The sequence below is a fragment of the Emydura macquarii genome, unplaced genomic scaffold (assembly GCF_026122565.2).
Source record: "Emydura macquarii macquarii isolate MOO-44397 ecotype Brisbane River unplaced genomic scaffold, CSIRO-AGI_Emac_v2 contig_1263, whole genome shotgun sequence".
NCBI lineage: Eukaryota > Metazoa > Chordata > Testudines > Chelidae > Emydura > Emydura macquarii.
In genome coordinates, this window is record NW_027131400.1 from 603,206 (window position 1) to 747,384 (window position 144,179).

Here is a 144,179-nt window from a genome sequence, read left to right on the forward strand (position 1 = left end):
TAGAAAGCCAATTGTGGTCTGTGGAGGGAAGGGGGTTTTACCACCCATACTTTTGAGACCAGTTTTTCAAAGGCATTTAGGTACCCAATGGGATTTTCAAGAACATCCAGGTTCCTAGCATCCATTCAAATCAATAGGTTTTAGGCACCTTGATGATCTTAAAAAAAATCATTGAGGTGCCTAAATACCTTTAAAAATTTGGCCCTTTGTTATATAAGGCTTGGTTTGTAAAAGACGGATTCTACATGCAATTTTGCACAACACACATGCATATATACTTATTAAAAATGATCAGCTTTGAGCACAAGTGATAGGGTTATTATATTCCATGCTTCTCCTGCAACAGAATTTGCCATGGAGTCCATTCCTTGCAAGCTATACTTTAAGTATATCTAAATTTCATCTGGAATAAACCCCCCACAAAACAACTGTTTCTAGCCTTCATTGTTATGTAGATAACCTTAAAATATGAATTTAGTGTAAACCGATAGTGTTTTCATCCTGAATCCTCAGAGAGCCTAAACAATTGTGTCCAGAAGTGTGAACATTCATCCCATTGAGTTGATGCTGAAATGTAGTCATAACAATTTAAATGTCACCACTGTTAACTATTTCACTGCTGATCATTTTAGCAGAATCGGATAATGAGATTCTACCAGAATCTTAAACTACTTTCCACACCCTCCAAAGTTCTGAGAGGCTCAGCTGTTCCCTACGCTCCAGTTTCCCACCAAAACATCTCCTACAATGCAGTAATGTGTTGTCAATACAATAATCTGGAACATACTGAAAACAAAGTGTTGAGACAGCATAAAATATACTGAATTTAATATAAAAACAGCCAACCTTTAGAACACTGTAGTGATTGTACCACTCACTTTTATGTTTGAGTCAATAAATCTTTCTTTTTAATCTAAATGAAACCGCCATACCACAGTCCCAGGGATCGTATCACAGAATTACCGTCCAGTTTGCTGCAGAGTAAAAGGGCCCTTTGTAATAGATTTCTATTTCTTGTATGTACAGAGGGCAGAGTTTGCATGGGGCACAATTAATTTAGACAAAGAAGTTAGAAATACAGGAATCAGCATACCCATGCAGAGCTTTTCCACCTCCTCTTTACTGAGCACCTCACTTCTGTAGAAGGGCCATGCCTAGGTTCATCTTTTAAAGCTGAATTAGAATCTCTTTTGGACTAATGGGGCCATTAATTCCCTGTACTCTCCAGGAGGTGAGTTTAAATAAGTTAGCCATCATGATGTTCCACTCATTAAATGCATTATAATTGGCCTCCCTATCTGGGATATTTCTGGATTTGCTCAAGATTAAACTACCCTTTTAGGATTATATCAGGGAAGACAAGTTTACCAACTGTAAAATACTGGTGTCATTAGGGAGGCACAAAGCAGTATGATATCTTGCATATACATTCAATTCTGCCTATTTAAGTTTTTAGCAGATTCCCATAACCACAGAATCTGCACTGTACTTAGCCACCTTATGTTGAGTTGTGCACACACTAAAATACCCCATGGGTTGTGGTGCAGGTTTTTCTCCCCAAAGAGGGGGCAGAGAATATGGAGACTCCAAGAAGGCATGAAGGCACTGATCCATCATGGAAGAGAACATGAGAAAAATGACAAGCAGCAGGCTCTATCTCTGAGTCAAGAGCCCTCTTACTCCCCCACCTCTCTTTGTAGATACTTGAAGAGGCGGACAGATTAATTAAAAAATGAACCAAAGAGGGACTGCTGTTTCTCCAGTTTGTTAATAGGGGACTAGATGGGCATCTGAACTACCACAAAGTTATGGCTCAACTCCTTAGCAAAAGCTCCAAAATGAAAGAATAGGTCATTCATTCAGTTAAATATTGTAAAACCAGAGGTGGCCGGACAGAAATATAAATGGTGGGACTGCAGGCTGCACCTTGCCTTCTGTTTTACCCCCACCTGTGTGTTTACAAATGTACACATCTCCTACTCTTCCCTACAGACTCATCATATTTACAAAATATGAAAATAGGGTACTGAAGGGGTGGAAAGTCACAGGGAAGCATTTTGATGAAGTACAAGGGAGGTTGGTAGGTAAGTGGGAAGAAATAGGGGCATGTTCTCCTTCTCCCACCCTGACTCCCTTTGAGAATGAACATTTCGAGCAGTTTACAGTAACAGGCAGGGTGGGAGAAAATGTTATTTATCCTTCTGTGGCCCTTTTAGCATTCCCACCAATTCCAACTTCTCTCCCATGAATCCATCTTGGACCCTCTCATCTCCCTGTCTTTCCCCTCATTTCTGCCCATGTAGCCTTTACCACTCTGGCCTCTGCACTCAGATCTGCCAACCCTTCCCATCCCTCTCCTGGCTCAGAGCCTCCTCAAGATTCACCAGCTGCCTCCAACCTAATCGCCACCACTCCCCTACCTACACCCACACACATCCATGCAGGCCGAGAACCTCCCCTCTACGCACCTGATTTCTCCACTGTTGAGAAGCATCTCTCCTCCCTCCCTCATCTGACATATACAAAACCCTCTCCCTCAGAACCTTTCCCCCTCCTACCAGATTCCCAGCATCAATAGCGCCCTCCTTCCCCAGCTCAGAGACACCTCTTTCTTGTTGCTTTACCTGGAAAATGAGGAAAAAAGGTAAGAGGGAACCCCACAGAAGCTTCCCTCTGAATAAACCCCACAGAAGCCTGCATTTTTTGCTCTGTGCACTGCCTGCAGGGCTAGATACTTGTAAGGATTCCTGTCTTCTGCTTTTGTGGGGCAATTCTGGACTATAATCCCTCTGAAGCCTTCATTCATTTTGTAATAATGTGGATACAAAGAGATTAACTGAGTCACTCAGAGTATTATGGGCTGGAGCCTTGCTTCACTCTTTGCCCTTTACTCCCTGTTTGTTGGTGGAGGTTGTACCAGCTTTTTGAGTACACAGTTCCAACAATAAAGCAGCATATTGTTTAGACTGCACTAACTGTAAGTAGATGGTGTGTTATTGTACCCCCTGGTGGTGGTGGGGGGGGGGGGGGCCCTGTACAAAACTCTTCATTGTGCCTCCCTCCCTCTGCTGCCTGTAGTATAGGCGCTGCAGGACCAGGAATCTCCAGTGGCAGCCAGGTGCACACTACGTGGTGTCTGGCAGGCAGATGTGGTATAACTGGGGTGGTTTAGCCCATGTAGTCTCTAGTGACCCGCTACCTCTATGGACGATGATGAAAAAGGATGAAGACATGACAGAGGCTGAGATGCTGCTGTTTCCAAGTGGGGCCACTAGTTGGCACTGTGCCTTGGGAGTGACTGGAAAAGGAACAATTCAGCAGCTGAGCTGTCTGAAGTGCTGCTAAATCAAACTTATTTAGTGACTTGAGGAAGGAAGGCTCCCTCAATTAGAAACATGGCCCAATTTTGAGCTGTCGGGATTAAGATTGACCAGCTGAGTATGGGGGCCCCACAAAAAGGGCTGACACACCCTGACTGGGATTCATTAGCTACTAAGTGATGCACTGAAGAAAAGGGTGGCCCATATAGTTTACATGATCAAACGCTACAGGGTTCTTGGTTGCAGTTATATAGTTAACATTTCCAGTTTGGAGTCCAAAGTACAGGAGTTACATAGAACAGCACTGGGTGTGGGAGTGGCTGAGCTTGTGACCAACTGGTATCACAAAGTGACAGCAAAATAATTCCAATAAGAGGAAGAGAATTTTCTTTTTCCAGAGTCCCAGGACTGTTAATCTAGGCATCCTCACAAATAGTAGTTTACTGGGATGCAGCATTGTCCAGTCGATACCATAGTGCACTAAAAATCAGGAAACCTGAGTTTTATTTCCAGCTCTGCGACTGACCTGTTGGGAGACTTTGAATCTCTTAGCGTCTCAGTTTCCCCATCTATAAAATAGGATTAATATTGACCTTTATTTGTAAGGCACCTTGAGATTTTTCGATGAAAAGTTTTGAATAAGTGGCAAGTATAATTATTACTGAAGTCTTTATAGAAACTGTTACTGCAGCCACTAGAGTTAGTGGATACCCCTGCCATATGGAAGGGGTACTGACATTTGTCAGCATGTGACTGGGAATCAGAAATGTAGTTTAGCCACTTATCAGCATGCCCATGTGTCACATCCTTATTACAGAAGCCTGCTCGCTGCCAGAATTATACTTCAGCAACTCCACAACTCACAGACCACCACTTTCAGGGGAAACCATGCCACCATAGCACTACACGACACTCCAAACATCAATTTATCATCAAGACTACCCCTAATCGGAGCTGAATTATATGTACACGCGAAGGGACTGAACTTCTGTTCCACCACAGTATCTGATACCATACTAACATGTGGAGAATTAGAAAACTACTTTCACCAACTCTGCCTCAAAGAATTCTTTCACAATGACACCACCACCCACAATTACCAAGTCCCCATCAACAGTCATAAGAAAAAAGAATCATCTGACTGGGCACGCCGCTGTTGACAAAAATCACACACTGATTACATTGATTGCTTCAGGAAAAAACCTGACTGAAATCCTTAAACATCACATCCACCACAATTGCTCCACTGCTGAGAGGATAGCTGTACAGTACCTGAAATTCAACCAGCAAATAGCAGACAAAGTTAGTGCCATCATAGTTCTCAATTACATCAACAAGGGCAATGAGAATTCTGACACCACCTCCTCTAAAGAACTCAAAGACCACTCCACCCTACAATTCACTGAGGAATTTAAGGATATTGTCATATTCTTCCCCAAACAGCTCCAAGAGAAACTCTGCAACCTTATCCCCCAAGAACCCACCCAAGGGACCATCTACATGCTTCCCAAGATACACAAACAAGGGAACCCAGGCAGACCCATCGTATCTGGCAATGACACTATTTCTGAAGGAATGTCAGGGTCTATAGAGACCATCCTCAAACCACTCATCACACAAAGGAAAAGCTTCCTTCAGGAAGCAACTGACTTCCTCCCGAAACTCAAACATTTACTGCCTCCCTCAGAACACCATGCTTGACACTATGGATGTCACCTCCCTATATACCAACCTCCTTCACAACGGCCTTGCTGTCTGCCTCAAATAATCACAAGACAATGGATAACAGTTAGCTATCCATTCCAAACACATTGCTAAACTCATCTGTTTCAACCTCACCCATAACAATTTTACATTCAAACACACACTTTGTTCAAACCATGGGAACAGCCATAGTTACTAGAATGACTCCCCAGTATGGCAACCTCTTCATGGGTCACCTTGAGGAGGAATTTCTGGACAAATGCACCACAAAACCAAAGATATATCTGCATTGATAATTTTCATCCTCTGGATAGATGACCAAAATACGCTCATAGATTTCAACCATAGCCTCAACAACTACCACCCATCCATCAAATACTCTCTGGAACCTCACGCACCAGCATCAACTTCTTGGACACCATGATCAGCTTCAGCAATGGAACCCTACAAACAACTATATACAACTATATAGCTGAATAGCCACACACCTGCCTTCAGTAACCACCCGAAAAATACTAAGAAATCTCATCCATAGCCAGGCACACAGATACCACAGAATATGTTCCAAAGAGAAAGTCCGGGATACACCTTAAACACACTCAGAACTGTCTTCACTAAACAAGGACACTCCAGAGAAGTAGATCACATAATTGAATGAGTCATTCAAATACCCCAAGAGAACCTGCTTCAATATAGGCCACCATCCCCTGACAGCATGCCCCTACTTGTCACCTACATTAACCACAATTCAAGCACTGGATGTTTTCTGAGCTCTCATAGCGAATGGCTCTAAAATTCACCTTTGTTATCACACCAGCTTTTTTTATTTTATATAGATAGATGTGCTGGTACAAAGGTAAGAAGGGCACTGGTTAGTTATTTTCTTTTGCCTTTTTTGGAATGCCAGCCACACTAGTTGGAGATAAGGCACTTTTTAAAAAAATTAGTTCTCCCATGAGATTGGAAAATGATGGGTATGTTTCTGAAGACAAAATGAAACTGATGACCAGAATCAGTAGTTCTGACAGACATAACAAATGTGAACTGCCCTAGAAGTGAAAAGATGATAGAGTGAGTGGGCAAGCAATTATCTGATTTGATACATTGAAGTCTGAAACCTTGGGAGCCCCAGGTTGTCCTACACTTTCAAAATTCACTTGGACATATCACTCAGAAACTACATCAAAATACTGATTTCAGAAAATGTGAGGCACCCAAACAACATTTAATTAAAAACATTTAACAACATGCAATATGCAAAAAACAAAAACCCCTAAAACCAAAACAAAAAGAAAAAACCAACATCAACAAAAACCAAAACACACAACCCTGTACAACTTGAATTATTCAACTTATGGGCATTGAAATTGTAAAAATATCAGCTTCTTTAATCAAACATATTATATATATATATGATAGGTCAAAACATTTTCAGAACATTATTTTAAAACTGACAATTCTGCATGATAGTTAAAATCATATTGGCAACTCTTTCTAAACGTGAATGTTAACTTTTTTATTTAAAACATGAGCTTCAAGATTGACAGGACTGAACACACTAGATAGAAGAGTTAGTTAACATTTTATAATGGTTCACACATTCTAAAAGAAGAACATATACCTTCTAAAACTAAACAGAAACTGCAGGTATTTTAAGAAAACATTGTGTAATACATTATGGGGAATTTTGTGCTTGGGGAAAGTGCCACTATTTGATTCCATTATCAGACTAGACCCTACAAGGGCCTGCATCATCAGCACACCATTGCTCATACCAATAGTAGGGAGGACAAAAAAGCCTGAGGTGCTTAACTGACCTCCTTGGGAACTAAATATGAAGTAATAATGTTTAACAGTCTGGAGGAAAAGGTTTATTCAAACTACATGAACAAGCAGATACAGCAACCTTTTAGCTTACTTCAGAACTCTGTTTAAGAACAATTCCCAGCACTTTATTGCATGGAAACAGACTCAATCAGGGAAGCTCAACTCAAACTTGATTCAGTTAATATCCCAGGTAACCTATACTGTTGGGGTTCTTAAGGAACCCAGGTGGAGTTTAAGGTTATCATCTGTGTGTGAGGGTGGTCATAGTACTTTCCTTTGAGTAAGGACACCAGAATTTGGCCCTCTGAGAATAGAACTCCACCACAAAATGCCATTTTTAACCTTAAAATCTCCTTCTTGCTTCAAACTAGTGTTCAATTCACAGCATAGCACTGCAAAGAGACTAAACTTTGTATAGCTTAGAGAATCATTCAGGTTTATATAGGTAGACTGTGACTTGGTCAGTTTCCCATTAGAACTGATGTAGAGAGGCTGTTTGCTCCCTGTAAAATGTGAAGAGCTACTGTAACATGCAAGCTTTTCATGCAGTAAGCGTATAACAGTTAAGATGTATTTAAAGAGAAATCTCATTTGAAATCTAATAGTTTTACACTGAGTGACAAACAAGGAAGAAAAGTGCCTATTTTATTTTAACAGCAGTGTAATAAAAAAGTAGGAATTGACATACTGGAGCAGACCCATATTCCACCTATTCCAGTGCCAGATGCTTCAGAAGAAGGCATAGGTCACCTCACATCATGCAGAGGTGGGGTAATGCACCCCCCGCACATTAGGCTTCATCAACATTATACAAGTCTAGTTTAAGCCTTGAAGCAACCATGGACAAGCAGCTATAAACCACCAGAGACATTTCCCATTCTTCCTATCATGGATCACATTCCTTCCTTTAACAGAGGAAACAAAAGAGTGTCCATTTTTACCACAGGAAAATGCATTGTTTTGCCTACATTAAAAATATTCTTCCAGTCATTATGTTGAGCTCTGGCATCTCCATGCTTTGGAGTAGGGACTTAATATTTGGTGGTGGGTTTTCACTCTGGTATCAGGGGTGTGCCTTTTGCTTTCTGTGGAAAAATACTCAAATTTGGCCTAATATTAAGCCTTTGGAAATTTTCAGTTCACACATGCCAAGAGATATTAGATGGAAATGTTAACAAAAACAATATACCTCCTGTAGGTGGACATTTTTTTCTCAAAACAATCACTCTAGATCTGATCTTAGTTCTCATTCTTAAAGGAAATCTGCATAACACCTTCAAAAGACATGCCTGGAGCTTAAATTCATAACCTTGCTGACCACTAAAAATCATAGACGGAGTAGATACACTGGATTTATGGCTTATTACTGTTGATACTGGATGCTTAATGATTACTGTGAATACTAGTGAGACACAATACACCCAATTTGCAAATTAATAAGGTTTAATGTGCAAGGATTTTTATAGATATACTAGTTGAATATAAAGCCTAAAATTAACTATAATATATTAAACTTACTAAGCCTGGAGAGCTAAGTAGTCACTCAGAAGGCTGTATACAGGAACGGCTTTTTTCAGGGGCCCCGCCAGGGAGTCAGTGGCCTCTAGTCTGACCAGCAGCACCTTCTGTGGAATTAGGTATTGATGGAGCGCCCCCCTTTGTTTAAGTAGTGACTCTTTATACTTTTTTAAAACAGCTTTTACCTAATTACCTTTTTTATTTATTATATGCGCTCATTATTTACATTGGGTTTTTACCCTACATTTTATTTTTACCATGATCATTGGGGTCATTAAAACAACATTTGGTGATAGGAGGGGCAGTGTAAAAATATACCCCTTTGGAAATAAAAAAAGTGTACCCCAGATGTTCAAGGATAACTTGTTGTTCCCATCACCATTATCTTCGTGCAGCTGCAAGCATACATTTTGTGTATTTAGTCTTGTTGTATGCTGTGGTATGCAGAAACTGAGACATCTGCAAGGTTACTTAGTAGTCCTATTTATTTCTGCCAACCCGGAAGATGTCATGCTACAGAAGTCAGAATAGCCAAGTAAGGAACTGAAGCTATTCTAGGCCTGTAGAACAGTGGTGAGACAACTCAAATTGCACTGGGCCTCCAACAATTACAACAAATTATAACCCACTACCACCACCCACAACAAGCTGCCTTTTTATTTTCTTCCCCTCCCTTCCTTTTCCCCCTATGATTGGAGGGGTGGTAACAGGCCACTTCACCTGCTTTAATAGGCCTTTGAAATATGCATTAACTACTTATGCTAAGCAATCTGTTCCACCTGTTGTTTAGCTGAGACACTGAGTACGTTACCCGGATCTTAGCTCTGCGTAAGTTTCTCTCTCATATCAACAGAAGTTAGTCCAGTAAAAGATATTACCTCACCCCCCCTTCTCTCTCTAAGATGTGTTAGAGTTTGTCAGCTAAATTCTTCAAAAGAGTCTGTCTGGACTGGGTTGCAGAGGCTAAGCAAGACTTTCCCTGCAATTGTTTCTCCATGATTACTGTTCTTGGATGGGCTCCATCTATCAAATACTGGGAAGAGTATCTTTGGACATCACCTGGCTAACTTGATAAGGAAAGCTTTAAACCAAGTTCTATAGGTGGTGACAAAAATTCAGCTAATGCACATGTAGGCTCAAGTAACAAAGACAAGGGGAAGGGGCTAATTTCTAGAGAAGGGTCTAGAAATCACAACTGCATTAAAAAGACAAAAAAGAAAAGCACCAGGGCAGTCTGCAAAATAATCTTTGGTGCTTGTTTATGAATGCAAGGAATATGGGGAACAAGGAGAATGAACTGGAAGTCATAGCATATGAAGAAAATTATGACAATTGACATCACAGAAACTTGGTGAGACAACTCCCATGATTGAATTACCAGTATTGAGATACATAGCTTGTTCTGAAAGAATGGCTATGGAACAAAGGAGGAGGGTATTGTGCTGTACGTCAAGAATAAATACACTTGTTCTGAAGTCCAGAAATGAGTGACAGACCTACTGAAGATGAAGATAACAAGGGAAAAGAACAATGTTTTGTAGCAATGTTATGGTGAACATCTAATATAGATTACCAAATCAGGAAGAGGAAGTCGATGAGTCATTCTACAAGGTAACAAGATTAGCTAAAACACAAGAGAGCTAGTATTAATGGGGGATTTTAACTTCCCTGATATCTGTTGGAAGACTATTGCAGCAAACACCGTATGTTCTGCAAATTCCTAGCGTGTGTAGGGGACAGCTTTCTGATGCAGAAAGTTGAGGAAACAACTAGGTGGTCATCCATTTTGGATCCATTTTGACCAACAGGGATGAATTAGTTGTGAACATAAAGGTGGTCGAAAACATGGGAGGAAGTGATCATGATCTGATAGAATTCAAGATCCTATGGAATGGAGGACATGAAAACAGCAAAACAAGTACACTGCACTTTAGAAAGGCAGATTTCAACTGACTCAGAGAAATAGTAGGCAAGGTCCCATGGAAAGACCAATTAGGAAGAAAAGGAGTCGAAGGGGGCTGGCAGTTCCTAAAAGATGTAATACTAGAGGCTCAACATCAAACTATTCTGATGCAAAGGAAAGATTAGAATAGCCTCAGCAGGCCAATGTGGCTGCACAAGGAGCTTTTTAGCTACTTAAAAACCAAAAGGGATACATACAGGAAATTGAAGGAGGGGCATGTCACCAAAGGAGTATATATGGGAATAGCGTGAGCATTTAGGGACAAAAATCAGGAAAGCCAAGGAAAAGAATGAGTTACAGTTGTCAAGAAATGTTAGCGACAACAAGAAGTGCTCTTCAAATATGTCAACAACAACAAAAAAAGATCAAGGAGAGTGTGAGTCCGCTGCTCAACGGAGAAGGTGAGCTGGTAACACAAGACAATAGGAAGGCAGAGCTCTCAATGCCTACTTTGCATCAGTCTTATCACAAAAAACAACATGTGTCTGGACAATTAGCGAAGTTACCATAGACAATAAAGGGGAAGGGATGCAGATTGGGGTAAGTAAAGAACATATCAAAGATCTTCTGACCAATTTGAATGAATTCAAATCAGTGGATGGGAAGGGGGGAGAAGAAATGCTATTTCACCCAAGAATACTGAAGGAATTAGCTGAAGAAATCTCCGAGCCATTGGCAATAATATTTACAAACTTGTGGATGACAGGAGAGGTCCTGGAAGACTGGAGAAGGGCTAATGCAGTGCCCATCTTTAAAAAGTGAGAAAAAGGAGGAGCTGGGGAACTCTAGACTAGTCAACCTGACTTCAATACCTGGGAAGCTACTAGAGCAATGTATAGAACATTCAATTTGTGAATATCTGTAGGATGGAGAGGTAATCACTAGCAGCCAGCATGGATTTACCAAGCACATATCATACCAAACCAGCTTGATTTCCTTCTTTGACAAGGTAACTGATTTGGTGGATAGGGGAATGCAATGGACATAATATACATCAGTATATTCTTCAGTATACTTCAGTATACAGTATACTTCAATAAGGCTTTTGATACAGTCCCACATGATGTTCTGATAAATACACTTAGAAATGCAGGCTTAACAGAATTATCATTAAATGGATACCTTATTGGTTAAACAATCGCAAACAAAGAGTAACCATTAATGGACTGATGTTGGATTGGAGGGAGGTCTCACGTGGGGTTCCACAGGGATCTGTTCTGGGTCTGGTGTTGTTTAACATTTTTATTAATAACCTGGATGTAAATATAGAAGTTTTCAGCTGACACAAAGCTGGGGAGGAGGGGTTGCCAATACTGTGGAGAATGGAGCTAAAATTAGAGGGATCTTGATAAATTGGAGAACTGAGCTATAGACAAGAGAAAGAAATTCAACAAAGACAAATGTAAGGTGCTACACTTAGGGAAGACAAAGCAAATACACAAATACAGAATGGGGAAAAGAATGGCTTCGCAGCAACACTGCTCAGGATCTGGGAGTTGTGGTGGATCACAACCTCAACATGAGTCAGCAATGCAATGCTGTAGCAAAAAAGCAAATGCAATGTTAGGTTGCATTAACAGAGGCATAGAGCAGTACTATCCCATGACTTGCATGCTATTTGGTGCTGGTTAGGCCTTAGCTAGAGTACTGTGTCCAATTTTTTGGTTACCAATGTATAGAAAGGATGTAAAGAAACTGGAAAGGATCCAGAGGTGAGCAACAAAGATGATCAAAAGGATGGAATGCAAGCCATATGAACAAAGTCTGAAGGAACTGGTGGTTCGTTTGGAAAAGAGGAGATTAAGGCGGAGACATGATAGTGGTCTTCAAATACTTAAAAGGCTGCCATAAAAAAGATGGAGGAAAGTTGCTCTCTCTTGCCACAGAGGAAAGGATAAGAAGCAATGGGTTCAAACTACAGCATAGCAGATTTGGATTAAATCTGAGGAAAAACTTCCTAACTTTAAGAGCCATAGGACAATAGAACAGACTGCCTCAGGAGGTGGTGGAAGCTTCTTCACTGGAGGTTTTCAAAAGTAGGTTGAATGGCCATTTGTCTTGGATGGTTTAGACACAACTACTCCTACATCTTGGCAGGGAGTTAGACTAGATGACCCTTGTGGGCCCCCCCAAACCTATGATTCTAACTGTGATGCTGAGCACAGGAACTGAAAGCACGGATACTATCTCTTCCCATGTTTTCAATCCTCCCCATTCTGGGCCAAAGCAGCATGGATGAAGAAGCCGCCCAACTCTAATGCAGGTAAGGGTCTGGGTAGGGCAGGCTGGGAAAGGAGCCTGAAAGTGCAAGCCTTTGTGCACATGGGGTGTGTATCAGGGACACCAATAGGATGAGGAGACCAGGTGGAGATGGGAACTGGAGAGGGCAGAGAAAGACTGAGATCACATGAGATGCCCAGGGATGGGGGTGGTGGTTGTGGTAAAAACTGGGACTACAATTAAAGACTGTATCATAATGCACACAGACAAGGCACAGAAAACCTTAATTATGTCATTTTCTAATTTTGAGTGCTTGATTTTGCAACTTTAATATTAATTTATAGTAGTTTGTGTGCAGTCTAGGATATTCTAGATGCCATCCTAGCATCACTGCATGTAATTGAAATTCTACTTTAGCTTCAGAGATAGAGGATAAAAAAAGAGCAGAAAATTCTGGATTTCATGTCTGCTGATAACTGAACTCCTGTGCAGCCATGGAATCGTTGCAACTCCTAGGATTGCCCACAGTAGCAGGAAGCATGTGTGTATAAAAGTGAGTCAATTTAAAAACATGTGCCCCATTTTTAAATATAGAAATTGTATCTATTTGGTCGAGTTTTGCAGCTGGGATTCTGACTTCTGTTCAACACTAGCACAATATTGCTGTCACATGGTGCATCTCTCACATCACTGTCTACCAGATAAGACACAAGAATAGGTTCAAGGTATTTTTCTGAAATGTGACAGCTCTTCAAGATCTTGTTTCTTTATGACAGTATTTCAGTGGGTCACTCGGTTATGTGCACTGCAGAACGAGGCAACTCTGTCAAAGTATACACAGTACCATGCATCTGCTCTGAAAGCTTTTTTTTTTTTTTTTTTTAAATACATTTTATGGATTTTTTTTTTGGTGGCTTCTGCTTGAAATGTTTTGCATAAATGGAGATGCAGATACAAACATGCTCTGACCTCAGCAACTGTACATACCAGATTGGATAAACAAGCTTGCTGCTGTTCTTTGCTCTCTGCTTTCTCACATGCTCTTAACTTCAGAAAATAAACTTTCGCAGTACACTGTATGAAATGTTGAGAAAAATATTTTATTAATTTAAAATCAAAGTATGGTTTAGAAGAGTATATATTATAAAGATTAATAGTTATATTTATCCTTTTGTGGTTCTTATTTTAAAAGGAAGCTTATCATTAAGTATAATCTTTATACAAGTAAGGACACTGTACTAGTGGGTCCAGTCTACATTTGTTTGCTTTGTCACAGTTCAAGGTAACTGTACCTGTATTCTTCCTCTGTGGTCCATATTAAAACAATAGAATAGCTTACATGCATTATCAAAGCTTTTCAGAGGTTACCTATCAATCTTATATGGTCCTGGTAGGCCAAAATCCTTCCAACCCTTCTGAAGGAAGACTGGGTCCCCTCTTAGACAGAAGATACTGTCCATTTGCTGGATCAGAAAGAAGCCCAGAATCAGTATAAACTTAGGTTTTTTATCCAGAAGTCCCTTCTTCATCTGTTGATCCCTAGAGAATCCAGTTTGAACCAGTATATGCAAGCCTCTCCAGGTGGTAGTAGCTCCCTGAATGTGTTACAACCTGAGTGAATTTGCCTAACCGCCCCCGCACTGTTCTTAGTTCCTGGAGGGGTATGGTCCCCATCCCTTGCCATGGAATTATATACAATCCCTAGTCCACAATGATACATGAACTTAATACAGTAAGATCTTCCAAAGATATGGCAATTGTTCCGATTATAGGTACACTGTAGGGCCATATGCTAAAGGCTTCCACTTAAACCACCATTATACAAAAGGTCTCTGCAGATTTTAAGCCACCCTATTTTATAAAATATGTCTTCCACATCAACATTATCTCTTGCCAACCACAGTTTAAAAACTGAATGGAATCCAATTCTGAATCCAGAATTCTACCAGGAGCCCATAGGACAACTTAGTCTTACTTGGCACCTATAGAAATCTCAATATTTTTGTTCATCTGGACATATCAAAAGTGCTTTACAAAGAAATGTATAAGGATTATTAACCTCCATTTACAAATGGGGACATGGAACAAAGAAATGATACGATCAGGTAACACATCAAGTCAGGACTGCCTCCAGAATCTGTAGTGTTGGTACAATAACCATGGAAACGGTATCCCAAACCTTGAAGGAAAGTGTAGTAGGAACTCCAAATATTAAAGACTCATGGGCTTAGACACTCAGGTTTACTGAAGAATGACAACTGCAGGCCTGAGTCAGAGATAAGTCTAGTAAATTTAATGATGTTCCTGGTCTTTCCCCAAGACTCAATTTCTAGATAGGTCAAAAGTAAAGCACAACTGAAGGCAATACTTGTAGGGTGGCTCTGGATTTTACTTCCTAACATAATTTTGTCATTACACTTTACAGAAACTACTGGATCTCAGCACACTAATCGTCAATGACACCCTCATTACCCCATTGGCTGGGAATAATCCCACTTCCATCAGTTCACCAGTACTACAAAAAGATAATCAGTGCCAATGCCCGACACAAGAACCAAAACAGAGCCCAAGATCACTTTCCTGTTGAAGCAGCTCAGAGGTACTAATATTAAAAGGTTTCTTCTTATTCCTGCTAGATACTTCAAACACATCTAAATTACTACATCAACCAACCCTTGAGAAATCATCCTGCACGTCATTAGCTAGAAATTATCCCATGAAGATTTCTGTCCTGAATCTGCATAACTATAAACTGAAAATTTGCTTTCCAAAAATATTTTGCAATTTCTCTTTAAAAAAGTTGTTATGGTGAACAGTCTTGTTGGTAAACACATTTGCAGGAACATCTATGGGAAGTGAACACCAAATAGGGGGTGTGGTTAGAATACATTTCAAGTCAAATTTCTTTTAGAATTCTATTGAACATTTATGGAGAACAGCTTGCAGTGTTCACCCAGATTTGGCAGTACAGCAAGCACATCTTCTCCTCTTATCTCTCCCATGATGAAGAATTTTGTGGGCAACGTTTTTGGATGTTGAATGAGCTCAACTAGAAAACACACACACACACACACACACACACACACACACACACACAGAAGTGATATTGCTCAGATCTGCTCCTCTACATGCTTTTGTTAAATTAATAGAAAACTAAAACAAACATCCTTCGCTCTTTGTGAATTCTTGTTATATGCAGCTTGGCCTCCATGGAGGAGGTAGGCCCTGCCAGCTCTGAAGTAACCATTCCAGCTATCAAGCACAAAAAGGCGATATTGGCACAGGTAGAGCTCATTATGGCAGTGTTGGCACAGAGAGAGCTTTTAACCACCAATGGAAGAGAGAGAGAATATTTTGTCAAATAACATTGAGAGAGTACACGGGACATTCAGGATCAGTTGACAAATTGCATACCTTGTTATTCTGGGACAGAAACAGGTTTATCTTTCCAAACAGATTCACAGATAGAATTAAAATGTGGTTAGGAAACGCTTAGAATTGTCTTGAAGTCTGTGTTCACTTTCTTATTGTTATTTTAAAATGGTTAACTTTCCTTTTTTTCTTAATCAGATCCTAGGCATTTTCCTTGATCCATGCAGCAGAAGGAAGTAAAACAAGCTTAATAATAAACTTTCATTCTTAAATATGTAATTTGTATTCTTACCCTTTAACCTCATCTAAAAAGTTGACAGCAGCTGCACAGGCAAAGGTTCTGCTATTCAAGCTCCTGATGAAATTATTGTAGTTCCTCAAGGGACCAGCATACATAAGCCAGTTCCTGTTCTAACAAGGCAAAAACCTAAATTTATTCTGACTGCCCCTTTCCACATTTTAGTCACTCAGTGAGGGGCAGCAATGATGTATGGGACCTAAACTGCTCTCAAATCAGTACCTGGTGTTTTTTTTGGCCTGATAATGGAAATCCATTACATTGAAATAAAAAAATTCAGCACTAGGACAGCTTGTTCTTGTTGTAATTTGCTTGTTGCAATCTTGGTCCTTCCTTTGAGAGTGGCAGGAAAGTGATTTTTAAGAATAGACAGCAGGAGCATGCTACATAGCAAAGGAAAAGGCTTTGAATTTGCAAAGTGGAGAAGTACTATGATTGCATCAGCTCCATTGAGAGGTTGGATGCAGAGTGGAAATGAGCTAGTCTGATGTGGAATCAGTCAGTGACAGATTGCCAGATTCAAGAAGTAAAGAATACCCATGAGATTTGTTCCCTTATCTGAAATACTCAGACCTCATTCCTTTTGCACGTGACCCCAGGCACCATGCATGGTACAACAGCACCATTACAAATAACATCGTGTCTTGACAGATCTGAAAATGTACAGGAAATGTCTCAGGATAGAGATGGTTAATGCTTTACAAAAGGTCCAAATCCTCCCCAACTCTCCTTTCCCCCCCAACAAATCCAGCTTAGAACTCTTTTCTAACAGGAGGTGGTACTGGACACAAGTATTGCTGGAAATGAACACACAGAAAAGTGGTGCTCCTTATTTTACTAAATGGCTATAGTTGAAGAAATTTTGATGACGTTAAGTGACATACTGGAGCAAATTGTTTCTGATATTGAAGAAGTTATTATATACAAAAACTCTTATTTTCTAAGTTAATTCCTAGAGTTTAGAAGGTGAGCCATCTAGCAACTATTAGTTTTCTATATCAAGGTCACACCTTATTCTTGCTCCCTGCTGTCCCTGAGTGGTAGGATTTTATCTTGTACTGGCACTAAGTCTGACATGCTCTTTAAGAACAGGAGAAGAGAGGATAGACCTTCCATCAAACTTCTAGCAAACTACTAGCCACCAAATAGGAACTCAACTTTTTCCTTTGTTCCATCTGCCACCCAGGGCTGCCCAGCCAGTTCCCCTGCCAAACCACTAGCTATGGAGGTCCTACCATTGGCTATATTCACCACTGACCATCAAGGCACCTAGCAGCTTCCCAGTGAACTGCCCCACTGCAGTAGTCCTGTCTCCACTGGGAGTGTCACCAGCTACCTAAAGGCCTAGTAATAAACCCTCTGCACCATTGGTTAACAAGGTGCCCAATGGGAGCTCTGAAATATCGCCACTAACAGTTGTGCCAATACCCACAATAAGCTTCTGCCATAGATCACCAAGAGGCCTCCAGCACCTAGAATCACTAAGGATATGTCTACACTACACTGGCAGCTGAGCTCTGTAGGACCTGGGCATATGGACTCCGTTTCCAAGCCCATCTTGAGTGTTCACACTGCATTGTAAACCTGGGTTTACAATTGCAGGAGCTTGGTCTCACAGCCAACCTAATGCATCCATATTGCACTATGCACACCTGTATTCACACTGCAGAAATGACAGGGCTTGGATCAGAGTCTCAGTGGGACTCTTGCTTCGACCCGCCCCTCCAAACAGGGTCCTAGGACTGGGTGGTGAATGCTTACTGACCCAAGTCAGATTGATTTGTGTGTGGACAAGAGGAGTAGACTCAAGGTGAAACCTGAGTGAGAGCCCAGACTTAGTGTGCAGTGCAGGCATATCCTAAGGGGCCTATCAGTGACTTGATCAAACTACTCACTACCAAGGGACCCACCATCAAATTAGCACCACTGTTTTCATGCTTACTCCTCATCCTCACTGAAGTTAAGACTGGTTCCACTGCTGTTTAAGGATACATTTTTTGTTTTCTTTTAACCAGAGATCTTAAATAAATACAGATAGACATCAGCAAAAAATCAAATTTTCAGTCACCACTTCTTTTGCAAGCTCCATTTTGCATGTGCAAAAAATCAATGTGCTCCTAATTTTGCAGGCATAGCCAGATACAAACAAAATGTCAGTAAGACAAAATCAGAGGCCAGTTAGATGCATTTAAATGTCATATATATTGCCAGTCACCTTGTCTGGGTAGACAGCAGTGGCACTCACTGGTTTAAGTTGCTATTCTCAAGGTGCTGTTCCCACTTTCACTACACAGCTGAGGCCTGCTTGCAAGATTAATCAAGCATAACATCAAAAAGAAAAGGGGGATCAATTCATCCAAAATGGCAAAGGTCAATCACTGATGTAGAAACGGAGAAGGATCAGGGGTGAAATCTTTGGCCCCATTGAAGTCAACAGCAAAACTTCCATAGACTTCAATGGATCAAGGATTTCACTGCGGGAATGTATTTTCTCACAGCGTTGAGCAGAATAAGTTTGCTCAAGGCATCAGAACAGAACTCCTAAAACACCGCAACACACCAGCTGTAATTTCTGGAATGGCAAACTGCACACCCAAGTTTTCACATAGATTAAAACATATTATAGGAGCAAATTGTTGTTCTTTATAAGGGTGGAACTGTACGGCCATTCGCTTTAACTGGAACTGAACACAAATAACAGAAGATAATTTCTTTTTTATTGTCAGATACAGCAAGCAGGAAGTGACTCTGATGACACTATAAAAGAAAATGCATGAACAGCTGCAAACTGGCCCTTTACATTATAAAGAGTTTAACAGTCTGCCCACAAATACTGAATAATTTTCACCTTTCAAAATATGGATAAATCTCTCATTAATGTAGAGTGACAGCCCCATTATGTAAGCACTCATGGTGTAATTGTACAGTTACAAAGATCCTAGCATTTAAATCTCATATTATTGAAATGGAACATGCATGAAGGAGGGATCCCAACAATTACAGATTCTTTTGTAACACATACATCTCATACACAAGACAGACAGGCTCAGAGCAAGGCTTACAGTTTCATATTCTATAGTGGGTATCATGATGTATTTTACATTTGTTGCATATAAAATGTTTTATGTCAAAGATACTAATTAGGGTATAAGCAAGTAATTATGATTTTTAAAAAATTTATTTTCCTAGAGAAAGGAACCTGTACTACTTCCACAAAACTCTTGCATTTCCAGGGACAAGACTCAGATCAGTACATCGATAAAAGAGAAAATCTGAGAGGAGATTGCATGGACCAACAGGCTGGGGGCACAAACTCTCTTTAGTGGGAGAGATCAGAAAGAACTTTGCCCGTAACTATTTCCTGTCTGCAATCTTTATGTAGGGTCTCCATAAAACAAGATTATCACAAAACAGTGATTATAAACTAAAGTGAAAATGAAGATTTAAGCAGGAAAAGTGACTCAGCATCTCAGCAGGACCAAGAAAATAATTCAAGATAACTGTTGTGGCAGAAAGGAGAAAATGACCCTCTCTGTGCAGTCTTGGGAAAGTGACTGACAAGCAACAAAGATTAGAAGAGGAGTGTGAATGGCAGGAATCCAGGGGAACATGGAGACAGATTCAGTGGAACAGGTCTAAAAGCTAGGAGGCAGCTTACAAATGGGATGCACAGACAGCTAGGAAGCCTGGCATGGTGATAGAGGGATTGAGACGATCAAGAATATCCCCTTTACAAAGTTGTGAGCATCAAGTTTTTCATCCACCACAATGGCTCTCCAACTTCCTCAAACCCAATAAATCCATTTTTCATTTTTCTCAAGCGACTCTGAAATAGGTGGGGACAGCTCAACCTTGATTGATATTGTTCTTAGTATTGCTTTGTTGAAATGAATAGAAAGAGAAAAAGTTTCATCTGAGTCTAGCTTGTTCTTTTGCAGCACATCATTTGTAGTCACCAGAGCCTGGTCACCTCAATAACATCCAGCTCAGACGACTGAGCCAAAGAGAAGGGAAACTATCAAGTGTAAAATCTATTTATAATCAGTTGGATTAACATCACTCTGAAAACATGTTATGGCTATAGTGGGGGTACGAAACCCACTGAAGTTATTTTTATTACACAAATGTTGAACTTTTAGAGGGGCAATTTTGTTAAGTGTTAACATATTTTAAATCACTCTGTGGCTGCAGCATTCAGAACTAGAAATTGCAAGTATTCTTTTTTGGTAAATCAGTTTATTTTTCATTGATTTTGTAATGATACCTACTTTGGATAATGCCCGTCTCCATAAGGAATATTTTTGGGAAGAGCACACAGAACAGATAGTGCAGCATTCAAACCTCGGGGGGGGGGGGGGGGGGGGAAGAAATCCATGTCATAGCACTCTAGTTTTCAAATGTATAAGGCCCAAAAAGACTAAAAAAGAATCTTAAATAATAAAAAGGAAGGAAAATTAAAATCCTGTATCAGGGATTAGAATAAACTATGTGGTTGGTCAGGCCATGAATTAGTGACAGATTATAAACTGACAGATGAGCCTGATACTGCAAATCCTTAATCACTGGGCTGTGGGCCAGGCATGTAGGGGACATAGTGTATGCAAAGAGGTTCTCCATTACTCTTCCTTGTGTCAGATGTAAGGAACACCACACGCTACCCTCCCTGTGCCTCAAGGGATGTAAGCCACTCCAATGATGTTTATAGCCTGATATCCCCCCACCTCCTTCAAACATAGAAAACAGGCCAAGCTCCACCTGTTCACATATCAGTCTGAATATTTGCAAGTTGCATAAGTTGTAATTAAAGATTTTGCATTATGCTGTGAGGGAGATTAATGCATCATGTGTAAGGATTTTCTCTTATGAATTTTTCTTACAGTGGCTTAGTCAATTGCAGTTGTAAGAATTTGTTCATCTCTGTAGGACTTTTTAATTCTGGATGAAATAGCCACCAAAAGGCAGCTTTCACTGTGTAGCATTGCACCTAGGAGAAGCTTCAACCAGAATTCCCTTAACAGTGGGTAAAAAGGTGAACAAGCATAAACAGCTAGATAAAGGGTATGTCTTCTCTGCCAGCAACTGGATCTGAGCTCCTGTGTTAGCTTAGCTAAGGTATGAGCAGCCACATTGCAAAGCCATACTCAAGTTACTGTGTCTTCACTAGTGCTGTGCTTACCTGTGTGTGTCGCTATGACTTTTGGGGTCATACTCCATGCCTCTTTGTGCTGCTCTGTGATTATTTCCCACTGAATTAGAGAATATTTGTCTGTCCTTCTGGGTACATGGAGGAACTGTGGAAAGGCTTTGGAGGACTATTGGCAGTCAAGTGGTTTAGCCTTCACCCTTACTGCAAACGGTTACCAGCTCAAGTGTTGGAGGCAGGAATAATTGAGGCCAGGTCTTCATCCTCTCTAGGATATCATTCTGGAAGTTTTAAAAACAAAGTAAAGCATATAGAACAAACAGGTGATGCAAAGAACAGAGGTCTTGGAAGAAATTATTTTCTGCTTGAGAAAACAGAAGATTTAGAAAAAGCTAGAGGAAGATCAAGCACTGGATCTGTTGCAATGCAAAGTGGGAAAAATACAATTTATTTTTTATTAAGGCCTCAATTATTCCTGCCTTTTTTACCTCTCAGCTTGGACTACAGCAATGGGATATACCTGTGCACAAAACCTTTAGCACTTGGGAAACTAACTAATATAAAACACTGTAGCACATCTCAGCAACACAGTCTACCATGAGCACATCAAACCTGTCCCTCCACTCTACATTGGCTTCCCATAGAATTCTGAATCAAGTTCAAGGTCTCTGGCCTTATCTTCAAAGTGCTCTGTGACCTGGACCCAGGACACCTAAAAGACTGTCTAAAGCTCTGGGACAAAGACTGTGGTCAACAACTTTGCTCCTTTGGCACAATGGAACTCTCAACAATTAGAATAAAGCTCATTTGTGTGGAAGACAGAACCCTCGCCAGGTGTGGACTGAGACTGGAATGAACTCCCCCAGGAACAGAGTTTCACAGTTCAGGGTAACTGCATCTGTATTTCCCCACAGTGGTCCAGCAAGGGCACCAACCCCCAGGCTTCCAGATCTGACCGGGGTATTTCCAGGCTGCACAGTTCCCTTCCTTCACAGTGTTATTCCCAACATAGACAAGTTTCCCAGGGACACCTGCTGGCTTTTTCTTCAGTGACTGTTAACAGGTGTCATTGCTACAGTTATAAGGTACCACACAGTACTTCCTATGCAAGCCTACTTTATTCTTAAGATAAGCACTACAGAGAAAACATTAAAAACAATAAAAAGCCTACACGCATACCAATAAGCTTACTAGACACTACCTTAACATGCGTTCTGGCAGGAGTGGTCCTTCAACCTCCACACTCAAATGGATTAACTGTGGTTACAAGTTCTTTATAGCTTCAGTTCAGAACTAGCAATTAGTTTGACAAGGCTTCAGAAGACCCAGTCCTTCCAACCTTCCCAATGGATAAGGGCTCTTCATGGAGCAGAGATGGAGTCCATTTGCTGGAATGTGAAGGTGACCATGAGCCAGTTTAAAATCAGGTATTTATCCAAAAACCCTTTCTGTGTCAGTTGGTCACTGGAGATTCCAAGTATATGTGGACCTCACCAGCGTGTGGATTCAAAGGAGAAACTACGCTAGCTTCTCCCTCCCTACTGGAGAAGTTACATGAAATGCCACACCACCCCATACACAATTGCATTTTTAATACAATGTGCCCGAAAGGTAATTCAATAAAGTTTATATTAATTCAATACTGTTCAGGATATCGTCAGTCTGTCACACTAAGGATCATCACAAACACATAGCAACAGGTATTATTTATTTAATAAAGAAATCCTACCAACAAGACACTCCATTGCACACACTTCTCCTTCTGGGGAGAGGATGAAAGAACAACCTACATGTGACAGGTCTGTAGCCATATTGTTTAATGAACTGTCCATAGACGTTCAGACACTACTGCAACAAATGTGATGTAAAACCTATATAGAAGAGAATCAATACTATAGAGCTTTAGATCCTCAGTCTCAGACAGGATTTTCTGTTTTTGACTCAGTTTATCTTAATTTCTTTCAAGGAAACAAACAGTTCAGGCCTCCTCATCCAAAGTGAGAGACAGAGAAGCAACTACACTGGAAACTGAAGACTGAGTTCCTGTCGTTAAGTGCCTCCTTGAAATTCCTGATAGGAAAAAAAATCCCTTGAAAGACACTGAGAAAGTCTCCTTTTCCTAGACAAATAGAAACAGTTTTTCAAATCTGCTGCTAACCATAATATCTCCTAAAGGGTTTGGAAGTGATGAGAGGCTAAAGCTGAAATAGTGTGTCCACTCCTTACATATATCCAGTGTGAGATTTCATTTGTAGATATGTAATTTTTATTTTCGATGCTGTTAACACCCGGCTGCAGACCAGTAGCAGTTCAGGAGCAGTGTTGCCAGTCTGCCCTTGACTGAAATACAGTTAGTGCCCTGAAGAGACCAGCTCACATAATTATGTCTTGTTCAGACAACTTCAGCAAAACGCTGGGCAGAGTGATGGGTGCTCGGATTCATTCTGACTTTCCCTTGTCATATTTTAATCACTTAACTTACATCTCTCTTTGTTACTCAAGTGGTCTCTGGAAAAATTAAGTCTTCAAAGAGTACACACAGAGGAGAAGGATGTCCTTTAGTTTACAATGTGGCTGTAATGAAACTGAAATGAATCCTGATAAATAAAATCATTAAAATCATTCCCTGCTGCACTTACATTTAATATCATAAGGGATATTCTTTGAGGAACACAATTTATGAAGAACAAACTAGTGGTGTTTTAAGGAACAAGCAGCATTGGTGCTAGTGGAAGGCTTGTCACTGGCAGCAGATGGAGAAGGAGTAGGCCCATTATCCATGGCCTGTCTTTGATTACACCTCTTCCATGTTTCTGAGTAGTTGGGTCAATGACAAATATAATAGATTAGGAAGGCAGGTACTGGTATAAATTCTGATCTTGCAGTTTAAAATGAGAGAAGGGTGTAGATTGGGTTAGCTTCCGCACAAGGCTCCAATAGTCACATGAGAAGAAAAATCCCCCAGTGTTAAGTAGCGATTGTTAGGCAGGATGAAATCTCAGCACAATATATTCCTAGAGGAATTTTTGGATGAAAGAGGCACTATTTTGCATAATTTGGACATTCTGGTGCTGAAAAGTCAGGTTTTGTAATATTTCATAGAGAGTATTTCTATCTGCCTTGATATTATTTAGATCTAATCATGCTAATTTCTTTGAACAAACAGAAAAAGACAGGCTTAGGTCAGAGGTAGTTTTGTTCTTTTGCAGTTGAGTGGAGGCCGAACGGTAAAATGACAACAGCTATGGGGGTGCTTCTAAACAGGAGAAGAGCTATTCTGGGAAGTCAGAACATAAATGTTATTGATCCCAAAGTTCCTCTAACGTGTCAGTGTTAAAAGCACAGAACAGGGAACCACATCTGAAATATAATTTATATCTTATCTTTTCCCAGCAGATGCCTCTCCAACCTCCAGAATTTTAATACCTCCAGCCCCCTTTACAAGACATTATGTAAGCATTCTACTATGCGAACAATAACCAAGTAATCTCCGGTTCCTCTAGGAGAAGAAACCCCCCTGGGATCCTTAAGGACAAGTGTAAATGCCAATCATTTAAGCAACTGACAGGCAATGAGGGCAAGTTGTGTTACATCCTGCAAGCTAGTAGCCCACAAGCTGGGTGCAATAGGAGAGGATTTAGAGACTTTATACCTGCAGGCTGCCCAGAAAGTTTCTGTGGGTATTATGCTCTTAATTGCAGTACCTTCAGGAGTTTGTAGGCAGAGAACCCAGTAAAAGGACTACCCACATCCAAGGATCCTCCTGCCAGAGAGGGGCATGAGGAAGTCATGGGTCACCTGGGGTTATGCATATAATAAAATATACTGAGTATCCCCGATCCCCTTCCTGAAGCAACAAACACTGAACTCACCAGAGACTCATTTGCACAGCAATAGCAATTAGACCAATATAAAAACCTTGCTAAATTGCAGAAATCTGATTTCCTTGCTTTCCCCACAAACCACACAGCATACTAATAGTTCATTTTGACAGTTCACAGCAGATTCTCACTGTTTGTGAAATCAAAGATTTCTCTCTCTAGACATGGCCTTTCCCAAGCTTTGTAATTTAAACTTTCCACCAGATCTTTTATTACATACACTTGGGAAGAAGTAACCTCCCCTTGTGGGGTAACAGAGTGCAAACAAACAATGGGCAATAGACTTGACTTGAGGCTGCCGGACTGAGCCCTGATTCAGCACTCCCTCCACTCCAGGATTTTTGCACCACTTTTTCCAGTAGTCAGTAGGGGAAACCAGGTTCACCTCTCCTAAGATGGCCAATTTTGGTTGGAGGTATTCCTGGAGATTTCAACACATGACAATTTTTAATTAAAGATTATTCTTTAATTCCTGGAGACTTCGGGACAATCTAAGGGTTCGCAACCCTACTCTTTCCTTTAGGTTGCAGTCCAGGGACCCTCTAGAAAGCTGTTATGGTCCATTAACTCAGACCTCCTTTCTGCCTCCCTGGGCCTCTTCCTACCTTGGCCTGTCCACAAGACTTTCCCACAAGCTCTTCCAGGGCTCACTGCATACCTGTATGTCATGGGGTCCACTCACTGCTTGGGATACCTCCTCCTGACCACTCTGGGGATTAGCTCCTTTCAGGTGCTGTGCCCTCCTCTGGTGGTCCACCCATCTCTTCTCTCACCTTGACGCCCCTTTGCCTCTAAGAACTGCAGCTTCCTCTTTGTGACTTGACCCTCTGGACAGATCACTATGGTCCTTCCCTTCCAGGATATCAAAGTCTTTGGCGGCAAACTGTTGCAGGCAGTCCACTCTCCACTGCCCGGTCTGTGCCACTTCCCTAGTGGCTGGTAGGGGAACCGGGGCCTGCCCTCTACTCTGAGTTCCAGGTCAGGGGCCCGGTCTTCAACAACCAAGGTCTGCACTATCCCATGCCTTGCTGCCTTTCTTACCTCTCTGCCTCTCTCCCCCTCTGAGTTTTATAGCCCAAACTCCCTCCTCCCAAGGAGTAATTGCAGACTACTTCCCCACAGCACCCGGTTCTCAGCTTCTGGGCTTTATACAGGCATCACCTTTCTGTCCAGTTAAGCCTCCTCTAATTAATCCCTGCTCCCTGGCTCCTCCTTCAGGTGCAGTTTGGGCAGTTAATTGGCCCATCTAGCCTCCTTAACTACTTCAGGCCTTGTGTGGGGTGGACATCACATCGTGTTCCTCTCAGGCTGCACCTATTCCTCACGGGTTCCCCTCTGGAGTTCTCTGACAAATTTCAAATCAGAAGTACAAACCAAACCCCATTTCCACCTTTCTTAGGCTTGAACTTGAATTCTTCAAAAGTCTTCCCAACGCTGTGCTCCTCAGATTAACACCAGCACCCCCAGACTGCCTTCTTGCAGTCTTGCCCCTATATTGTAACCCTCCTGTGGCTTTACCCAATTCTCCTGACTTCTATAAGACCATTGCAGAAAGGAGGAACTTCTAACCTGCTGGGTCGCTCTCTAACTGGACTTTCTCTTTTAAGGAAAACTGACTCCTTTCCAGGTGGGCCTGCTAATTGACTTACTTAATACTGTTGGAGACCCAGTACAATTTGAGTTGCTTGACCACTGTCCTACAGGCCTAGCATAGCTTCAGTTGCTTGCTTGGCTATTTTGACCCCGGTAGCATGACATCTTCCAATTGGCAGAGACTGAATAAACTTAGAGATGTCTCAGTTTCTGCACACCATGGCACAAAATAAGACAAAATACAGATACTGTATGCTTGCAGCTGCACACAGATAACAGTGATGGGAACAAGTTATCCTTGAACATCTGGGGTGCACTATTTTATTGCCAAGGGGCATATTTTTATTCCGCCCCTCCTATCACCAGATGTTGTTTTGACAACACCAATTATTATGGTGAGAATGGAATCTAGTTAAGGGTGGAAACCCAATGTAGGTAATTAGCATATATGATAATGAAAGATAATTAGGTTAAGATTGTTTATGGAAGGGTATAAGTAATCATCATTTAGACAAAGAAGGGCACTCCATCAACACCTGACTCTGCAGGAGGTGCTGCCGGTTGGACCAGAGGATCCACTGACCCCCTGGCAGCCGTTCCTGTATACAGCCTTCTGAGTGACTGCTTAGCTCTCCAGGCTTAGTGAGTATGATATATTGTAGTTAATTTTAGGCTTTGCATCTAACTAGTATATTTATAGAAAACCTTGCACATTAAACCTTATTGATCTGTAAATCGGGCATACCATGTCTCACTGGTATCTACACTGATCACAAAGTGTCCAGAATCAACAAATACCCCTCCGGGGGTAAGCAGGTGTATTAATTAAGCTTTCAGGGACCTCTTAACTGTCTCACTACCAGAGTGGGGTTTACACTCCCATATATAAAAAAATTGCATATTTCACACATGACCATGCAAACCAATGTGGGAAAGAAATTACAAAGTGAGAGTTACAGTACAATGTGTGTATACATACATCTGGTGGGCAAGAATGAGAGCAGAAAACATTTAAATAAAAATATCTGTTGATCTTGTACATAATAAAGTAAAAACTATATTTACCTTGCTGTCTTGATATTATTCAGGAATTATCCCAGTGACGTTACAAAAAGGGAGCCAGAACAAACAGTCAAAAGATTTTTTGGGCCTTAGTGATTTCTATCTGTAAACTTTACCATAAAAAGTGTTTCCCAGATACTTTATATCTACACAATCATATCTGGGTCTCTTCTTTTTTCTGATAATCAGCTAAAGAGCATCGTGGTGCAATCAGATGAGTGATAAGGCCAATCAGTTCTTTAATGTGAAAGCCTTTTGTGGGAAGGCCACAAGTACTAATAAAAGTTAGTGGAGCAGTATAAATTCAGTAATACAAACCAAAAAGCCCATGAACACTGAATAAGCAATCAGAATTTACCTACTTTTGGACATTCTTACCAGATATCAAAGAAAGTATCTTCTTCCTGAATATAAGAATTACTTTGGAAATACTCCAGGGGGTAGCCGTGTTAGTCTGTATACAGCAAAAACAAAAACTTCAAAAACAGACTTCAAAGAGAAACTGCTGAGTTAGAAATTATCTGCAAACTTGACATTCAAACTGGGTTTAAACAGAGATTTGGAATGGCTCTCTCATTACAAGAAGTAAGTTGCTCTGATCACCCATTCTCACCTCCTACTCAATGGTTGTCAAATGGTTAGGCCTCAAGTACCCAGCTTTCATCCACCTACCGCATTGTTGTCTATGCCTTTAGATATGTATATGTTGCCTACCATATATATGTTGCCTGTATTTGCTATATTATTTCTACCAACTGCATCTGAGGCAGTGGGGTGCAACCCACAAAAGCTTATGCCTACTGAAATTAAATTTGTTAGTCTTTAAAGTGCTACAGAACTCTCGTTGATTTTGGAAATATGTTTATTAAGATAGGCGGTTCAGTGGTGGTTCTTTTTTATGGCAATGCATATAAGGAGCTAAAGCTCTCCATATGGGTCAGAACAAGAGTTAGTTCTGCACCTTCCCCACCAAAGAGAAATAATTTTATATCCCACTTGAGGACTGTAAACCTTTTTTTTTTTTTTTTTTTAGGTCTTGAGAAAAAGCTGGATTTTAATCTGTCAATTATCGATCCCAAGAGGCCATTACATCTAATTTAATCTCTTAGATTAACATAAATCCAATTTTTATCTCCTTTTACATGCTTAAATAGGTGTTTTGAAAAACTGTCATTTGTAATTAAAGATAAATCCTTCAGAGCTGTGTGAATAAGTAATATTTTGGTTTCTTGGCCAAACCAAACCACCAAAAAGAATTTGTTTTGGGTTGAAAAGTTTTGTTCAACCCAAACCAAAATATTTTACTGTGAATTTGTAACCTTTTTAAAAATAAAATTAAGATTAAATTCAAAATGATAAATCATTCTGAGTAAAAAAAAAAACTAAACATTTGGTTTAAAAAATATCTGGGGGGAAAAAAAAAAAAAATCAAGATATTGCTATTTTTCTTGACAAAAAGAATTTGGTGATTTCAATGTGAATTTGCAAAATGTTTTGGTCAGCCTAACTGCAATTTCTGGCAAAAAAAATTATCTGAAAAATTTTGTCTAGCTCTAACTCTCTGCACAAGCAACTAGTATTGGAGCTAAGAATTCTAGTATTGCTAGTAGAAATGATTGATGTAAGATACCGAGACAAAAACATTAGCCTGCAAAAAACCCAGCATATCTGTCTAAATTTTGAATATTAACGTTTGATATAACTGCCTGGATTGAGAAATTAATAATCAGAAGTTTCACTCAGTTTAATAAAAATCACCAGAAACACCACATTGTGGTTGGTGTAAAGAAGCTCACTCTACAATATGGTAACGCTGTGTTGAATAGAGAGATCTGATATGACTGTATAATATTTTTCTGAACTAAAGCTCACTGTTGTGATGATTACCATTTTATCTCTGATATTTATATGGCAAAGGATTTGTAAACCTGTTAACTTCCTAAATAAATAGATTTTTACAAAAGAAGTGGTTGAATTTTTTGTGGTGATAAGTGATCCTAATGTTTTTGATACATTTATTCAAATGATTAATTTTTATCTCTATTCAACCAGCTCTACAGATGGTCAAATTTTCTATCAATAATATATGATGGAGAAAATGTCTCTCTTATGACGGGAAAAAATTACCATCCAAAATATATTTGCTAATATATTTTGTCATGATTCAACTACCTCTAAACACCAGCATTAGCGTAGACCAGCTACTGAAGAATAAATGGTGGCATATACTTGAAGAGGGCTGATATTCCATCCATGAAAGGACAGTGGTGACACTTGCACTCTAGCTAATGTAATGTACTGAATTGAACTTAACGGAAGTCCACCCCTTGTTCCCATCATGCCAATGAAAACTATTATAGGTCAATGCTGAATCACAGACCTTAGAAAAATAGAACCACAACTTGTCTCTTGTCATATTTGACCTTCAGGATTCCAACCTATATTAGCTTGAGTGTCTTTGCACTATCTGTCATCTTGACCTTAAGTCACAACCTTTACAACAGGAACCACATTTGTATTTGGAGGAGTGTAATTTGAAAGCACACTGAATATTGCGATACACTTAAAATGATGTTCTGTATGTCAAGAGAGTGTGAAAAGTGGTTTTGAGAGGTCAATAAATACTAAAAATGGGGAGAAATTAATGGTATACTTTATACATGTGAGAATTTGGGTCAGTGAATGATGTTTAAATGGGGGTCTCCAGAACACTTACCTTAATTCTGGGTAGGACCATACAGTACCCATGAATCCAGTATATTTGTCTTTGACAGGAATTTGACAGGAATTTAACTGGGGTTTACAACTTTCATAATCCATTCCTCCAGTTGACAATATCACAGTCACATAGTAGTCTAAATGAACTGGTTAGGTTATTAGAATACGTCTCATGTAAATAGTTGGGCAGTGTTTGAGGGTATTGACCTGATTTTATAAGAATGTATGATTACTTCACTAATATTACACTTCTTTCAGCTAATCAGTATCTGAGAATCATAAACTATTCCAGCCAGGTTGAACATACTGATAGAAGAAAATCCCTTTTCATTTTCCTTCCTTATTACTTTACACTTCTATAATAAGGACTCAAAGATTTTAATAACCAATAAGGAATTAAGTCTCACAAGATGATTGTGAAGTAGATATTACTACCTCCATTTTACAGATGGGGAAAATAGAAGCACAGAGAGGTTTACCCAATCTTGACCACTTCACACAGAAGATAGTGGAAGAGCTAGAAGGAATACTACTACATTGCACATACGTGGTACCCCCATCCGGTGGTCTCAAAGCTGTTTACAAAGGTGTGTAAGCATTAACTAACTTTACTGATGGGGAAACTGAAGCACAGATAGGTTACATGACAGCAAGTCTGACTTCCAGACATCTGCTTTAGCTATTAGGAATGCTACACCAATTGTCTTTTTCTTTTCCCCTTTTTCATGTTGTTACTTTTATTATAATAAATGAATTACTATACTAGATTGAATATTTGTTTAATATAAAGAAACTTCCTTTATAGATGTGTATGGTTGTGTTCAATTTAAACATATATATTTCAAATTCAACGTCAGAAAACAGACATTTTGCATTTTGGTTCCAGGGCATGGCAAAGGAACCACATGCTAGAGTCTGAAGTCTTCTATTCATCCACAGAGTGGGGAAAGAATTGACAGAAACTAAAATGCCTCCTCTACGGAGGTGGCCTCCTTAGATCATTCAGTCCTTCGCCACCCTACTGTGGCTACCAACAAGAGTCTACATAAGTAACACTTATAATCAGGGCTGGCCAGGAAACAATTGCAGCTCTGCAAAATATTTTGAGGTGTTGAAAAGGTTTTTGTTTCACATTGGGATGAAAAGCCACCACCTCAAAAAAAAATTTAACTGAATTGAAATTTCACAATATTTCATTTCAGAAACACCAAAATGGTCCCATGTTTACAACATGAAATGTGCTTCTAGGAAGCCTGAGAGCCCCAGCTCTTTGGCAATCTGCCTGGCAAGCTACCAAAGAGCTCCTGCTTTCAGGACTTCCAGACTCGTAGCTCCTCACCAGCCTATCTGCTAGGCAGATAAGGATCCAGGAGTCTGGAAGCCACAAGAGCACATGTCCTCCAGAACATTTTGATTTAGACAAATTGGAATTTTCTAATATAAAAAATGTTCTGTTGGAAAATTTCTGACCAGCTCGACTCATGCTTATTTTGTGATTGGAAACTGGGCTAAGATCAACTACTTATTTCACATAGGCTTACTGAATAACTGTCATATGGGAACACTTTACAGTCACTACTGATTAGGTGTAATTTAAGCTGGTGTCCTTGATGTGAAAAGTTCCAATCTATAGTCCATTACCCATTCCCTCTGCTAGCAGGAAACTAGAGCAGAATGATGGTTTTGTTGTTCAAGCACAGGACTTCACTTTAAGGGATGTGGGTTCTGCTCCTGACCTTGCAACAAAATTCTGGTATGACCAGGGACAGCTCACTTAACATATCTGTGCTTCATTTTAAAAATGGTAACTATAATAATTCTAGATCTCCCACTCAGGGCCAACCTTAGGGGAAATGGTGCCCTGAGCAAACTTTCTTTGGCACCCTTTAAGTACAGCTCCCTGAGCAGTGGGTGACCGCTCTGCAGGCAGAGCAGCAACAGGAGGAGCTGCGGCGGTGCTGCAGGTGTCATGCTGCCAGGAGGGTGGAGAGGGGACACATGAGAGTGGTTGGTTCTTGCCCCGCAGCACCTTTTATTTCCTCCTCCTCCGCCTCCTTGGTAGGCATGGCCGATCTGCAGCCTCCTGACCATGATCGCCATGCTGTGGGTGGTCAACCCCAGCATCCACCTGTAAGGTTGGCCCTGCTTCCACTACTAAATTCAACAATGTTTGAAAAGGACCTTGATATTCATAGATTGAAGGTGTTCTAGAAACATATTGCTCATTCTTCTTGGTCATTGTGTAGGTCTGTGTCAGATACTGTATTTTCAGATAAAAATATTTTTATTTGCTGGCATTTTGTGTGTCACATTTTGGTCATTTTAAATAGATGGAAAAGCTGAATTCTTAGAAAATTAATTCTTCTCTATCTCTATTTGTTGTTTAGGCTTAAAAATTATTATCTTGAGGTTATTTCTCTGACTAGTTATTCTTTTGGTGACTTGAACCTCAGATTGCTATTTGACTTAAAAATGTAAAAAGTAAGGTCTGTTTCTACTAGTTAAGCTTTGGTGCTACTTTTACTATACTGACAAGAACTGGTTAACAGTGAGGGTTACCATCCTGCCTGACTGTGGAGATTCTTTTTCATCCAAAAGTAAGGAATATATAAAATATATACTTTGACTTTTTAGCTTAAAGTAGCTTTTATAGTTAGCTAAAATTATCCTCTTCAGATGAGATCGGGCAAGTGTATCAATTTCTCACTATGTGAATTGCTCCATAAGCATTGATTTTTCCTTAACAAAACCCTAGCTGTCATCAGATTAGGTATAAACCAGAAGAGATATGCAATTCTTGGTAAGCCATCTATAATGCAGAAGGAGCTACTTTTCCACATTAAACCCAACCAATCAAGATTTTTTTTATATAAGCTACCTATTCTCATACTATTAAGCTTTTCTCTCACTTCTGTAGGCATATATGCAAAGTGCACAAGATGTGATCTGTGAAAAACTGCAATGATAATGATGCCAAAAAATATAAGATACTAAAAGACGCATGTGATGTTATAATTTCCCTCAATTCCAAGAGTACAGGGCAGTGCTGCTGTGCATTTGCTGCTCTCTGGGTTTGCACACTACCTACCACCCCACACTGGAGCCCATAGGGGTATCATTAAACAATTACAGTCCATACTCAATCACGACCACATCCTGAAAAATCTTTCCTGTACCCTCTTTTTTGGCCTTCAAACAACCCTCTAACCTCGCCAAACCCATCATCAGAAGAAAGCTCCCCACAGACAAGGGCTCATCAACCCCAAGCAGCACCAGATGCAAACATATCTCCACTGCTGCAATGATCGATACCCCCCCAATAAACCTTTCAAGATCCATAGGTCATATACATGCTTATCACAAGATGAGATATACCTCATCCAGTGCACTAAATGCCCTACTAACAACTGTGTGGGTGAATCAAGACTCTCACTACATTCTCGAATGAACTCACACAGAAAAATGATAAAAAGACAAAAACACCCTGTCACCTGTGGGCGACACTTTTCACAAAATGATCACTATATCTGACCTCTCAATCCCTGTCCTCAAAGGAAACCTTCACAACACCTTTAAAAATGAGTTTGGGATCTTAAATTCATAACTTTGCCAATCATGGTCTTAATAAAGACACTGGATTTATGGCTTATTATTACACTAATCTGTAACTCATTAACCCCCTTTTTTGTCCTATATCTGCAGAGGACTTAATGGGTACTTCACTTTATGTAATCCCTTACATTATGTATTAACTACATATGCTAAATAATTTGTTCCACCTTGTATTTAGCTGTGACACTATGAGTATGATTACATTGTGGTAAAATACTTGCAGCACTGAGTCCCAGAGCTTGGGTCAGCTGACTCGAGCTCCTGGAAAATAAAATTGCAGTGTAGACATTTGGGGTTGGCCTGGAGACCAGGTTCTGAGACCCGTCCCAATTTTACAGCCCCATAGCCCAAGTCCCATGAGCCTGAGTCATGTGTCGTGGGCATGCTGAGGGTCTTTTATTGCATACTCTGAGTACTTTTCCCAGACCTGAAGAAGAGCTCTATGTAGCTCGAGAGCTTGTCTCTTTCATCAACAGAAGTTGGTCCAATAAAAGATATGTCCTCACCCACCTTGTCTTTTTAATATCCTGGGACCAACACAGTTACAACAACACTACATACAAAATGGCCAAAAGCAGGAATATTCAGTGATTTTCAGGGGGAAATACGACTACAGCAGAAGAGGCATGGGGAGAGAAGGAATGAGGGCCAAAATCAAACAGCATCGTCCAGCATTATATTGTAATGAGTCAGGCATAGCAAAATACAGTCTGACGCATACTATCTGCCCTCTGCGACCACTTTCATAACTCCTTGCATCCCCTTGTTAAACTGCACAGTGCTGTGCACCAGCTTCATGTGTCCCATATTGACTGTGCATAGCACCATGTGCATTTCTTTCTTTGGTGTCCTCACAAAATTATACAGTTTATATCTTATTCTGCTCCTCTCCTCTTACTGCCCTGTGATTGCCCATAGTGAATACACTCTTCTAATGCAATGCTTTTGACAGCACGTGAGCAGATGAAGCACAGCAGCAGGATGGATTGCCAACACTACAAATTTTGCCAGGGCCAGTTCTCCAAACAAGCCAATGTCTAGGGGATGCTAGGCAACCGGCTGCCAGAGGGCTGCTAGTGCATTGCAAGGAATGAATTTTAGTATTATTGAATTATAGAATTTGAGTTTTATTTAAGTAGGAATATCCTAATCCAGGGCCTCAAAAGGTCTAGCTAAACATCCAGAAGCTTAAATGCTTATCCCACATTAGAGTCCCCAGGATTTTCCATCCCCATGAACCTTCACAACAGGTTCTCTTTTGGTGGTTGATGTCATTTTTTATATTTATTTTTTTTTTGAGATAGGGGAAGGCCCCTCAAAAGCATCTTGCTCAGGCATCTCACAAAGAGGATGGCAGACCTGTTCCCTCTTCTCCTCTCAGACTCAATGTCTTCTACTCTGTCCAAGAAATGCTCTCTTGGTTTGTCTCTTATTTCCCCCAATCACGGGAGAAACATGGAGTGTCTTCTACTAGGAGCTGGGGGCACATTTTCGCTCCTCTCCTCAATTTCTCCAGCCACTGAAATCCACTCACTCCCTCTTTCCTATGTCCTCACGTCCACCTATGAATGGCATTTCTGTGGATGTGCTCTCCCATGCGTGAGAGCCATTGTCACTTTGGCAGCAGCTCCAATTTTCGCCCCCTTCCTCTGTTTCTCTTTAAGTACCTCCCCTCCCACAATTTGGCTTCCTTCTTACAGCCTTTCCAAATTGAGCTCCCTTTCTGTGACCTCAGTTTTCTCCTCTTCCAACCTCTCCCCCCATCACTCCTTTTTTACTGCAGCATTGGAGAGGCCGATGTGCTCATGGTGCTGGCTGAGGAGGGGAAAAAGATGGATGATTTGTGCTCCTGACACCCACTGCACCTTCAGACATGTGGCCTGGAGCAGAGCACTCCTTTTTTAACTCCCTGCCTCAGCCGTTTGTGTTGGTGTTGGAAGCCAGACTGCTGCTTGCCCCCATCTAGTGACAGGAACACATCTTCATGGTTAACTTGAAAAAACCACCAAAACAAAAGTGCTTAGTCAGCAGCTCTGGGTGCTGACTAGGACACAGTTTGTCTACACTGCAGCTGCGAGTGTGCCTCCCAGCCCAGGTAGAAAGACCCACGTTAGATTTGCTTGAGCTAGCACACTAAAAATAGCAGTGTGGACATTACGGCACAGGCAAGGAGGCAGCACGGGCTAGCCACTTGAGTACCAATCCGACCAACCCTGGATCCATTCTCAGGTAGCTAGCTCATGCCACAACATCCATGCTGCTATTCTTGGTGGTATTTGAGTGCAACTAGCATTTGTCTACCCAGGCTAGGCGGCCTGCTCCCAGCTGCAGTGTAGACATACCTTCAGAGACCTGGGTCTGGCTTTAAAACCTGGGACTGTCCTAACCAAACCAAAACAGCTGGTTTCTGCTGTGGTTTTCACCAATTTGACACCATTTGGGGAGGTGTGTGTGTGTGTGGGGAAGGCTCCATATATTGGTTGCCAATTTAGTATCAATCTGCATGGGACTTGAGGAAGGAGCACAGGTTGCAGGTGGGAAGTGTTTGTAATGTCATGTGCACACAGACTGACTTACTGGGGCATCCTCCACATTACTATCCTAGTTCAATATCTAGCATTTATTTATTTTGCACCCTTTTTTGCACTACTAGGGTGGATGGGGGATCTTGGTACATCTAGTATTCTGCATTCACAGAATGGAGTTACTATATTAGTGTGCTGCTTTTTCTCCACTGTAGTTGAGAAATTACTGTTGCTTAAGTGTTTCCATGGTAACTTCTTGTTGTTGAACTGATTAGAACTTTTGAGGTTGACATTTTTCAGGCTTTGTTTTATATATGAAAAATTTGAGCAGAAAAACAGCTATTCCTTTTTTGAGTGAAGGGATGTGGAAAATATAAACTTTTCCCATTAAATAAAAAATAAAATAAATGTGGCCCATGTTTGTATGGCTCCAGAACAGTAGGTGTTAACCTTTTTTTTTGATCTAACAGTTTTCCATCAGAAAATGCTGTTTAGTCAAAATCAAAATGTTTCATGAAAATGTGTTGATTTAGGTGATTAAAAAAATCAGAATGCACTATTTCATTCTGATTTTTTTCATCTTGACTTTTGTAATATTATTATATATAATATTACAATTTTTTACATTGAGTGTTTTGTTTCAATAAAGTCATTTTGATGTTTACAAATACCTAAATATATTGGTATTTCCATTTTGTGAAATATTTCAAGATTTTGACTTTTTTGTCTTCATTTAGGACAAGTTTTGAAATGTCAGAATTTTGTGCCAGACAGAAATTCCATTTTCCAATTTGCTGTTTCTAAAGAAAAAAGACTGGTCACAGTAAACTGGAATTCAATGCAGAAATAAGTCTCATTAAGCCTAAGAATCTTTGTTTACCTCAGTTACTTTTATTTGAGGTTCAGCTGAGCTGTTTAAGGTCCCTTTTGCACATGTGCAGATCACTTTGTCATATTTTAGCTCTTAAAATAATTTTTTGCATAATCTTTTAGCACATACAAATGTATTACAACAAGGTAAATATGTACCTAACATTATAAAATATGTATGTTATTTCATATTTGAGAAATAGTATGGAATCATGTGATTAAAAACTATCATAATACATATACACGAGGCAAAGTTAAGGTTAAGCAGGCAACCTTAACTTTGGCATTTCCTTACTTTTAAGTACTTAACTGTATACGCTTACTGTTCTCTTAACAGTTTTTTTTACCATGATCTTGTATCTTCAGTGAAGACAAGTTGAGACATATAGGCATTTGACGAATATGGAATTCGAAGAAGAATGTAAACAATGAGTGACTTAAATTTGAGTTTTAAATCAAGACCATTTTTAATATCCAGTGTTGTTAATAGGTATAATATACTCTGATACATCATCTGGGATTTATCTGCACTCATTGACATTGGAAGGTGCACTTATTAGTTGCTAATAATGTTTATGTTTTGCCTTTGGTCACTGAAAATGGAATAAAAGGCTTTAAATATATGAAAGTTATTATTTTAAAGCATCTCACATCACTGGCCAATGTGGTGTTCATTTCCTCGGAAATTCTTTGGCAGCAACTTTCAGCAGAGTAGTAAGAATTCTTGTATCACTGCAATTACTGTTTAAATAATAACATTTTACAGAGACTGTCAAATTAAAGTCTTTAATTAAAGCTAATTTCTTAATGACACTAACACCACTTTAGATTAAAACAAGTAATTTTGAGAAAACTAGTTTATTTTTCTCTATTTATAAAGGGTTGGGGTTTTTTTTTGTTTTTGTTTTTTGTTTTTTTTAAGTTTTAGCATCTCTCATTTGGCTAGAAAATAGAGAAGTCAGTTAAGCCATTTAACTAATTTCTAAGCCAGTTGTACTTTCCAGTTCTTTTAAATTAGCACAATGCTGCAATTTGGATTGCAAACACTGCAATCCAGTGTTTAGATTCAAATAAGTTTTTTTTTTTTTTTAATACATGGAAATATTTCACTTAGCATTAGGTTATATGAAATTCTATTCACCTCTCTCAAATTTACATTTTAGTCCTAAACTATGTCTTAAAAAACCCCAAACAAACAAAAAAAACAAAAACAAAACCCCACAACCCAGGCTCTAAACTATGTAGCATTTGAGCATTTACATAAGTACCGGAGAGGACATATTTCCCTGCTCTAATAATTCTTTCCTGATTTTATATATATTATTTTTTTCATAAGCTTAATGATTTGAAGGAGGATGTATTGGCAGTTGAAATTTTCACCAGACATTTAGAAGCTACAATCTAGCGTTACAATTCCTCCTGTCCAACCTATTATATAAGTCTTTTTGTTTATCCATTAAAAATTTAAAAAAAATTAATGTGAGGAATATCCCTACCCTCACCAGAAAAAAATCTAATCTCTTTTATTACAAGCTATAAGAGCTTTACTGAGAATCCAAAGCTTCTTTGATAGTGTCAGATCAAAGTCTTTTCATCTCATGTATAGCAATATTAAAGACATTTTTATGAGACTTTGAGCTCTCCACCAGGCTTTATTCCTGCCTCTAAAAGTCACACAGTGGCCTTTGACTATGTTTACATTTCTCCTGTTCTACTCCAACTCTTCCCCTTCTTTGTAAGCAAAGGAGTGGTCTAACATGTAATGTAAGCTGAAAGGTCATAAGTTGACTGAGTCGCAAAATACAGCATCATTGAGTCAGTCAGTTTTTTCCTGAACAAATGAGGGGTGTGAAAGAGAGAGAGACAGAAAAGGGGGAAAAAAACAACTTCCTTGTTGCACACATTCTTCTTGACAGAAAGTTGTTAAACAGAAACATTCTTACACATGGGTGCTGTGTCCACTTAGTATTCTGATTTACAGAGTCATAAATGCATGTGATACAGTCACTCTTCAGCCCCTAGGTATAGGATTGTTCTCTTCTTTCCAGAAACCATAAATGAAAAACAAAAATCACACTTGTTTATGTGCAAGTGGAGGGGGAAATACTGGAGTATAATAGCCTTTATAATAAAAATTCTTCCTTCAGGCTACAGACAGAAGATTCTATTTGTCATAGGATTTTCTTCAGGGGACTGTATCTCTTGGGGGACAAAAAATGTAGTTCTCTTTTGAGTTCTTTTTCTTCTTAGAAACTGTGCATGTGCATACACAATGGGCAGAGCTCATTTTGCAATTCCCAACACTGGGAATTTTAAACTCCCAATACTGTGAAGGACTGAATCAGTTGAGGTTGCTCAGTAACCTGCAGGGTTAGATCCTCAGAAAGGAGCCATCAGTTTTATTGGCAATGTGATGAGGCCAAAATTTGCAAAATGCAGTACCTGGTTTAGACACCTAATCCTCTGTGTAGGCACCTATGTAAATATCCTGATTTTCAGAAGTGCTGAACAGCTGCAGTTCCCACTAAAAGTTAGTAGAATTGGAGAACAATCTGTGCCCCTAGTGAAGAGGAATCCTCAGCTGGTATATTACTGGCATACTCGCCTACGTTCCCCCACCTCAAGAGTAGTGAGAGCCATTCTGGAATGGGCTGGATGCATGTCAGAAATGGAAGAGAGCAGGCCCATAGTGGAATGTGCGCCAATAATCCTGACTGGCAGAGAGGCCTCTGACAGAGCTGTACTCATGTGATAGAGGGCAGAACTGGAACAATAACTTACTTCTTGAAAAGTTTTTGTTTTGCTTTTAATAGCAGTTGGGAAAATCTACTTTCAGAAGTTGCTATTAAGCCATCTCCCTATTTGCCTGCATGGTTTTGACTCCAGATACAGCGTAATTAGCCCTCTGGTACAGGCAGACAGAGTACTCAGTAATGACTTTAAAGTCTTGTAGCTCAAGACTACAGTGGACACATAGGGCCAAATTGACTTTTGGCCCTATTGAGCACAATTCACTTCCTGAAGCTGTGTTCACTTATTCTTGTCACAGATTCCACTTCAGCCTGTGTGCATACACTCTGAGAATGAATTAACTAGTTTTTTAAGGCATGTCTACATTGCAATTAAAAACCCATGGCTGCCCTGTGTTAGCTGACTCGGGTTAAAGGCTGGTTAATTGCAAAGCAGACATTTGGGCTCGGGCTGGAGCCCAAACTCTGAGATCTTCCCCCTTCATGGGGTCCTGGAGCCCAAACATCTACACTGCAATTCAACAGTCCCTTAGCCTTAGCCCTGGGAGCACCAGTCAGCTGACATGGGCCAACTGTGGGTTTTTAACTCCAGTGTAGACACACCCATAGTTATTGGGAAAAAAACAAAAGTACTACAGAAAACACCTAACATTAACTTCTGCCATTGCGGTGTTTTATATAGTCTATGGTTCAAAGCCTGATCCTATTAAAATGAATGGCAAAACTTCCACTGACATAACAGAAGGTCAAATCCACCTCCCATTAAACTACTCTCCATGTTAAAAAGGCAAGACATGCTGGAAGCAAGGTGTCCTTTGCCTTGTTTCAGTTTAGGTTCTCCCCCTGCCTGCTCTCTGACTCGTGCGCACTCTATCAAACACCAGTTTCAAGTCATGAAACCTCTCTTGCTTAAAAAAAAGAAAATGAATTATTTTAAAGAAATGTTTATTTTAGCAGAGCTCATGCATAACCTCTTTTAAAGTACACAGTGCCTGAAGATGTTGGCATGATAAGATACTTTCTTACATGAGACTGACTTATTTATTGTGAATAACTTCAGGGCTACTCAGACCTTTCTTAATTGTTGTCCACTAGTTTTTGTAGTTGATGCATGTTTAAAGGGTACCTATCTTTCCATTCCCTCCCCTCCATGACTGTATATATTGTAGTTAGGAGACGAAACAATACCTGACAAGATACAGGGCTGGTTCCTCCAACCTTTCTATATAATTCTGGGCCATGTACTTCCCTCACTCTATATTTGGAACTCTCACAGATGTCATTTTGATATGTGTTTATTTTATCTCTCTGCTATAATAGAAATTAATAATATTATGGACCAAGAAACCCTATGATTTATCAAGGAAATGGATAGAAAGGAAAGAGCTGAGAGAGGTGAGTGAGGCAATTCTCTCTGTAGGCATAATAGAGACCACAGACTCCATAGTTGAGCTGGGCAAATCAGACAAGGCCAGTGAACAGACTTCCACGAGTGCTGATGAGACACCCCCTCTGCAACTGGACCCAGAGAGGCTAACATGCTTCTCTAATTTCTGTGTGGAGCAAAGCAATGACAAGACCTTGAGCTGGGCCTTTGAACAAGTAGCAGTGATAGACGACGAGGAAGCTGATCCCTTGAAGTATGGTAGTACTCTCATTTTGCTCTCAAGATGGACTTATATTGCATAGACCAAGACAGCAGATGCAGAAGATACAAATGCAATTACTAGTGAACCGGTTATATCGTCATGAGCTCCTATATCTGGCACATGCTATCCCACATGCTGGACATCTTGGGAAGGATAAGACACAATCTAGAATCCTGGCCTGATACTTTGGGACAAGAGTCATCAAATAAGAGAATTTCTGTGCATCATACCTTGGCTGCCAAATAGTAACCACCTACAGTCTCAAGGGCTCCACTAGTATGCCTTCCATTGGTAGAGACCCCCTTTGAACTAATTGGAGTTGACTTTATGGGCCCTCTAAAGAAGAGCACCTCCAGACACCAGCATATACTTGTAATCATAGACTATGCCATCCTCCACCTGTAAGCCATTAAACTCCAGTCCATGAATGACAAGACTATCACTAATGAGCTGATGAAAGTCTTTGCATGGTAAGGATTCCCAAGAAGATCCTGCTAGACCAGGGGAGAATTTCACATCTCACCTGATGAGAGAGATGTCTGTGGGCTACTGAAAAACAAAGTGCTGTACACATCCATGTACCAGGCAGACAGATGGCTTAGTCAAAAGATTATCCAGATGCTAAAAAGAATGCTCATGAAATTTAGCACCCAGAAAACTTGACCTGGGACCAACTACTCCTAGCTTGCTCTTTGCCATTAAGGAAGTATCACAAGCCTCAAAAGGATTCTCTTCATTTAAATTATTATACAGGTGCCAGACGAGAGGCGTACTAGACCTGATATGGGAGACAGGGGAAAGCCATGCTACATGAGCAAAAAGCTCTGTACAATATGTCTTAAAGTTATGTGGAAGACTTGCTGCTGTGGGTGCCTATGCTTGAAAATAATCTAAAAGAACTGTAGGAATGATGACAGCAACTTTATAATAAAGGAACACAGCCATGCACCTTCCAGCTGGACAACAGAGTTCTGCTGCTGTTTCCAAGCTCAGAATCAAAGCTGATAGCCATGTGGCAAGGACCTTATCAGCTGGTCAAGAGGGAGGGAAATGTGAACTATTTAATCAGCCAGCCAGGAAAAAAAAAAAAGGACCACCAAATCTTCCACATAAATTTGCTGAAGTCATGACAAATAGGCCTTTCCTGCCTTTCCATGCTGCACACTGAGGAACCAACATTAGGCCCACAAACCAACGACTGCCTGAAAAAAGAGCTTGGTGCCCCTTGGAGAGGACTTAAACCTGGAGCAAAAGGAGCAGGCACTCCAATTGGCGGACACATTTACAAAGGTATTCTCAGCCTACCCTGTGAAGATATCCATTGCACATTAATACTGAGCTCAGTAGAGTAATACTGAAAGGGCTGTGACCAATCCCCAACAAATAGAGAAGAGCTATTGAGCGCAAGGCCATATCAGAATCAGAAATAACAGAAGAATCCCAAAGTGACTGGAAGAGTCCAATTATGCTGGCCCAAAGCTGGACAGCTCACTGCGTTTCTGTATAGACTTCAGAAAAGTCAATGCAGCTTCAAAATTTGATGCCTACCCAAGCTGTGAGTGGAGGAACCCTTAGAGAAGTTGGGAGAAGTCCAGTACCTCATAACTCTGGATGGGATGAAGAGATACTGGCAGATCCCGTTTAACACCTGACTCAGGAAAAGATGGCTTTTTTCCAGGCCTCTCAGCCTATTCTATTTTAAAATAATGGGTTTGCATGAAGCAGCAGCTACTTTTCAACATTTGTTGGACTGACTACACCAACTGCATAAATATGCGATGACATACTTGGACAATATAGTCATTTATAGCAGGGATCTGAAGCCCTCTCTGGACAAAGTAGCTGCTGCCCTCCAATCATTGTGGGAAGCCGTGTTAATGGCCAACCTCACCAAACATGCAATACATAAACAGGAATCTCATTACCAAGGACTCGCCTGCCATCAACCATGTATCCCAAGTATATAAAGTTCAATGCCTTACAGGCATACAAACTCCTACCACCAAAAGGCAAGTTCAGGCCTTCCTAGGTCTAGCTGCTACTATCGCTAGTTCTTACTATATTTTGCCACCATAACAGCCCTGCTAACTGACCTAACTAAGGACACGTCTCCAAGATAGATTATATGGAAGACAATCTGCTAAAGAGACTTTCAGAACCTCAGGGACATACTCTGCAGACACCCCATGATAAATAGTTCAGACTTGAAAAGGAACTATTGTTGCAAAGAGATACATTGGAAGTAGGTCTAAGAGCAGACCTTTTCCAAGAGGTAGTTGGAGAACAACACCGGTTAGTGTAGATCAGCAGCAATCTCCTTCCTCATGGGGGGATGTACTCGATAACTGAGAAATAATAATTGGCTGCCAAGAGGGTGATATGGAGTTGACAGTACTACCTCCCGGGGAACAAATTCATATTAGTCACTGATCCTTTCTCCTTGCTCTGGCTGAATGTAATGAAAGAAATGAATTCAAGAATCATGAGATGATACCTATCGCTGCAACCATATGCCTTTTGGATACAGTACCAGGAAGTAAGTATGTAGCACAATGCTGATTTTCTGTCTAGAGACGTAACCTTTGACAGCCAAGGCTGGGGCTTGTCTAGAGTGGATGGTGTGTAGTGGGGTTTGCAAACCCCATACAGAACATATGAGAGAAGAGAGCCTTCCATGCTCACAGACAACCAGGCTCACCACACCCCAGCACAGCTGCCAGAACTGCCAATCATGGGGAAAGCACCCACATCTGGTACCAAGAAGGAAGACAAACTCAGCTACAAAGGAAGGAGAACAGAATGAGAAAGGGGAACAGAAGGGCTTGAGAGGCAGCGGGGCAAAACCCTCGTGCCGGCTGCCTCCATGGAACTGATAGCAAGAGTAAGACAACCACAAGCCCTGGAGCTCAGGACTGATTAATTTGTTTTATGATAAGTTAATGGACTGGGTTAATTTGAGCTGAACAGAAGAGAGCCAGTTTGGGAAAAGTAAGCCACCCAAAAAGGGACTGCACACAGAACCTTCGACAGGTACCTTCACAAAGACAGAAGAAACTTTAGGGCCTGATCCTAAGCCCACTGAAGTCAATGGCTTTGATGGGAGCACGTCTGGCATAACATTTCAACCATCACTATTTGTAATGAGACAAATGTCAGTTCAATCCCAAATTGGACACCATGAATTACAGCAAACTAAGCTTGACAGCTTTAGTCATTAAATTGTTTCTGGACTGTTTACATTGTTCATCCCACTCCGATTATTCTCAGTCTGTGAATGAGCAGAATCCCTACTCGTGTTCACACAAACCATGAGCTGATGCCCAAATTCATCTTCTTCCTACGGCCTTGCTACATGGTAACGCAAAAACAACTAGCCCTACACATTTGAGGTTGAAAAATGGCCTCAGCTATTTAATAAAACAAAGCAAAATGATATTATTAAAGAGATTAAAAATCAGCAGGAAAATATTCTGCTTTTTGTTTGTTTTAGGATTTTTAGAATATAGGTATAAAAGAGACACTGCCATTCTGTGAAAATCAAGATAGTAGGGGTGTTCTCAGCTTTCCAAGTGTTGACTTTGGTGAGCAAATGAGCAGGAAAGTGTAGTAGAATCTAAGGAATTTAGAGAGAAAGTAGGTTTTGTCATAATGACTAGTCAGAATCAACTAATCTTCAATCACATACCAGGTTTGCAACACTGTAGTTGCAGAGCAAATGAATGACAAGTTGTTTATCTGACATTGTTCTGCAGATGGCTCCCTCACCCCATGTGTTTTTGTTTTGTTTTAAATCCCATTGAAGGGCAAAGGAGGGGTGCCAAATTGCTAGGCTGGTGAATAGTAACTGCTAGCTAGTATTTCACAGAGCTCAGTCTAGGAATCCTGCTGCTAGGTGCATAGGGTTGTGTTCAAATTTGATGATACAAACTCACCAAAAAATGCTATCATTCATTTTTGAAAATTCTCATTTGGGACAGGAAACTAAAGAATTCAGATACTGGGGTGAAAAAAGCTGAAACTAGAAATCTTGTTTTTGCAAAATTTCCAGGCCATTTCTTAATAAAAGATTTTGGAAATGATTTTTTATGTGCATCAGAACTTTGGGGGCTTATTCAAAATGAAACAAACATACCAATCTTCGCCAACATTTTACCTCTCACTGTCAGTCAAGCACTCTCTTACTCTCCAGAGGGAGTGGAAATCATGGAAAGAATTAAGTGGTTTCCACAGCATTGACTATTACACAGATTTCTGTTTGGTAGTCCAATGATCTTTGAGGGGAGTGTCCTGTGTGGTCTATTCTCCTACCCCAAAGAAGGGACCTCCCATAGACGGTGGCAACACCACTTTGTCATCAGGATGTTACTGTTTCCTTTGCTCCTCTATGCATTGCACAGAGGCTTTTGGTTGAGAGTGAGAGCAGTGATTTCAGGTGAAGCAACTGTTTGATGGATTACATGACACACCTTTAAGAAGCCAGTTTTGCAGAGAATAAATAGATTCTCTGTAACTTGAAGTCTTAAAATCATGATTTGAGGTCCCCAGTAACTCAGCCAGAGGTTATGGATCTATTACAAAAGTGGGTGGGTGAGGTTTTGTGGCCTGCAACGTGCAGGAGGTCAGACTACATCATCATGATGGTCCCCTCTGGCCTTAAAGTCTATGAATTTAAATATTTAGTGCTTTCTGAAATTTGGGTTCCTTTAAAGGTATTTGAGCACTTAAAACTTAAGTCACCCAAAACCCATTAGTTCTACTTAGCCCTATTGCCTTGAGGAAGGACAACTCCCATTGATATCAATGGGAAATTTACCCATTGTTTGGATATAAATGGCAGTTTTGACTGAGGAAGGACATAGGTTCTAATCCTTTCTGATAGAACAACTCTGATAGCTTCTCAGGATAGCTCCTGGGAAAATAGCTGCATCAAAATGTCTGACTCCAGTTTCAGTAAACTCATTTTCAAAATGTTAAAATCCAGTTGGCTGACATTTTAAAGCACTAAATCATTACTGTTATTTAAAGTGGATATGGGTGGGGATAGGGGTTCAAAAGCACACAGCCTTGGCCTAATTCTGCTTTCACTGACTTTAGTGCAAACAGAAGTTACAACTAAAAAGAAAAGAAAAAAAGCCACTAAACCCTACCCCCCCCACCCCTCGGCCTTTCTCTGCCACCAAAATGATTGCATTTAAGTTCTTGACAAAGATTGTCAGTTCTTATTTTATCAAAACTTAGTTCACTTTCCATGGTGCAGTTTGTCTTTGTATCAGAAGTCACTAGGTGGATTTTCCAAAAGTGCTGAGTCTTGGTCTAATTCTGCTCCCTCCCATTGAAGAAACCTATAGATTTTATTTGGGTTGAGAAGTTGAACTCAACCGTTTACGGTGTTTGAGTACTGATAACTTTTTGTTCACCATTAATTTTTACTTTCACAAACCTTTACACTTTCAGATCAGAGGTATCAATTTGGTAAGAACACAGAGGGCCAGCACCTCTCAGGAGAGGCTCAGAATATTACAGTACCTAGCTCCAGAAACAGAAATACCTAAATAGTGCAAAAAAAATCTATTCTTGCAGTAATTCTGGCCCAACTCAGAAGCAGGTGGTAGTGGAAATCATGCATGAAGACCTGTTCTATAATTATAGAAGTGGAAGTCCCAGAGAAGTGAGAAACTTGAATAAGCATATCTGAATATTTTTGTGAGCTTATTCAAACTGAACCAATTCTTTAGTTGTTTGCCCATCACTAAAATGCAACATTAAAATCTTTTTACCCACACAATCTTAACTCAAATAAACAAGCTAATACTGTGCTTTGCAGGTGGTGTTTAAAGGCCTTTCATATAGTAAAAAACAAAGCATCAATAGGATTAGCCAATTTAGAAACAGGACTAGAGAGTCTTTTGGTGTCCCCCAAGTACAAACATATCAGCTTCAGTAATATGAAAGCATTTGGTTTAAAAAAAAAGAATTAAAGATTAATATCAAAGTACCTTATCACCTGGGGATGTAGGAATGGAAATTGTTGAATGCAAACAAAACATCCCTTCCTGCATTCATTTTACCACTGCATGTGCCAGGAGGATTCATGATGTGTGTAAAAACAGACTGAAGTCATTTAATATGACAGGTGCATGAGCTTCTGCAGATCAGAGAAGCATCTGAGGGGATCTTTCCAGATTAAAGTATATGGAGAGAAACAGATTAAAAGCAAGTGTGGGGCTTTCATTATACACAATACAAAAAATGCAATTACTTTTTTGACCACTTACCACAAAGAGGAGTAATGCATGAAATTATTCAGGTTAGGCAGTTTGTTATTAAAGTTTGTATTAATTTAATATATATTGCATTTAAGCAATCATATAAATATCTATTAGGTGCTAGTTAATCTCAAGAGTTATGTTTGTAAACTATGGTTTGCGTGAAAACTTTGCATCAGAACCACAAGGTTGGTCTGAAATAAGCAGCAGAAATGGTGGTGTAATTTGGTAGAAATATGGCAATCACTGCGTCTTGACTCTAAATAGTGATTTACATTAGCTATACACAATGTGAGTGATTGGAGCATATGGATTTGTAAAAGGAGGTGTGGTCTGGGCTTACTAAGGAGTTTTTAGTACAATGCATCTCTTCTGAATTCTACTGACCCAATATTAGCTGAAGGGGAAGTTAGTTCAGGCATAAGAGATATTCCACCCTCAGCTGGAGTAATTGATGTGCAATGACCTCTGTATGTGAAGAGCCCTAGAGGAGATGGCATATGTACAGACTATCAGTGCACATATCTAGAAATGTCAAGGTCATAAACAACAATGCAGACAACCACATTGATGTTCTGCCATCTGGGGAGAAGTTCCCAATATCTCTCCCAGATCAGAGGAACATGGTGTGAGATGAAAAAAATCTATTCTGATATGTTTAATGCTAAACCACAAGAAAGCACTCACAGAAGTGCATGGAAAGTTCAAGAGACTTGTCTGAGGCTTTCAATGCTCTGATTTAGTAGAAGCAAAATAGGTACAGGCCATCCCAACCAAGTCCTCAACCAAGTGCTCCAATTAATTGTCGATGCCGTAGACAGCCATCTCTTAAAAGACTTGATCAGGAGTATCACCAGTTATCCTTCCTGTTGCAGTTTCAGGGTAACTGCAACCTGTAATCCCCCTCTGTGGTCAACATCAGGAGTGCACAGTCACATCTCAGGACTGCAGCTATCACCTGTCACTGGACAGGGATCCTTGAACCACTCTCTCCTCACCAGAGGTTTTAAGGCTGCACAATCCTGTCTTACACTGTGATATCCTCAGCAAGCCAGTATGCATACTGGGCCAGTATCTGTACAGTGCTCTCTCTCTGAGAACAATGACAATGTTTTTACTAGCAGTTACAAGTTAACACACAGCTGTTTCTAAGCAGATTGTATGTATTATTAGGTTAAAAGCATTACAGAGAAAACAAAAAGCAATAGAATTTCCTCCATGATTACTAAACATACAGAAAGCGTTCATCTTCCACATAGGGAGTCTGGAAAGCCAAAGTCCCTTCCAACCTTTAGCAAAGCTTGGGGTCCCTTGGGGCCAAAGGTCCTGGACAATTGCTGAATCTGAAGGGAGACCTTTCATCTGTTTAAACTCAGTCTTTATATATTTCGAGTTCTTTCTTTGTCTCAAGATCTCAGGAAATCCCACTTTGAACCAGTATATGCAAACCATAGGGGTCATACCAATCTGGAATTGTTTACAGTCTTAGTGACCTGCCTCAATCACCCCACACACTCTGTTTTAGTGCCTGTGTGGTGCCCTGCACCCCCATGTTCACCCTTAAAGTATAATTGTGTATTGTTTAATGCAAAATATGTCATATTAGATGTCTTTGGTATGCTCAGGAGGCACAGATCATTATTGTTATAGTAGTATGTTTGTTGCAATTTCATGTGTATGGTTATGAGACCTCACTATGTAATAGTCCCAAAAATGTGTCCTCATGGCTTGAAATGTGTCCAGGCAAAACTCTCCAGGAGCAGAAGGGCAGTTCACACCCCACTGAGGCAGGTATAGGACAAATCCAGCTCAGCCTCCCAGGAACAGAGGACTGGCCTGGGCATCAAGGGAAGATCAGCTGGACTCTTGAGTGAGTCACCCCCTTTTCCTTGGCCAAGTTGGAACCCTGAGGAGGTAATGCTCACTGAATCAGGACATGGATGAGTCCATATAAGGACATTATTTATCACCTGACCCTGAGAGGAGAAGGAACATTATAAAAAGGGGAGACATTTGCTATGCTCTCTCTTCCACCTCCATCTACAAACACCATCAAGCAACTGAAGTGCTGAACAAAAGGGAGACCCTGGCTGAAGGGAAACCAGCCAGCCCGTGGTGAGAAACAGCTATGTTTGTAAGATTTCTGAAAGTGTTTAGCTTGTTTAGAATGTGTTTTGTCTTTGTTTCTCTTGATCAAATCTGACTTGTTATACTTTGACTTATAATCACTTAAAATCCTTCTGTGGTTAATAAATTTGTTTATTTTACCTAAATCAGTGTGTTTCATTTGAAGTGTGTTACACTCCAGTTGGAATAACAGGGTTAGTGCATATCAATTTATTTGTTAAATTGACAAATTTATATGAGCTTACATTGTTCAGGGGGCATAATTGAACATTGTAAGATGGAGATTCCTAGGGTTGCATCTGGGACCGGCAGTAATGCCTCGGATCTTTCTGTTGCATAATCTAAAGAGTGGCTAGCTAGAAGCACTCACTCACTTATCTGGGATCAATTTACCTGCTGGAGGTTGTGCGTGAACAGCCCAGGAGTGGAGGTTCTCACAGCAGAGCAGAGTAAGATGGCATCTAGGTGTGGGGGATTGGGGTGATACAGCAAGTATTGCACCAGGGGAACATCACAGCCTACAAGAACTGTGGTAGCTCTCCCCCACTGAGTAGGGCATAATTATAAAAAAAAATAATACATTTAATACAATGGTCACCAAAGATACTGCATAGGATTGCTATATCTGTCACACACCCTAGAAGAGAACATGGGAAAACACTGCAACTAACTGAAGCTATTTCACTCTGTCCCTTCACACAAATCTGATCACATCTATATCACACAAAAAAGATGTGAGAGAAGTGACTGCAGAAAAACAGGGAAACGAAGTAAAGAAAAGACCCTCTTCACGGGAAATTTTCTATGCTGGTCTCCCTCACAAACCTGCTTTGGGAAGTAATTTATGGTTGCTTAGGTATTTCATTATAGCCATGTGTGGGAGGCTCTGTTAACATTACTGTTTCCAGAGCTGCACAGCACATCTCGTCTCTATCCTTTTTATTCCTTTCCAGGAAGCAATGATTCTCTGTTTTTCCTCCTATAACTGTCTTATTCTAGGTCTAAGTTAAAAGAGCAACGAATCTGTTAAAAGCATGCTGAGCTACAATTTGGAGCTGAAGGTAACGCTGCTAAAACGTCCTGGCACTCACCCGATTGGGCAGTCGTGCAGGTTTAGACTCTTTAGAAATGAAAGTTAAGTTTAGTCTTCCCTTCTTGAGAGATTCGGAGAAAAAATATTTAATTGCTGCTTTGTGTGTTTGCTTTCAGTGTTTATTGTTATAAAAGGTCTAGTGTTAGAGAGCGGTAGCTAAATAAGACTGTGAAGCCTTCCACTAGCAAGTGTTGGAAGGCAAACCTTGGACTGCATTTAGGCCATCCTATAAACCTCTCTTCCTCTTTCTCTGGCCCTCCCCACAGCCCCAGAAGAGCCCCAGCTCATTTGTATTTCCATATCCTATGTGGGAATAGGGCCTGCAACTTTCTCTCATAGTTTTGCAACTAGTCTGTTCCCCCCAGAAACAACTGCTGTCTTTTAGGATCTGCCTTTCTTGACCCTCATGCTATGATTTGGGGGTGCCTGCTTCTGATCTGCTTTCCCTCCCTTTACAAGTTTCAAATCCTTGCCTCTATTTTCCCCTAGTTAATGGGATTCCCCATCTCTACCTAACTCGGACTGGGCAACAAGTGATTAAGTGGGTATATACTCCCCCATCACATACCATTAGGATACCATGTAACAGAATCTTGGAGCACAGGTAGGATGATGGTTTACCATTCCTGCAATCTCTGTCCCCCATCAGCTTCAGCAGAGTACCAGGATCTAACAACTGTTTCTTATTTGCTCTCCCCCTCCCTGCCGCCCCGCACCCACACACACCCAGGACTTAATCAGTCAGACCAAATGACTGATTCTCATTTATTTAGTAAATCAATTTTACATCTGTATTACTCATGCCTCCTGCCTTCTTCCTTCCTACCTGGAAATGTCATGCCATGCCCATCAGAGCCTAATCAGTCAAACACATGTTTTCTCTTAGATATCATGGTGATGTGCATACTAAAATAACCTAGACAGAGTTGGGGCAAGGATGAGCCACCTGTCAGGAATAAGAGAAAATATGACAGCTGCTAAAAATACTTACCAGCTGAAAGGGAGGGAGATGCAGCTGGCAGCATCAGACACAAATGCCCTCTTAGGGGTACAGCTGCCTGTCCAATCACCTCAAGAGCACTATTAAAGACTCCTATGAAAGTGAACCCATTCTTAAGAATTTTGTAATGATTTAGGCCCCAATCCTGAAAACACACACTTTCTTACCTTGAAAAGCATGCAAGTATAGACTAGAAATAGATTTGATTCACAAAAAGGGCCTACACTTCAGTAGGTTCATAGTAATGTAAAATTTCTGGCAAAAAGATTTTAAATCAGTGAAGTTTTCCCAAATGGATTTATCAATGAAGTTGAAACTGAAACTTTGCCTTTAGCATTTTAAGGGAAACTTTAGAGAATCTATTTATGAATTCAGTGCACATCACTCTTTGGTTCACTCTACAGGCAGGCTGATTAAGTAAGGCTAATAATCCCAAATATCTGTCTCTGCCTGCTGAACACAGAGGAGCCTTGCCTTGATTCAGCCTCTCTACAAAAGGAACAATGGCCTGGGTTTTCCTACTCCTTCTCCCTTCCAGCAACTAGTCTCCTGGACCATCTTCTTATCAACCAATATCCATTTTAAATATTCCTGAAGTTCTACATTTGCTTGCCACTGACATCTGGGAGCAGGGTTACTGACCTCCCAGACTGCCTCCTTAGGCCTTTTAGGGTTTGTACCTGGCTACAGTAGCATCTATTTTGCACCAGTGGAAGTGACTACATCAGCGGTTCCCAAACTTTTTGCTGGCACAACCACATTTTAATGATTTTATTTTCTCATGAGACCCCAGAGAGCATACAGAATGCCATTTTGAAGAGCAAAATGGTGTCCTCCACACAACATGACCTTGGACACACTGTACATGCGAGGTCACACCACGTAGAGGATGCCATTTTATAGAGCAAAATGGCCTCCTCTGCCCAGAATGACCTTGCAAGCATGTTAAGTGTGAGATCACTTTGCAAGGATGACGTTATTTTGCTCTCCAAAATGCCATCCTCCATGCAGTGTGACCTCACATGTACAGTGCGTGCATGCTGTGTGGAAGATGCCATTTTGTAGAGCAAAATGGCATCCTCTATGCATCATGATCTCGCATGCACCATACATGCTCTCTGGAGCAAAATCATGTCCTCCATACACTAGGGACCACTGCAACCTCATCTGCTGACGGTGTGACCCCACTGGGGATCACGACTCAGAGTTTGCCAACTGCTGGACTACACAAAGTTCAAGACAATGGAAAAGCAGGTCCAAAGATGGAAAAACTTAGAAAAGTTCAGCTCTATGAACTGGATGTGTAAATATTTTGCTGGGGAAGTTTTTATCCAATACTGTTAATAGGTTAAGTTATGTATAATCACATGTAATAAAGCCAAAGGCTCCCAATTTCCTCAACAGGGCATCTCTGTCTTTTGTGAGGAGAGGGAAATCTTGGGGCAATGTATGTGCTTTTACAAACCACCTTATTTAAACTCTCACACATCTCTTAAAAAGGGCTTCTCAAGGGCCTGCTTTTCAAAATAATTTTGGAAAATGTACTGTTTTAGGACACAACTGCCTCTAGCTAGATGCTTGTTGTCTAGAATATCTCAGGTAGATCGACAGTTAAAATACAGCAATTCAGGTGGCTGGATTATATCTTATACTCATTTTACTAGCATCACTTGAATTCATGTTTGTAGAATGCAGAATGAATTTTTGTGATACTGATGTCTTTGATTACATGCTTCCCAGAAACCATGGGCAAGTCACAGTTTGTCACAAGAAGTTTCTCTTTCAGCAATCAGATGTGATGCCTGCAGAAACATCAATAATATTCAAGCAGTGAGTGATGCCGTAACCCCTGCTTATCATGCTGGCCACTATTATCTCATTGTTGCCTTGTAGTCTCCACCATCTATGTGTTATATCTACCTGTTTATGGTCTTCAACTTTGTAGGTCTTTGTGGGCAGAGGCCATCAATTTATAGGATTATAAAGTACCTAATACAATGGAGCCTTGGCCCGTACGCACAATCCAATCAATTACAATAAGATTAAGACCAGCGTTAGATACTTGTAGTCCCTGTGATCTCAGCAGCCCCCTAATCCAAGTGGTTAAAGTATGGTTCTACTCTGAATAGTTATCTAAAACGGCACCATTCACTCAACAAATCTGCTCCCCTTTGTGGACAGAGTCGTATCTACCAACTTTGGTTTTAAGAACAGGTTTTAATGCTTTCCTTTTTGGAATCTGTGTGAGGAGTGCAGACCAGAGAGTAAGCTGTGTTTTATTCATTGTGCACCATCAACAGAATTGTTTACCAAGCATCTGAAAGATTTCTGTTGGTTTCAAAGGGTGCTGGATCAGGTGTTAAACTTCAATCGTATTTAAGGAAATAGAATTGCACAGATGACAATAATAAGCTGTGCTGTAGCACTTTTCATCCTTAGATCTCAAAGTGCTCTACAAAGGAAGGCAAGTATCCTAATGGCATAGTCTGGCCAATAGGAACTTTATTCAGGGGATGTGGATGAAATACAAGAGGTAGCTGGACTTTTAGAACCCCAGTTGAGTCTACAGACAAATTCTTCTTTTTAGTATGTTTTACTTGCAACTTGATTACATCAGATGCAACAATTGTTGCAGAACACAAACATGGAACCCAGCCATTTCTTTTTATTTTATTTTAAAAACGAGAGTCACTTTCCAATGTAGAACCACATTTCAAAGTTTGTGTTGTTCCCTCTCAATAAAATTACACTTATTTCAACCAGATTCTCCCAGGAATTAGGATTCAGATTGAATGTATTTCACAAGCTTTGTGAAAGGGGCTATGGTCCATGGTTTGATGCTTGCAGAAGAGGTGGTGGTATGGAGGAGAGCTGCGTAAATTACTGCAGGTAGCCTTGTAAGGCACACTGATTAAATTTTAATAAGTTACCATATAGTTTATGCAGAGAAGACTCTATAAAGGGAGCTTGTAGAAACAATAGTGATGGGTTGATCTTTTTAGGGGAAAGCCAACAAACACCATCCTTCCAACCCCAACCCCATACACTGGAGGGTACCTCTTACTATTTAATATATATTAATTTCATCTGTTCAGTGCCCAAAGGTCTGGCACAGTTTGGCCTACTTTCAGAAATAAATATTCACAAGATCACCTGCAGTCCATGACAAGTGCTGCAGTCCTTACTCAGACAAAATTCCTGTTGAAAACCTGTATGATTTCACAAACATACACACTTGTAGATCCAAGACAACAATTCTTAAAATAATACATGCTGCAGAATGCCAACATTGTCATAGAAGCAGCAATATTAATTCTGTAAGAGGGTAGTCTTTCCCATCCGGTAAGAATTTCCCATTCTAGAAGAAATTACTGTTATGAAAATAAGCACAGATTTCTCTGTTTACAAATAACATCTCAGCCTAGAGCTGGTCAATTATTATTTGTGAAGAGTTTAACTACACTTTTTTTGTTTAACTTGTCCAGTAGATTTGCAGACAATTTTTTTTTTAATTTGACCAGCCCCATCTTTAACACTCATACTGATATAAAATCGACTGGGGGTGGGAGACCATATTCCTCCAGTTTAGGAAAGACCATCACTCTTGCCAGTATAGATACATATAAAGACCAGCTCACTGCGTTGTCCTATTTCAAACATGGAGACTCTGAATGCCTCACTCCTGTATATGAAGGACACTCTAATCATCCTGATGCTTGCTAAGGACTCCCCCATGCTTCTATGTCCCTCATTTTCTTGCCTGCACTCCTGTCTGGCCTTTATTTAACTGATGTGCATGTCTTCCAACTCAATCCCTTCCATTTCCATATTATGTGCATAAATACTAAAAGAAGGTTCTCAGTATCACAAATATTTAGGCTCTTCCCTAATTTATTGCAGCTCAAGTTATTCAGACTAAAAAGAAGATGCAATTTTTTAACAGTGAGCCTAGTCAGCCATTGGAGCAGCATACCTAGAGATGTGGTGGATTCTCCAGCACTCGAGGTCAAGACCAGGTATCTTTCTAAAAGATATGTTTCAGCTTAAACAACGGTTATCAGCATGAGGCAGAAATTATTGAATGAGGTTCTACAGTGTGTGTTATGAATGAGGTCAGACTGGAGGATTATAATGGTTGATCCCTTCTGGCTTTTAAAATTTATGACTATGCTGAAACAGTTACTTGGATAAAAGCTTAGATAAGTTGACTGCACTCCTCAAATGTACTATCTGAAGACCCCTCTGCTGAATAAAATGTTGTATTATTCAGATGTTCATGTGTGTCATGATAAGTTATATATTGTAGTCATTAACATTTCTTATTTATTGTGATGTAGCTGATTTCTTATCTAGCATCCTTTACTCAGCTGCCAAATAGAAAACTCCCCTAGTATTCATCATCGAAGCTTGGTAATTGTTAATATGATTCATAACAGCAGTGCTTCATGGTGAAAGTATAACTTCACCATAAAACTTGGACTGTAATTGAAAGGGTAGATTTTACAATGTCCTACAGGTGAATGCTATCCCAATCTCTGCTATATAAAAATATGAAAAAACTTTCTTGGTTAAAAAGAGTTCTTTTCCTCCTCACCTGACCACCCTCCACATAGAACTTGAACTGTTTTTTGTGCCCAGTTCATGACTGTGCATTGTATGAAGAAATACTTTCTTATATTGTTTTAAACTTGCTGCCTAATAATTTCATTGCGTGACTCCCGGTCCTTGTATTGTGAGAACATCTAAATAACACTTCCATATTCACTTTCTACACACCATTCACGATTTTATTGATCTATCATATTCCCTCTTAGTTGTGCTTTTTCTAAGTTGAACAGTCTGTCTTTTTAATCTCTCCTCACATGGGAGTTGTTCCATACCTGTAATAATTTTGTGTCCTTTTCTGTACTTTTTCCAATTCTAATCTATCATTTTTGAGATAGGGCAATGAGAACTGCACACAGTATTCAAGGTGGGCATACCATGGATTAATATAATAGCATTGTGATAATTTGTGCTTTATCTATCCCTTTGCTAATGGTTCCTAACATTCAGTTAGCTTTTTTGACTGACACTACACACTGAGCAGATGTTTCCAGAGAAATATCCATGACTCCAAGATCTTTCTTGAATTGTAATCACTAATTTAGACCCCAACATGTTGTATGTATAGTTGGGATTATGTGCACTACTTTGCATTTAACACTGAATTTTATCTGCCATTTTGTTGCCCAGTCACCCAATTTTGTGAGATCCCTTTGTAACTCTTTGCAGTCTGCTTTGGACTTAACTATTTTGAGTAGTTTTGATCATCTGCAAATTTTGCCACCTCACAGTTCACCCCTTTTTCCAGATCTTTTATGAATATGTTGAACAGTACTGGTCCCAGTACAGACCCCTGCGGGACACCACTATTTACTTCTCTCCATTCCGCAAATTTATAATTTATTCCTACCCTGTGTTTCCTATCTTTTAATCAGTTTCTGATCCATGAGAACACCTTCCATGTTATCCCGTAACAGCTTATGTTGCTCAAAAGCCTTTGATGTTGGACCTTGTCAAAGGCTTTCTGAAAGTCCAGGTCTACTATATTAACTGTGTCGTCTTTCTCAACACCCTCTAGGTGTTATAATCGATTGGTGAGGTATGATTTCCCTTTACAGACTCTTCCCCAACATACCATGTTCATCTATGTGTCTGATAATTCTGTTCATTATTATAGTTAAATCAATTTGCCTAGTACTGAAATTAAACTTACCATCCTGTAATTGCAGGATTGCCTCTTGCACTTAAACAAACAAACAAAAAAAAGCGTTATATTAGCTATTTTCCAGTCATTTGGTAGAGAGGCTGATTTAAGTGATATGTTACATACCACAGTTAATAGCTTTGCTATTTCATATCTGAGTCCTTCAGATATGAACTCTTGGGTGTATACCATCTGGTGCCAGTAACTTATTACTGTTTAGTTTATCGATTTGTTCCAAATTCACCACTACTGACACATCAATCTGGGACAGATCCTCAGATTTGTCACCTAAAAAGAATGTCTCATGTGGAAATCTCCCTCACAACCTCTGCAATGAAGACCTATTCAAAGAATTCATTTAGCTTCTCTACAAAAGCGTCATCTTCCTTGAGTGCTCCTTTAGTACCTTGACCGTCCACTGGCCCCATTGATTATTTGGCAGTCTGCCTGCATCTCATGTACTTTAGAAAAAAATTGCTGTTAGTTTTTGTATATTTTGAAATGTGCTCTTCAAATTCTTTTTTGGCCTGCCTAATTAAATTTTTACACTCGACTTGCCAGAGTTTATGCTCCTTTCTGTTCTCCTCAAGTCAATTTGACTTCCAATTTTTAAAGATGGCTTTTTGCTTCTAACCACTTCTTTTCTCTTTTGTTTAGCTATGGTGTTAATGTTTAGTCCCATTTCTGATTTTTTTTTTTCATTTGGGGTATACATTTCATGTGAGCCTCTATTATAGTATTTTTAAATAGTTTCCGTAGAGTTGCAGGCATTTTACTCTTGAGATGGTTCCTTTTAATTTCTATGTAACTTGCTTCCTCATTTTTGTGTAGTTCCCCTTTTTAAAGTTAAATGCTACTGATGAGTTTCCTTGTGTCCCTTCCCCTTCTCCCCAAGGAAGTTAAATTTAATTACATTATGGTCGCTATTACTGAACAGTTCAGCTATATTCACCTCTTGGACTAGATCCTGTCCTTCATTTAGGAAATTCCTGATTTATTCCTTTCCCCTTGTGGGTTCCAGGACAAGTTGCTCCAAAAAGCAGTCAATGATGTCTAGAAATTTTCTCTCTTCATTGTTGTATATCCTGAAACAGAACTATTCGTTTTAGTCTAGCCAGAGGGACAAATAACCACAATTTCATTGAGGGAAAATAGACACGGAGGTCTGAAGGGAAACTAAGGCCCTGGCCAAACCTCATGACTGGAGTACCCTCACAACAAGTTATTCAATTTATGTGTAATCTCTGAACAGCCTTGTACTCAGAGGTAGCGATAACTCTTATTACCATAAGAGTTAATGATTTGGATAATCCCTAGTCATTTAATTGAAATGCAGAGGAAGTAGTACATGCCCTTATGATTTTAAGGACACCAGAATGATGAACAAAACACTGAATGGGCACCATCCTGCCTTTGGTTAGATGGGTGCAACTTTTCTACCGGCTTGATTCCATAGAAGTCAATGGGAACTAGAGGAGACCCTTTGTCCTTTCCAGTTCTTCATGCCTTCATTCTAATTTAAGTCATGGACAGAATGGCATGAAAACTATTCTAGCTGCAACCCTATTTTAAAATATCTATTTAGTAGAAAGGTCTACAGTGTTCTTAAACAGTGCAAAGAGCTTTATCCTTTTTATTATAACTAACATTTTTCAGAACCATGCTAAAGAATTCAGGAAACTGCTTACACCCTACTGGCAACAACTGTGTCTAAATCTGGCTATGTTTAAAAATCCTAACATGGTTCTTATACTACTACTGACCAGGCACTATTGCATATAAAACGATAGGTTTCTACTGATTGTTTGCGAATAGGATTGCCCATTGACTCAGGTCTGGTCTACACTGCTGGTGGTGTAGACAGGAGATATGCAAGTTTTAGTACATAGCTTGTGTATCTCTTGTCGATGTACTAACTTTCACTTACCGCTGCAACTTCACTGTGCTGTGTTGGCAAGAAATGCCCTTTAGTCGACGCAGCATTACTCTTTTCCGGGGGGGGAGGGTGGATTTACTGCGTTGGCCAGAAAGAACTTCCAGGATCATTGAGCTGGTCTCCACTGCTCATTCAATCGAACCTGCTGTATTGATCCATGGAGCCCGACACAGTGCCCGCAATGTAGACACACTGTCAGACTTTCTTTGGACCAACACAGTGATTCCCCTTAAATGCATGTACAACATGTACAAATGTTATCATGAAAAGATTAATGTATTTCCACCTGAGGGCTGTTGTGAAGGCCAAAGGCACAACTGGGTTCAGAAGAGAATTAGATAAGTTCATTGAGGATAGGTCCATCAATGGCTACTAGTCAAGATGGTCAGGAATGCAACCCATGCTCTGGGTGTCCCTAAACCTCTGACTGCCAGAAGCTAGGACTGGATGACAGGGGATAGATCACTCAATAAATTGCCCTGTTCTGTTCATTCTCTTTGAAGTATCTGGCACTGGCCACTGTCAGAAGAAAGGATACATGGCTAGATGTAACATTAATCTGACCCAATATGGCCATTCTTAAGTTCTCACAAGAGCTAACTAAGACCTCAAGGGTTTCTGCAGCCCAGTTCAAAAGAAGCAAACAAAGAAATGAAAGGGAGTTATGTACTCTAACCAGTCCTGCTACAAATAGACAGATTGCCTGTAAAATAGGTTACTTTGCAGATTAGCCCTTACTCCTAACTCCACAGCTTCTCGATCCTACTTCTTAATAAATTGAGCCCTTTCACTGGGGTTCTTAGGAGGAGCTTCCTTTCCTCCTCTGAGCAACTGTTTTAATTAAACTCAACTGGACCACTTTCATGCAGGAAAGGGCTAATTCAGATCAGACAGGGTTTTCTACACTCCATGGAATTTTTCCACTATTCATTATATCCATGTTTAGGACACCACACAAGAAGGTAACATCCCCGGTCTGGCAACTCTCTATACCTGACCAACTTCTCTCTCTCTGTCTCATGAGTTCTGTCACTTTCTTAGGTTAGATACATCTAGGAATGCTACCACTAGATTCTGATCTTATATTTACACTGGTGTAAATGCAGAACAGCTCAATTAACTTCTACTGAGCACAGTTCAGAATCTGACAAACTGCTTCCTCTCGGACCTCAGGAGGTCATGAGGTTTGAACACAGCAGCAAGAAAAGCAGAGAGATCGCTTTGACTTCTGAGAGAAACTACAGGAAACATGGTTTATTAGGAAGAGGGGTATCACAACTGATCTTCAAACCTGAAAAAGAGTTTGGATTTGAGCTAGTATGAGATTTGAGCTGAGGATCTATTTGATTCTTATTCAGTCTAAACTGGTATATTCCTCTCAAATAAAAGCAATAATAAATATTTTGCACTTCTATGGTGCTTTCTATCCAAAGACGTCAATGCACCTAAGCTTTAATTAGAATCACAAACACAATGTTGCTATAACACCTTTCATTTGAATGGACCCCAAAATGCTTTGTCAACAGGTAGAATCAAATTGTGCTCTCTTATGTGCTCTTTGTCTAAGAGCAGAATTTGGCCTCTAATATATAAAAGTTTATGATACATACATCACTTCACCCAACAGTGAATTTTAGCTCTCTCTTGTGCAGAAAGCTGCAGTTATTTAACTGTACACAGTAACACGACTGAACATTTTAGGGCAGAAAGTGAATATGAATGACTTATCCAATTGAAACTAAGGGAAATGTAGGGAGGCAGAATGCAATTACTCAAGCTGGCTTTGGCCAGGATCAAGTGAGGAGTACAGTTTTCAGGAGCAGCCACAAATTTTCTTCAGACATCTCTCATCCATGAGCAGTTCAGGCCCAAACCTGCATACAGTTTGCCAGCTTTACAGCCTCAGGTAGTAAAGCAGATGGTAATGAAGCAGCTTTAAAAATAAATTATTGTTTTCTTTAATGTATTCTGCACTGAATTTGTTTCTGATTGACTACTCTAGTAACTGTTGTCATTGTTTGCTTCACATGCACAGTACCGGAAAATATACAGCATAATAAATGCTTTGCCATATGCCTTTTCATTTACATCAAGGTAAATAGTGACTGTGCTTATTATACAGCAATCTAATTGATCACAGCATGGTAGACCCTCATTTACCATAGCATGGAACACTAAATACTTTTGTACCCTTTTATAGGATTTCCTATAAAGGTTGAATTTTAGGTGCCCTAAATTAGCCCCCTACATACATATTTAAATACCTTCTTTAGGGATTGAAGTATGATTTAGGCATGCTAAATCCCTGTGATTATCTAAATCAATACCTGTGTACCAAAATATTCACACAGATGATTAAAGATGACTGAAGTTTGAAATTTGGACATCTAGAAACTATGTTTTAGTTGGAATATGTTGAGTTGGAATATTAACATAGAATTTTTACTGTGGCTAAATTACATCCCAAAAGATAGAACTTCAATGCAACACTCAGAATTTTTGACAGTAACAGTAGTAGCTCTTTAATCTGGTGAGGAAGATTCATATTTTTTAATGCCATAGATGCTTTCCAGGGCTTCTGACATCTACAGAAACCAATGGGGCTGATTTTGCTGAATTAAACTTTTATCTATAAAATTAAAAAGTAGATTCCCAAATGATATTTATATCTTTGGCATGCCTATACACATCTTAAAACTGTTTTAAACCACTATATTAATTAGAACTTAGAATAAAAAACCCAGGTTTTTACAGGAACATTTTAGATAATAGCAAAAAAGTAGGTTAAGCCATTTTTATTTCAGTTCATCTCCAAGAAGAAACAAAGTGCCTCATTACAGGACAAATGTATATTTTTTTACTTAGTGTCTGTACTGTAAATGATCTTTTTTCAATTCCATACAACAGCATCATAGGCCACGTTTTGCTAATAGATTATAAGGTATCCCTGTGAATTTCAAAATCTAATGTCTACAAGCCATCCTTTGAAAATTAGGTTCAGTATTTTATATCTATATTTAACTATTTTCATCTTATTAAAAGGATTGATTTTTTACCTTTTCCATTTGACACACATTAATCTAAGTCACTCAGACTGAATGCACCTTTTAGTCATTTTTTTTTTTTTAAAGGAGGGTGATGAAAAGAAAGGGGTCTCTTTGCTATAAGCAGAGAGATTTTTTTTTTTTTTTAATTCTTTCAAAGTTGCTTTTTTGAGGCCTTCTTGAGCAGTCTCATTAACTGCCTTAGGAAGCCTTAACCCCGAGTTTTAAGTTTTGAAGAAAGGGAGCAAAATTCCCAACTCAAATAAAACCAAGAAGAAATCTACCATTTTCTTAAAGGGCCAAATCCTACTCACCTTGAACAGGAGTTTTAGACAATTTTAAAAACTGTATTATTATACCATTCCTATCGGCATGGTATCCAAACACTTAACAAGAGCAAGTGTTTGGCCTAATGTGTGGAAACTTGCTGAGTCATTCATTCTATCCTATTGCTTTGCCAGCTTTATTTATTCTACACAACTTCAGAGTATCCCGAGAGATGGATGCCCTTGACAAACTCAAAGACACATTCAAACAGAAAGATTCTGGCATTTACCCACAGATAACATGACCCCAACAATAACATATATATATAAAACTAATAAATCCATCAATAAATCTACTGCAAGAGTCCCTCTCCCCACTTTCAGCCTCCATTCAATTTCCAATGCTAGGATATGATTTTTTTAAAAAATATTTGTATCCTAGTGATATGGAAGAAATAAAGCACAATTATTCTAGCAACCTCAAAACACCAATATTTCCTGCCATAGTGGCCTATTTTGTAATCAGATAAACTTTCCTCAGAAAATAATAAGGGATGGTATTTTCAACATGCATAAAGGAATTAAAATGCCCTTTGTTGATTGAAAGTCAATGAGAACTGAGAGTCTAACTCTTAGGGCTTGTCTACATGGGACATCCAGGAAAATTAATCCAAATTAACTAACATTGTGAATTTGAAGTGGATTGGTTAAACCACATTAAACCTCTCTGTCAACACCCTCATTCAAAATTAAAAGTAACTTTAATTTGGTTTAATATTAATTCACTTCCAAAATGAATTAAATAATCTGTATTAAGATCACTTGAATTCTGAATAAGAGCATTCACACAGGGATTTATTGTGGTTTAATGAATCCACTTCAAATTCACACCTTTTGTTAATTTGGATTAATTATCCTGGTTGTTCCCTTGGACACAAACCTTTTGCATTTTGAAAACTCTACCTATAAGCACTTCTAAACAAAATGACAAGAAATATTAGTTTGCCACAGATATTATAGTAGGAAATTGATTCACAGCTCTTTCTCAGATGTTGCAGGAGATACATGTATGGCAGGTACCTCCTTAACATCGTGGAAATAATGCTAGGACCTGTGAGGGTTGTGTTTTTATATTTGTAGAAAGTCTCACAGTACTTCTTATGACGTTAGGTCAGATTAATTTTGGCAGCCCCATTCTAAAGTGCTTCTCAGCAGTTAACGACATGGGGAACAAGGAAGCTACATCTAAACATGTAAGGAAAATAAAAACAAAAAAACCCCAAAGTCACCAAAGGTTGCAGAGCTGCTAACAGCTAATTGTGAGGAGTTAGGAGGGAAAGAGAATGCCCAAAAATACTGATCAGCCAAACTTGGTAAATGCTTCATTACCACGGATAAGATACCTAAAAATGGACACCAGTGATCCAGATTTTCCCCTCTTTATATGCCCTCTTCTCCACTCTGAGGAATTCTCCAACTCTGTCCAGGATCACATTTCCTTCCTTCCTCCCCCATTTTTTGATGTCTCCTCATGGGTGTTCCACCTCTGCCTTAAACTAACCTTGGCACAAGTGAACTTACGTTTCCTCCCTAAACACTCTCCTCTTGTTTCCACCCCAAATCACTGTCGAATAATAACCCATAATCCGCTTCACAACTCAAATTCACAGATTTGGTCATCTTTGATTCCTCCCTTTCCTTTTCTCCTCACATCCATACACCTCCCAAATCTTGTCACTTGTATAAATGTTTCTAAACCACACCCCTTCCTCTCTAGCCACACTGCCAAGACACTGGTTTATGCTAATGGTTCTCTTTTGCCTGAATGACTGTCTCCTCTTTTTGCCTCACTTTTCCAATCTTCACTCTAACATGCCGCAGCCTACATAATTTTCATCTACTGCCTCCCCAACAATGTTACCTCCTCTCATTCCACTGCCTTCTTGTCTCTTTCCAGAGAAACTTCAAACTGCTTCAGACCTTTAAACCTTTGGAAAACTGCCCTGCTTTCATCTCATTTCTTTCCCCTCCAGGCGTAATCCTGGGCTCGGCCAGCTCTTCATACTTATTTGCTCCTTTTGTCTCTTCCTTCTACATATACTTAAACTTTGTTTCACAGTGCCCCTTATTCCTAGATTAGCCTCTTGCCATGTACAAGCCCACAATTTCCTTCGTCAAACCCTTCGTCAAAAAGCTACTTCTCTTCAACTTCTCCTTTCCCCATCTGTGCTGTCCTATCTACTCTATTGCTTCTTAAAAATATCAGACTGTATATGATTAGTTTGCTATATACATAATCCTTTGATGTCAATGAAAAGGCCTTCATTGATTTAATAGGCCTGTATGCCTGCCATCATTTTTAATGGTTGAATCCCTACTCTCTTTCTTTTCTGTTGTCATATTTTATGTTTGTACAACTGAGGTTTGAAATCTCTGTACATTACCATGACGTTATGATACTATATTATGGAGTCACTTGTTCACTACTCCATATAAGGCTTCATTGAGATTTTCCATTTGAATCAGATACACAACCTCTGTTTTGTAGAGAGGATGCAGCATATCTTTCCCAAATTTACAGCATATAATCTGCAAGTATAGACAAATTTCCTGACGATATTTAGATAGATCAGTTAGTCAGTGCGAGTTAAAAAATAATTTAAAATTGGTTTTATCAATCTCACTTCTGGAAGGCAAGCATTCACAGAGAGTGGAGGTAGGGCTGTAGTCTGTGGTGCATGCTAGTGGTAAGGAGGCTATTGGTGGAGGAGTAGAGGCAATGAATTGTTAGGCAACTTTTCCATTTCCTTGTTTTTGTGTCCAATATGTTATGCACGTAGCAACTCTAACTTTGATACCACAGTTTTTTATGTATGAATAAATGTTGATAATATTCAAATTTCAATGGCTGTCGCAAGGGTAGAATTGAGCTTTGTGCGTTAATTGTTTTTTTCCAAAAAGCCCCCAAATTATCAATATGCAGACAGCATTGTCCTGTATATAAGGCATTAGACTAGAAGTTAGATGAATTGATTTCTATTCCAGATATTACACTGACCTGCTCTTGGACAAGTCACTGCATTTCGGTCTCCCCCATCTGTTTAGATTGTAAGCTTTTCAGGGCAGCCATCTCTTATTATGTGCAAGCCATCTCTTACTATGTGTTTGCACAGTGCGTGGCACAGTAGAGTCTACAGCTAATACTGTAACAGAAATAATAATAAGCTCAGTCACTGACATGGTTTATTGAAAGTTTGAAGTTCCCTGGTTTTCCTCAGCATACTGTAGGAGTCAATCTAAAAAAACGGTTTGAATAATTGTATGTGAATCTTCAACAACAACAACAACAGCACATCTCAACTATTATCTTCCCTTTTCCCCAAAAGGAGAGTTCTCTTTGATAATATCTAAGAGACTGTCAAGCAAAGGGGTTTTCCTTCTAAAAATCTCTCTCCAGCAAAAGGCAAAAGGAATGTTAAAATGAAAGCCTTAATACTTTACATTTCAAGTGTTTTAACTGATTTTCCTTCTTTTCTTTATCTTTGATAAAAGGGCAAAAAGATGTTTAATGAAATGTTTGTCATAGTACTAAACAGGCTGAAGTCTCTTGCATCCCATATCCCAGACCCCAGGCCTTGTTTAACATTAGACATTGACTGGGTTACGATAACATCTTTGGGGCGATACCGTGAAAGCAGGCAGAAGGAGTTTCGCTGCCAATATACCTAAACTACCTCTTCAAATGATATTAGATAAGCACTTTTCTGTCAGCTTAGTTATGTCTACACAAGTTTATACCAGCAGAGTTTCTCACTCCTAACCAACGTAGTTAAGCCAGCACCACTTTCCAGTTTAGAAAGTGCACTTTGTATCTTAGAACTACTGCACAGAGGAGTCATTCTTTCCCTCAACTGCAAAAGATATTAAAAACTCTCTGATACCAGATTTAAACTGACCATCTGATAACCTACAAGTGAAAATAGCAGCTCATTATGGTATCTCTTTTTGAGGGCAATAAAGCAACCACTGGAGATAAGATAAATGACACTTACCCAGTATCCTGTGAATTTGAGGAACAAAACCCATATAGGTCTCTCAGATAGGCTATGTCTATACTGCTGCTCATATCTGGCTACTTACCCATGTACAGTATATGCTTCTTCATGTACCCCATACCTACGCTCATGTACTGTGCTAGACACAGGTACAAGCCGTATGCACATATCCACATCAACATTGCTGCTTTTTGGTACATTCATTGGCAGCATGACAGGGTTCTGTGCATCACAGGAAACGCTCCAGGAAATGCCTTTCAGTATGCTGTTGGCACGTCACACACTTGTCAATGGTAATTCCCGCTCACCCCATCTCCGGCAAACTTGGTGGAAGACATGGAGCAAAGTGACCAATGATATGTTTCTGCTGCTGCTCCTTCTTGTGGGACAAATGTGCATGTATTGCAGTATGTGACTGGTAAGAATTTCAGGTGAATGGACTCAGACCTTTCTCACAAGTCAAAGACAGGTGACTAGGACAGTGGCCGATCTACTGTTGTTCCATGACACATGCAGGACTGCTGGTGTCATGATTGTGTATCTATAGGTAGACTGCTGCTGCTTGACCTGGAGAACCAGGATGGTGTGGTGGAATCACATCATCTTGGAAACTTAGGATAATGACCAGTGGCTACAGAACTTCAAAATCGAGGAGATTGTGTTCCTGGATCTCTAAGAGATACTGGCCCTGGAGCTGCAGTGGCAAAAAACTGCATTCTGTAGACCCATTCTAGTGCAAAAATAGGTGACCATTCCCTTTGGAAGCTGGCAGTGCTGGGCTGCTACTATCAAAAACCACTTCACAGTCACTAACTACAGTCACAAACCACTTCAGGGTGGAGAAGGCAACTGTCAGGCTTGCAGTGATACAGGTTTGCAAAGCTATCAACGGTCATCTAACCATGCATGGACAAATTTCTGGAAATTATAGTTGGGTTCCAGAGAATGGGGTTTCTGAACCTGCACAAGAGGCCACCGAGGCACTCACATTCCCAAACTTTGCATACCAAAAGGAACAAGTGATTGTGTCAGTAAAAATAGTTATTACTCACTCATTCTTCGAGGCTTAGTGGATCACAAACGCAAGTTAATGAAGACTGTTGGACACACAGGGAAGATTCATGATGCCAGGATGCTGAGACAATCGGAACTGTAATTGAAGAGGGAGGAAGGGACTTTATTCCCCAGAAATGACATGGTTCTATATGGTATCTCCATGCCCAGCTACTCTGGGGAACCCTAAGCCTACCCACTTCTACCCTGGCTAGCAAAACTCTACCTCAGCACCAATGGGAATTCAACTTCAAGCTAAGCAGCTGCAGGATGGTAGTGGAGAATGGATTTGGATGGCTGAAAGCTCATTGACATTGCCTATGCCTAGATGCCACTGTGCCAATACCATCTGCGTTATTGTGGTGTGCTGAGAGTTTCATAGCATGTGTGAGACTAAAGGCAACTACTTTGGGACAGCATGCACAGGATAGAAGCAGCAACTTGAAAAACAATTACAGACAGCTTGATCTAGTGAACATTCATACTAGTGCTGGATCATAGCAGGCTGGGAAATCAGAGATTCAAGACACAAGCACAAATTGTAAGAGTGGGTGACCTCAGCCTACTTCCAAGCAAAGCATCATACACCCTGCTACTGTTGCTGTCAAAACATACACGGAACATTCCCACTCACTTGCGTTTCAACGCACAGTTTCATTCCCCTCCTACCAACGGGCATTAGCCACTCATTTAGGTAATCACTTATTACATGTAATTAGGGCTGAGCACCTCCTCAGATATAGCACTTTGTAGCTTGTGGTTGGTGCTGCAAAGAGTGCCTGACCTGTAAGACTGCACTTTTTTTGTTGTGGTAGTGTTCACCACTGTTAGCCTGACACCAGGTTAGGGAGAATATCAAGGTTTGTAGGACCATCAGAACAGTTGATGAAGGGGTGGGGAAGAGCTTTTACAACTGGTTTTGACAAATATTCTCCACACACAATCGCAGGAGCACTTACTGCCTTTTAACTATAGGCAACACCATCATTCAAAGGGTCATTGTTTGTGGGGGTTGGAAGGGCCACACTAGTGCTGTCTACTATGTGGCAGAAGTTAGTTACTTTGCTTTGTTTTTCCCAGTTCTCAAACCCATAGGAAACTTTATTAACTGTGAAAAATAAAGAAAAGGGATATAATTATTTGTTATTTCCCTGAATACCACACTTTCCACATGTCTCCAGTTTACTATTCTATATTCACATATATCTGCCATAGAAGATCGAGGGGAGGAAATTTGGAATGGGAGAGAGATGATAATGTGGCTTTCTGCCCCAGGCAGTTACCTGACTTGCAGCATCAATTGGTGGAGCTCAAAGTTAAAGAAGTGGGGACCAAAAAAAAATTACAATCTGTATGAAGGATCCATACATAAATAAATGAAAATGACTTGTATTGAAACTAGTAAGTGTAGTGTAACTCTCAACTCTTTCCTAACAGCAGCTGTGAAAGAAAGCTGAACGGATCATACTTCCCAAAGAACTTTAACACCTATGACCATGTGTCCTTGTTTCATCTTTTCCCAGAAAATGGGGGACAAGGGGAGAGAATGGCTGCAGGAAGTGGTTTGGGGAGGAGCGGAGACAAACAGGGTTTGGGGGCCAGACACATACTAGCCTTCAGGAACGGTCTCAGGCTCATCATTCCCCTCCTGCATGGTCACAGGGCTCCCCTGGGAGGGGTTTTGGGTGCTTGTGAAGCTTGTTGTGCTTAGAAAGTCCTGCAGCTTCACCTGGGTGGGGATGAGAGAGGCACGGTTGGATCCTCCACCTCAGCAGTACTTTGGGTTGTAGACACAGGAAGGGGGATAGCTGGAGGGTGAGGAGGTGACTGTTTCCCTTCATGGTAGTGGCTATTGCAGCAGTGGAGGACTCAAATTCTTTCCACCACCACATGTGCCAGGGATTAAACAGGGCATACTCCTGGGCCCTTTGGGTAAGCTCCTGTTTCCTGTAACCTGTTCCAGAAACTGGATCATTATTGACTTTTGTCTCTGGAGCAGGGGAGGAAATTCCTTCTGCTCAACAACCCTGTCACAGGGTTCACTCACCACAAGTGTTGCCTCCTGCCAGCCATTCTGGGGATTAGCTCTGCCCGTTTGCACTCTCATGTTGTCTTTTCCCATCTTATCTCACTCTGCTGTCCTGCTCACTTCCAAGTCCACAGTTTCATCTCTGGGGCTTAGCCCTCTGGCCAGGTCACTAAAGTCCTCCCCTTCTAGGGAATTCAGTCTTTCCAGACCTGCTGCCTGGCTAGCACCTTCAACACCCTTGTCACTATCCACTAGCTGATAGGGGAACCCAGGACTGCCCTCTACTTTGGGTTCCACCCCAGGGACACTATAACAAGCAGCCTCACTACCTGTACAGTCCTACCTCTTGCTGTTGTTTCCCTGAGTTTCTCCCTCCACACCTGGCTTCCCTCCACTCAGGAAGCAAATAACTACAGCCCTCTGCAGCCAGCTAGTGAGCTGTATACAGACCCTGCCTGTTCCTGCACAGCTGAGCCTATCCTTAATTAACTGCCTCCAGCCTAAATCTCCCTTGCTTGCAGCCTAATTAACTGATTGGGCCCACCTGGCCTAATTCAGCTCTTTCACCACTGGTGCAGGGAGTCCAGTCCACCACAAACCCCTTCCTCCCAAAGAGAAACTGCTTTTGTCCTGACTGCTTCTGTCAATGCTACTGAGCAGGCCCTCCATGTCCTTCTTGGTCTGCCCTTATGTCCCCAGGCAGCTGCTGCTGTCTCCCAGGCAGTATGAGTTTATCCTTCTCAGCCAGAGGGCCTGTCAAGTCAGTCACAAAAGCAGCTTTATACATATTTTTTTTCTTGGAAATTGCGCAAGAAACCCCTCCCTCCACGCCCTGTAACAGAACTTTCCTGTTGAAGCCACAATAGAGATATTTGTTAGTAGGTCAAGGAGGTGAATGTTTCCTTTACCTTATTTCTCAGACAATTTTTGCAGCCCCTGAGAAAGAAACATCTGCTGAAAATGGTAGGGAGCACCAACTATTAGTTTTAAAAAAATGTAATGCTGATAAGTATGTGATGGGGTTGCGGGGTATACATTTATTCCAGAGGCAACATTAAAAGTTCCCACTGTCTTCTGTTAAAGCTGGCCAAGAGTTGGAGAACATAGCAGTTCTGAAAGTAACAGACCACAAAATGGTGGTGGCTTCCTAGTCCTGTTACAGGGATCTAGCAAGCGCTGCTAGAGCAGTTTGTGCTGCTCAACATAGTGCTGAATGGAGGGGTTTGGTGAGCCAAGAAGGTGGACCAAGCTGGATCTGTGCTGCCATTGAATATTAAGAACCTGCTGGGGGTTCTGCTGTAGTAGAAGTTTGCAGACCTAGGTTTACAGGATGGGGAGGCAATCCAAATGGAAATAGACTGTATTCTAAACTAGCAGACAGACTGCAGGGGAGGGGAGAAGTGAACCACTGCAAACACGCACCTGTCCCTGCAGCCTCTAGAAGTCTAGCCCCACATCCAGCGATGAGCAGAGAAAGAATAGGGGTGAGTGGGGAAATTCACACAGCAGCTTTACTTTGTTCCATTAACTTTCCAATCAAGACCCCAAGCCCCTTGCCTTCCACTGCAAAGGGACACCATGCAGTGTTTGTGCAGCTGCTGGAGCAGATTCCCCACCTTTACCCCTCTCTTCCAGCTTCTGTGGCATGGCTTAGAGCATGGAGACCCTGGAAGACAGGGCCTGGGAATGCTTGAAAACATTTGTATAGTGACAGGGGTCTGCGCTCAAAGCAAAGATTTCCCTTCTCCTTGCTACATGTAAGCAGCCCTGACACTAAGTCCGCCCCCTTCTGCACTTCCCAGTTGCGGAGGAGAGGAGGGGTGTGTTACTGTAGTGAAAGTCTGTGATCTTGAAAGGAGCACAATACAGCTGAAATGCTGGAGAACCATTAATCTTGTACACGTGTTCTGTCCCCTAATCCCCTCTCTCCCTGACAGCCTCTTGCCCGAGACCCACAAAGCCAAGGGCACTATGATAGCTTTCTGATAAGCTGTTCTATAAGTCCCACCCACAGCTTTATAGTGGCTCATGGTAATTCAATAAAATGTTGGGTTTACAGGTGGTGGTAGGGGTGGGGAAAGTAGGAAGGTGGCTTTGCAGTTCTGCAGCAAGAGAGAGGGGATGTTGGCATGGAGGGTGGAAATTTAACTTTTAGCCTTAGGTTCCCATTCCTAGAGAATCTCAAGGCCCTCCACTGATTCATCAGGAGGGGGTTGCTGAGCCCGCTTCTCTGGGTAGAGGTGCAGAATAACTCATTCCTCTTCCTCCATGTCTTACAGGGCCACCTCCTCTATGGTCCCTGCTGTCTCCTCACCTCAGCCCTTCTCGTCATGCTGTTAGATGATGAAGCCGATGGGGGCTGTTAGTCACCGCAAGCTTGGCCCTCAGACTAGATAGCACCCAGTCCAGCTCCTTGAAGGGGCATACTGCAGGACCCCTGCTGGAGCACCTGCCTCAGTCTTTTGCCTTCCGGTACTGGAGCCTGAGATTCTTTATCAGTTCCCTGCACTAGGCTGGTGAATGACTGCCTGCACCAGCCTCTCCTGCTAAAGGTGGATGTTCCTGGTGCTGTGGAAGAAGTCATGGAGGACAGTGAACTCCAGTCACACACAGCTGGGTGTGCTCGGCTGACCAGGCCACAGCTTTCAGAGTAGGTTACATGTTCACTTGTTCTTGTGACAAGAGTGCAGTAGAAAATAGTTCTTAAGTGCTCCGTGCAGCTCACTACTACCAGGGAGAATGGGGGAAACCAGAACATTTACAGATTTAGGAAAGGGTCTCTCAGGAAAAGGTCAGGGCATTGCTGGAACAGAGCTGGAGGACTATTGGACTCAGGACCTGCTACACATCCCTTAGCTCCATTCACACTACAAAATGGCATGGGTACAGGGCTGTGTCACAGCCTGAGGCATGTTCATACCCACACCACTCCAACATGGTAGCATTCTCTCTCTGCACACCTTGAAATCTGTGCTTTTGGGGTTTAGATGTGTATGGTAGTGGTGGTTCCAGCACAACCCAGGGCCTGGTCCCATCTCCAGTACAGAAGTAGCCATAGTGATAACAAGCATTAATAACAGCATCTTTATTTTGAGGGAACGTGAAGCTGTTAATACATTGTACTGCAACTTTACCATGACTAGGGAGGATTAATTCTAACAGAAATTCTGAGACAGATTCCAAGGTCTTATGACAAAATGCAAAACTGATACAAAGCCATGCATGTAGATGCTAACGAAGGTGGTTTTATTAAAGCCTTTAAGACCTACTGCTGAAGCTGTTACTACAATACATTTTCTAAGAGCTGCATGGGAATTAGGCACAAACAATTTCTTTCTGCTTTAATGGTAATTATATGACTAAATCCCATGCAACTCTGAAAAATGTATACAGCTCCATTATGCAGAACAGAGTACCTTCTACATAAAGGTGTTTGAGAAGTGAGGAACTTTGCATAATACTTAATAAATACAATTTCTAATAGCTTACAACAGCATTGGAAACTTTTATTCCTACTCACAGATTCTCAGATATACAGAAAAGCTCTATGTGTAAGTCACACAGGGCTCTCATCTGAGATCAGATCTGCACCGACATAGCACTAAAATGTGCATCATACATACAAGTCTGGAAGGGCTAGCAGCTGCAGCAGCCACCGCTGATAAAGGTAGCAGTCCTCCAAAAGGATGCCGTGCCTCTCCCAACTTAATCCTTGAATGTATCAGTAAACAATGTATCTGGCAGATAGGTTAGATCCAAATTTTAGTTGTGTTTAGTTTTAAAGGGTTTTACTACACCAGAACAACAAATGTTCCATGGGTCTTTAAAATCAAATTTAAATGAAAAGATCTTATTTGGCTTAAGACATTCCCTGCACTACATGGAACTCAGATTTTTCAGTGTTTAGCTAGTGTACAAGAACTAGTAAGTGAACCAGACGGGGGGAGGTGGGAGTGGGGGGGGGGGGAAGTGAAACTGACTATGCTACTTTCATTGTCCAAAATAAGTCTGATTTTTACTTTTTTTTTTTAACCTCCCCCACCCCCCAAATTAGTTAAAAATGTGCTAAAATTCATTTCTGAACAAAATTCAGAGTTTTTACTTAGCCATGGGAAACTCCCTCCTTTTTTCCATGATGTCATTTTGCAATTTAATTTTTGCCACAGGAAAAAGTAGAAAAAAAAAGTTAGAAAGTGAGAGAAAGTGGGTAGAAAGATACCTTCTCACTTTTTTACTCTTTCTAATAGAAAAAGTGTTGGGGAAGGGAGAAAAATGTTTTTCATCTGGCTTTCTCTTTTATTCCTCCACCTTTCCTCTCCCCCCGCTCCAGTGAACAAAAGAGGCAGGAAACCCCAAATTATAAAATGAAAACGTTTCTAAATTAAATGATTTTTTTTCAAAATGAAACAAATTTTTCATTTCACTTATTAAAGTACATGAAACAATGTTTTTCTTGAAAGAAAAATGAACGTGAAACATCTGATATTCAACAAAAAACTGCTTTCTTTCAAATATTTTTGCAGTTTCCCCTCTTAAAAAAATGTCTACTCACCTCCACATACTCGCCAAACCCAACATTTTCAAACCTGGCTGCCTAAAGTTCAGCTCCTACACCTTTGTGCAGATATTTTTGAGTGCTAAGTCTTTGGCTATTGTTTGGCTTGCAACTGCAAACTGCTTCGATGCACAAGAAAGATATTTTATTAATAAATGCCCCCACTACACAGTTAATGCTCCTTTTGACTTGAAAATTCTGAAAAAGGATACTGGTTTCACCAAAAAAAAAAAAAAAAAAAAAAAGACTTTGGGTTTATACACTAGCTATTAGTAGAGGAGGTAGAAGTTTCTCATTTGAAACATTTTTTTCTGGTGAAAAAAAGACTGATCAAGATGGACATTTCTACAGAAAATGTCCCTTTTCTATATTTATATTGAAAATTTAAAAACTGATTTTTAAAAAAAAAAAGCAGTTGAAATTTGAAAGTTTTTGGCTGGCCACGTAAAGTTTCTGTTAAACCAAAACTTTTTTTGGAGGGGGAGGCGGGGGGGAGAGGGGAGGAGGCAGATGGAAGTGCTAGGTTACTAGGGTTCCAGTTTTCAAAAACAAAATAACCTTGAATTCTGTGGAAATGTTGGCAGACAAAAAGTGAAAAAAAATGTGTATTTGTCAAAAAACAATTGAGGAAAAACCAATCTTCTGACCAGGTCTAAATAGTACTAGAGATGGTCCCTAATAATGAATTTCAGAATCAAAATCAGATGCAAATCCAAGCTTTCCCAGACTCCAGAGATTTGAGAATCAATGATCCAGTTAAGACTATTATATAGATAGACTAGAGTTGATCATCGTTTGATGCTGAAATTCCCCAAAGTTTGGATTCTAATTTGCTGTTCCCAATTAGGAACATTTCTAAATACATTCTGCTGTTTAAAACTAGCATAGGTGGAGTTTTCCCTGTACTTGCTGGACCAAGCTATGCACATATGCTTCTTAAAATGCATACCAATACCCAGGGATAATCAAATCTTATTTCCTGAGGGTCATCAGATCCATAAAATTTCACACCTATCTCTACATTCACTCTGCTCATTCGTGATAACATACTCGAATGTATAATCCACACACAGTTCAATGAAAGTTTCTAACCTATTAAAATATATAGATGGATTTTTACACAGTTCTGAGATTTCTAAATAGGTGAGGGAACAGAACTGAATGGATACCAGTGAGAGGCAGATTGCAGTATTTTGAGATGTGGCATGCTTCTTAGTGAAATAAGAGGCATGTCGCAAGATTTGAAAGCGAGGCATGATGACACACCACAGTCAACAAGCCAGGTTGTGTTTTTCCTTTTGTTACAGGAAGAGAGTCATGCCACACAATGGTGCAACCTCCACTACAAAGTCCTGTACAGACACATAGGAGCATTAGCCATGCTCAGGTGCATAGCTTTGCCGAGGGGTAGGCAATTTGAGATTGCAAGAAATCAAATCAGCTATGTGAACTGGAAAAAAACGTATACTAAATACTGAAATATATTCATTTATCTTAAGTAAATATATTTACAAATTCAACAAACATTTTAAAATATTTAAGTATGGAAAAGTTATTGCAACAATCTGGCTAGTGTGTATGTTTGCTACTATCTTCGACTGGATGGAATCAACTATATGTCACAGGCTCTATAACTTGGAGATCTCATCTTTCAGCTCAAACTGTAGAGGCATGGATGCTGACTGTTCACCTTGCACTGTTGCTATGAAATTCTGAATAGCCATGGCATAATTTAAAGGGCAAATATGGTGAGCGTGGGATTTAGAATAGAATAGAATAAAAACAAAATTACTGGGGAGGGAAATCAAGGGGAAGATAAAAATCATAACAAATCTCTTGTTCTATCAACACATTGGCCAGATTGGTAGTTGGTATAAATCAGTGTAGCTCCATTAACTATTTCCACCAGTTAAGGATCTGACCTATTATTTCTACTCTTAGAAATACTTAGTGGGAATAGTTTGCACTGGGGAATTGTCAGGAATTAGTCTTTTTGAGAACACAGACATTAATGGAACTTTTGCATTATGTATGTGTATGGATTTTTTTGTGCGTGTTTGAAATTAACTTAATCTTAATGAAGTTTGCTGCGTGAGAACTTTAAAAAAAATGATGCTAAGTTTGTAAGATATGCCCTTTTCCTTCATATCTTAGGAGGAGTCTCACAAAGGGAAGAAACCCCATCTGGCAGACCCTAGGAGATCTGATAGGGGATCTTGGTTGGCTGGCCACAGAGTCTGTTGCTAACCACAGTCCATGGGAGGCACAAAGTCCTGCAGGTCCCAGGAGGTACCCAGAAGGGAGTCAAATGGGCAGGAACGTTATTTTCTCTTACAATTAAACAGTCTATACCACGGGACACAGAGCACTAAATACACAGAGGCATGGTTAATCACACACACACACACACACACAGGATACAAATGTGCTGTGGGGGGCGGGAGGGATGGGTGTTTATGAGCAGGGAAACTGAACTCATGCACAGAGTTTGTTTCATGCATAAGTTTCATTCCCTCCCAACTTTTGTTGTTAGTACACCCAGGTGTAACATCCTTTAGGATGGTATAGCTGGCTCTACCACCTATGGCTGGCCTGCTCCTTGTGGATGATGGCCACCATTCGGTCTTCTCTCAACAATTTTGCGTCACTGTGCTCCTTACCTGTTACTGAAGCTGGGCAGAAAACAGTTTTCTCATCACATAAGAGTCAAGATTTTTAACTCTCCCTCACCGTCCCAAATTGGGATGAAAAGTTGAAATCACAGAAGTCTTCATGAACTGAAAATGCAGAAAAACTTTAGATCAAAATGTTGTTTTAAAATGATCAGAACAGTTTTTTAAACTATAAAACAATGTCAAAAGCCAGAATTTTTTGTTTTGAAAATGTCAAAATGGGTTATTTCAAAACAATTTCAAAGAGCTGTTCCAAAAATGGGAAGTTTGTCAAAGCTGACCCTTCGCCACAAAGTTTCACTTTTGACAAAATTGGCATTTTCTGATGAAAAGCCTTTAGTGAAAAATGTCCTCAACCAGCTCTAGTTGCTAGTGTAATACATACTCTGCTCTTACCTGATGACCTCAGGGTGCTTATTAAATCATTAAGCTTTATAACCCTCCTGTGAAGTACAGGAGGAGAGTATTATTATTCCCATTTTACATGCAATTGAACTAAGGCAATTGGCTTGAGGCTAAAAGACTTTATCTAGATCACTAAGAGACTGAACTGGAAATGGAAACATGTTCCTGATTCCCAATCCCTTACTCTAACCACAGATATGGTTTCTCACTCACAGTGAAGATAAAAATAAGGAATTACATATGCTTGAACAATTCTCATAACAGTTTTATGAGTAGCTTGAGTTTGTGCTCATTTGTACCATCTGAATGTCTGTTTTCATTTTCTTTTCGCAATATGTTTGCTTGGAAATTTCCATCCAGATTGCTATTAAAAATATATACAGTAACGTTCCCAGTGACAGTTTCTTTATATTAATGTGGAAAGTTTCCCTTCCCCCAGTGTTCAAAGTGCAATATATTCCTTCACTTGTGACACTTACCAGAGGGGGGGAAAAGTGTATTGTACTCTATTCAGGTTCTTATTATGCACCCAAAACTGATGTCTGAATGCTTTATAGGGCTAAACACCAATTGAGGTTAGTTATGTCAACAATGTTTCCTCCGTTCTGTCCCCCATCAAGTTTTTTTACATGGGATGTGTGTGTTCTTGAGATGCTAATAGGTATGAAGAAAGTAAATCAGAGAAATAGGATTTTCAGTGAGACCATAAAGTGGATGAATGGTGCGTCATGCTTACATTCAGTTGGAGTGTAGTATGGTAGCAGTCGCCCCTCTCCCTCTGGCTCAGAGCGAGTCCACACCACATTGCTACGTCACCCAGATCAGTCTGTCGACAAGGGAATTAGCCAGTCAAGTGTTGAGGCGTGGCCTTTTGGAAGGGCTGAACACTAAGCAATCTTAAGGGAGCCCTGGCCCTCAGGCTGGGCACAACTAGGGGCAGTCTTGGGGATCGCAAGATTTCAGGCAGGGCAGAGCCAGCAAGCACAGCTCTAGGTGGGAAGGTTGCCACCCCAGGGATGGAGTGGCAGGAGGTGGTGGGGGACCAAAGCTCACCCTACTACACCGGGTCCCAGCCCAGGGCCCTTACAGTGGTGGAGGGATCCACCTTCTGGGTTATTAGGGATCCCACTGAAACATGCTGATGCAAGTGCCCACAGCAAGAACCAGACTAAAAAGTCTGGTTTCCCTGGGCTATTTCCTACCATAGTCTAGGGAAAGGCTTCATCACTCAGGGGTCCTCTGCCTCATTGGGGTATTCGGCTGCTGGCAGCTTCAGCAGCTCCTCTCCAGACTCAGTCTCCTCTGGAATCAGGATGCCATCCAGACTGGTAGCAGAGCTGGAGGCCTGCAGCCAGTAAGACACATCTGCCTCCTTCCCTGTCTCTGGCTCAACAAACCTGGAACCAAAAGAAAATCTTAACATATATGTAAATATTGGTATCTGGGCAGTATTTAGCCAAGTATGAGCACTGGTTTCAAACATGGGCAGAAATTTACTTATTTGTGACCTTGTTCATATGACTGGTTCTCGATCACTTCACTATAGTTGAACACTTTATAGCAGGGGTGGTCAATAGGTGGACTGTGGGCCAAATCTAGACTACCAAATGCTTTTAAATGGACCCCAAAATCTTTTTATTATTTTCTCTGGAGTCTGGACCTTGACCAAGAAATTTGGACTTTGACAAAAAATGGACTACCTCTGCTTTACAAGGTATTCAGCTTATATAGCATTAAAGAGAAATCTCTATTAGCCTACAGTTCCCATACAGGCAGCTGGTGTGGTTCCAGAGAATTGCCTTAGCACAACCTGCTTATTCTGATGTTCAGGAAAGATACTGCCACTTACAGTGCCTGAAGAGCCATCTCTTCCTCTATAATTTCAACCGTTAGTGCTGTGGTACAGACTAAGTTGATAGAGCATAGTATGGATTTTTACTTGACGGAAAAAGGAAAAAAATCAATTTCTATCCACATAAGATGGAACTAATAGAGCAGGAGGTCACTAAATACTACCAGCTGCTCTATGGCATTGCAATCTTAAGAAGCAGCCCCATGAGACAGACAAGAGTGTGGAATAGGAACTTGCACTATCACAGGATACAGATACATTGAGAAGAACACCAAGAAACTGAAGAATAAGTAGACTAGGGAGTGAAGTCCAGGTTTTCGAAGAATCTTTGGCCAATTCTCTGCACGTGTAAATTGGTGCAGCTCCGTTGAAATTGGTGGAACTTTGCCAGTTTACACTTGTAAAGGAGTTGGCCCTTCATACATGCGGTAGAGTTTGTAGATGTGTGCTCTTCCTCTGCATACAGGATGGATTGTTGTAATGGTGCCCAAAGATGTATATGCAAACTTAGCTAGTTTTCACATTAGATCAGAAGAGTATATTGCCAAGGTCTGGGCACAAATACATTCTGATGGAGTAAAAAAAACATGGATTTTGAGAACTGGTTTCTGTTAGTCATCCTGGTACAGTAGGCTGCTGTGACAGCTGCAGCTCAGAGTGGCACGTGACTTTTTGTAGTAAGAAACACGAAATGGGGCCCAGGCAGCTCACACTGCAGCATGAATGGAAGTGCCATAAGAGAGCTTTGACTCACTATATACTGTAGAAATGGAGAGATGTTGCACGTCTTGGACTGTGGTATCCCATTCATGTTACAATGAATTTTCCAATGGATAACAGGTAATGGGTGTTACTGGGGGGGAGAAGGGGAACTGTGGACCAGGAGGAACCCTTGTACCTGTCCGGATTAAACCAGATGGCCCTTTAAGATTTCCTGAGAGCATGCTATGCCAGAATAAAGTAATCATTTTGCATTTGTGGGCAAATCAAGCTGCTTTTTCCATTAAAAGTGGTTGTCTTGTGTGGTTGATAGGTGTTCGAGTCCTTACTTGACCCCAGGGTGCATTTGCTATTTGAAGTATGAGGAATGCGCATAGGTTTTAGGGATTTGTGTTCACTTGAGTAGCCATCTGATCATCCAGTGTTCACAACTTGGATGCTAATGAGGTTGGCTGCCTGGTCATGTCCACAAGTGCCACATTAACATATACTAATAGGCCAGTTTTGTGCAGAGTGTCCTTGTGCATACCCAAAAACCTCAACTGCAAAGATGACATGATGTATCAATACAGTGATAAGGTCAAAATTGCTAGGACGGGCGCTACTGCTGCTGATGGGGCTGATTTAAATGGCCAGGAGGGGAGCATACTCAAAAGAAAGGAGTCTGAAGCGCCTTGTGGAGGAAGTGGTGATACCTGAGTCAAGGCTCCTGGTAGATGAATGTTGGTTGGAAGATAATTATGTGGGGAGGCAATAGGATCAGTGCTGTCAGAGGATACAGGAGGACAGAGAAGGAAATAAGAGCTCCTCCACTTCTCTTTAATGTGAAAAGTGAAACTGGCTTGTAAAAGGGCAGCTAAAGGAGGGCCAGCTAGCCACAAGAACAGGAGTGGTCTTGAAAAGAAGCCTGGGTGACCCTGATCATGCAGCAATGCATAGGCAGGAAGGATGTCCTACATAGCATCTGGATGAGTACTCAGAGGCAACACAACACTACATGTACCTTAGCTTCTCTTTCTTTTGAGCTGTGGTGTATGGTTCAATGGCCTATGAAGGGCTTTTGGGAGGAAGCCAAGCCTGAATGAGCTCTCTCCTGCCATCTAGCAATAAGTTGGGGAAGAGGAATTCAGGAGCCAATCTTTTTGGCATGGACACAGTCTGCGTAGGTGAATGGCATGGTGGAGCTGCTTCGCCCAAATGATCACTTTTGGCAGGTGCTGGATCACAAGTCATTTTGTTATTGGGTGCAAGGGTAATAAAGGATTGTTCTCCTTGTTGTAGGACTCAAGGACAGCAGAACCATGCTTGACATGCCCCAATTGAGGAGTTCACTTTCAAATGAGCAGTGTTTGCTAAGCAGGGGTGCTAAAGCTTAGTAGAGATGAGAACATGTCTTTGGTTGCAGATCAATAGAGCTGAAATCACTGAAAACTGGGTCTAAGCATGAACCCTGCTAGGGACAATGTCTCTGATGAGACATGGCCCAGCCTGCATTAGCAGTGAGGCTCCCTCACTAACAGCTGAAAGCTGTGTTAAGTGGTAGGACCTCAAAACATTCTGAGCAGGCAGAGCGGCTGGCCGCGTGTGAAGCAGCCAATCCTCCTCCATCCCCCCTTGTGGGAGGTGAAATCACGTGATTGCACCTCTGAAATCTGGGTTTTCATTGACCAAGAACAACTGTGAGTGGGGTACAGTGGAGGGAGGAGGGGCATGTTAAAGGAACTTTTGTTTGGTGAATGTTCTTACTGCCAGGTGAGAAATAAGAGACACTGCCCAATGTATTCTGGGTGTTTTGCTCATGGTTTTATGCTTGTGAATCATGCTTGCAGCTTTTGCCCAAGTTAATCATGGGTTACTTTACCCTTTTTATTAAACATTTTTCTACATATTGAATCAGTATTTGCAAAAGGGAAGTACTGCCTCTCCATGATGCCTAGAGGGTGGTGTGTAATTTACCCAGGTTACTGGGTGGGGGCTCAAGCCAGTTCTGTGTTGTATTGTTAAAAAGAATTCCTAGATATTGAACTCACCCTTTGTCACTGCCAATCCACCTGACAGAAGGATTATAAGCAGAACACTTCCATGAGTGACTTCCCACTTGAGCCATCTCTAATTTATGTATATCTATGCTTGCCTGGACATGACTCATGCAATTCTGAATATAGACTTCAGCACCTACCCCTGTGGTCACACAAACAGCCCAATTCATTTGTGCATGCTTATGCCTTGGCATATCCAGTTACTCTTTGAAAAGGCCATCCACTGCTATCTGTTAGAGCAAATGTTCCAATGGATTTTACTGAGATGGCTATTTGTGTGCCTGCCCCTTTCAAACTGTAGCTCTGATTTTGACTTCCCAAATGGATACAAAGCAGCATAATATTCTGTACAGTAATATAAATACAAAAAGGATACAAATACCTAAGGGTCAGGTTCAGGCACCCTTGCTCAAACTGAGTAGTACCTTACTCTGAAAATAACCCTCTTGGCTTCAGAAGGGCTATTCATGGAAAAAAGTAACATTGCACATAAGGCCACATTCTAAAACCTTACATAAGTTCTTGGGGCATACACTAAAACCATAAAGATATCATTCCAACCCATGTTGAATTTGGGCAGATTGTGTTTCACTAAAAACATTTTCCCCCACTTCTAGTACTCACAGCATTAGATTGCTGAAAAGTAAACAAGTGCAGATGCTCAACTAATAAACCGAAGCAACTGCTTTTCCAAGGAAAAGAGTTTTCATTTTCACTTTTCTACAAAGAAAGTCACAAAACAAAAGCTAACTGAAACACTCCATTGGTTTAATTGCATTTGTTCCTGTATTTAAACAAGTTGAAAGAGACATATATCTACTAATAGCTATTCTGCCTTGAATTATCCCCTCTTGGGTCAAATTTTCAGAGCTGCAATACACAGGCAATGAAGCAAAGAATGGATCCAAATTGTTTTAAAATTAATCAGATTCACAGTTAAAAAGCATCCTCAGTTAGGTTAAATGTCAATTTCTCAGTCAGATTCATGTAATTTAACTTACTGTAATTGACCTTTTTGATTAAAACTCCTAGTTAAAACTAGGTGAAAAATGACAATATAAAAATGGAAAATGGATTTTAGTATTGACAGTGTGGTAATTAAATGTAAAAGATGGGATTTGAAGGAGTTAATCTTTTCATTACCTACACAGTAGGCAATTAGATTTTTGGGTTCATGTTACTCTTAATGGACATGAGTTCACTGCTGTAAGGGACTGAGCCAAGAAGAGAAGGAAATGTGTTTAAAAAGTACATGAAGGACTGGATCCAGAGCCCACTGACATCAAGGAAAGTCTACCTTTGGTTTCAGTGGGTTTTGGATCAGGCTGTTAATACACGTAATTAGTTAAGGTAAAAATTAATAGGAATAAAACTGGTGAAATAATCCAAAAAGTTATAAAATTTCCCTTTTTCTTTTTTCCAATCACAAAAGGTCTCTTAATATGCCTTTCTTTGCCTTTCTTTGGGGGTGGGGTGGGGGGTGGGGTAAAGAATTAGGGACTGTTGTAGGATGTCTTTGAACAGCTATCCAAAGTGGAGGAGATTGTGTCCCTCCTGTGTTCCCATGAGACTGAACAAGGGCCACTGAAATCTGGACCATTTACTATTTAGCATAATACAATTTTTATCTCAGTTTATGGGAAAATAATGGCCTCACTCCCATGTGTTAACTAGGATGTGTTGGAAAATATGCTCTATGCTCACCATTAGTCAAGAAGCTGGTGAACGTGCTCTGTGCCCAGAAAGAATCATGCCCCTTAAAGATGAGCTGATGAGCAGTGTCCAAAGTAAGGGGGATTATCCACATGAACATGCTCTTGCAGATTGGGGGCAGAGTGCTCAGTGACATGCAGGATCATGTTAATAGGGCTTGATCCTACTCCCATTTAAGTCAATGGGATAGGTCCTATTGACTTTAAAGAGGCAGAATGAGATGCTTAATATGCAAATAATCTGTGAAGCCACTAGACAATTGAAGCACTAGAAAAGCACTCAAGGCAAAACAGTTGTAGAGAAGCTAAAATGAATTCTTTGCATTGGTCTTCACTGCAGAAGATGTGAAGGAGATTCACACACCTGAGCCTTTTTAGGTGAAAACCTGAGGAACTGCCCCAGATTGAGGTTTTGGAACAAATTGTTAAAATTAAACACTTTCTGGTCCTGGTGATTTATTACTATGCACTCAAGAGTTCTGAAGAAACTCTGAAGAAATATAAAATTGCAGAACTGCTAACTGTGGTAAATCAGCCTCTGCAAGATGACTGGAAGATAGCTAATGTAACAATTTTTTTTTTTTAAATCAGATTCCAGAGGCAATCCTGGAAATTACAGCCTAACTTCAGTACCAGGAAAATTGGTTGAAACTGTAGTAAAGAACAGAATGATCATACATAGATGAAGAGAAGGTTACTCACCCTGTGCAGTAACTGAGGTTCCTCGATATGGCTGTCCCTGTGGGTGCTCCACTTTTGGTGTCTATGCACCCGTGTCAGCAATTAGATATATTTTAGCAGTGACTGGTTGGGTCGCAGATGCGCTGTCCCAGTCTCGTTCTGCCTCAGGCAGTTACATAACGCTGTGCAACCAACTGTCCCACGGTTCCTTCTCTATCACAGAGTGTCAGTTATGGAAAACTGAAGTAGAGGGGATGTGGGAGAGTAGTGGAGACATCTCATGAGTAGTCTGGCATGTTTGATGATAAATGTTGTTGCTACGTGTGTCCCTGCAGTTGTAGGCACATCCTGGCTGAGGTTTCTGGGCTGCCTGTCACTGTTGATAAGTTAAGGTAAAAATTAATAGGATTGATGAGTGTGATGAAGTGTTGATGAGGTAGGGAAGCTACAGCTTTTGGGCAGTTGAAGTAAGCTCCAATTAATTCCAGTTTCTGGGCCAGTGTGAATGTTGATTTTTCTGTGTTTAGTTGTAACCCTAAGTTCGTGAAGAGCGTTATTGTGCTCAAGATGACATCGATCGCTTCCTGTTGTGTTGGAGCCTTAATTAGGCAGTCATCCAGATATGGAAATATCATGACTCCATATCTGTGGAGGTGTGCTGTCACCACTGCTAAAACTTTGGAGAAAACCCTTGGGGCAATCGATAGTTCAAAGGGTAGTACTTTGTATTGGAAGTGGTGTTTTCCATGGGTGAATCTTAGGAATCTTCTGTGTGGTGGGTGGATCATTGTATGGAAATATTCGTCCTAGAGTTTGAAGGCTGAGAGCCACTTGTCCTTTCGAGTGCTGGAATTATAGTCACTAATGTCACCATTTTGAAATGTTGGGTTTTGACAAATGTGTGGAGTTTTCTTAGCTCTAGGATGGGCCTCCACTCACCTGTCTTTTTCTGTGTTAGAAAATAGCATGAATAAAACCCTTTTCCTCTGTGCTGTGTTGGTACTGGTTCTATTGCACTTAGATGTATAAGGTGGTTTACCTCCTGTTGCAGTAGGTACTTGTGTGAGGGGTCCCTGAGCAGGGATGGGGGGAGGGAGGGTGGGTGGGTATGTGGGATGGAGATAAACAGAATGGAATAACCAGTCTTGATAATTTCTGAAACCCATCTGTTTGCTGTGATGGTCTGCCAAATTTGGTAAAATGGTGACAAGTGATCTCTGAATGGTTGTGAGATTATTTGTATTTCCAGCATTAAAATCTTTGGGTGTCTCATGCCCTTGACCACACTTTCAAAATTGTTGTCTCCAGGTGGATTGTTAAGATGTTGAAGGTTGGGATGGGGTTTGTCATCATCTGGTCTGTCTTTGTTTGCAGCATTGGTGGTACTGTCTCTGTGGTTAAGCATAAGGTATCAACTGGAATCTCAGTGTATAATACCCACTATTTTTTTCTTATTTGCAGGTGTATAGATGCCCAGATTTTATAAAATTGCCCTTGAATCTTTCAGACTATGAAGGGACTCATCGGTTTTGGCTGCAAATACTTTTGGGCCTTCAAAGGGGAGGTCCTCTACTGTTGACTGCACCTCTGTGAGACAGAGCCATGGTGCATGGCGCACGACTACAGATGTTGCAATGGAGCGTGATGTATCTGTGGAGTTGAATAAGGCCTGCAAGTGCTGTCCTGACAATGAGATGACCTTCAGTAATGTTAGCCCTGAATTGCTCTTTTTTGTCCTCTGGTAAACGGTCAATAAATTGACATTTTGGAAAATATTGTGTGTGTATAAATTTTGATAGCAGGGCTTTGTAATTTGATATCCTAAATTGCAAGGTTGCAGGTGAATAAGTCTTGTGACTGAAGAGGTCTAGCCTCTTCTATTCCTGGTCATATGGGGTTATTCTGGAATGGTATTGCCATCTCTTCTCATTTATTGCATTCACTTTGGGGTGCAGTGTGTAAACGAGAATTCCATTCCCTTAGATGGCACATAGTATTTTTTGTCAGATTTTTTGCATGAAGGTGTAAATGCTGGGATCTGCCAAACAGGTTTGGCAGGCTCCAAGGTAACATCATTCATTGATAGGGATATCTTTGATGAAGTAGATGTCTGGAGTATATCCAGCAATTTATGCTGGGATTTGGGTGCCTCCTCTAAGGAGATATCCAGGGACTCTGCTACTCTTTGGAAGAGTTCCTGGAACTGTTTAATGCCCCCACCTCCCACTATGGGGGGATGGCTTTATTGTTTCATTCGGTGATGAGGATGATAGGTTTGCTGATGGTAAGGCTTCTCCATCTGAGGTTTCCTCAGTTACCTCCTCTTGGAGTTGAGGGACCTGGTATGGAGGGTGATGGAGATCATTGTGCTCTCACTCTTGGTGGGCTGAGGAGCTTGAGATGTTTTGCTCTGCCTATGGGTCCCAGTAAGGTCACTGTGGTGGGAACAGCATGAGAGGTGGCGCCTACGGGTGCCCATACCAACTAGGTGTCTCTGAACTTGAGTGATATCCTGTTTGGTGGGATGGTCCTGGTCTGGGTAAATGCGCAGTAGAAGTGATGGGGTGAATATATTTCCCCTTCATCCTCATCACTGGAGGGCAGCAGCAAACCTGCGTGGAGTGGTCAGGTGGCTCTGTACCAAGCAAGCTGGAGTGCCGTCAGTACCAAAGAGCAGGGATTCTGGTGTGAATGAGACTAATAGGTCTCCGTGTCTTATGAGTTGCTGCAGAACTGGGAATGGTGGTACTGATGTCAGCATTGCTGGCAGTACTGATGTGTGCATTTGTAGCTGTTGGTGCCAAGAATCTTGTGCTATGCACTATGGGTACCAAAGGTGGTCCCATTGACTGCAACAATGTTGAGCTGCTCAGTGCTGAGTGCATCTTCGGCTCTGTGGTCACAGAGGGTTTTGCTTTGCCCTCTGAGCCCATCAGAGCTTGCGTGCTTAGGGTCTTTCACTCTCTGGGTACTTGCAGTAGCAGATGGTCCCAGTGCCTTGGTGTCTGACGTTTCCTGTGCAGTCAGTACCCCAATGGGGTCTTAGTGGTAGGAGAGCACTTTTTTTCATCCGGCTCCTGTGGAAGTGAGCCCACTTTTTTGGGTAGCCTTTTTTAGGCAAATACTCTTTAGTAAGAGCTTTTGCAGCAGGACCTCTGTCATAGGCTGATGATGGTGATGGTTGGCCGGGAGGTCCTTGACTTGGGGTCCAAGGCTAGTCCCAGAGTTTTCTCCATCATAAGTAGTTTAAATTGGAGCTCTCTCACCTTCCTTGCTCTGTCAGCAACTGGAATCGATAGTGTGCACGACAGGCAGCATTTGAATCCTGGAGAACCAGGCATGCCAGAATGGTTTCTGTCCCATATGGGGGGAGATGAGGATGCAGAGTCAACTATCTAGGGATTGGGTTAAAAACTGAAACTTGTTTTCCTAATAAGAAAATTTTGTTTTGAATAAAATAAAAGTAAGCAAAAAGTATGATTTATCTAATTATATAGAATCTTATGCTAAATTGGGATAATGGGTGCTGCTAAATGCTCTGAGTCATGACAAAGGTGGTAGAGAAGGAACTGAGGGATGGTTGGTTGTACAGTGCTATGCAACTGCCTAAGGTGGCAAGAGACGGGAACAGCTCCTGTGCCACCCAACAAGACACTGGTACCACAAATCTCCACTTACAGGCACAGGACCCATGGACATCACAGGGACGCTCCTTGCAGAAGAACATGCTATGTTGGGGCGAGGAGGGGAAGAGAGAAGAGTCAACATGGCTTTTGTTAAGGGAAATCATGACTCTCCAGTCTATTAGAATTCTGTGAGATTGTCTGCCAGCATGTAGACAAGGGGGATTGAGTGGATCTAGTGCACTTGGACTTCCAGAAAGCCTTTGACAAAGTCCCACTCCAAAGGCTTTTAAGCCAAGTAAAAGATAAGAGGGAAGGTCTTTGCACAGATCAATAACAAGTTAAAAGATAGGAAACAAAGGCTAGGAATAATGGTCAGTTTTCCACAGTGGAGAAAGTAAGTGACAGGGTTTTCCAAGGATCTGTGCTGGGACCAGTGCTCTTCAATATTCATAAGTGGTCTGGAAAAAGGGGTAAACAGTGAGGTGTTAAATTGTTCAGATGAAACAAAGTTACTCACGATAGTTAAATCTAAAGCTATTTGCAAAGAGTTTACAAAGGGATCTCACAAAACTGGGTGATTTGGCAATAAAATGGCAAATGAAAATCAATGTTAATAAAGGGAAATTAATGCATATTGGAAAACAAACCCAACTCTACATATAAAATGAGGTCAAAATTGGCTGTTACCACTCAAACATTTTACAGTCCATCATGGATAGTTCTCTGAAAACATCTGCTCAATGTGCAGCAGCAGTCAAAAAAGCAAACAATGTTAGGAACCATTAGGAGAGGGATAGGTAATAAGATACAAAATATCATAATGCCCCTACATAATTCCATGGTATGCCTATAGCTTGAGTACTGCATGCAGTTCTGGTCACCCCATCTCAAAAAAAGATATATTAGAATTGGAAAAAGTACAGAGAAGGGCAACAAAAGTGATTAGTGCTATGGAACAGCTTTCCTGAGGAGAGATTAGAGACTGACGGTTCATCCTGAAAAAAAAGATGACTATGGGGAGATATGATAGAGGTCTATAAAATCATGACTGGTGTGGACAAAAGTGAATAAGGAAGTGTTATTTTCTCCTTCACACAACAAGAACCAGGGGCCATCCAATAAAATTAATCAGCAGCAGGTTTAAGACATAAGGAAATACTTAACTGTTTTGTGTGAACAATCTGTGGAATTGATTGCCAGGGAATGTTGTGAAGGCCAAAAATGTAACTGGATTAAAAAAAATAGTAAATTAGCTATTGATGGACCATGAACTATTAGCCGAGGTGGTCAGGAATGCAATGCTATGCTCTGGGTGTCCCTAAACCTCTGACTAGTAGAAGCTGGGACTGGATGACAGGGGATGGATCACTTGATAAAATTGCCTTGTATTGTTCATCCCTCTGAAGCATCTGGCACTGACCACTAACAGAAAACAGGATACTGGGTTAAATGTACCATTGGTCTGGCTCACTATGGATAGTCTTATGTTCTTAGATCATCAAGGATTAAAGTAGTGTGTTGAATTTGACAGACATTTTAATGATACCACTCTTGTTTAACACACCCTTTTTAATCAAGTTGGGATCTTTATCCTAAGATATAGATCAATCTGGGATGAATCTTATGTTCCTTACGCTCAGACAAAACTCCTACCGACTCACTGGGAAGTAAACAAAGTAGAACTAAATAAATCTAGGTTTGAGCCATGTCATTATTTCAACTTTCCACATTTAAAACATTACAATGGCATATTTCACTGGCATCATGTGTCAATCTTCTATGCATATCAGCCACTGAAGAGGTCTTCCTGAAGCGTTCATCATTTATTCCTGCCTCTTCATAGATTTAATGAAATCCTCTGAACCAAATAATGACATTAGCAGTACAAATACATCAAGTGATTTCATTACACGTCATAGATTTTATTTTGGCTTTCATTCTTATTACAATCAAAGGATTATACACATGTGGGAAACAAAGCCAGCTTTATCTGCAAGATGCTAATGATTTACAAAAGCAAAATGAATCTGTAATTAATAAACTAAAACAGGTCTTCTTGAGAGGAAAATTTAAAAGCTATTTTGGAAAAATTCTTTATTAATACAAATCTAAAATTATTAGATCCTAAAATCTAACCTAACAGTTTGCAAAGAGCTAAATATAGGGTCTAATCTGAAGTCCACTTAAATCAATAGAAGTGATTGTTGACTTCAGTGGACTTTTTCTCAGGTTCATGGGGTCCAGTAGTTCTCTGCAAGAACCATATATAGATGGAACCCTCTCTGAGCAGATTTCCCTCCTCCATAGAAGTAGGGTGACCAGATAGCAAGTATGAAAAACCAGGAGAGGGGGTGAGGGGTAATAGGCGCCAATATAAGAGAAATCCCTGAATATCGAGACTTTCCCTTTAAAATCGGAACATCCACCCCCCACAGCTTTCCCTCCTTTGGCCCAAAACCAATGAGGGGCTCTCCATGGGCCTGGGAATCCTTTGGGAGGGAGGAAGTGGGTAATGGAAAAACTAGGGAAAGAATTGGCACCATTCCTACCTCTGACATGGCATCATCCACCGATGGTCATACAGAAATCCACCGATGGTCATGCAGAAACCCCTCCAGCCCTGGACTGTATCATTATATGGCCTCTCTCCTTAATGGAAGCCGCTGGCTGCAGAAGCCCTATGGCTCTTCTTTTCTCTTGAGAGAAACATTTGAAACACCGGGAAGCCAGAAGAGTCCAGATGTGTTGCTTGATCCTTTTAATAATTAATAATGCTTGTATTGGTTGCTGTTTGATCTCATTAATGAGCTGGGGGTAAGAAGGTTCTTGTCCCAGAATCAGGCTACACTGAACTCACACCCAGGGCAAAGCAAAGTCATAAAGATTTTTATTAAAATCAGAAATAGAGCCAGAAAAGGTCCAAGTCACATACAGTATGGGGTATTATCCCTATCTGTGGTATCATTCTTTGCATATGCTCTAAGAGTTGCATACTTACACTTCCATAAGGACCTGGTGGGAAGAGACAAAGGACCAGCCCTGTCTCTTGCATGCCAAGTCCAATGGTCCATGTTCCTCAATGATAAACAATAGAGCTAATGGGTCAAATGATGAAAGCCAACACCTTCCACATGGTGGTAAGCCCTATATAGGGCCTGAGCACTAGTATCATGACTATTCATTTTCATGCTCAATCTCCTTCTCACCCTCATAATAGTGGGTTACTCTTATCCCATTGGTTAACATATGCCCTTTAACTCACCATAACTGTCACCTCTTGCTCAAGCAGATATGTGATTATCACTTCCATGGTCCTGCAGTTGCCATTTACTGTTAGGGTTCAACTTTTGCTATCAATCAAATTATTCCTAATCCCCAAAGTCTACTCTGCTTGGCTATAGTTATGCTAGGTTGCTTAAGCAAATGTCTTACAGAGTACAGGCCTGTACATTCCTTGCATTACAACTAAATATAATAAAGGCTAGCTAGCCCTATGGGCTACAGGGGGCAGATTGTGAGGAGAGACATGAAGAGCTGGCTGCAGTTACAAAATAGCTTGGTATCCGTGTGTTGAATAAAAGCAGTTTAGTTCTCGGTCAACTTTGTGCCCTCTCTTTACTGCAACCCATCAATAAAGATTGCAGTGGTCTAGCGAGAGAGCAAAGAGTGTGATTAAAATGGAAATCCAAAAGCAGCAACTATAGCACAGAGACGACAGGATCTATGTATTATACTCAGACCACTGGGGAAAATGGGTTTCCAGATAAAAAGCCTGGCAGAAGCATGCCAAGACTAGATGCAATAAATGAGTGTGTATAGAACTAACTGCAGGGCCAGGGGGAACAAAATGAAAGCAAAGCTTTTTCCATTATCTGACTGGGGGGAAAAAAAAGATGAGATGTGAATGAGACTCTATTTCCAGTGATAGTGCCACAAACACTAGATAACTGTGAAAGGTGATGAGCCCTGTGACCCTAAAGACAATGAGCCAGTAGTAAGTGTTCCTGATTTTCTCTTTTATTTAATTTAACAGGAAAAAAAGATGGAGAAAGGATAGATCATGTATCAGAGCTGAGAGCTCTAATGTTTATACACAACTTGGCAACATAAACAGAATAATAAATCAGTCAGAATTGTTTATGGCACACCTGATTCAGGTTTAATATCTATTACAAGGTAGACCAAATCTGGAAAAATACCTCCAAGTAACAGGAACAATGTGGGAAGAAATGAGAGGAATTGAAAGCCCTAGTGCAGTACACAAACATGAGGGTAAGCCAAGTGACCCTCATAGGAAGACACAAGATGGACAGAGCATGATTCACTGTACTGTAATGAGAGAGGAAAGAAAGGTGCCAAATGTATGGGTAACTTCCCACCCTAACCTCAGGAAGAAAAATTATGTTATTTCAGTGATGGACGATGTGGCCAACTGAGATCTGAAGTAATCCTGGATGTGACCCTAGCAAGCTCAAAGTCCTGCAACCTTGCTACTAGATCAACAAGTTCACTTCCAGTTTCACTGTGGAACAGCTACCAGGTAATACCAGCAACAACACTGAGCAGCCACACCAGCCTGGAAAAATGTGAGCAAGGAGTGGGGTCAGGAGGTCAATGCATGCTTCACAGAGAAACCCACAAAACAAGAAATTAGATCATTTGTAGTTTGCAGTTGTTGGCATAGAGACATTCTAACTAGTGCTGAATAGCAAGGCTAATAGCAATGGAGTTTATTGTGGTCCAGTACTTATCCCTCACCCTCAGGGGTGCTTGGACATTAATTAATGTGTGATGTGATTTGAGGTGGTTGGATGAAAAATATTATGAAAGTAATGGTTTCTTCAGAATTTAGAGACAATTTCTTAACTTAATACAGTGGAGTTCATTTAAAGACAATGTTAGAGAAACAAATTTTCCATGCAACAAAACAAAATATTTAAAGTAATATAGTGAATCTCTGTTTAAGTAGCCATGTAGTAAGTAGTAATTTGACTTGTAACAAGAATAAGGTTATTTAAAATGCCATTAAGAGTGACAAATGATTGACAGATCTGCAGTGTTTGGTCAGTGGTCTCAGAACAGAGTCAAGGGATATAATTTTGGTCCTATTGAAGTTGATGGGAGTTTTGACACTGACTTTGGTGGGGCTGGAATTTTACCCAGAATTTTTATTGTTTCTGTTCCTGGCTCCACCAAGTCATTGTGTGACCTTGAGCTCCTTAAGTTTCTGTGTCTCAGGTTTTCTATGTATACAATAGGAATGATGCTACTAACCCTTTTTCAGTAAAGCTCCAGGATCTATGGATGATCAGTGAAAATGTAGATGCCAAGTATATACAGATTAGACCCTTTAGAGCAGGTTAAAATGAAGATAAACACCCTCAAACTTCCCTAAAAGGAAGAGGCATTTTGAAAGAAGAAAGTCTTGAGGCAGCAAGGATATCCTCTTAACACCTTTCCAGTAAAATCTGCACTGTAGAGTATGTTCATCAGCTGTAAAAGCAAGTGTTATGATGGGGTTGCTTTGAAAGATTGTCTTTTAGAAAATATCCCATGGTATGCTGTTACCACTTATTCTTATTACTACATGCATAAAGAAATTTGCAAGTGTAATGGTGGTTGAAATGGGAACAATATATTGGCTAGATGGTGCCAGAAGGAGTAATATGTACTGTGATGAGCATAGATGTATCAGTCTCAGTATTTTTCCTCTTATGCCTAAAATAAATGAAATTCACTGCAGACAATAACCCAGGAAAAAGTATGTAAGTAGAATCACAATGAGATAATATCAATAAGTCAACACCTCCAAAATGTTTCACTGGAGCACCCATTAGAGCTTCACCCTGAAGATGTCATATTAAAACAAAAACAAAAACAAAACAAAAAAAAGACTGCTGCAACGATGTTAAGTTAGTTACAACTTATTCCACTGAAGGAAATTGTATGGACCTGCTCCTTCAACTTTCTTGTTTTGAGTAGTCTCATCAAGGGAACATTTATGTTAGTACTACTCAACCTAAGCACTAAGTGTTGTAGAAATCTGCCCCTATAGATCATGGCAATGAAAACAAGGGTTCAGACTGTAATGGTCCTCTCAAATGATCACATGGGAATTTGATTAGTTTGCATAACTCACAGTGCATCATGGTGGAAAAATGTGCATGATAATTGTTTGTGGTCAATTTTATTCAAGATCTATGATCTTATGGGCCAACAGATAGGATATTTAGGATGTAGAGAAATGCTAATTGGTCATAAGCATCATGAAAGTCAAAAGAATTGAAGCTACTGTTCAATTACAGCAAGCATACTATATGTACTATAGACCCAACACATCTCTGTTAAGATATGCATAGTCAACCAACTCCCATGACATCACTTGAGTAAGATGAGCATGATTTAGTTTTCTACAAGTAACACAACCTACAGAAAAAAGGTGTAGTGGGCCTGACTATTCCCTCAGCCAGTAGGAGTTGCGCACATACAAATGACAGGATACTTTGATACAGGGTGAAGGGCAAATTTACTATCATAATGTGTGGCAAGAGAAGATTTAAAAAAAATAAATCAAAGGTGTAGTTAGAGATCATAACCTATGTCATATCCACCAGCAGTGGAAGTTTGATTGGAAGGGAAAGATGGAAGATAGTCATATCAGAGAATCCTCCTCCTCCTCCTCTTTGTAATTTAGTATGGCATCAGTACTTAGATTTTAAATAAAACAAGTCCTTCCACCTCAAAAAACAAAACAAAAAAAACAAAAAACACAAAACAAAACCAACAACTCTGCTTCTAATCCATTCCTCTTGTTGACATCCCCATGTTTTCTACTTCAGTTCCATCATTGCTTGTGCCTTGTATCCTGTCCCCTATAGGTTTCAATTTCTCTTTAACTGTCCTGTGCATAGTGAAAATTTTCCTAAAGTGCATAATAAAATCTTATATACAGTACATTTCTGTGAGTACTTTTGTATTGTATTTAGAAGCCTGAAGAACGTAACACCCATTTTTACATAATTTATCAATTATGAACAAATGTCAGAAAAAACACATAGTAAAAAACTTACTAGCCAATTTTTGAAGGTAAATAAATACATTTGCCTCTGTGATGGGACACAGCATGAGAGAAGGAAACAAATATAAAAGTTCCTAATATTTTGTTATTCTATTGCTTGGAGAACTATTTCTTCTCTATTTCAGCTGGATGTTTGTATAGATTGCTTATCATTAATACATATATGTAATCAACCCATACATTAAAACAAAAACAAACCATCATTATCACTAAATCTTTGCAAGACATTCTTCCAAGAATGTCTTCCTACAATAGGAAGAAAAATTGTTTTAGGTTTTTCCAGAAAAATAATGGACTTTGTGATTTTGTAGTATCATTCCATTGACTCTTTTATTTTATTGAACCCCACCAACAATATATAGGCTAACATAATTTAAGGGGCAGTAACAGGATTATGCCAGACTTTAAAGATGTACTGATGGCCTGTCAGCTGGTATTGGTTTTCTGTCTCTTGGGTGCAGTGGAGTGTGTAATGCATTCTGATGGGCAGATAGATGTGAGAGTTTGATGTATTGACACAGCACTAATAATCCCATCAGACTCAAAGATTAATAGTATATTGGGCTTTGCACATGCAGGGCTCATCCATCATGTACCGGGTTAACTGGAAAAAAGTACAACTTCCATTATATGAGCACTAAGCCTTATTAATTTAATTGCTGGTGTAATAGTCACATAAGTAAAGAAGATTCCAGTCACAAGTATCCTACACTTTATTGTTGTACTTTAATATTATTCCCCAGTTCAGCACCTGCAGGAACTTATACTGTGTTGTGTTTCAAGCACTCGTTTTTGTACTTTCCCAAATCTCACAACAGAACTGTACTTTCCAAAATGTCTCACAATGTTTAAAATGTTTAAAATACACAGAGCAGCAGGTAACATCTGTGGTAGAGTGGAGACTTGGAGTGAGTCAACCAGTGGATGCTTTTAAATGCAGAGGGAATTAATTGGTCTCAAGTGACCCTACCACAGAATTCCATAAAGCCAATGAGTTATGCCATTTCCCCATGCTATTGGAAAGTACAAAAAGTACATTGCAGATGGCCCAAACAAGGCCCTGTGAGCCACTTTCACCCCCTCACTAAATCCTTAATACAAGGCTTAAAAAGGGAGAGGGGGGACTCTAGCTTTTAATCTAATGAGGTAATGAATGACAAATTCCAGCAGGCAAGCAACTTCTGGAGTGACTAAGGATCATTAATAGCTACAGTGTTGATTAGTAGATTAGCAATCACTGTGGATACTGGGAATATATTAGGCCCTTTAGAACTAGCAGCACAAATCACAAGAATTTATAGATTCATGGAGCAAAATCCTGGCCCACTGCAGTCATTGGCAAAACTCCCATTGAATTCAACAGAGCCAAGATTTTAAGGCCAGGAGGGACCACTGTGATCATATAATTGATGCACAGGCCATAGAAATTTCATCCAGTACTTCCTGCATCCAACACAACTACTTATGGTTGAACAAGAGCATATTTTATAGAAAGACATCCAACCTCAATGTAAAGCCTCGAAGAGATGGAGAATCCACCACATTTCTTGACAATTTGTTCCAATGCGTAATACTCTCATTGTTTAAAAATCTGCACCTTTATTTCAGTTCAAGTTTGTCTAGTTTCAACTCTGTCTAGCTTCATCTTATCTGGCAAATTAGGGAGCCCTTTAGTCTAGAGAGGGTTCTAGCGTACTGTATAGGTAACTATGAATTGTGATCAAGTCAACTCAAGCTTTTCTTTGCTAGGGTAAATATGTTGAGCACCCTAAATTTTTGCCTCAAATCATTCTTGCAGGGGTATTTTAGTTTCACACAGGCATCCAGCTGTAGGCAAGTCCATGGGGCATTACCATTATTCATTTATTTATGGAGCTCTATCATTTGATTATCAGTTGGGGGAACAGTTGGAAGGGCAGTGACATTACAATTAAGGACTTTTTAATTTGACAAATGCCGCAAGCTTGACAGAATTTTACAAGGTGTTTAACTCCTGGCTAAATCAGGCACCAAAGCACATACATGTATGTTTGCTTTATATAGCTCAATCACAGATGCCCCTTGTGCATTATGCATAACATATAGTCACTGAACCTGTGTATATTGCTTTATATTCTGGTGCTATACATCTATATTGCACCCGGTTTAGGATCTCATATTACAACTTTTCCTAGATATTTAAAAGGGATCATCCTCACTATCTTTTAATTTTTTCCTCAGGAGACAGAAAAAGATTGTCTTATTATGAGCACAATTTTTTGTCTAGAAGTCTTTTCCTCTGCCCTCCCTACATCTTAGTTTAAAATGTGTTTGAAAAAGAGGGATGCAAATATATTAAGGAGACTATAACAGGAAGGAATATAGCTAGTTTCTATTCTAAATTCATTTTAATCCCCATACATCTTAAAAACCCAAATCCTTGTTTATGGATTCGACACATTGTTCAGTATTTGTGTGAGGAAAGAACATTCTTCTCACTCATTTGGGTATGAAATACTGTAATACTGAAATATGAAATACTGTAAGCTCCTGTGTACAGCATAAAATTTCATCTTTTTCTTGATTACATTGACTACAGATAGCATTTACCCACCTAGATTAATCTGCTTCCTTTTCAGAAGGAAATGTCTCCTATTTACTCCCCAGTCAGGTCAATGAGAGTACAGTATAGTGAATGACATTAGCACTGCAAGGGTGGCAACTTTTTAATCAATATATTCCTTCCCTTGCAGCATGCAAATTATAGTGTTTTTTAAAAAGCAACTTGTGATTTTTTAAATGCAGATGTCCTTGTAGTTAAAAATTACACTTTTAAAATAAAAAAATTTCTCATAAGAATGACTTTGAAGCCTGCCACCTGAGGGACAATCAAAAGAACTTATAGTCTTATTTGCAATCAGGATTCTGGGCCTGCATCTTCTCCCACTGTAGTCAATGAGATCTTGATCTCTTCTTGAGATCAATTACTAAGGAGAATTGAGCTCTCTATTGTAAATAAGCTCTCTGTGCATGCATGCTTATGTATAACTGTGCTTGTGCTGGGGGAAGAGGATATCATAATTTGGGTTCATTTTGTCAACGGCAAATTACTAGCATCTGCACTGGCGTTCGAAGCCCATTCTCCAGGGGGATTTGCCTAGAGGGAGTAAGCAGGCGCTGTACACCTGGATTCAAAGTCTGAGTAGATGACACAGGCCATAAATAGGGATCTTATTCACCTTTATACCACTGTGGAAGACTGCTGTCCAAGTCCCACTCTTGCCCCCTGATATTTTATCAATTTATAGCTTTCACTAGGAAAAACAGGAATGGAAAATATTGGCGCAGGTTTGTGTCTCTGGGGCTGCTTTCAGCTACCCACAGTTGTGTAGATGTTATGATGGATCTACTTCAGCTTTCTCCTTCATTGAGCCAGTCACTGTTTAGTCCTGTGCCTGGTAGTTCCTTACTAGGACTCCAGTGCTCTATCCACATTGTTAATAGTCTCTCCCCTCTACAGTCTAGTGACTCAGGGAGTTTGTAACCCTAATGAAAGGTCCAGCTTCTTGGGATTCAATTCCCTTTGCACCACAGCCTCCCCTCCCCCACTCCTCTGGGTTCTAATCGAGGGACCCATATGAAGCAGTAGAACTGGTTTCTCTTAAACCCTTACTGCTTCCCTGGACTACTTTCTACCATCCCTACTTACTTTCTGTAGTCCTCTTCTTTGGGAGATCCAGCTACCTGGGCGATTTCTCATAAACCTGTTGTTGACTGACACAATTCACAGTAGCTCCTCAGTCTCTCTGGCCAGCACTATTCCTAGCTGACCTGCAGCCTTTTTATTGTCCCAGCTGTTCCGGGCCACCAATTAGCCCCTTATGAGGAGGCAGCTAGTTTTCCTGTTAACCCTTTAGTGGCAGGGACAGCATGGGGTCTGTACATTCCATGCCAATATACAACACTGCCACATTGACAGTGCTGCTTGAACCGGAGGCAGATGTAGTTTTACCTGGACTAGTGCCAAGCCTAATGGTGTTTTAGTGCTTTTCATTGTGGAGGTCTATAAAGCTTTGAGAATCCTAAAGATGTTAATGGAAATGAGGGCATGGCCTGTCCCCATTTGTTGGCGCCTTATTACCAACATGAAGATTTCACTCAGCAATTCCCATGACTGCATCGTCACAAGGCATTTGGGGGTATTTGAAGCATGGTGCTTACGAGAATGAGTACTCAAACTGGGTTTGATCCTGCAAGCTACTGAGCGCTCTAGCCTCACTCATCAAAGCCTTAAGAGTATGCTTCACTGAGATTCTAATCTGTGCTTAAAGTCAAGCCCTCACATAAGTGCTTCGCTGGATCTGGGAGCGAGTGCTCATTCAGCACCCTGTAGGAGTGAGGGCAGAAATGATAGGTATAAACATGAAATTTCATTTTGGGCTACCAGGACAAAGCCCTTAAGACCTGATGCTGCTGACATTGAAATCAATGGCAAAACCTCCAGCAACGTCAGTAGCACAAGATCAGTCTCATAGCGAGAGGAGGCACAGAACTGCACTGCCCTAGACGGTTCTCAGGGAAGATATAATGAGACTTCTGAAAAAGCAATTATCTCTGCTCCCCCTTACTTCAAGTGGGTAGTAGCTTTTTGTTGCGAAACTGACAAATATACAGAGTGCAGTCAAATACACAAAGAAAATAAACGGAAATAGAAAGTAATATTTTTTTTCCTCTTATTTCTTTCAGTGATAGTTCACTTAGGTATTGCTTGTAATAGGTTACAACAAAATTCGGACCGAAAGAAAAAAGACTCTTTCCTTCTCACCCATGCTTTGACATGAGCAAGGGTTAGGTTTCTTACATTACTTACATGGTTATAAAAGTAAGGCAAATATTGAGTTAACGGGACTTCACTTCTCTTAATTTCCAGTGGTGCGAGGGAGATCAGAATTAGACCCAAAAGGTGGAGAAAATGAAAACAGTCTCAGAACATCAGGTGTTTTAATGGTGTCAACTTTGTAATAGTAAAGTGATCTCTGATAGAAATGAAATACCAGCTGATGAAAGGAGTAGAGCTAAGTTTTGGATTTCTTGTCATGAGAAAGAATTGCACACATAAATATTAACTGTATTTTCATACTCATGCTATTACTTTATTGTCCAAAGTTTTAGTTTTTCAATTCAGCTTCCTAGGAGATGAAGGAATAGGTGAAATTTCCCTCAGTGGGTTGCAAATCTCATCATTCCTTCTCAGAACTGAGAGCTATAACCTGCTAACCCCTTTGTCTTAACTCTGACAGTCTTCCTGATATAACTCACCTCAGCAAACAGGCACATTCAGGTATGTCAATGGACTCTAAGCTATAATAAAGTGCAATTCCACCCAGCTACAAACACATCCTTCCACAGTTGATAAAGTTGATTAAAATACAAAGGACAGCTCCTATCCACACCAGCCAAGGAAGGTCGGGGGGGTTGGTTATCCAAACATGTAAGGGGAAGGGAAACTCCACTCTCCTCTCCCATTTATTTTATCCCTTACACCTCTGTGTGTTTTGTAAAGCCCTGACACTTCAGTGTCCATGTTTACTTCACTTTTTCCACCCTTGCTCACTACTTACAACCTACTTCTCTGTTTGGTTGTCATGTTCAAACATCATCACCACTATAATTGCAGCATACAGTATATCGCCACCGTCTACCCAGCAATACTGCCAAAGGGATTCTCCATTATAAATATCTGACTTATGCTGGTTTGCATATACCAGGTGATGTATTATATACACAATATAGTCTGGCAAGTCCTTGAAACTAAGATTGCTGACTGTTTACTACAGTGCTCTTCACTTTTTTTTTTTTTTTTTTTTTTTAATGCCCTATAAATAGCTACAGTTGATTGTCTGGCAAATCTACATCTTGAAACTTCAGCATTCAAATATAAGCTGGTAGCAAGTGTAATGTTGCTTCACAGTTTAAATGATACGTGGGATTTATCAGAGACCAAAGATACTGTGGGAAATAAGTGGAGAAGCATTCCATTGTTAGCAAATTTTCCTAATGCTGGGATGTTATTCTCATGGTTTATGTGGGATCAAATCCTGCTCCATTTATATCAGTAGAGTTGGGCCTCTGAAATTAATGAACTAAATTAATCCCAGGTGTAGTTGCATAGTTCTCCATGGAGTCACACAAGTGATACATTTGACTCATTGGGACTATGTGGGTCAGTAAAGCAAGAAAGGGAATATTCACAGCATGCCAATGGGAATGACTATTTCCCAGCCCTGAGATACTCATGCAGTCTATGCATTACATAACTCATGGGAGGTTGGTGAGTATGCTCTGGCTCTTGCAGAACCTGAATTCCATTCCAGACCTTTGTCAGGATAAAAATCTGATCACTGAATTTTTGGTTGCATCCAGATCGGGAGAGACCTGGTCGGCTGCTCCCTGTACAGCTCCAGTGCAGCTGAAACTTGGGTGCTATGTTCAGTTCTGGTTTCCATGGAAGATATTAGAACATTTTAGGAGTTTCAGAAAAGAGAAACAAATGCGACCAAGGATTAGAGGGACTTGATATATGAGGAAAGATTAGAAAGAGCCAAATATGTATATCTAAAATGACAATTAAAAGTATATGGGGGCATATAATATTCTACAGATATTTGTAGGGAGTAAACAACTATTTTTTTCCATACAGCATATTATCTACTGCTTCAACAAGGAGTAACAGGATGAACTTAAGAAAGAGAAAATTTGGGATGAATATCAGGGAAAAAAATTGTTAGTGGGATATACTTGTATTATGCTGCGGAATAATATCCCAAGCAAATCAGTGAAAGCCCTACAACCTGGGATATTTAAAGCTCGACTAGACAAAACAACTGAGAAACACATTTAGGTGACAATTCTTCACCAGCCGGGGGATAGAGGGATGACTAGATATAGTTGAAACTAGCTGAATTTTGAGTTTAATTAAATCAAATTTTGATAAAACCCCCTATCGCCACATTTTTTGTCTACCGCAATTAATGATGGCCCAATAGGTCTCCACAGATATGTGCCAGAGCCTCCAATCTCATATTTATTTCCAGGTGTTAAACCTACCAGATATTTTGTTTTGGCCCATTGGGTCCACATTTGTGCTTTCATTCTGAAAAAGCCTCTACGAAGAGGACTGTAAGCACTTCTAGGGCACCCTCTTGTGCCTGGATATGGCATTCCACAAGGTCCTCATCTCTGGCATCCCCTATTGGGTTGTCCCTCACACTTGCATCTTCTCCCGACTCCCCTTCTAGATGTTCTGTGACTTGTCCCTTTGTGTCTAAACCCCTTCTGGGGTAACACAAATACGTCCAACTAAAAGTCCTAAACTAATAGCCCTTCCTCCCCTTCAGGCTTCAGTGTAATTTCCTTACTGGTTCTACCTCAATGGCCTAACCTGCTCCTGTAGCGTTCACCTATCCCACTAGAGAGCCCTATCACCTTTACAATCTTTCTCTAACTGAGCTCCCACACTCTACTTATAAGGCTTAGTTCTGCATCTTCTGGCCGGGAGGCAATTTGTTAATAACCTTGTAGGTGCAGAGTATGACGAATTGGGGTTCTTTCCCTTGCTTAGCGGATGATGGAGGTTAAGCCCAATCACAAGGGCCCTTGGATCTGGGGTTTTGGTTTGAGTTTATCTCTACATTTTCATTCCTAGTGTACTGTATATGATTTCATGATATACAATATTCAAATGACAGAGATTTACTGCTATTAAAATGGAGATTTTCAAAGGGCCAGAGGTTCTCTTCTGAAACAGGTAAAGCAAATTACTCTATTTAAAAAAAAAAGAAGCTATTAGGACTGAATCCTACAAAGTGATCCAAGTAGGTAGATCCTCATTCCTATACTGGGACTCTACAAGTGTCTCTCACCAATAAATTTGCAGAATGGGGTGCTTAGTGAGCTGAATGTCCAGGAGACAGTCAACTCCAGTGTAGAATTAGACCAGTACTAAGGCTGGTTGAAAAATTTCCATTGAAACTTCTTTTTCAAGAGAAAACTGTGTTTGACAAAACATACATTTGCATGGACAGTATCGGCTTTCTGACCAAAAACAAAAATAATAATTTTTCAAGAAAAACAAGAAGTTTTAGCCATGTGTGTCAGATCTCAGTTGAAATATTTCATCTACTGAAAATTAAAATAAAGTCAGGGGTTTTTTTTTGTTTTTTTTTTGTGGCAACAAAACAAAAATACACATTTTACAACCAGCTTTAATGAACAGATTTCTAGTTAGCCTTTGAACTGTAGCTCAGGTTTCTAACACAGAGAAAACCTGTGTGTTCTATTAAAAAAACAGCTCTTTACTTTCAGCAAATTCATTTACTTAAAAATAGAAAGTCTCTTGCTCCAACTGAAAAAGTGAATTGAAAGTGTAAGTAAAATAGACAGACTATATGGACAGTGTCAACAATGCTGTTTAGGCTTCTCTCACAGCTATAGTACAGCTTGTTTGTGCAATTTCTCACTCATGACAAATCTGTTCATTCACAATCCACTTCTATCCCATCTGCTCCACCTCACTGGCTAGCATGGAGACTGAATACGCTGTACGAGCCAGCATAGATCACTGTGTGTGTAAAGAGCAGAGTGCAGAGTATTTATTGATGAAATGGCCAATGTGGGACTTGCAGTCTGAGAGATGTGCTCAGACTTGCTTTTACATGCTGTCTGAGCTTGATTGCAGAGGTGTTTTGACCCTTAAAAATATGCAAACACCTAACTTTGCAGTTACTGCAGCCAACAAATGTTAATGACATTCTAGCTGGTGAGTGGTCTGTAACTGCAGCAGATGAGAAACTAGATATTTACCCCCAGAGCACTGCATTAGACAGGCTGCAGACACTGTACTCCTTCAATATAAAACAAAGTGTAGAACCATAGCTTGCAATTAGGGATGTAAACAGCATAGATTGTATTCAGTAGAAGGACAAGTAGTGGAGACAGTTTTCATTTTCTTGAATTTCAGTAATTATATAAACTCTCCTATCAGAGACCGTTCTAACTGAAAATTCTAGAAAACAATTTCAGTTCTTTTTATCCCTGGATCTTGAACCACTTTCTAAACACTAATCAAGCTTCACAACGTCTCTGTGAGGTATAAGAGTGCTGTTATACTCAGTAAGAAATGAAGTGAATATATGGAGGTAGAAAATAACAGTGTGGTGGGGCCACCACCCTTTTGGCAAATTGCAACAACTCTGCTTTCATTTTTAAAAGAGATTTTCTATACACATTGCAATAATTACTTAGGACTTGATGTGGTTACTCCTGTTGAAGTCAAATGCAAAAGTCTCATGGCTAGGTTCCACTCTGAAGCCTCCTTTAACTCAGTGGATCCAGCCTCTTCATGATGCCCCCTATGCCCAAAGAATTGCCACAGCAGCTGTTACTTTCTTTGCAGTCTTTGGTGTATTGGGGCATGGCTAAGGAAAAAGAGGTGGGCATGTTCATCCTTATGCCCCAAAGTCCATGGCCTGTTGGCAGCTGGCATAGATTAAAGCAGCTTCAAAGGTGCTCTAAAGTACCCTTGGGAGAAGCTCAGCACTGGGATACCATATGATCAACACGAAGATTGCTTAAAACCATCTCTACCACCCTTCAGCTTCAAAGCCTCAAGGGAAGCAGAACTGAGTAATTCACTACCATAGTCACAAAAAATGGTGTATATGGAAATAGCAGAACTGGATAGCTATTTACCAAAAACCTATTTATATATTAGGTAGTTATCACTCAAATGGTAAGGATTTTGAATATTAACAAAATTAGTGATTAAGAAATCCATTCAATTACAGTTTTTAAAATTCAAGGACTTAAAATGTACAGTGCAATCTCATTTACAGAACAGGTTCCAGGGACTTTAGCAACATTTAGATTAACAGAGCTTTGAATGACCAGGGAAACAGCAGGATGCTTACTATTTATTTGTAGAGATATGAGTGTATGTGATATTATAGAGAGATGCAGCATGGTCTAGTGCATCTTGCTCTGGGCTGGGAAAGAGGAACAGCTGAGTTCTAGTCCCTACTTGAACTCTGATGTTCTCTGTGATCTTGCCCAAGACACTCATTCTCTCTGTACCTCATTTTGCCCCATTTGTAAAATGAGGGGAATAACTACCTTACATAAGGGCGGTGAGGTTTAATTTTACTGACTGTGTTACTGTACATCCTGTAGAAAGGGTAATGATTATTTATGCCTAACATGTCCCTGCATCCAAAGGGATTACAATCAAATTTAGACAAATATGAGGTATCAGGGAACAATTCCAACATGATAGGCTGTAGCAGTCATTGAGGAATTGATTATCCTACCTGTGGGAAGCTTTTCAAGGATTAAAGTGTGTTTTAAAGAAGGATTTGAAGGAGGAAAAGGCTGTTGTTTTCCTCAAGAGAAATAGAAGGCAATATGAAGTGTAGAGGACGGTATGAAAGAAGGTAGAGAGAGAGCAATAAGGATAGATTTTTGTTGGGACTTCTCCTCCCAAGTAATAAACACACTGATGAGTTCTTCCACCAACGTGATCGTGGATCAAAAGTTCTGAGGTTACACTTTTCATCTGTGATCACAAAATTCCAATCTAGATTTATGAGCAAGTAGACCCTGCCTACATCCCTGTCCTGTCACAGAGCATTTAAAGAAAGGAAACAAGTCTCACTTCAGGTCAATGGAGTCTTACTGTTCATTTGGGCCAGAACCTGCAATAATTTAAATCGGTCAGCAGACCTGCAGTGGAATGGTATGCACATTTCAACCTGTACCCTCACTATGACAAAAGGCTATCCAGGGGCTGGGGCTGGATGAAGCAAGGAGAATTTTAAAAGGAAAAGTTTGCCTGATTTGGTGGGTTGAACACAAGATCCATTTTCAGAAAAGTAGTACTCTCGCAGAGATTTTTAACATTTCATCATGGCTTGGCCTCAATCAATTTGCAGGTTAAATTGAATCTTTTTTCCTTGTCTAAACGAATACTAAATCTAGCTCCCTCGAGTGCACTCCCCAGGCACCTGGTAAGGGGCAGATATGACTAAATCCTATTGATGATCAAAGTGCAAGATGTTATGATTATTGATTGTGCAATAGAGCAGAGGTTTAAGAAAGGAAAAGAACCGGTTTGCACTGGACTCTGTGACAGCAAAAGGTAATGACTTTTATAGGCAGGAGCATCAGTGTATTCTCATCTGCTGTTACCTGTTTGGCAAGGTGACTCATTCTGAGCAGCACACTTAGGGAAGATGGATTTTCTGTTTTGTTAAGAAATTTTGAACTGTCACCCTGCAGCACTGCATAAACTTACACAAATGGTTTCCAGACACTACCCTTAGAGGATGACATTCATCATACTAATAGACCTTAACCCAGCCAGGAACACAGCCTTTCTAGAGAAGAAAAAAGCAGCTTTCCTATGACAGGATTTAACTTTAGTGCATATTGAATATATTAATACAAACGTATATATGTTCATGAGAAATATTTGGGTATGTATGTGTGCATGTTTTACTATATATATACTTTATGTGATTTACATATATACACAGAGATATATATGCTTCTGTTCAGCTGAGACCCCTTAAATGAAAGACTTCAGGTAACAAACATTATATATGGATAAAGTAACTATCAAATGCCTCTCTTTTATGGTGTCTGAAGTTGACCTGAGGCATCCAAAGTCACTAGAAACTTTTCAAAGTTTAAGTCATATATATTTGTGTGTGTGTGTGTATAAAATAAAACATAGAGAAGATATATCAGGTGGATTTAACACAAGACTGAATACTGAAAATCTAGCTTGTTATTCGCCTAGAAGAGGTACAGAAGAAAATATGCCCATTGTGAAGCATATACAGGTAGTAGTGCTGCTTTTTCCTCCTCTAGAATATATATATAATGGAGATTGGAAAAAAAAAATCTTAGGCTGTTTGTGATGAATATTTCATTTTCCTTAACGTGAATTTGAGAAGAGGGCTGTATGAGTCTTTCCAACTTTCCTGCATTTCTCCAGGCCATTAAGTACCAGCTACAGCACAGTCAGTGATGATCATGATGATTCAGAATAGGTGACAGACAGCAGTGATACTGCTGAGTGGTTTTTACAGCACCTTCAGGTAAAGCCTTTGTGCCTTTAAAATAATGGCAGTTAAATTAAGTGGCATCTGAATGTGTTGTATCCCCCTCTGTTGCACTTGTTCCCATTGCCTGCAGTGCTAAATCCTGTTGTTGAAATGGGACATGGATCACATAATGCTCATGGGCACAAACTGTTGTCTTCATTGTCTTTTTAAAATTTCCTACTTCAGTGTTATAAAATAAAGAATTTGTAATAGAAACAACATTCCCAACATCAGCTATGGGAATTCAAAGATCATGAAAGCCTCCTTTCCTGCTTTTTTCTTGATCTCTATTTAACCTGTTGATATTATATAACACCTATCATTGGAATGTCTAGATAGTGCACAGTGTCCTGTGGGCATTGAATGGATCTACAACATGGATTAGCACCACATTGACAGCTGAGGTTTAAGACCCATGTCTGATTTATCTACACTCCTTGGACCACAGATTTCAACCTGAGCAGCATACACACTCTATTCAAACTTCATGGTACATACACAAAGTATTATATAGCTCACTAGCAGGCCTTTTGGAGGGGACCTTATAAATCAAGACTCTTCATGGACATTAATATCCTGATTCTCCTGTCCCTTGCACTAGTTTTATAGGTTTGTAACCCCACTGATTGCAATGGAGCCACTCCTGTTTTACACAGGTGTCAGTGAGAACAGAATCAGGCCCCAAGAATCCATTTGCACTTCTGGTAGGAGTGTGGGAGATAGCAAATCTGATCTCATTTATGCTGGTGTGAATCTAAAGTAACTAATGTCTCCAGTGCAATTATCCTGTATTTACAGCAGGGTAGCTAGGATCAGACCCTTCAGCAAACAGAAGCATATTTCCTTCTACATGGTACAGAAAAATAACAGTAGATTTCTTTAAAAAAAAATAAAAAAAAATCAGTGCCTACAGCATGTACAGCATTACATATTTCTTCACACAGACTTTATGTTGCCAAAGCTTTCCCCCCCAACATGTCAGTTTTCATCTTCAAATTCCCTTTACTTAGCATTTATTCCTCTTCAGCTAGAGTGCAGCAATGTCATCTACAGAAGAGCGCAGCACTTTCTGCAAGGTGGGTGCAAGTTTCCCTCTGCCTGAAATGGGAAATATGCAAGAAGCTTGCACCAGAACTGCAGGACCATGGCACGTGACAGATGAGTGCATTGTATGCAATTAAATTCAGATATAAAAAGTCATGGTGAACGTGCCCAGATTAGGTTCTGAAACTGCTGATTTTCATTGCCCTCAGAAGGGCTAATTGATTAATTATGGCAAAGAATAATTGCTGATGCTGGATCCAAGGTTTCCAGTTTTTTCATCAAATGCTTAGCTACTGAAGCAGCTGTCCTCACTCAGATCAATAAAGCAGAGCTACTAAGATGAAGAATGACTGTATTGCCGGTGATTTTCTTACATTCTTCATCTTATCCTATTGAGCTCCCTGTCCCAACTGGATCCCCAACATTTCTGTTTCCAGTTAGATTTGACTGACAGATTTCCAATCTGCTCTAATACTCCCTTGTAACTTAGTTAACATTTGCTGTCCCCTGCCTAGCCAATTTTAACTAGATTCCCTGGAAAATTGGAACAGAATAGGTTGGTGTGTGTATTAATGTTTAGTGTCAGGGGAGTGGAGGCAAGGCCCTGGGTGTCTTGACAGACCTGATGAAAGCATTTATTAGAGTTAAGCCAGATTCTCCCAAAATGAAGGGCAAGCACACCCACTTATTAGTGCTTGACTATATCTATAAATAAATAGCATATAATCATAGGATGAGGATCAGGAAGCAATTTAAAAACTTTTAGCTTTTCTGAAATAGGAAGAAAGGAACTTCAGAATGGAAGGAAAATAGGAAGATTGAGTAGGGCTTCTCTCTCTTTTTTTTTTAGCCTATCTCATATATGAACTAGAATGCTTTGTACTTCTGCTAAACTGTATTATTATGAACTGCATTTCAAGGATGCTTTGTACTTATGCTAAGTTTTATTGGGGAAATCTACTAATAGTTAAACTGTTCCCACCTTTGTGCTTTGTATGTGCAAAATCTGTCAGATGTAAGTTCTGTTAAGGAATGTTATATATAAATTGTGTGCAGGTATAGTTAGTGCTACTTGTACTCTACAGTCTACTAACATCTGGAATGTTATTGTGCATGGTGGATACAGATATCTTTGTACTTGGAAAAATAGGTATGAAACTAGACAAGAAAAGGGGAATAAAATGTTTGACAGATAGAAAATTAATACAAGTGGAGCATCAATACGAGCAGAATTGGGTTAATTATTTTGAAACAAATCGAAACTGCCCTGTTTGTGCTGATTTGTCTATGTTTAATAAACTGAGAAAAGTTATCTGTCTTGTTAATCAATAATCTAAACCAAACCACTAATATTTAGTTTAGCCATTTATACTTTATTCTACATATCCCAAAATATACTGAAAAACATTTGATGAAATCTTTGGATGATAGTGGCAAACATGAGGATTCCAAAACATCTTGCTAACTCATCAGAAGTATCTAACACTAGCAAAAGACCACAGTGTGAACAACCACAAGTGACAGTGAGTGGATTTCTATTTGTCAGGGTGCGAGACAAGGGTATATTTGGCCCAAAGCTTCTTTAACACATGCAGAATTTATTATAAGAGAAACCTTGGAAGGTTTTGATAAAGTGGAAAGAGCTGGGATTCCCATTAGTGGACACCTCTTAATCAATCTCAGATACGCTAATGACCTGAAACTCTTTGTTACAACAACTGATGCAATGCAACAAATGTTGGAGTCTGTAAAAACAGTTAGTGAGGAATATGGACTGTTCCCAAATGTGACAAGAATAAAATGCATGTACATTTACATGACTAACAAAAACAGCATGCAAGTGAACATCATAATTAACAGACAAGCTGTAAAGGCAGTTGATGAATTTAATTATGTGGGATAATATAAGGCCAACCAAGGAGGCTGTTCCAAAGAAATCGGAAGACTAGGGATGATACACTCAGCAATAGCCTCCCTTAAGAAAATGTGGCAAAACTGTGGCATCTTGAAACGTACAGAGGTGTGACTGGTGAAAAACCTAATTTCTTCCCTAGCAATTTAAGAATGTGAATTGTGAGGTGTTAACGCTGCTGACAGGAAGAAAATTGAAGCTTTTGAAAGTTAGTACCGGCATAGCCTCTTGCATATCTCCTGGATGGAAAAAAAAGATGAATGCCTATGTTGGAAATATTATTGGAGAAAAGCAGATCCTGATTTCAGAAATCAAGAGTTGCAAATGTATGTACTTTGGTCACATTGGATGTAAAGATAGATAAAACCTTGAGAAAGTTTGTATGGAAGCAGTGTTGGAGGGTCAGTGTAGTAGTGGACTACAAGAGAGGAGATGGAAGGATGTGTGGTAGATCACTGGGAAGTCAGCTGCTGAGTGCTCCAAGTTAGTGATGAATTGTGAAGGCTTTAGAAAATTCTGTTCTGATGTCACTGATATTCAGACACAAATAAATCGATTTACTTACTTACTTATATATATTCCCAATACTTGCCTTTCTCCTTTTTGAATTAAAGAGTAATAACATAACTATTGTGAATGGTAATTAGATCCATAACTGTCTTCTTCCTAAAGACATTCCACTAATGTGCTTGCAGTATCTAGATCATTGCTAACTTACATTTAGATACCTTTGTTCTTGCACTTAACTAGATCAACTATGCACCTAGTGTTCCTCATCTCTATTCCTTTTGGAGTATATAAAGCACCATTTCAATTATCTCAAAGAGTTTCTCCAAAGAACTGGTTTATATTTTAAGGCATGGTTAGGTCAGTAAAATACTTGGATTGGAGACCTCTAGAAGAACACAGGTGGTGATAAAGAAAGTGGTATTGACTTTTTAAATGTATTATAGATCTGGCTGTTCTGTTACATAAAAATGTAATCATTAACCGTGAATAACCTAGCTCTTCCTGATGTTACCAAATAATTCTGGTTGCATTCTCCTTTACTTTTATCATTTATAACATCTTTTTATAAGAAGAAGATGACAAGGTCTATGCACAGTATCCTATGTGACCTCATATTCTAGTTGTGTGTGTCTGAAATGTGTTCCAGATACTTCTTCTAGTTCTAGAAGTAGTAACTGAGGTATCTAATTTTAAAGACAATAAAATATCCTGCAGTTTATATCCTATACTTCTATTTTAGTAACCCCGAACTGTAATAGTTTTTTAAACTACTGTTTAGTATTATAATGAAAGTTTAAGTTTAATCCACCCCTATTTCTTGCTTACTCTTCTATATTTTAATGACTACTGAGGGTATAATTCACAAGATTAACTCAAATTATCTCCTACAAGAAATATTTTAGCACCTGCTTTAAATCAAACTAATGCAGTGAGAAAAGAATGCCATTAATTTAATGTCTGTGCTGTGTTGAGTTTGGGAAATTTTTGTAAAGATCAGCAGTGGTGTGATTCAGTTCCATTGTTTTTTCCATAGCTTCATTACTTTGTAGTCCTGTATATTAAAAGGAATAGACTACTATCTTGGACCATATTTCTGTCTAGTCAAGCAAGAAGTCATTAGGAATTGCATTTGCCCTAGTCTTTCCTACAGAGAGGAAACAAATAATTGCTTTTATAACACTGATTCTTGTGTCATTTCATTAACAATTTTCCTTCACCCGAAGCTATTTCCATTCCTAAGTACTCTCCATTTCAAATACAGGTCAGATAGTTTAGATCAGAAGCTGGAATTCATCTGGTTTACTCTCAGTTTTGGCACAGACTCAAAGTGTAACCTCTGGCAAATCTATTAATCTCCTTTGGTCTTGGTTTACTCATATGTAAAATGGTTGTGATAAATAGATATGGTTTTTGAGGTGAATTTCAAGATTTATTGACCTGAGAGTCAATAAATTAGCAAGGAATAATAATTTTTTATATTCAGTTACTGAAACAAGTAGGTTGTCTTGTTATGTACATTTATAGTTATGATTATTTGAACAAATAGGTTAGAATTCCATCTAAATGCCAGGCCATATTATTAGGAGAGATGGCTTAGAGATAGCATCACATTTGCAACAACTAGATTTCTTGGAACTACAAATTAAAATCTCAACAGTATCAAATTAACCCTTTATTCTGTCAAATGTCAATCAAGATGCCTTCTTGTACAAATACAATCCAATTACTTAACATTACTCCCGACCTCAGGGACCCAGTTATCCCTCCAATTGTATGTTTCCAACTCTAATGGATTTTATTTTGATATGATTAGGTGTTACTTGCAGCAAAGGTCAGGAATTTTAATTTTTTTAAAACTATTTGGCCCTAATCCTCAATTGATGTAAATCGGCATCGCTCTATTGAAGTAATGCCGCAATACACCAGCCCAGAATGTTTAACCTGAGAACAGCTTTCAGTTTAACATCTAAATAGTTTTGTGAAGTGGGTGTGCTTGTTGTTATGAGTATATAAGAAACACCTGGTTTATAATTGGTCGAAACCAGTCATGATAATACACGAAGGGCCTAATTTGCAGAGCTGATTAACTCCCTTAGCGCCCATAGATTTCAGTAGGACTCAAAATTTCCTCATAGAACTCAAAATGGAGCATTGTAAATGAATCAACTCTAGCTGAGCCTTAGCATCAGTTTCTTTGGGTTCAGCTGAAAATGGATCTTCAATCAATTTGGATGTGTTTTGTCCTTTGGTGAGTTGATCAACTGAATCTTGATCCATTCACTGCAGCTATGACAGTTACATTCACCCTAATTTCAGGCCCATCTTCCAATTTGTTCATGAGCCCCCCCCCCGAAATATCAGATTAGTTCTTCCAGTGATATGCAGTCATATCAATACGATGTATTGAGCGCTTTTAGAATAGCAAGCTATTGCTTTCAAAGTGGAGGGGGTCAGATGGGGGAGGCATTTCATGGTCCTCCTTGTGGTCTGGGGGTTCTGTAGCAAAGTGTGCAAGCAGAGTCAGCCTTAAAAGGGACAGCTTAAAGCTGGGAGGAGAGAGGGTGAGTTGTGTATCACTGCTTTAGGGATCAGCCTGTTTTCTCTCTCTGTTTTTGGGTTCTTGTGTGTTATTCTGAATTCTAAGAAACATAGCATTACACTGAAACCTTCCAGCAAAAATATTTATATTTTTATCTAAATTTCTGTGTGTGTGCGTGATGTGAACATAAGAGTCAGCTTCCTAAGTCATGTACAATCTAGGAATGTTCTTTAAAGTTCCATGAAGACCTGTAAAGTCTTGCAAGTTCTAGACCAGCATAACACTTCCTAGGAATCAGCTTTTTCAGTTCAGGACACTGTTCCTGGCAACAAAACAAAGACCCAGTCAGATCCTGATCTAAAGTCCACTGAAGCCAATGGAAAAATTCCAACTGATTTCAGTGGCCTTTGGATATGGCTTCATGGGTGAAAGTCTGCCCACAGACGTGCAGCACAAATTGCTGCATGTCAGGTACGATCAGTTGTGATGCTTGAGTTTTTAGCAAGCCAAGGGCGAGATTTGTGTAAGATAACTAGCAAAACATACTTTGTGTATGGAAGGGCAGGACGGAGCTCCTGGCACTGGGAAGGTAGAGAAGTTTGTTTCCCACCCCCGAGTCTTTTTAAAAGGTTACTGTAATCTGTGAATAAAAAGAGCAGCTTCTTCTTTTACAAAGATTTTGTTTGGAGAGCTCAATTTATTTAGAAATCAAGACAGATTGATGCTGTTCCCTGAGAGTGCAGATAGGCAGATTTTAAACCATAAACCAGGAGCCCTTATCTGGTGATTTTTTTTTTTAAATCTTTTCATTGCATCTATCCTGTGCTAATTTTAGTCTGCATCCTTCATATCCTGTTTTGTTTTTCCTCCCATTCAGCACTGATTTCCCATTACGCTGTGCCCTTTTAGTACATATTTTGCTCTTATGACGCATCTGTTCTCATTTTGCTCCTGCGAGTGTCTAAACGATAGCTAAATTCATCTGTAAGGATGAGTGCTAAACAGGTGCAAAATAAGACCAAGAGTAATGAAATGGGAGGAAGAAATCAGAGAATCATTTTTGCTCTGTCAGAATTTGCCTAATATATGTAAAAGCCATCATTCAGGCATACAAGCTTCTCATTTATGCAGCTTGAAAAGTGAAATCTTTTGACTTAACACACTGTAAGGAAATCTGGAAGTTCTGGGTGGCTGACTGTCAGAGATTTGTTAGCGTAGTCTGGGGAATTTAAAGCCTGGATCAGGGAAAGACTTTTTTTTTAAATTTAAAGGGCAATGTATAAAATATAAATGTATATATATTTTCAGAGAATAATTTGGTTTATTTTTACATGATCAGAAACAGCTTAGTATTTTATATTTGAGCAATACATTTGTACAGAGATATATTAATATGGCACATGTTAATATATTGTACCTGATTCTGATCTCACTGACCGCTTTTTCACCTCCATATGCTGCGTTCCTCTTATGCTTCTCTGGCAGCATAAAGCACCTGTAGCAAGTTCCTGCAGAATACTTCCATCATATGGCATTATCCATGGCTCTATACTGGGCCCTGTTTCTACTCCCAGCATGGGGAGCTTATCAGGGCCATGGCCAAAGCAGATTCAATGCTGCTATTCTGTGCAGTGATAATGGTCCATAAGGGGCTGTTAAAAGCAGACAGAGCTTGAAGGACTAATGCAGAAATTCTTGCATGATGTTCTTAGGCCTGTTTTATGCAGGAAGACAGATTACGTGATCAGAACGGTCCCTTCAGACCTTAAAAATCTATGACTTTAGTCAATCTAGACCACGGGTTCACAACCTTTTTGGCTCGAGGGCCACAAATATCATTTTTACAACCCGGAAGGGCCACCAGTCTATCAACTCATAAAAAACCGGACTGACATCTACACCATTAAGGCCTACAAAACATTACATATTTAAAGTAAACATTTTGATGCTGCTGTGCTCATTTTTACATTCACTATTTTACATCTACAAATTACTCACAGTGTTTCACACCTTCACAAACAAAGCACTAGTATAGATGAGTGACTGTCACTACACACTGAAGCACATGGCCTGGCAGCTAAGTCACGGTGGGTGACAAACCAGAAGTCACTGATTTTTAGAGCCCTGCCCCTCCTTAAGCATGGTGGGTCCTGGCTTCTCTGCCAGCAGCCCCTCCCCGCTCCAACTACAGCCAGATGGAAGGAGTTCAGCGAGGAGACTGCCTCCTTGCTGATCTCCCATCCCCTGGCTGCAGCAGGGAAACTGCACATGTCCTTTAGCCCCGTGCACTCTGGGGCTCTAGGTTGTGGCTCCCTTCTGCATCCAGGGGGATGGGAGATTAGTGCTCCCTTCCTTCTGGTACCAGCAGGGACTCTAGTGCCTAGGGACCTAGGCAGAGCACTTTGCCATGCTCCCTGCTACAGCCAGCAAGCAGCCTGCACCAGTCTTGTGGCACCACGACAACACGCTCTGCCTGAGTTCTTAGGCAGCCGCTCCCTTCTGCAGCCAGTGGGAGGGGAGTGGTGGGCCAATCTGAAAGACCCCGGGAGCCACTTTTGACCCCCAGGCCACAGGTTGGGAACCAGTGATCTAGACTACCTCTGTGGCTGCTATACCTGTGCCTGGGCCAGAATTATTGAGGCATGAAGTTGACAAACTCTTAAAGGCTAGATTGTGCTTGGTCTTTCAGTGTTTATGTGGAGGGAAGAGGGCACAATGAGCCTTCTCCACCTTGCATCCTATGCCCAGGCATAGTCCAAGCACAAATCTTAGCAGCGCTTCCTCCTGTCCCTGAGGAACAAGCCAACCAAGACTGGGTGGGAGAAAACACGGCCCCTGCATTATTCAGAGGTAGCATTCTTTGCTGAAGAACAGTACTTACGTAGCTCTGTGTGTGCGTGTTAAATAAACATTACTGAGCAAATAATTGATTTTTTGTTCTGCACTGAAACTAATTTCTGTTTGTTTTTCTTGCTGCAGTGAAAAATATTAGTTTGAGGAGATTCTAACTGACATTTTAAAAAATGAAATGACACTTGAATCAACTTTTTTTTTAAATGAGCCATTTCAGCAATTCTGAAATTTGTGTTTTGGTCGAGTTGATTTGCTGTCTTCAACCCAAACTTGTGAATAATTTCAGTAGCCCCAAAATGCATTTTTTGGGACTTTACTATTTGTGGAAAAAAATTCACCCTGTTTGACATGAACATTTAATAAAGTTTAATTTTTAAAAGCTAGTTTAAACTGTTTTGGTGGTAATTACTAACACCGGTAATGGAATCACTGATTGCAAAACACTCTCTGGATTTGCTTTACTTGCTGAATGAGCAACAACTTGCAACTCAGTGATTTCATAAAGTCAGTGTGATTAAAAAAGAAACTATTTTGCACATTTGCTAGTGTCTAGGACTGCAGGCAAATTGGGCTGTTGAGGATGTTGGACACCATTACTTTTTAATTTCATTTTCCTTGCACCAACAAAAAAACGATTTTCCCTTATAAGTGCACAGAAATTAAAACAGACCACCCTTAATACAAGCTGCGCAAAACGCAAAGCAAGATCACAAAGGGTAATTCAGCAAAAAATAAGTTTTCAGTTTCATTCTTCTCCTGCTTTCTTTCTAGGTTCAGAACTACAGTGATTCCTGTACTGTCATCCACCCTCCTATCCTTCATCAGAGTCAGAGATCCCATATTGCTTATACTCCAGTTTGTTCTCTGCTAGTGATTCATGTTTGCAAGCCCTGTGAGCAATATTGGAGCAAGGAATTTTCCTCTTGGGAAAAGCTAAGTCAGATACTATTTAATCTATATTAGTTTTCTACTTATTTTCTACCTTTGACAACAGTTTGTGAACTATGCACCTTTCAACGTCCTTTGCAAACATTCATTAGGCTTCACAATACTTTCATGGACAGTAGATTAAATTGATCACATCTGCTTTACAGGTGTGCAACTGATGAACAGAGAATTGAAGGCCAACATTTTCAAATTTGTCTAAAATTGGCACTTACATCCGCATTTAGTAATCTGAAAAAGAAACCTGATTTTCAAAAATGCTGATTATCCGTAACTTTGTGAAGTCAGTGAATGCTCAACATGTTTATTTCAAGTCCAGTATATTGGGGAATTCAAATAATTCTCTAAGAGCTATCTTTCCTCTGTCTACTTTACTGACCCATATCTTTCTAGTTCATGGTTAGATTCTCTTATAGGAGCCTTTCCTCATATGGTCTTTGGGAGGCTATCTCATTTTAATTTAGAGACACTATCTGTAGACTTAAGATGGCCATTTTGAATATTGTACATCTGCTGTTTCCACTTTCTGCCCTTCTGGATGGAAAAAATGTTTAGTTTCTCTTGTGTTTTCTCTCATTCCTGATCATTTCATCACCACAATAAGTAAAGAATTTATATTATTATATATAATATATAAGATAGATAGAACTAGTGTATGTTTTGACATGAGACCCCACACTTTGTGTATATATATGATTTTTAGCCTGGAAGTGTGGCTTTCATTCCAAAATATACAGTTTTGCACCTGTTACATAATTAGATGAGGAGAGAGTCCCTTGGACTTTGTTTTAGCAAATGAAACTTTCAAGAAGGGACCTTATTAGACAAAACTTGCCCACTGTAAAACCTCTCTGCATCCACGTGCTGTTGGCATTGATCCCTATATATTGTTATCATTGTTGAATTTCTACAAGATAGGGTGATCTGTAGAATCCTTAAGATTGTATTTAGTGCTTGTGTGTGCTACTAAAGGAATGCAGAACTAATGAGTGATACATAATAATATGAATATCAATGAAAGGATTTCTGTCTTGCCTCTCTATATAACCCCAGGTTAGATGAAGTAGCTGATCACTGTCAAACCAGAAGACTGAGCTAGGCAGACCCCAATAATTTGATTTGGTATGGTAATCGCTTTCTCAGGAGGTTCTATGGCCTGTATTTCTATACTGGAGGTCAGTCTAGATTATTATAATGGTACCATCTAGGCTTAAAATCTATCGACCAATTCTCTGCTGACATAACTCCATTGACTTCAATTGAGCTACACCAGTAGATAATTTAATCCTATGCATATAATTTTGAGAGAGAAGAATGAATGAATAGTGGTAACAGATGCTTCCTTTTTACCTGGACTTTTTTAAAGCAGACAGAATGAAGCCTTTTCTTTGTAGTCAACAAAATGAAGCTTTTATTTCCTTTAGTCAATACTATTAGCTATTTTTGCCATCTGTACAACAATATGCATCAATGGGTCGCTTTCAGTCTTTGAACACCACTTTCTCAGCTGTTCTCCAAGATGTTTTCAATTAATTTGTGTCAACAATCTAACATTTCTGAAGCAGCCCAGAAACACTGGGGTTAAATGAAGAGCAATGATTGAATAGAACAGAAAGTGAGAAACATCTTGAGCAAACATTAGGGCTGTAAAGTGCCCATATCCAAATCCACCGGAAGATGACCATTTAAAAAATACTTGGAAGATTTTGAAGAAAGGATTAAGTATGTTTACATAATCCACATTTCCAGTGTGGTTTTCTGTTCCTAGGTAGATGCCAGTAGAGGGTTATGAGTCTTGTACCAGCTGTGAGCTAAAAGATCCCTCTGTTATTTCAGGTAAGAGAAGCTTGTTGTTTTTCCATATAGGGGTCCCATGTTTAGTCCCCACTTCTGATGGCCTGCACATGGTTATTTCTTTATGGAGTGCTCAAGGCCAAAATTAATATTTTTGGGGGTGAGAACAGAGGTTGTATAGCCTCTTTGTTTCAGAGTTGTACATTCAGTAAAAATATTGCTCAGAGTTGCTTAACAGAATCCGTTTGATTCTTGCATTCTGAATTAACGGTATTGTCAATCAGTTGCCTTAGTTTAAAAAATCCTGAGGACTGGAGAGAATAGGCAATAGGTAGTGGGATGCACCTTTCAGTTTTAGGCTCCTGTTTCCAATCCAGTTTAGTGTTCAGTTATATATATTCAGTATAAATTGATGACTCCTAATGGACAAGGGTTCAAGTCTCAAAATCCACCAGCACAATTGATGGGCCAAGTAGAGCGGTTTAAAGGACTAAATGGAGATGCAGATTGAACTCCCCAGTCACGTATTTAATAAAAAGCTCTGCCATGTTCACATACACACTGCATGCTGAGGTGCATCTGCTATCTTCAGTCTGACAACACAACTCAGTAATGCAAGTTTTGCGATGGAACCACTCAGTGCAACAGAGTTTGAGCGAGTAAATACCAGCTAAACAAAAAAGGGAGGGAGGGGTGGAGCATGGCTCCAGATCAAGTAATATGGAGGAACACAGCTAACCCTTTGATGACCACTTTGTTACATCAAACTTCCAGGGACTTTAAACATTTCCAATGGTGGTGAAGAGTTGTGTCGACATATGAACCTGTATAGGTATATGCCTCGAAATAGCAGCTTACCCAGTCCAGTATCTGGACACAGCCATTGCCTCAGTTTCTCCTTGAAGATGATCCTCCCTGGACCATTTGACCTTAAGCTAAATCATTAAGAGTTTTCCTCATCTTGAGGGGCAAAAACAGATTCCAACTACAACAAGAGTCTTCCAATCCTCCCCCAGGCTCAAGTGTCTTTCTTCCAAGGTCTGATCTTCTCTTCTCTTGGTACAGGCAAGTGACAGGGAAAGGGCCTCCTCCCACTCACTCAAGAGGCCTCCGATTGGAACACCTAAAAGAAAAGAGTAGCTTCACAGAGCAGGCCTCTAAGGTCAAATAATCCTTCACTCATTTCCCGAGCGTCCACCTTGGTCATGCTTTTTTAAGCCTTCATGGCTCTTTCTGGACTGAGGGCTTCCCAGGGCAGTACCTCTAAGCCTCTTCCCTCAGTCATTGTGCAGGAAACCCCTAGCCACATCCTGCTCACCCTGAATAGCTGCTTATGCAGAGCCTGAAGTAGCTTTTTTGTTCTCCTGACATCATATGACCTGAGAATTAAGCTTTAAAAGGAAAGAAACTTGGAGCAGGGCTGTGGTAGCCCAGGACAGCACTTATAGGGATAGTACAACCTGGGACAGTCATCTAGGACAGAATTTCTCAATGACCAGTCTGTGGACTGATGCAGGTCCCAGAGATCTCACCGGCAGAGTTTAGGAAGGCAGAAAGCTACTCCCTAGTATCAATAAGGTTGAGAAACACTGATCTATGACTTCATTAAATATTTCAAACCTGAGGCTCAAACTACTAAGTTATCCTCTTGGTGTAAACAGCATGTAGTTTACTTCCTTTTTATATCACTTTGTTGAAATACTGAAGTAAAATAGGGTAGATGCATAATTCAATCTGATTGTTTATGGTAAAACCATTTGTTTTTAGTATCTCTACTTGCTACTAATCTCTGTGCTTTGTTAAAGCACTGTAAACAAGTTTTCAATATAAGCCTATCTAAATGCTGTGGGTTAATCAGAGTAATTATCTGAGATAGAACTAGTAAACTGGGGTGTACTGTTTCTTTGGAACCAGGGAATCTGTGAATACTGAGAGCGTCCAGTGGACCAGGAGCTGGACACTCCAGGGAGATGCTCAGATGACTTGAGGCTTTGGGTGTGCCAATCGCTAAACTGTAGTAAAATCGATGCCTGTGAGGCCTAGAGGGGAGTGCTTGCGTTGCCCATGGCTGGTAGAGTTGGGGAACTGATAAATGGAAGGCACAACCAAGGCTTACTCATGCTAAAAGCAGGTGGTAGTGAAGTGCCTTACAACCCTGGGTACCCCCAGGAACCAGAGACCCAAACTACAACACCCATGAGGCAATGTGCCACAAAAGGGAAATTCAGTTTAATGTTGACACCAACCACCACATTTTAAGTCAGTTCAACTATCCAAAATATTCTGATTCCAATTGAACTGACCCCAAATGAAATATTTTCTTTCAGTTTTCCTGACAGAAAAGTCAAAATTTTTGCAAAAATTGCATTTTCCTTTGGAAGAATTCTGACAGAATTTCTGGCCTGCTATAGTGTTGTATTCTTTCTGCCGCTGGTGTCAGCAGCAAAAAGGGCTGGGTTCAGTTATCATCCACTGCATCCTACTTACTGTTTGTTGTCCAGGATCTGCTGAATCCAAAGTTCAGGCATGTCCAGTTAGAGCCCTGAAGCAAAGTGCTGCCTGGTGTGCTCCAAGAGTTTTATCCCCTATTCAGGTGTAATGACTGTTATCAGGTGTAATGACTGAAGAGGACACAGACGATGGTATTAATTCCTGTGGGTACAATTGTGGGTAAGTAGGCCAGCGAGCGAGTGGCAGTCCTTTCTGTCTTGAGTGCATATATAGCTTAATATTGAGGAAGAATTACTCTGTGCCTGCTGAATCTGCCACTATTGATGACTCAGCATCTGTGCCTCAAGACCCATATGGTGATTAATCTCAAAATGAGTAACCCAATCATTTGACTGCTGCTCATCAGTTTGATTGCTGACAACTCCTGCATGTCAACATCAATGCTGCACTACTTCAAGTTATGCTTCAGGGGGTCCCTGAAGTATTTTTTTACGGCCACCTAGTATGCAGTAACCTACTTTCAGTTTGCTGAAAAACAACTATATTGGCATTCTGGTGTAATCTATCCTCAGCGCCTGACCAGTCCAGTGTAAGTGCAATGTGATGAGCATGACTTCAACCCTTATGAGAGGCTGCATTCCAAAACTTAGTTATAGGTAACTATCCTCCCATTTGAGGTGAAGAATGGTATGCACATATCATAAATAGAAATTATCTAGAAACTTGATGTGATGCCTCTAGGAGGTCCATGTCTTACACCCATACAACAAATTGGACAGCATAACCTCTTTATAGAGTTTTAGCTTGGTTTGAAGTTTAATACCACGATGATGCCAGACTTTGCCTGATAGCCTGCTAAATGATATCCTGGCTTTGTTGATGTGTCCTGTCAGCTCCTTGTCTATAGCAACATCATTTGACAATGTGCTGCCAAAATAGCTGAAGTCAGTAACAGCATTCAGCTGTATGTTGCGGATGGTGACTCTTGATTTCCTGCAGGGTTTCTCTGGTGCAGGCTGATACACGATTTCTGTCTTGTTCAGATTGATTGTTATCCTATACACTATTACAGATTCTGCAAATCTGTCCATTGTCAATTGTATCTCTTCTTGAGTATGTGCCTCTAAAGCACAGTCATTGTCATGCAGCAGCTCATGAACAATTGTCTCAGACTTTTGTGGAAGATCATGGCCTGTTCGGGTTGAATAATTTTTTAGAGTATCAGAAACGTATACTGATACGGGCAATGAAGTCTCTTATAACAACACACATTTCTGATCGAGATTGAACTGGACTGGACCAGTTATGCAGCCCTGTTTAATACCATTAATGATAGGAAACAGGTCAGACAAAACACCACATACACACACACAGCCAAGCATTACATTATGAAATAGTTTCAAGATGTTGGTGAATTTTTATGGACAACCAAACTTATATAATAGTTGCCAAAATCCAGGTCTACTGATGGTGTCAAGTGCTTTGGCCAGGTTGATGAAGGGCATCAAACATGTGGACGAGTGTCATCCAGTGGATATACTGTGTTTGGACAAGGTCCCTCACCAAAGGCTCTTAAGCAAAGTAAGCAATCATGGGGAAGATGGAAGGTCCTGACATAGATCAGTAACTGGTTAAAAGATAGGAAACAAAGGATAGGAATAAGTAGTCAGTTTTCAGAATGGAGAGAGGTAAATAGTGGGATCCCCTAGGCATCTGTACTGGGACCAGTGGTATTGAACATATTCATAAATGATCTGGAAAAAGGGGTAAACTGAGGTGGCAAAGTTTGTAAACAATACTGAAGATAGTCAAGTCCAAAGCTGGCTGTGAAGAGTTAAAAAGAAATCTCACAAAATTAGTGGGCAACAAAATGGCAGATGAAATTCAATGTTGATAAGTGCAAAGTAATGCACACTGGAAAACAATCCCAACTATACATATAAAATGATGGGGTCTAAATTAGCTGTTACCACTCAAGAAAGATCTTGAAGTCATTATGGATAGCCCTCTGAAAACATCTACTTAATGTGCAGCAGTCAAAAAAGCTAACAGTATATTAGGAACCATTAGGAAAGGGTTGGATAGTAAGACATAAAATATCATACAACTATATTCATCGATGGTATGCCCACAACTTTAATACTGTATGCAGTTCTGGTCATCCCATTTTAAAAAAAAAAGATCGGAACTGGAAGGAGATATAGAAAAGGGCAACTAAAATGATATGGGCTATGTAAAATTTCCTGATGTGGAGAGGTAAAAAAAGACTGTTCAGCTTGGAAAAGAGATGACTAAGGGGGAATATGATAGAGGTCTATAAAATCATGAAAGGCATGGAGAAAGTGAATAAGGAAGTGTTATTTATCCCTTCACATAAGAATTAGGGGATCCCCTGTGAAATTAATCTGCTGCAGGTTTACAGCAAACATAAGGAAGTCCTTCTTCACATAATACACAGTCAACCTGTGGAACTGATTGCCAGAGGATGCTCTGAAGGCCAAAAGTATAACTGGGTTCAAAAAATAATCAGATAAGTTCAAGGAGGCTAGGTCCATCACTGGCTACAAGCTAACATAGTTAGGGACGCAACTCCATTCTCTAAACCTGTGATTGCCAAAAGCTGTGACTGGATGACATGAACATACTGTTCATTCCCTCTGAAGCACCTGGCATTGGCCACAATCGGAAGTCCGGATACTGGGCTAGACACAATATAGCCATTCTTATGATTAAGACAGCGCAGAGGTTCTGTGGCTGTTTTTTTATTGTTTCCTGCATCTAATTAGCTCAAAACATCATGTCTTCCATTCCTCATGTTGGCCTGAAACTGCGTTTTGACTCCAATAGCATGTAGTTAACCATGTTACGTAGCAGACGATCAAAGAGTACTCTGGCTAGAACCCTTCCAGTGACAGAGTGTAACAAGATACCAGGATAGTTGGCACAGCTGGACTTTTCAGCTTTCCTCTTGTATATGGTGACAATGGTGGTATCTTGAAATCTTATGGCACATCTTCAGTACTCCATATATTGAGAAAGTCCATATAGTCACCTCAGCAAGGTCTCACCTCCATACTTGAATATTTGATCATAGCTCTCATTGTTTTCTTGGGGGAGGGGGAGAAGGGGGACCTCACTGATTTATTCAGCTACGCTCATGCCCTCTGCAACTTCAGCAAAAACCACTTCATCACACTCAGCCAGCACAAAGCTATCTACAAAATTGCCCCTGAACTGTCTCTTCACAAAGAGGAATCAGTGGCATATAGGGCCTTAAATACAATCCTTACCACCATGGATTCACTTTCCCCCAGAAAATAGGGCCCCTTTTCCTCTTTTTAGCTTTGTCCAGCCTCTACTACCCAGCCATGCTAAACTACAGCATTGGTTAGGTTGGCCCCTCATCCCAAGCACATTGTGTGCAGTTCTTTTTTTCCTTTTGTTACTCAACAGGGATTATTATGTTTTATTATCCTCAAACTTAAAAACTGAATTGACAAAAATGCCCCCAACTGTCAAATAGCAAATTTGCAAATAAGGCCTGGCCAATTCAGTCATTTCCCTCGGCTCACTAACAGATGGCAGCAGAGACCTCTTTCCATTATGGGGAGCTTCTGTACAGCTGGCGATCTCTGGGCTGCTCTTCATGTTTGCAAATAGGTGCAAATAGCAAGCTCCCTACTCTCTAGGGCAGGGGTAGTCAATAGGCGGACTGGGGGCCAAATCCAGACCACCAGATACTTTTGAACGAACTGTGAAATTTTTATTTACTTATTTATTGCTATGATTTTTGTATTATTTTCTCTGGAGTCTGAACCTTGTCCATACCTTGACCAAGAAATTTGGACCTTGACAAAAATAAATGATTACTCCTGCTCTACGGCTTCAGGCCACAGGGCTTACATTTATACTGGTCTTAATACTGTTTTAGAGAAAGGTGCAAGATACCCGGCAGGGATCTGTTATGGAGTTCCTATTTTACCTTCTGTATGCCATTCATTATTTTGTAAATCCTGCACTATCCGCTGAAGCATCTGGTTGTGGCTACTGTCAGGAACAGGATACTGAACTAGATAGATCACAGGTTCAATGCATTATGGCTGCTGCTATGTTCCTAGGGTGAGTTACAAGCCCAGTGTCTGCAGAAGTACAGAACTTCATAAAACATTTATCTTTTTCACAAGAAGAGACTGGAAAGACTAAGCTGATTAGAGAGGAGATGAAAAGGAGCCTTATGCTGATGAGATTTAGGATGTAAATTTCCTTACTTTTTATTTTATGGTCTTTTGACTAGCTTCCTCATGTCTTTAAAACTCCCATTTTCTCTTCCAAACTTTAGTTTGACAGTATTAGTTTTGGACATACTTCCCACTCTCTCCACCAAATTTGATCAACTTAATTATATTGTGGTCTGTAACGTTAACCATAATGAATGCTGTTATGTGACAAGCATTAAGAATCATAGAAAGACTCATTGTCTTCCAACACTGAACAAGGAACTTTACTGGTATGACCCAAATGAAATCCTCCTTAAATCTGTCCTCCTGCCCTTAGCTTCAATTATTCCCTTCAAAATCTTCCCGAGCCAACCCCAGCACTACCCTGACTGGTTTCTTTGTAGATTTAGAGAAACAGTAGATATCCTTACAGATACTACCAAGTAGCTGCTGTAATTAGGCTATACATTTTTATTAAAAAATTGGGCAGATTTTTATGTTCTGTCCTCTTACTTGCACTTGCAGTCCATAGATGAAAATAAATGGAAGTATAATTTGTGTAGTGTAGCGGTCTAACTACCTGATTTTGTCCACAATTCAGGACATTAGACATCTAATATCTTACAAATAGATTTACACCCTTACCTCCTCACCAAAGATCCATTTGTTGTACCCATTGCTAAATGATCAAAAAATTGAGCCTACAAAAACTTGGAGGTTCTAAGTTGTTCCCACAGTTATTTACACCTGCAAAACTGAATCCCAGTTAAGACTGGACTGGTAATAAATCCCATAGTATTCAAAATCAGTTAATCTCAGATCAGGACCTGTCAGTTTTACAGAAAACAAATTTTTGTCTTGGTTTAGGTAAATCCCATAATCTTGGATACCCGAAGGAGGAGACCACCAGCCGGTTGAGCTAGTGCAATATCCCACAGGCCATGTACATGTATAGGTCTAACTCAGTATGAGTTGGCCCCAGTAATCAAGGACAAAGAAGAGATAAGCTGTGTAAAAACAGGTGCAAGAACTAAATGTCGGCAGCAATGGCTAAGGATGTGCAGAAGGAAGATAAGGAGTAAACAAAAATATGCTGTGTACATGGCATGAGAACAAAGCATGATATGTATAGGCATTGCAAGATTTGGCTCTAAAAATCAAGACTTGGGAGGCCTTTATCCAACATCTCCTTTTTGTTGATGACACAGCTATGACACCCCACACAGAAACCCATCTTCAAAACCTCATGAATAGTTTTTCCAAAACCTGCCAAGACTTCAGGTTTACTACACGCCTAAAGAAAATTAACATAATGTGCCAAGGAGTTGAAGAAGCACCCTCCATCATCAGCAATAATTAAAAATTTGAAGTGACGAATGAGTTCATATACTTGGTGTCTACGATCACAGATAATCTTTCACTTGAAAAGAAACTCAACATTTGCATCAGAAAAGTTGCCACAACGATATACCTTCTCCTGGTGACATGCCTGCCAGGTGTGAAGGATGTGGATATCTCAAGACATCTAGAGATACTTATATGTAGTGCTGGGGAGGAGCCAGTGGTTGTGGTACATGTAGGTACCAATGTCATAGGGAAGGATAGGAGAGAGGTCCTGGAGGCCAAATTTAGGCTGCTAGGTAAGAGACTGAAGTCCAGGACCTCCATGGTAGCATTCTCTGAAATGCTTCCAGTTCCACACACAGGGCCAGTTAGACAGGCTGAACTGCAGGGTCTCAATGTGTGGATGATATAATGGAGTAGGGAGGAGAGGTTTAGATTTATTAGGAACTGGGGAAGCTTTTGGGAAAAAGGGAGCCTATACATGAAGGATGGGCTTCACCTAAACCAAAATTCAACTGGATTGCTGGCACATAAAATTGAAAAGGCTATAGAGCAGTTTTTAAACTAAGGGCTGGGGAAAGCCAAGAGGTGTGGAAGAGCACGTGGTTCGGACAGACATTGCTTAGGGTAGGATCTATTAATGGATATTCTCTACATACTAGTAAGGAGGAAAGACTGGAAGAGGATAAAATATGGGTAGGATCTGATGAGAAAGTCAAAATTAAAGCATCCCATTTAATTACAACACAATGACAAACAGCTAAAAAATGAAAATTTAAAAAAAAAATGCTTATATACAAATGCTAGAAGACTAAATACAAAGATGGATGAACTTCAGTTCCTCATATTAAATGAGGATATTGATATAATAGGCAACACAGAAACTTAGTGGAATGATGATAATCAATGGTACACAGTAATACCAGGGTACAAAATATATCAGGAGGACAGAATAGGTTGTACTGGTGGGGGAGTGGCACTTATGTGAACGAAAGCACAGAGTCAACTGAAATAAAAAAATCTTAAATGAACCAGATCTGTGCCATAGAATCTCTATGGATAGTAATTACATGCTTGAATCATAGAGCAGGAGAGATATACTACCAACCACCTCACCGGGATGGTGATAATGACTGAAATGCTCAGGGAGATTAGAGAGGCTATAAAAAAATTAAAACCTCAATAATGGGGGACTTCAACTATCCCCATAGATTGGGTACATGTCACCTCAGGACAGGATGCAGAGATAAAGTTTGACACCTCAAATGACTGCTTCTTGGAGCAGCTAATCCTGGAACCTATAAGAGGACAGGCAATTCTTGATTTTGTCTTAAGTGTAGCATAAGATCTGGCCCAAAAGGTGAAGCTGAACCGCTTGCTAATAGTGACCACAATATTTAACATCCATGAGTGTGTGTGGGGAGGGGGGAGGGGTAGAACACCAAAGCAGCCCACCAAAGCAGCATTTAATTTCAGAAAGGGAAACTTTAACTAATTTCCTCATTTTTGTGAACAAAAATTAAAGAGGTACAGTGACAAAAGTGAAATTCTTGCAAGCTTCATGTAAACTTTTTAAAGACACCATAACAGTGGCTCAATTTAAATGTATACCCTAAATTTAAAAAAAATAGTAAGACCACCAAAAAGTGCCACTGTGACTAAAAGTAAAAGAAGCAGAGGCAAAAAGGCATATTTTTAAAAGTTCAAGTTAAATCCTACTGAGGAAAATAGAAAGGAGCATAAGCTTTGGCAAAAGAAGTGTAAAAATAATTAGGAAGGCCAAAAAAGAATTTGAAGAACAGCTAGCTGAAGACTCAAAAAGTAACAGCAAAATTATTTTTAAGTACATCAGAAGCAGGAAGCCTGCTAAACAATTAGTGGGGCCATGTGTAGAAACTAAATTAATTCTTTGCATCGATCTTCATGACTCAGGATGCGAGGGAGATTCCCAAACCTGAGCCATTCTTTTTAGGTGACAAATCTGAGGAACAGTCCCAGATTGAAGTGTCATTAGAGGAGATTTTGGAACAAAACTGATAAATTAAACAGTAATAAGTCAACAGGACCAGATGGTAGCCACCCAAAAGTTCTGAAATAATTTAACTGTGAAACTGCAGAACTATTAACTGTGGTATGTAACCTATCACTTAAATCAGCTTTTGTACCTGACGACTGGAGGATATCTAATGTGATGCCAATTTTTAAAATTGGTTGAAACTATAGTGAAGAACAGAATTATCAGGCCAGACATATAAATTAACACGATTTGATAGGGAAGAGTCAACATGTTTTTTGTAGAGGAAAATCTATGCCTCATTAGTCCACTAGAATTCTTTCAACAAGCATGCAGAGATGGGTGATTCTGTGGATATAGTGTATTGAGATTTTCAGAAAGCCTTTGACAAGGTCCCTCACCAAAGACTTTTAAGCAAAGTAAGCAGTCATGGGATAAGAGGGAAGAATCATAGATTAGGATTGGAAGGGACCAATTACCACTGAAAATAGCCTAGTTCCATCATCCCTGGAATCCTCTTTCAGGTAGTTAAAGGCTGCTATCAAATCCGCCCCCCCCTCATTCTTCTCTTCTGAAAGCTAAACAAACCTAGTTCCCTCAGCCGCACAGTATATCTACCACTTCCCCTAGCTTAGTGTCATCTGCAAACTTGCTGAAGGTGCAATCCACCCCATCCTCCAGATCATTAATGAAGATGTTGAACAAAACCGGCCCCTGGGGCACTGCTTGTTATTGGCTGCCAACTAGACATTGAGCCATTGATCACTATCCACTGAGCCCAATGAACTAGCCAACTATCTATCCATTTTATAGTCCATTCATCCAACCCATTCTTTAACTTGATGATAAGAATACGGTGGGAAACCATATCAAAAGCTTTGCTAAAGTCAAGGTATATCATGTCCACCACTTTCCCCACAGCCACAGAGTCAGTCATCTCATCATAGAAGGCAATCAGGTTGGTCAGACATGATTTGCCTTTGGTGAATCCATGCTGACTGTTCCTGTTCACCTTCCTCTTTTCCAACTGCCTCAAATGAATTCATTGAGGACCTGCTCCATGATTATTCCAGGGAGTGAGGTGGGGTTTGAGTTTTTCCAGGGACTGAGATTGAGGTCTGTAGTTCCCCAGATCCTCCTTCCCTTTTTTGAAGATGGGCACTATATTTGCCTTTTTCCAAACATCAGGGACCTCCCCCAATCGCAAGAGTTTTCAAAGATAATGGCCAATGACTCTGCAATCACATCAGCCAACTCCCTCAGCACTCTCGGATGCATTGCATCTGGCCCCATGGATCTGTGCATGTCCAGCCTTTCTAAATAGTCTTGAACCTGTTCTTTCAGCACCGAGGGCTGCTCACCTCCTCCCCATTCTGTGCTGCCTAGTACAGTAGTCTGGGAATTGACCTTGCTGTGAAGACAGACCAAAAAAAAAGTATGAGTACTTCAGCTTTTTCCACATCATCTGTCACTAGGTTGCCTCCCATAGTAAGGGGCCCACACTTTCCCTGACCTTCTTCCTGTTACTAACATACCTGTAGAAACTCTTCTTACCCTTTACGTCCCTTGCTAGCTGCAACTCCAGTTGTGATTCAGCCCTCCTGATTTCACTCCTGCATGCTTGAGCAGTATTTTTATACCTCTTCCTGGTCATCTGTCCAAGCTTCCACTTCTCATAAGCTTACTTTTTGTGATTAAGATCACTAAAGACTTCTTTGTTAAGTCAAGCTGGTTGCCTGCCATATTTGCTATTCTTTCTGCACATCGGGATGATTTCTTTCTGGGCCCTCAATAAGGTTTCTTTAAACTACAGCCAGGTCTCTTGGATTCCTTTCCTCCTCAGATTAGCCTCCCAGGGGATCCTGCCCATCAGCTCCATGAGAGAGTCAAAGTCTGCTTTTCTGAAGTCCAGAGTCCATATGCTGCTGCTCTCCTTTCTTCCTTTTGTCAGGATCCTTAACTCGACCATCTCATGGTCACTGCTTCCCAGGTTACCACCTACTTCTACTTCTCCTACCAATTTTTCCCTGTTTGTGAGCAGCAGGTCAAGAGGAAGGTCGTCTCCTGGATCAGTTACTGGTTAAAAGACAGGAAACAAAGGGTAGGAATAAATGGTCAGTTTTCAGAATGGAGAGAGGTAAATAGAGGTGTCTCAAGGGGTCTGTACTGGGCCCAGTACTGTTCAACATATTCATAAATGATCTGGAAATAGGGGTAAACAGTGAGGTGACCAAATTTGCAGATGATACAAAACTACTCAAGATAGTTAAGTCCAAAGCAGACTGTGAAGAGTTAAAAAGGATCTACAAAATGGGATGAGTGGGCTACAAAATGGCAGATGAAATTCAGTGTTAAATGCAAAGTAATGCACATTGGAAAAAAATCCCAACTATACATATAAAATGAGGTCCAAATTAGCTTTTACTACTGAAGAAAAATCTTGGAGTCATTGTGGCTAGTCTGAAAACATCCACTCAATGTGCAGCAGCAGTCAAAAAGGTTAACAATGTTTGGAATCATTAGGAAAGGCATAGATAACAACAGAAAATATTGTATTGCCTCTTTATAAATCCATTGTATGCCCACATATTGAATACTGCATGCAGATCTGGTCGCCCCATCTCAGAAAAAGATATATTGGAATTGGAAAAGGTAAAGAAAAGGGCAACTAAAATTATGAGGGATATGAAACAGATTTCATATGAGGAGAGATTAATAAGACTGGGTCTTTTCAGCTTGGAAAGGAGATGATGAAGGGGAGATATGATAGAGGTCTTTAAAATCATGACTGGTGTGGAGAAAGTAAATTAGGAAGTGTTATATACTCCTGAAAAAACAAGAACTAGGGGTCACCAAATGAAATTAATAAGCAGGTTTAAAATAAAAGCAAGTATTTCTTCACATAATGCACAGTCAACTTGTGGAACTCCTTGCCGAGGATGTTGTGAAGGCCAAGACTATAATGGGGTTCAAAAAAAAGAATGAGAAGTTCATGGAGGATAGGTCCATCAATGGCCATTCCCAACCTGTGGCAGACAGGATGACTCATTTGATGATTACCTGTTCTATTAATTCCCTCTGAAGCGCCTGGCATTGGCCACTGTCAGAAGACAGGCTACTAGGCTACATGGACCATTGGTCTGATCTAATATGTCTATTCTTATGTAATATATAGACTGAGCAAGAGGGTATGGCAAAACTAACTGACAGAACAAAGATCTGTGTGTATCGTGAATGTGTTATCAGTATACTTTGTATGCGAGTGAGACATGGGGTTTATACTTTCATCAGGAAAAAAGGCTAGCTTTCATATGCATTGTCTTCATTGACTTTTTGGAATCTCCTGACAGAGTTACCAATGCTGAATTGCTCAAGCAAGCTAGTATACCCAGCATGCAAACACTCTTTAAACAGACACCTCCACTGGCTGGGGCATGTGTGCCGAATGAATGATGGGTGAATCCCAAAGGGCATCCTTTATGATGAATTGGCATCTGGGAAGAGATCTAAAGGGTGCCCAAAATTATGTTTCAAGGATGTGTGCAAGTGAGACATCAAAGAAATGGACATGGATATGGATAACTGGCAAGATCACATTCAGGACTGCAGCCTTTGGAAACAAGAGCTCAGTAAAGGCCTCCAAAATTATGAGAGAAAGCAGTCCAGCTTAAGAGAGGAGAAAAAAATCTCACAGAAGGCAGAGCCCAAAGGGTCAAAACCCCATCTTTAAATGTGACAAATGTCACAGAGATGGTCTCTCTCAAGTGGGTCTCCTCAGCCACAGCCATCACTGCCATAAAATTGAATACATTTTTTACCATTTGTATGTGCCCAAGAGATCTTTTGAGCCTGAAGTATGCCAAAAAAGGCTCTGAAAATAAATTCTGATTGGTCAAGTTGATATAATGTAGAATGGAAGATGCATGGTCAGTAAAGGATTAAACTTGTATATAAAGTAATTTTTACTTGTATTCTTTAGATTTGTTGTGTACCTTGTACCCACCTGTTACACATGAGTCTGAGCAGCTCTGTGTAGTCTTAGTGTATGCCAGTTGTGGCAGCCGTCCGCTCCCCTCTAGTGGGTCCCACGCTTGTGCTGTCCCTAGTGGGCCAGGCGTGTCCAGTCACCCCGTCTTCCTTAAGGAGGGGGGTAGGGACCCGGGCCCACCCGCTCCTCCGGGTCCCAGCCCAGGGGCCCTAGGAGAGGCAGCTATGTACTGCTGGCACCGTGTTCCCAGCTGCACTGTCTTCCCCTGGGCTACTTTTCCCCCCTCCTTCTGGCTCCTTGAGCCGGATACCTTTTGTCCACAGGCCTCTGCACGCCGTTCTGCTCTTCCACTTTAAGTCAGCTCACCACTCCCCTTCGCTTCAATCCGATCCGATCCGATCCGATCCGATCCACGGCACGGCACGGCACGGCACGGCACGGCACGGCACGGCACGGCACGGCACGGCACGGCACGGCACAGCACACTCCTCCTGCTTGTGCTCTGACTGTTTGGGGCGGAGGGCTTTTATGAGGCTCCTGGCTGGTCCTTCATTGGCCCCAGCTGCCCCTAATTGCCCCCTAATGGCACTTAGCTAATCCGCCAGGAACAGAGCCCTGAGCATTCTTGGGCTCACATACCTCCCTTCCTGCACTCTCCTACTGCCCTCACTATCTCACACAGTAAAGAAATCTGAGTGACGAGTCTGGAGTCAGGCTGAGATCTTGGGAATGGCGAAGTTAAGGTCTCGAGAGAAAACATTTTTGGTGTTGCAAACTGGGATCTGCTGATCTGGAGCAGGTAATTTACCACTTAATAGTAGGTTGCGACTCTCACACTAAGGGAAATGGAATTGGAAGGGTTTAAGTGTGGGGAAGCATGCACTGTCTTGGAGGACTGGATTCAAGCAAAAGGTGGTCCCTTATGGACTCCTCATGAAAATGGCAGGGGAGACTGGGATCAGCTAGATAAAGAACTCCAACAAACAGTGCTGGATAAAAATATAAAAAGGAGAAACAGAAAACTTGGTTAATCCTATGTAAAGAAATGAAGAGGTTATCTATGGAAGTGAATGAACTGAAAAAGGAAAAGAATTGCAGGAGTAGAGGGAAATGTATAAGGTACATACTTTACAATCTAATGAGATATTCTCAAAACAAAATGAAGCTGTGAAGAAATCAAGTAAGAATGGGACCAGCTTTTAGACCAGGTGGTAGATGTGGAGATATCAGCACCACAGGAGGCAGAATCCAGGAGGGCTTTCCCCAGCCCGTAATGTGTCTGCAGGATATAAGTATGGATCAAGGCCAGTTAATACAGCACCTCCTGCTTATGAGGATACTAAAAGAGGCTATACCTGGAATCAATTATAGAGAGTGTCCCAGGCATCAGAATTTGTACCACAGACTGTTTATGGTTAAAATTGAGGCAGATGGACCCAGGAAACAAAGAATGAATACTGAGAATTGCCTCTTCTGGATACCAGAGATGAAATCCTTTGTTAATGAGTAGGAACCATCACTTAGGGATAATTGGAACAAGTTCATCCAATGGCTGTTAAAGGGAATAAATGAGAGATTTAGATCAGTTAAGTACAGATGAATGAGGAAAGGTATTATAGTGAAACCTGGGGAATATGTGGCCATGGGTAATTGGACATACTCAAACCGATTCAGTGTTAGGAGCCCAACTTTTGAAGTTGCTTTAGAACATGAGATCAGCCACAGCAGAGGTATTTGGCATGAAATCTCTAGCCGAGAAAAGGTCAAGTGAGACAATGGAGTGGAATATGCAAAAGAGGAATGTTATGAACTGATTGGGCAAAGGAGATCCAGCACACACAATTTATTTCTCATGTGCTTGCCCAAGAATGTAAACAGTATATTTTACAGTTTTCCCCTAACTCTGATGACTTGGATCTGTTGGCTAGAGTGGAATACTGGTGTGAACTAAATAAAAAAAATGTGTCCATATGAGAGGCCAAAGTTTTCAAAGTGGAATCCAGCCTTAGAGGTAGGAGATTCCAGACTAGAGATAGGGATTTTGGGGTAAGGGAAGATCTGGGAAGATCAGGAGACTGAGCAGTATTAAAAAAGAAAGGAAGTAGGTGGACAAATGGAAAGAATGAACAGTACTATTAAGACAGAACTTAAAAAAGGGGTAAACAGTACTAATAGTAATTGGGATAAGGCACTGCCCTTAGTATTGATGAAGATCTGAGCAGGAGAATTCAGATCCATGGGATTGTCTCCGTATGAAGCTTAATGGGGAGGCCAATGAGGATGTGGGAAGATATGATTAACCAACTCCTCGAATATTTGCCGACTATAAACCTATCTGAAACATGTATGCAGGATTTTAAAGCAGATTTTACAGATTCAAAGGGGTGTGGTGGCAACCAGATGAAGCAGAACAACAACAAAAACTAAAGTGTGGTTTGATGTGAAGGGAGATCTGATTGAATGTCTGGGTTGACCAAAGATAATGACCAGGCAATATCTAATTCATTCTCAGAGGCGAAGTGGCACAGTTTCTACCTCAGAATTGACAGACTGGGACCCTATGTATACCTACTGGACCTGAGAGACAAAGGACAGTGTTGGGTCCATGCAAGCCAGCTAAAAGCCCACAAATGTAAATAAAAGGAAATGAGAAATGCTTTCTTCCCTGTTTTGTTTTACAGATGTGCCACAGTGGTGGTGGTTTCTAATGTTGTGCTAGCACAAGAATGGATCTCTGGAGGAGTTTTTCAAGGACGTTGAATGGTGCTAGAACAATTCATTCCTGGCGTGGTGTTCAAGATGACTGCAACCTTACCATTGCTATTTCTTACCACACCTTCATGCATATAGGGACACATGTTTGTTAGAATAAGTCCTTGTGTAATGCACATGATGTTACACTAAATTAGACCTTCCTCAATGTTACACATAACCACACTTGAGACACAGTAATTAAGAATAGTCTTACTGAAGAATGGGAAGGAGTGTGTGCTGCATTGTCTATTGTTAAAAGCTATATGAGGTGGTATCATGTCACATGGGTTTAAGATACAGGGACACTTTGTATAAGTGAAAGGAATTCAAAGGGTTTATTCAGCAAACCTGTCCTCCACGGAATGTCCCCACATGGGACTATGGTCTGAAAAAAATCATATTTTTGTACATCCTACTCAGTGTACAATGTAGGATGGATTCATCTTCCACTGGGTGTTATATTTTTCTCAGTGTGGATTGCCTGGAGCATCTCCTACACCATTTATGAGAAGTGGTTTCAGAATGAGATTAAATAGCACATTCGATGTTGGGAGGACCCAGTAGGAAATTTAAATGAAAGATAAATGAATCCGAGACAGAAGGATATACCAACCATCAAGCTGGGAGGAGCAGGTGTTGGTATGTGTGACACCCTGTACTCCATGTTTCTCAAAAGACAAAGACACATTGGTATACCAGCAAGGTGTTAAACTATTAATTGCTTAAGTGGCCGTTAAGGCTGGGACTAAGAACGTGCCGGTGTCGCCCTGTAAGTAATTTCAGTGGCTAGCTAGTAGCACTCAGTGGAGCTGGGAGCAAGTTACATGCTGGAGGCTGAGAGAGAGCAGAACCTGGAGAAGTGATTGTTCACCAGCAAAGCAACATAAAAGGCATCTCAGGCTGGAGAGTTAAGGGGGCTCCCCAGCTGTTTAACAGTCCAGATTGTACACTGGGGCATGTCACAGTAGGACATTATGAAATTCTGTAGACATCAAGGGATTGAATCTGTGTCTAAAACTTATTGAATTTTTATGGGACATACCACCCCTGAGTCATATAGGTGCTTTTATTGGTATTTTTGTTTTTTAACCTGGGCCTACTTCTTCTTTAGTTGTTGTTGCTTTAACTTCTTGCTGATTTTGCTTTCATTTAATGATATCAATGGGTAATCAAGGGAATAACTCAAAAATTCTGTAGAAAATGCATTACAAAAAACTTTTGAAGATGTTAACTGGGATAAAATCCAGTATATTCTATTTGCTTTCAGAGAGTAATTGAAACAGAAGATGAGACTTCGGTATTTGAAGACAGTTATGTGGTAAAATCCAAATCTCTAGTGGACAATTCAACTCAACTGAGAAATTAAAAAGAAAAACAGTGGAGCAGAAAAGCTGGTCAGAGAGAAACAATACTGTAGGTTTTCCTAGAGGGATACAAAAGGACAACTTTAAATAAGAAAGCAAAAATTGTTGACAGACCTGTTGGATTTACCTCCTGATCTTGAAATTGAAATGTTTACCCTCTCCTCAGTACTAACTCTTACAGGCAAAAAGAAGCCAAAACTCTTTATAATTAAAAATGAGATTTATCACTAAGGAACATATTTTATAAAAGGCAAGGGGCAAAAAAAAAAAAAAAAGATATTCTGAGGAAAGAAGAAAGCTAAAATAATTATTTTTCCAAGGTTTTAGTAAAAGGAACAGGTGCACAAAGAGAAAAACTCCAAGAGCTGGACAAGCTAGCTAAAGAATTGAAACTTGATTTTCTGTATGATCATTCCAACTACTACTGAAATAAAAGTAAATGACCAACTCTCTCTGATGTCAGTATTGCTGACAAAATAATTAACATTTTTTCAAGCTATATTTCTATAGGAAAACCATATAGGAAACCGACCTAATAGCTAATAGTCATGGGGTAACAAGTCTTGTAGATGGGGGGAAGTGGTAGATGTGGTATATCTTGACTTCAGTAAGGCTTTTGACACTGTCTCACATTACCTTCTCATAAACAAACTAGCAAATTCAATAAGGGTAAATACAAAGTACTCACTTAGGAAGGAACAATCAATTGCACACTTACAAAATGGGAAATGACTGATTAGGAAGGAATACTGCAGAAACAGATCTGGGGGTTATAGTGGATCGCAAGCTAAATATGAGCCAACAGTGTGACGTAGCAAAAAAAGCAAACATCTTTTTGGGATGTAATAGCAGTAGTGTTGTAAGCAAGACATGAGAAGTAATTAATTCAGTCACCTCCACACTGAAGGCCTCAGTTGGAGTATTGTGTCTAGTTCTGGGTGCCACATTTCAGGAAAGATGTGGAGAAATTACAGAAAGTCCAGAGGAGAGAAACAAAAATGATTAAAGGTCTAAGAAAACAAGACCTATGAGGAAATATTGAAAAAAAATGGGTTTGTTTAGTTTGGAGAAGAGGAGACTGAGGGGGGACACGATAATAGTTTACAAGTACATAAAAGGGTATTACAAGGAGGAGAGAGAAAAATTGTTCTCCTTAACCTCTGAGGATAGGACAAGAAGCAATGGGCTTAAATTGCAGCGAGGGAGGTTTAGGTTGGACATTAGGAAAAATGTCCTAACTCTCAGGGCAGTGAAGCACTGGAACAAATTGGTGAGGGAGGTTGTGGAATCTCTGTCATTAGAGGTTTTTAAGAACAGGTTACATAAATATCTGTCAGGAATGGTCTAGTTATTACGTAGTCCTGCCTCGAGTGCAGGGGACTGGACTAGATGACTTACTAAGTCCTTCCAGTCCTACATTTCATGAAAACTTTGTGTGTTTGCTGTTTTGTTTTAAATTAATATACTGGTTGTGAAAAAGTGGCAGATTGACATACCCAATGACGCAACCTCTATTTAGCACAGAACCAGCAACAGCAAAGCATGCCTCCCCTCAGTGACATGAGACAATTTCCACCCCCATTCAGCTGTTGGCCTTTTAAGAAGATTTGATACTACACTGATAAGCACAGTATAAAATAAGGATGAATGGATTAGCCAGCTAAAAGCCTGATCCTTTGAGGACCTTAAGCCCAGATCCTCAAAGATATTTAGGTGCCTAACTCCCAGGGGCCTGAATGCCTTCAGTTGTTATTTTATTCAACACCTTGCAGGAGATGCTCATAAGCAGGTGAACCTGACCCAACATTTCTAACTGCAGAGGAGCAATATAAAGACTGTTCTAATAGGTAATCAATGGGAATTACTGAGTACTCATCACTTTTGAATATCAGACTACAATTAGTCTATCTTTAGGTGCCCATTTTCAGAAATCTTAGTTACAGGCAGTTTGGATCTAATTCTAAAAATGTGCACAAAAACATGTACACGTCACCTTATGTTTCACAGGGTATGTCTACCCGGCAAAAAAATCTCTGTGGCAGCATGTCTCAGAGATTGGGTCAAGTGACTCAGGCTTACAGGGGTCAACCTGTCTGGAATGGCTTATGCCACTGAGTGCCAACCTTAGGGCAGACTGCAAAAAGCAGAACAGACACCCCAAACTAGTTGTATGTTCTATAATTAGACTTCATCAACCCAGTAACAAGTGTGAACTGCTAAAGCACTATAACAATCTCACCATGCAGACGCAAATGGTCCCCTTAAGCATTCCAGTCTATATTGCTACCCAGGCAAGCTGGACTATGTGACAGATGTTTGTTTTATATCAAAAATCTCAATATTCAGGATATTCCGACTGAAAGGACCAGTCACTTACCCCAGGTCAATTGCATTCAGATCTCAAATGAAAGACAATGCCCGTAGCTAGTCTTGTAATAAAGTAACTTAAGATGTATTACCTAAGAAAAGAAATGAGAGTTATTTGCAAGGTTAAAATAGGAAACACACACACACACAGAGTTACACTCTTCGAATTAAAAAGGTAATTTATGCTTCAATAACAAGCAGCTCTATAGGTCCGTTAGGGCTGACCCATGCCAAGCAGCATGGGTATCTCTTTCTTATGTTTAAGAATCTTTGTCCTCCGGAGTCCAGACAGCATAAAAATCCCAGTTTCTCCTTGTCAGGAATTTTTATCCCCTTCATCCAGAATCCAAGCTTATGGGATGAGTTCATATGAAGGTCTCTCCTTCCTGGACTGAGCAAGGAATGCAATCACCAAGGTCTCTGTCCTTTGATGCTACACAATGCCTCATTTGCCTTCAATGGACACATCTTATGTGCAGTTTACCTTAATTAGTGCTTCTTTTCCTGGTTGATCTGTTACACAGTTACATAGGTTTACAATTCAAACACTCAATATAACTTTATACCACAAGCTACAGAGGTTATAAGTGAGATCAAAATATGCTGCATCCTACACTATTTATAAGGTCTAGACACTAAACACATTCTTACAGTTCTAATATTTATCTTAATATTAACACACAGCTAAGCCAGACTGGTTTCCAGTTATGCATTTGTCAGTGTTCAGTGAGGCTTGCAGCCTTGGCATGAAGTGGCACCTGGTCTGCTAGCATCACACTGGGGTCATGCTATGAAACTAAAAAGCTCACCAGATTTCAGGCTACACTGTTATTTTTATCCTGCAGCATGAGTTCTGCAAGCCCAAGTCAGTTGACCTAGTCTTGGACACTTGCTACCATGGGTCTTTTTTTGCAGTATAGATGTTCCCATTGATAGCTATCTATCTAGGCACTTATATGCCCTCTTTAATTTTGTATTATCATTCTAACTACTACTGAAATAAAAGTCCCTCACAATTATAAATGGATTTTATCTTAACAACACCTGTTTGAGGAAGTTTTATTCTCATTTGAAAGACAGAGTAGTGAAACACAGTGTAGATTAAGTAATTTGCCCAAGGCCACACAGGAGGTCTGTGTCAAGAAATGAACCTAAGTTGCATGAATGTAGGTCCAATACCCAATCCACTGGACCATCCGACTACCGTAGTGTTTCCTAGAGCTCAGCCTCATTGGAATCAATTATATTCAAAACCTGAGCCCCTCACTCTAAAACAAAATCACCAATTGCCAAGAATATTCCTAAAAAGGATGGCTGAAAGTATTTAATGGACAGTATCAATAAAAATGAATGTGAATCTATAATTGAGTTATAGTATACATTGAACGATGTCCAAGACAACTCTGCATATACTATTTAGAAATGGACCCTTTATGTTTGGATATTTGGAAGTTACTTGCACTCATAGAGAAAACAGCAGACAGAAAGATGAAAACACACCCAGACCCTTTATTCAACTACTCTAAGACCAGCCAGAACTGGCTGAGCTATCCCATAATATTCTAGCTCTGTTTCTATGGCAACCAGGTAGGCTCTGTTGCTATGGTTACAAGCTAGGCAGGACACAAAATACACAACATATTCCTCGCCCCTTAATGAAAATGTCCATTTAACAGAACAATCACTAAACTAGGGAATGAGGATAGACTGCCTCATCTCCTGGCTAAACCCCGGGGATTATTCTGCCCTATAAACATGGTATTGCCCTAACTAAAGATTCAACCATTGAGGAGGCCTTCTCTCTCTAGTTGGATAATGATGGACTTGTGGTGTTCTTGCACCGGAAGGTGTTATTGGTGTAGGTCTAAAAATGGGCACAGGACTCATAACTTGAACAGGTGAGGGTGCTGTATCTGCTCGAATAGATGAAGGTGCTGTATCTGCTACAGAGGAAGGAGGGGAGTAAGGAACGTGTGATTCTTGTCTCGGGGATATATCACCTGCAATGGTGAGGTCAGGCAGTTTAACTGGAGATGTGTCCTTGGGACTTGTATGACTGATACAATGCAGTGTATGAATTCAATAACTGATCTACATGCCGCTGCCAGGTAAGATAATTTGCAGTCTGGACAATGTAGGAAACAGGTCTTGTCTGGGTGATGAGCAGAGACTCATTTAGCTCCAGAAACATAGTTTCGAGCTAGAACAGACTGTCCAGGACTAAACATTCGGTCTTTTACTCTGGGTGCACATCTGATGACTTAGTTGTGCTGTTGATGTTGCACAACTTGTCATACTTTGGAGGATTTCAGCAGATTAAAGCAAGTGCACAGCTGTTGTCCCATCATTAGAAAGGCCGGAGATGCTTTGATCATAGCATGAGGTGTGTTTGTATAGGATAGTAAGAAGGTGTCCAGATGATTTTGAGTGGACAAATGTCCCATGCAAATTTTAAAGCTTGTTTAATTGTCTGTGTGACCCTTTCGTGCCTAGGGTAGCCACCTGAAAATGCCAAGGTCAGGGCAGGTTGCAAAAGGAGAGCAGATTTTCCCAGCTCTGGTGGGTGACACTGAAGCCAGACTTCCCAACCAGCCACAAACAGTGCTTCTGATTCCTCAAACAGGTTATCAAGACCCAGTACACTAATACACACAGGCCCCTTTACTGCATTTCAGTCTCCAGCTCCCAATCAGCCACTAGGTCCAGTAAAGGGATCAGTTATTTAAACTCTATGCTCTTTACTAAAAAGGTTCCTTCTGACCCCAAAGGGTCAGCCAGAGTACCAGATCAATATAAGTTTGGATCTTACCCAAAATACCACGCTGCCAGACAATCCTTTAGTAACTAAAACTAAAGGTTTATTATAAAAAGAAAGGAACAAACAATAAGAGAAATGTTAAATGATTAAAGCAATCAGATACATACAAATGATTTGAAAGTCCATATACATCAGGTTTCTAGAAGAATTATGGAGTTTGCAGGCTTGTATAGTCCCTCTGGTGCACATCCAGTACCTGGATGGGTCTCAGTCCTTTATTTCACAGCTTCAGTTGCAGATGACTTGATTCAGAGGTAGATAAGCTGAACCCAACTGAAGACAAAATGGATTCCAAGGCTTCCAAGCCAGTGAAGAGGTCATCGATGTGGGGAAGAGGCTATTTCTCTGCACACAACACCTACCTGCACCTACTTGAGGAGGGTATTGCTCTGCACACAACAGTAACCTTAAAATCTCCACAAATCCAAATGGAGTCATCTTTCTTCAATACTGGAATGATTGGTGTTGCCCATTGGCTGTGGGTAACTGGTACTAGGACTCCATATTTGACCAGGCACTCCAGGTCCTCTTCAGTTTTTGGCCTGATGGCATATGGCACAGTTCTAGCTTTCAGACATTTTAGTTGGCTGTCAAAGCTTAATGTTCAATTTCACAGTGATTTTTTTCATACTTTCCAGATCCTCTCCAAAAACAGCAGCATGTTACTTTAATACAGCTGTGTTGCAGGATAAGCCCTCCTCGTCACCCCCGGTGGGGAAGTTCAATGGTGTAATGAGGGGAATGGGGCGCCCCCGCGAGTGCAGTTAACAAAACTGTGTCCCCTCGGCCTTGAGTCCTGCGGGTCCAAGGACTATCGTCTGGCTCCCGTGATGGGTAACATGGCCTAGTGGTCAGAGCTAATAGCTGCCCTCGGGTTGTGGTGGTATGGCTTAGCACCGAGAGTCAATAGCCGCCCTCAGGTCAGGGTGGTACGGCCTAGCGGCCAGACCCAGTAGTTGCCCTCAGGTCAGGGCTGTATGGCCTTGGCAGTCCGTTGGCGTAGTGGGGCGCCCCCTTTGGGGGTGGCACCCAGGGTAGGGGGGCTCAGTCCCTCCTTGCTCCTCTGAACCCTAGCCCAAGGCCCTATTGGTGTCAACACCAGGTCAGCGAGGATTCTCCCAAAACACACTGACCGGTGCCTC

At 40.4% G+C, this 144,179-nt stretch overlaps 2 long non-coding RNA genes across 4 annotated transcripts; one reads left to right on the forward strand and one right to left on the reverse strand.

Annotated features, from left to right (window-relative positions):
* Positions 1-13,513: 13,513 nt before the first annotated feature.
* Positions 13,514-77,972, reverse strand: LOC137154657 (uncharacterized). 3 transcript variants are annotated; one of them, XR_010920260.1, is made up of 3 exons: positions 70,662-71,013; positions 68,614-68,711; positions 13,514-13,626 (listed from the first exon to the last, which is right to left on the reverse strand). It is a non-coding gene; the product is annotated as an uncharacterized lncRNA (long non-coding RNA). The 3 variants fall into 3 exon arrangements; XR_010920262.1 differs by lacking the exons at positions 13,514-13,626; positions 70,662-71,013 and adding exons at positions 66,733-66,802; positions 77,859-77,972; XR_010920261.1 differs by lacking the exon at positions 13,514-13,626 and adding an exon at positions 66,733-66,802.
* A 56,429-nt stretch (positions 77,973-134,401) lies between these two features.
* On the forward strand, positions 134,402-137,527 carry LOC137154658 (uncharacterized). Its single transcript, XR_010920263.1, has 2 exons — positions 134,402-134,533; positions 136,416-137,527. It is a non-coding gene; the product is annotated as an uncharacterized lncRNA (long non-coding RNA).
* Positions 137,528-144,179: the final 6,652 nt, after the last annotated feature.